The sequence below is a fragment of the Pteronotus mesoamericanus genome, unplaced genomic scaffold (assembly GCF_021234165.1).
Source record: "Pteronotus mesoamericanus isolate MK-2021 breed Mesoamerican mustached bat unplaced genomic scaffold, CSHL_Meso_final contig_116, whole genome shotgun sequence".
NCBI lineage: Eukaryota > Metazoa > Chordata > Mammalia > Chiroptera > Mormoopidae > Pteronotus > Pteronotus mesoamericanus.
In genome coordinates, this window is record NW_026555027.1 from 29,453,466 (window position 1) to 29,597,644 (window position 144,179).

Here is a 144,179-nt window from a genome sequence, read left to right on the forward strand (position 1 = left end):
ATGGAAATTTCTGGATTAAAATCAGGATTGGTGACACACACTATTTTAGATATATCAGAGAGTAGTAGTTTTTAAAATCATGACAGTCATTAAGATTATCCAGGCAGACTGTAGAATTGAGTTGGGAAGTCCAAGGAATCCTTAAATATTTATAATGTAGGAGGACAAGTAAAAATATAAAGCTTAAGAGATTGAAAAGATTTTCCATGCTTTGAGTAGAAAGTGAAATTGTTTCAAATCAGCAAATTGCACAAACATTAAGAGTAAACAAAGAATCAACATTTCATCCTCTAAACCAGCAGCCTCAGAACTTGGCCAAAACTATAACTATTAAACATTTTTTATTTTCTTTGTTTCCTTTTCCTCAGTCTTTCTGCCAAAATCTCATTGTAGTATCCCAAACTCCCTTCATTTAGTGCAAACCTAAGTAGAAATACTGCATTGTCTGTATCAATAGTTCTCAAACTGGGGCAATTTTGCCCCCGAGAGTACATTTGGCAATGTTTGGGAAAATTTTTTTTATTGCCTCTGGCATCTGGTGTGTAGAGTTCAGGATGCTGCTAAGCAACCCACAATGCACAGGATAGCAGTCCCTGCCCCCAACAATACTGCTGAGGCTGAAAACCACTGGTCTAGAGAAACATTTTGCAAAAAAATGTTTTTAGAACACAATTTTCATAAGTTTCACAGAAGTTTAATAGATTTTGTACATATATATGCATACATATATGCTTACATATAAACGACTATGTCGTCAAATTGGTTGATAAAAAAATTTAGGTTTATTTGTTTCAGTATTCCTCAGAGTCTTAAATATATTAATGGACATTTAAAATCTCTTAAATGGTGTTCTGCATGCTCTGTTTCCCAAACTTAGTTGACCTTGGAGCCTACTTTTGATGAAACATGTTGAGGAACTAATGTTTTGCAAGAAAATTTTGGGAAACACTATTTTGGAGTTTGGGAACTGAATCTTAGAGAGTATAAGACAAACAGTAATATGAATATTGCCTCCTAAAGTGTCTACTAAAAGATGAGCTTGGAAAGGTGACATTTAATTTCAGGTCTGTTTGGTCTATTAATTAAAGGCTGAGAAGCAAGGGAGTTTTTCAAGGTTTTAACTTAGGACCTGTTATTAACAAGATTTTGATTCTGATAGAAAGTTATAACTTTAAAAATGTATTAAAAAGTCAAAACATAATATAAATGCTATAAATATTTATGGAAAATTAAGAAATAGATAACATAAAAATTATAAACCAAACCAATAAATACAAACCAAGTAAAATATTTTCAAAAATATAAAGTAAACTAATCTACTTAAAATAAAGAAGTTTAAGATTATACTAAAATATAATATTCAAGCTACATGGATTAAAATTATACTTAAAATTGTCTTGCACTTACTTGACATCTACATAAATACATGTCAAATTTGATCACTGGGAGAAATCACTGACCGGAATCAATGTATCTTGGATTCACTTTATACCTCGATAGCAGTATTCCGTTTTGGCACCTCTTTTCTTTTTAAAGCAAGGCATCTTACTTGTCAAATGAGGCTATCACTTAGGCCTTAGTTTTACTTGGAAAAATAGTTTAGGCCATTGACTGACAAGTATATCAGTACACATGGAGGGTTTTTTGTTTTGTTTTGTTTTTGTATCAAGTTTAAGTTATTTTGAGAGTTTTATGGCATAAACATTAAAGAAGAAAACAAAATCTGGAAAGATTCCAGAATGTAACCATGAGTGATGTTAATACTAAGTGGCCTAGAAAATAAGATATATGAAAAAGGCTTAAAAAGGTAGTTGGCCTATAAAAGAGAATTCTAAGGAATGAATTACTTAAAATTCTATTTCAGCCCAAAACATAGCATATAAAAGTGTACTTAAATTGTATCAAGAAAAAAGATTAAACATAAAGGTGAAATGTGTTGTTACACACTAGAATCATTTCTGAGGTTGGTGCTTTACTAGCATTTTGAGGGCAAGATGTTGAATTATATTTCATGCTACTTAGATTTAAAAGATGTTTATTTTTCTTTCTAGATACACCATTTTATGATTTTAATAAATATTTTTAAATATACATTGTAAAAAAGTGGTTAAATGAAAAATACATGCAGCAATGGCAGAATGAAAGTATTTAAAAAGATCTTTCCAGGATGAAGGAAGGAATTTGTGTGTATAAAGATAGAGTATTGTTCATGGGGGAACCACTATAGTTCAGTGCCAGAACTCACTAGGTTAGGCTCTAAAACTTTATTTTATATGTAGGAAAACTAGTTATCTTTTTGACAGACTAAAATGAACAAAAACAAGAAGACTGATGTAAAAAAATCAATACCACCAATATATTAATTGACAACAGAGCATGTACCTGTCATTTATACCAGAATTTTCATGTTGGCCTGATCACATATTCCTTTGCAATAATTATAGTTATGTGCAGCACAAAACTATATTTTTGTTTGGTGAATATAAAGTAAGTTAGTATACTGAGCAGACAGGATAGTTTATGCTCTGATCACACATTACACACTAAAATCTTAGTGTTTTAATATAACAAAGGTTTTTTTTTTTTTGAAGAAGTGAAGGAATATATATTGGTTCTCAGATATTCAGTTTAAAGTGACACACACCACTTTTGTTCACAAAAAAATTGGCCAGAAGGAATCATACTGCATAATTCAAAGAAGGTTGAGAAATGTGGGAATGGAAACAAATATTTGGGGAGTTGTAAATGACTTATCCTGGTTAGATCAGTGGATTATTTAACAGCATAGGTTAAGATAGGCTGCTGAAACTATATTTGTAGTTCCAATTCAAAATCTATTTTTTGAAAGAGCAGAATAAATCCACCTTAATTGTTATTGGACTATGCATTTTTCATCCAAAGAATTATATTTCTTAATATCACTCAGCACATTATAATGTTGAAACAGAATGTTGGAAAAATTATAATTATAGTGCAAAAACTATGAAAACCCAGCATTATTTAAAAATTACTGAAAATTCAAAATCTAAGTTGACAACTAATCACTGGACTTTGAGGAGTAATACAATAATTGTCTAAATAAAGAAGATATTGAGTGCTAAAAATTTAATTTTTCAAAGGCTCTGAAATTATTCCAAACATTTCTGAAGATGTGAAAATAAATTAGTGTCCATGGGAAAGAAGGCTTCTGTATTAAGGTCTCTTAAAGAAAAGATATACTTCAGTGGGACAAACTGCCTTGTGTGTATTCTGTTTGTCAGTGTTCATGCTGTACAGAGTCTTAAATATTATTTTAAATATTATCTCTGTTATCATTGATTAGCTTATATTTAATTGAAGGAGGTCAATTTTAGCATTTTTTGTTTTTTCCTACGTATTTGTTTGAACTTTTTCTTGCATGTTTGATCATGCAATATCATTCAAACAATATCATGTTTTTCTTAAATTTTAATTCCTTAAAATTATACAATTACAGTTTAAGCTTCCTTACCTCTAAATAACTCACATCCTTACTAAGACCTTAAGATAAACTCTCAATATAAATGTTTCATGAAATTCAAGAATAATCCAGTCTACCAACCCCATTGCCTTATTGAGTTTTACTCCTACCTCCTATGTCCCTGGGCAGTTTTATGATAACCTTCCAGCACTGGTTCTACCTAATACACAACAGTGTAGGTATAATGAAGGCCTAGCATTCAATCCTTCTTTCCTGCAAACATTTTTCCTTTAAATCCTTTTTAAGTATACAACTTTTCCTCAAATATTTATTACAATGCCTTTCCTTTATGTTTATTTCATTTTAACATTTCACCCCTTAAGGTATGAACCCGGTCAATATCTTGCATACATTTATGTGTGGATGTCAATCACTTACTACCAAACAATAAAAAATACATAAAAAATGTAAACAAAACCACTCATCTATTAGCGCAGATGCTGGTCAGTGGGATAAAACGATGGACAGAATATAATCTCTGTGCTTTGGAGATCACGGAAATGTTGCAGGCCTTGTGGAAGGACAGAAGAATATTTAACTCTGTCTGGTAATATTAGAGGAGCTGTCCTGGATGAGGAAATATGTAACTTGAATTTTAAAAGAGGAATAAGAAATTTCCAGATAAAAAAGAGTGGAATTAAGCAAAACGCATGCAGTACTAGCTTTATGAAACAGCCTCCATTTAACTAATTGGGTTAACCACTGTTCTGTGAATAACTATAACATAGTCCCAAAGCAGGGCTGGAATAGAAGGTTGCCTTCTAGTGGAACCTATGCTCTCTGCCTCCTCGTAACTGAGTTGTATGCTTATCACATGCTGCATTTATTCTTAAATAATATGATTTTTTAATTAGTTACATATTATATAAGCAAATGTAGCATAACAAAATAAAAGTCACTTATAGAAAACATTGTGGAATATTTTGAAAATAATTGAGTCTTGAATGCATTGCTTTTGATTTAGGTATAGGGCAATGTTGAAAGATATGATGAAAAATGAAAGTATATACCATAATAATTTTAATTCAGATTGCTTTGTAGTTGAGTCTTACTCTATGTCAAACATCCCAAATATAATTATATATGGATGTGGTTATTACAAATCATGCAAGTTTAGTCAGTGGACCCACAATAAATACACTGAATTCCATATCAGGATATTTTTGTTTTTACTTATAACATGTTGTTTAAACTACAAATGTATTTTATTAATGATTGTCCATCTACCAGTTATTTCAATAAACTTACCATTAGTCATTTTGATTTTTCCAGAAAAAATTTTTTTTTAAATTAGAAAAAGTAACAAAACTATGGCCCAAAGAGCCATTGTTATAGAATAAAATAAACAATTGTTTTCTTTTTAAATAATTAGTTTATATTGTCATTAGATTCTAAAACAAAATTCAGGGCTAAGTTTTAATTAAACATTTATTATCATGAGGAAGAAAAAAGGAAGCAAGAGAAGCAAGTTTTATTGTTTTTTCAAAATGAGATACTATCAAACTCTGTAGTAGTCACAAAAAGTATATAAAATGTGAGAGTAATACAAATTTTGCCATTATGAACAAAAGAATGTTCTCTATTACTAGATCACTAGAAGAAAATTTATTCTTCCACTCAACTTATATAGCAAGCATTGTGCAGGTTACTCAGGCTATTCAAGAGGAGTTCCTATCTTCTGGAAAATAAGATCTGGTGGGAGTCAAAACAAACAGAAAATTATATTTCTGCATTATAAGTAAGTTCTACAGTTATAAATACTACATAAATGTATTAGTTTACTATTTCTGTTTTAACAAATTACTAAAAACTCAGTGGCTTAAAACAATGGACGTTTACTATCTTACTATCCTAAAATCCAAGAGTTCAAAATGGGTAGAATTAAAGGATCTCTCTACCACTGACGTCAATGAATATATTAATCAACAGGTATTTATTATAGACTTTCTATTTTCAAGGCTCAACATATGATGCTATTACTGTTCTTGTGGAATTTACAGCTCTTTAAAAAATGAAGTAGACATTAATAAAATAATCACAAAAAAATATAACATTGCAATTACAGCAGAGTAATTCCCATGAGGATAAATTCTATGGGAATAAGAGAAAGGCCTATTACTGGGGATCAGGGAAGGTTTCTCTGAGGAAATTAACCACACAGAAGAGCATGGAAAGTGCATTGAAGACAGAGAACAAAACATGTAACAGGCTTGGGAGTGAACACTGAGGTTCAGTTAAACAATTAAAAGAAGAAAAATGTGGTAGAAACTAATAACCGTGTAAGACTGTTCTAGGTTTTTTTATACCTCTTTTGTTAACACTTTGAAGCATTTTGAATAAGAATCCTGACCTGATTAGACTTGCTTTGTGAACTAATTGCATTAGTAGAGATGGGCAAGGGTGGGCGCAGAGGGAAGAGCTAATAGAACTTCGTTGTAATAGTCCAAGTAGGAGATTAGAACAGCTTTTTCAAGGAATAAGAATGTGGAGAATAAAGAAAATAGGATGGAGTCTAGAGATCGGTAAGAGGAAAGATCACAGAAATTGCTGGTGAACCTGAAGGATGAGAGAATGTGAAGTGTAAACAATGATTTCTAGTATTCTATTTTGGGACAGTGAATATATGCTAATCGTGTGCAGAGTTAAGTATCACTTATGGAGAATCAAGTTTGTTAGGAGAGGATACAGAGTTACTTAGCAGATGTGTAGAAATGAAAACCGATTTTCTTTGAATTATGAAGCATTTCTGATTCCTGGGGTGGTAATCAGATTAGAAATAAAAGGATATTAATAATAGCTTAGAATAGAAGATGTGAAGTGCACATTTTTATACGACTAAGTATGGTTTTACTGGGGGTGTGTTGAAGGATGGTAAGGAGCATTTTATACACAATCATACCTGGGAATCTCATCTTTATATAGCAAGAAACAGAGGCATAGGGCTTCTACTTTCTGGTCTGACAGCACAGATTTAGAAGTGTAAAAGGAAGATTGATTGTTGAACCAATAAAAAAATTAGAAAATTTTGGTCCAAAATTGAAACACTAGATTAAAGTTTCTACAGTAGAGGGTATTAATAGAGTGATATCAAGGTTTAAGTGTTGGCCATGATGATAAATGAGTTGCACTTATTATTTGACATTGGCTCTTTTTCCAGCTGTGTGACTTTAGGCAGGTGACATAAATACTTAACACTTATGTGTCCTACCAGAAATTGGGAATAATAACAACAGCTTTGTCACAGGCTTATTGTAACTTTTAAATTAACTAATATATAAAAACGTGTAGCAACAACACAGTACATGATTAATTCTGCATAATTTTTATTTTATTATATACAGTATATAGATTTTTCCCATATTTGTACTATAGTTCACCCTAAGTTTAGAAACGTTTACCCACTTAGCATAATAAAATGATGCAACCAATTTTATTATATATTTCCTGTGTAAAAATTTCTCCAAAGAGTAAGAAAATAGTACAACTTAATAACAGTTTCTTAATTGTGTGAGAATTTTTTAATGGCTATAAATAAAATGATTGCCTATTTGTTTGAGGCATTATTTAGTATATTTCTATAGGTATACTTTATGGTCTTATAACTCTATTAGTTTATCTTCCTTATTGTTATTATAATTATTAAAATTTAGATACCACTTGACTTTTTCAATATTAAAAACTTTCTAAAAAAAAACCTAGAGCATAATTAAGTTGACATTAATCCTCTCCACATATGAACAAGGCCCTCTGTAAATAAAACCAGAAAGAAGAAATACTACTCTTGAAAAACTTACCACTTCCAAATTATCTGCTACCTCTATTGGCTGTTTTAACCATAATAAAATACCTATAATCTAGGCATTAAAATAAGGAAACAAATGGCTGGAAATAAAAAGTATTTGTCCAATAGCATTACATGTCTACTAAGTAGTAGACTCAATATTCAAATCCAGATATCTATTTGATTTCAACATTTGATTTAATTGTTACTAGATTTGTCTTTATTTATAGAAGAATTCGAGCTATCTGTAATAGAAGTTAGATGTAATTTAGACATGAGAAAATTATTCCATTTTATAAAAATCTTCCAGTAGCACTCAGGTATCAACAAATATTCTTCAGGGAAATAAAATACTCTGTGTTGGAAACACAGGGAATACACATCTGTAGACTTCATAGTAAGTGTGGCAGAAATTAGAAAAGTTGCAAATGATATTTTTAGAAGTGTACTGTGACAGATCAGATTCCTGAAGACTAAAAAACGGTTGTCATAACACACTTATCGAAAAGGCATTAAGTGATGACAAGTACAAGAACAGAAAATTGGTTAGCTTAACATACATTATGGGGGAACTACATTAGAAAACCAAGTACAGAGCATAAATGCTTGTAAAGGCATGCCACATTCAAAATGAAAAATAAAATTACTTCAGTATTGCTTCAGTAACTTATTTTGGTTATCATTTCAGACACAACTTCCAATTACCTGTGGAATATCTAGAGACATTTATATTTATAATAGTTTCCCACCTAAAACCATGCATTTATATTTTCCAATATGGCAAACATGGTCATGCTTCAAAAAAAAGTACATACAGATATCAGTAGTGATCTGCCAATTAAATACGTTAGTATGATTTTGTGGTCTTCTCATAAATATGTCTGGCCAACCAGCTTTCTAATAACTAAGCGTTGGATGTATAGATTAATAGTTTGCTGCATATCCAACCACACAGAAACTCATCGGTTTAACAACAAAAAAAAGTACTTATATTCTTGCCAATGAGACTTCTATACTTCCCAGGGAAGCTGTGCTTTAAGCTGTGGGTTTGAGTGGACTCAGCTGTACAGCTCTACAGTAAGTGTGTTCACGCTGGGGCCCAGACTGTGGAGGAAGCAGCTACCCAGGTATGTTGGTTATTTTAGGTGTCAAATAAACCTGAGCCATGGAGTACCCAGATATTTGGTAAATATTATTCTGACTGTTTCAGATGACATTAACATTTGAATCAATTAACTAGGAAAAGAAGATCACTTTCCTTAGTGTGGGTGGCCTTCATCCAATCAGCTGCACATCTCAATACAAATGAAGGGTCACTGCCCTTCCAGTGAGAGCGACCTCATCTTCCTGACTACCTTGAGCTGTGACATGGATCTTTTCCTGCCTTAGAACTCCAATTGAAACATTAGTTTTTCTTGAGTCATAAGCCTACTGGCTTGCTGATTGCAGATGGGTGATTTCTTCTTATGAAAAGTTCAGTTAAGGCCTAAGCATAGAGTGTACTTACTTATACTTTCAACTGTATTTTATTAGCCAGAACAATTACATGTTCAAGCCTAAAATCAGGGGGAGAAAAGGACACAACGTTCATTGCATGTTCCTGGCAAGGGAGAAGATCAGTGTCATTTATTCATCGTAACATTATTTTATGGTCAAAGGGGAAAAAAGGAAAGCATGAATTTGTAATTGGAATAACTGTTATGAATTAATTGGACTAAAGTTTGTGTGGAAGAATAGAATATTATTAACAGGTCTGAGGTGAAAGAAAGTGTATATTATAGTGTACTTAAAAAATGATAGTCTTAAAGTAGCAAAGGTAGTAAAAGTGGGTAACTGATAAAAGAAAAGTTGGAAAAATAGGCAAAGAGTATGAAATGCTATCTTCTGAGCTTATTAAAATGTTATCATTAGCTTGAATAAAATAGAATGGTATTAGAGAGTTTTGAAGAGTAGAAAAAAGTGATCACATGTGTTCCGTTATGAAATGTGTCTGATAATGATAATTTCACCAACTTTACAATCTTAAAGAATCATCTTGGTATCTAACCATACGTCACAGAGAAAATGTGTACTTGATCATGAGAATGAATCTGATAATGGGTCATAGGATTTAAGTTTCACATAGGCAGAACAGATAATAATCTATACTATATAGTTTCACAAAGAGAAATTACTAACCTAAAGTACATTATTTCATTTATTTATCAATACTTATATTCCTCCAATCCTTTAACCTCAGTATGGCTTAGAAGAGGCAACACATTGTTTTTGAGTTACATTAAAGAGCAAAAGGCTATAAAACCTTCAGATTGTTTTGATAACAGGAGGATTCGGTTTGCTTATCAAATCCTCCTTCTGAAGGTCTTGTATTTACTTACTTTTCAAAGCTTATCTTCTGCTTTTTATCTCTTATATACCATGATCTCTAGCTCCAGAGACACTGTTGTTTTTTTTTCTTTCACTGGAATTTGCATGCCAATCAATCTTTATATATTATAAATTGTTGGAGGACGGAGGCAATAAATTACTTTTTATCTTATCATTATTTATAAAATATATGTCCAGTATTTTTTCAGATATTATTATACACACCAGCGACAGAAAAATATCAGATATAGTATTGTCTTGATTCTAGTAACACTTGGTCTATAACAAGTGCTAAATATATATTTCTTGATTGTTATTATTCAGCAAAAATAATTTTGAATAAATGTCTATTCAATTTGCTTTTTAACATTTAAGCTTAATTTTGTGTTGATAAAACTTTATTCCTAGCCAAAAATGTATTTGATATTTTTTCTTTTCAGAAAATATCTCTATAGTAAGCAGAATTCTGTCTTCGTGATCTTCATCTTTGGTGTCACATCAATGAATATATTACATTATAGAGCAAAAATAAAGCTTTGCAGATGTAATTTAAGTTACTAATCAATTGTCTTCAAGATAGTAAGATCATCTTGGGTTATCCTGATAGGCCCAAAGCAATCACATGAGGCCTTAAAAGCAGAAGAAGTCAGAGAAATGTGGATGAGAGTTATGTGAAGCATGAGAAGACCTCCATCTGCTTTTGCTGGCTTGGAGATGGAGGGAACCACATGAAAAACATGAGTAGAAGAATACTGCCAATAACTCATGGTCTTGAAAAAGGACCCTGAAGCTTGGATTGACTTACAGCCCTGCTGACGCTTTGATTTTGGCCTTGTAAGATTCTGGGAAAAGAATCCACTTATGACCTACCAAAACTGTGAGATAATAAATGGGCATAGTTGTAAGCTGTTATATTTGTGGTAATTTTTTGTTATGCATGGAAAGAAACCTAATATCTAAATCAATGTTCACTACTATTATGGTTTTAGTTTCTGAGATAACACCTCAATGTTGATATTTATCATATACAAATTGATACATTAATTTAATTAAATTTAATTGTGTTTTTAATTTATAAATTATAATGACACTATATTTACTTTTAGTAAAAGCATAATCAATGTATGAATAGTACATAAGTCTATGTATGTTTCCAAAGAGGTTTCATGTTATAATAGAAAAAGGACGGGAACAGCTGCTTAAATAGCAGACTGTAAGTCCAAGAGTAGCCATGTGACATGGAACAAATCTTTCGTTTTCTCTGATTGCTATATTTTTTGTATTAAAAATGGGGTCATGCTAGGTCTCTTCTCCACTCACAAGGTTGTAAAATTCTAATGCTATAGTTTGTACAAATACGTTGTGAAGTATAAAATATAATGTAAGTGTAACTTACTATTAGACTACTGCTAAGTGTAATATTAATGTTTATTTTTTCCTAGTTAATTCAGAATAGTTTCCATAATTCCACAGTAATTAGTTTTCATAATTGGATGCAGCTTTCTCAAAAAGGTAAATGGAGCAATAGATGGTTAGGTGGATATTTAAGGTATATGTATTTAGATTTGAGAAGTCATGTGTTGGAAGGAAGATTTAAAATCTGTGTAGAAAATTCCTCTTTCTGCATAAATGATTTTTGAGGGTTAATATCATTACAAATGACTCACTCTTTAAATGCCACAGTATAATTTATATACTTTTCTTTAAAGCAAAGTTGCTCAAGCAGCAAATTCAAAGTGACAGGGCTCTTTATATCATATATGCAGCATTATTAATTTTGCAGCATTTCAAGGAGATGCTAAAAATAGTATGTCATTAAACCACAAATGTACAGAGTTTCCTAAGGTCTAAGTACTCACAAGTCTAAACTCACAAAGAAAATATGAAAGCATTAAAAAGCTCATTAATATAAATAATAGAGTGAGCAAAACATATATTGCCTTAGCATTGTAATTATTGGTCAATAACTCCGTATTAGTTGTATATATTATCTCAATTTTAGTACTTCACATATCATCTTTTAGTCTGGTAATATTTTTGTGCACCTGGACCTTTCTGTTATTTTCTGGCAAGCAAACTAACCTAGTGAATATTTAACATAAACAGTCTACACTTATTTTCATTAAATATTTATTAATACTAAATTTTAAATTTTTAAGGTTTTTTTCTTTTTCAATGGTTTTGAATATGTTACTATAATGCGCATTTGCTGTGCTTTTAAAATATTTACTCTAATCGGGTTTGCTGAACTTCTTTTATCTGCAGGTTCATAGTTTTCATCAAAAATATTCCTTAGCAATGATTTCTTCCAGTATTTTTTTCTTCTATCAGATTTATTTTCTTTGTGCTTCATTCTATTGTTGTGTCAACTACATTGATTGCTTTGAACCTCTAAAAGTTCCATCATCTTATTTTTTTAAAGTTCTGGTCTTTTTGCTATTTTGTAGTTCTCCTTTCATCATATTCATAGTTTTGTTTATATTCTTGAGCATCTGGAGCATATACATTACTGCTTTTTAAGATACTTGTCTACTAATTCCCTGATCTCTCTCATTTCTGCATCACTTTTATTTGATGAATTTTACTGTTTGGTTATTTTTTCCTGCTTCTTTGTACACTTAGTAACTTTACATTGGATTTTGGACATAATGAATTTCATATTGTTAGATGATGGATTTTGTTTTATTTCTCTAAAAAGGTTTGGACTTTTCTCAGGACTGTGGGTGAATTACTTGCCATTGATTTGATCCTTTTGGAGCAGCTATTAAGCATTGTCAGTGTTGGTTCAGAGAAGTTTTGAGTCTACAGCTGATCTGACCTAAATTCTAAAGAGATGCTCATATGTAGATTACTTGATGTCCCAGAAATTTACATTTATTTCTGCTTTTAACATTTTTTGAGCTCTACTTTTTGTTTAGATTGATATTATCCTAACCACCTCATAGAATGTCACCACATTCTTCTAAAGACCAGTAAAAAGATAAATATTCAAAGAGTCCCATCTGTAGTTCTCTGAAGCTCTCTCTCTGTGCTGTTAACTCCTCTCTGCTATTTTTCCTAATGCTTTTGAGCCTGCTCTACATCCTTCATCTCTGACATCTGGCTCTTCAATTCATTGAGATGCTTGCCTTTGTTTGGTTTCTCTCTCAGCACCGCAACCTGAAAACTGCCTTCAGAAAGTAACTTGCAACAGTCCTAAGGCTGGCTTATTTGTTTCCTTTCTCCCAAAGATCTCAGTCCTTTTCTGGTTATTATCTAATGTCTGAAACTTATTATTTCATATATACATATGTATGTGTGTATGTATATGTGTGTGTGTGTATATATATATATACGTTTACAGTAGCAGGGCTATTCTCATAGCAGTGTTTTATGGAAATAACTTTAAAGTCATTTTAAAATATTTTTTCTATCTTTCACTGGAAATATCCAGGGATAATGATATATTATAGGCATAGTATACCCAGTGCCCAGGTTTTTGCTTTAAAATACTATTAAGCACCAACCTGAACCAGCACCCTGGGTGTCCAACCTTTTGTTTGGCACCTCTGGGTCACGCTGGAAGAAGAGTTGTCTTGAGCCACACATTAAATATACAAACTATAATGAAAACCGATGAGCAGGAAAAAAAAGGTTTTAAGTAAATTTATGACTCTGTGTCGGGCTATATTCATAGCCATCCTAGGCCACATGCAGCCCATTGGATGGGCACCCCTGCCTAGAGCAATGATGACTGATTTCCAATATGGGACAGGGAAAGTAAAAGATGAGTCTGGAAGTTCTTGTTATGCTAAGAAGTGAAAAATGCTAACACTAATAATAAAGCTGATATGATTATACTCTTAGATAAGGCAGACTTTATGACATGGGGTATCACCAGGTATAAAATTATTCATAAAGATAAATGAGTTAATTTAACAAGAAGATTTAAAAATATTAAACTTGCACCTGCTTAATAACAGTGTTCAATAAAACATGAAATAGTAATTTTCAGAACTAAAAACAAAACTGGAGGAATCCATCATTACTGCTGGATATACTGTATGATTTTCGTTTACATACATTTCTAGAACATTAAAGACAAATCTAATCTAAGGAAAAATAATGGTTTCTCTCGGTGGGGGTTTGAGTATAAAAGGACTATGATATTTCCTCATGGTGACAAAAATACATTTTTTTCTTGACTGGGATAGTTGTTTAAAAGGAGTACACGTTTTTCAATGGCCTTGGGTTATACACTTAAGTATGTGAATTTTATTCCATGTAAAATCTCAACAACAAATCACTGCCAGTATTCTGCATAATGCTTTTTTTTAATCATTTACTCATTTAATAGTTAATTTTCTACTTATTTGTATGTATTACAGTGGTACCTCTGTCCTCACCATTAGTTCGTTCCTGAACTCATGACAAAAGCCGAAAACCCACAAGTAGGGAATGATGAAACATTTTCTCTTGCAGGATGGCATCATGTCTCATACAAATTCTAACAAGTGCAATGAGTCCCGAGCAAGTGCCCAGGGCTAAAACTTTTTTTTTCCCCCCATCAAAATGCAATGAGTACCGGGTTTGATGAATTCTGATGCTGACGAGTACCAAGGTATGATTGTATTTCCCGGTTGTATTTTGAGTCTTGCCTGAGTTATTTGTTTACCATTGCAATTGATTTACTTTGCCCAATTTAGATAATCAATCTATATCAATTGAGAAAATAAACATTAACTATAAATAGTCTGTCCAACATTTTAAGTTGGACTAACTTTGTTTTGTGTTGTATCTCGGGGGCTGGGAAACGATGCCCCACAGGCTAAATGTAGCTGCCGCTGCTTGATTTTACCTGGCTTAATCAAGCAGTCTGCATGGTAAATGGTTGGAAGAAATTAAAAGAAGAAAATATTGTATGACAAGTGAAAATTTATATGATATTCATATTTCAGAGTGAATAAAGTTTCCTTATAACACAAGAAAGTAAAAGATGAGAAAAGATACACCAAGCAAATGCTGAGTATGATCAAGCTGATATGGCCTTAGGCTGCAGGACAAGGGTTATTACCAGATATAAATAAGGAGAATTCATAAAGGTAAAAGGTGAAAGTGTTACTGCCAATGCTAAGATAGGTTCCAGGAATCTGATTTAACAAGCCCTCAGTAACAATGCCTGCTGTAGGGTAAGTGAAATAACAAATTCTAATCGTGAGCCACGCAAATAATAAGATGCAAAGTAACAGATGGGGTCACGCAACCGATTTAATAAGAGGAGTATAAATGATTATGTAGGCTACAGAAGAAGATACAGTTTGGAAAGCTGTGAGATAAGGAGATAACTGGTTTCTGCCTACACAGTTTCAGCAGCTTTGCAAAGATGAGATTTATAAATACTTTATAAATTAAAGAAATTGACTACAGCGTCACTAAACTGAAAGTACCACCTACACCACTTGCACGGTTTTCTATTAATAGTGAGTGAAACATTAGCTGCCAAGGCCTTAGAATAAATTATTATGGAATTAGAGCTTGCAGAGATGAGTTATTGCCTTTCTTATGCGCATTACTTGTAGCAAAAAAATACCATATTTGGAGTCAATCTCTTGTAGAATCCAAAAGCTACACAGTTACAGTGACATAGAGCTTAGACTTATAGCCTTATTAATGTTTTATAGAATTGGGGTGGGGAAGATAAAATGGATAATAATTTAAATGAAAATGAGGTGGTTGGTTCTTCAGCACATCTTGATCCTTTTTTGGTCTCTCAGCTACTTCTAAGAGTACAAGCAGGTATTTCTTGGTTTAAAAGAAACTCATTATTCTGGGACATTTTTTATTAAGGAGGGAATAAATTCAGTATTAATTACATGAAAGATTATAGTTAGAAAATGTTGAGGTCCATGCTTAATAAATTGTGATCTCATCTCTGCAATGTGTGTGAAAGATTTTAGCTCAGGATCACCTATCTATAATTAATACAATGACTATAACTCTTACTGGCAAATAGCAAGCCCACTGGGTTTGAGTAATCAAAAGGGAAAATGTATCATCAGAATAAACATATGAGTAATTTACAGTTTACCAGGACCTCATGTGCCCAGGCCTCAGGAAAAGAACCCGACCCACCAACGTGGTTGGCATTAGGGAGGTCTGTCTCTTCAGGGATTATTTTGAGTGGTTTTGTTGTTCAGCCTTGCTGCTGACAGACATGCTCTCATAAACGGCTACCTTTGGTTTTCAAGTTTAGAATCTTCTATTGTGGAGAGATGCCATAATCAAGATTAAATGTCTAGAATCTTTGCTAAGGAACTATTTGGCTCAGTTGGTGTCAGTAAGATACCTCTCCTATCCACAATGGGCCCTGCAGGCCTGTCCAAAAAAAAGAGGTCTCATTGTTCTAATCTGACAAGTACTCACTAGTCAAACTAGAAACTAGAAAATACAGTACTAAGGTCAAATTGATGAAATATCAGTTGTCTGAAAACCACTCTCATCCATAAAACAAGAATGTTTTGCTTGTGTTGGTGACAACTTTATAGGGTTGCTGAGCAGAAAAACGAAATGATGTATGTTAGTGATATTGGCAATTTGTTTTGGTACCAATCATATGAACTTCCTCACTATTTTTAAAGAATTTCTTTATAATTCTTGTTGAGAAGCTGTATTCACTCTAGGGACTAAAAATACGAGATTCTCAAATACTAGACCCCCTGACCAGGCATGAACAGGTAATTTGGGTGGACCACTCAGGGACATCCCACAGGCTCTGTGCATCTTGATGTCGATCTTTACATTGGGCCTTGGCAGCTCAGGTGGTCGCGTCTGCTCAGCTCGTCTTGGTCCGTGCTGACAGTTGGTGCTGTGCGGTATTCAGAGTCTGTTCCATCGTGCCTCCCCCTGACCAGGTTTGACCATCCTACTCAGCTCGTGTCTCCACTTCCAAGCTTGGCTCTTCCAGCTCCTGGTGTTTTTCCTTTTCTCTATGCTCTTCAACTGAGACATATAAACACAGTATATTTTTCAATAAACTTATTTTCTGTTTAGGCAGAAAAGGTTTAGATCCACCTGAGTTGGTTTCTGTTGCTTGCAACTTAGAACTCTAAAAAACAGTGAAAACTAGTAAGTCCTGAAAATGCTCGTGAAATACAACTCACTAATGTGGAAATTGGTTTTTATTTATACTCCTCAATCCACCAAGTGTGAAATCTTTTGAGAAAAATAACAGTAAGAAAACGAGCTCACTATGAGTCCATGCCCCCTTATTATGTATCTTTTTGTTTTTTTACGGTTTGCTTTTAATAGAAGTTTCATGTGTACAGCGTAGTAGTTAGACAGTCATATACTTTCAAAGTGTTTCCTCTGATATTTCCAGTACCCGCCTGGCACCATACATAGTTATAACAATTTGCTGACTATATTCCCTATGCTCTACTTTATATCCCTGTGACTGTTTCATAACTACTAACTTGTACTTTTTAATTCCTTTACTTCTTTCACCCAGACCTCCAATGACCCTCCCATCTGGCAGCCACCAATCGGCTTTTTGTGTCTATGAATCTGGTTGATGTTTGTTTGTTTATTTTGTTCTTTAGGTTCCATGTATAAGTAAAATCATAGGGGAGCCCATGCCCTTTTAAAATTAACTTTTAGATACATTTGTCAGAATACATTAAAAGGACATTCAGTATTTATGTATTGAATTGTATGTAAATTTTCCTCAAATCAACAAGAAAAAAGCACTGGAAACAAATACTGAATGCTGGTTAATATATAAGCATGTTGAAGTATTTATAGGATTGTATTGATGTCTGTAACTTTATTTGAAATGCAACAAATATAAGACAGATGAATCTACAGTTAGAAGGATATGTCGATAATGTAGATAGATATGTGATATAGCAAATATGTCAACTGCAGCAGAAACATAGTATTTATATGAATTTTAACTGTCCAATTCTTTCAGTTTTTCTGTGTGCTTGAATACTATTCTAATAAAATGTTGGAACAATAAAAAATATCTAATGTCAAGAATCAGCACTTCCTAACATAAAGAATGCATTCTCAACTACTACTTCTATGCATTTGAGAATGTAGATGAATCTCTATTCATACTACTTTCATGATAGTATTTTACATTGCATTAAACTCATGTACTTTTGGAGTTTCTAAGTTTAATGTGTACCATCCTCATTAGTTACCATGGATCATCTTAACTATTCAAGTTTTTAATTTCATAATAAATAGTTATGAATTTTAGAAATACAAAGGAGCAAACTCTGAAAATATAAATTATCTATATACTCACTAGTAAGAGATACTTGGTATATGTTCTTCTAGAATTGGCTTTAATAAGTGCCCTTTTGAAATCTGGAGAGACTAAAACAAAGATATGGAAAGCATGTACAATATTATTTTTGTCATTGAATAGGCATTCATTCTGGGCAGAAACGCTGTTTTGTAAAATCCAAAGTGGTCATTTTCCACCTGAACCTTATCATGATAGATTGTTGTTTTTATTCTTCAGATTTTTCATTTACCTATTCCATGGCAATTTTATGTTTATTGATTTCCTCAGCTAGCACAGTACTGTACAGGTACTTCATAATACAATATTATTGGTTTTTACCATCTCAATACCTTAGGAACTGAGATGTTTATCAAACACTGATTAATAAGGACCATTATGAATAATGCTAAAAATAATATCAAGGAAATAAAATTTACTTTAAGAAACATTAAACAGGTCATTGTGTTGAATGATTAAGATAGGTAACATTTCTGAGCCCCAGTTTTGAATCTTAATACCTTTAAAAAGATAAAATAAGATGCTGTAGCACCTGGTTGGGTGCATGTCACATGCTCTGTAAATATGTGATAATTGCTATTAGTAAGTAATTTTTGATTTGAACTTACTAATATATTGACAGATTAAAATGTGAAAAACAACTTTGTGCTCAAAAGTTGTTTCTACATTTTCCCATAAATGTTTGACACATCATTTATATTTCTATTAAGCCCCTTTTTTCACTGATAGTGTTTTCCTAGCTTCATCTTCGGTAAGTACTGACCCCACAAACTCTGAGTTGTTTGAGTCACAGTAAATGAGACTTCGTTATTTAAGAATCTAAGATAATGAACCTCACCTAATGTTTTAGATTCTTTGGTAAGACATGATTTATTTATTTTTTAAACTCCATACTGGACTAACAACTCTGATACTCCATTCGTGTAATGGGTCATTAAAGAAAGTATAGGTTTTGTTCCTCAAATATATATTATTATTTTTTTTCTTTTTGAATAAAAGGTTTTTCATTTGTCATGTAACAGCAGTTACTAATCTATTCAAATCCTTTGTGAAACTCTCACTTTCCATCAATGTTTGCTATATTTTTCAATCACAAAGAATAAATGATATATTAATTTTGCTGCCCCCTGTAGCTAATGGAATTTCCCTTCCAACCCACCTTATGTGAGTCAATTGAGAAGTGGCAAGTACTAGCTTCACAGATGGATTACTAATGGCAATCACGCAGTTGCTGAGTTTTGCAACACAGGTGCTTAGATTGGCTTTGTTTGCCTGCCAGCAATATACAGATTTTTTGGCAGACCCCCTCGATTGTAAAAGGAAGCAAAGAGAGAGCACATACCCAGCCAGTTGACGCTCATCCTATTCCACAGTGGGTCTTACAAAGTTGAGTCAGACTTACTGCTATTATTGCCTCTCGGTCCCTGACTCACTGTCATGTTCTTGACCCCTACGTGCAACTTGCAAGGAGACTATTCTGGTTTAATTACAAATGTGCAAATTTAGTATGGGGATAATGTGTTTCTTCATACAATATTTACTAACAACAAAGAAGCTTGAAGAGAGTATTTTTTTCTTCCAAATCCATAATTAAATGTTTTGAACACAAAAATAAAAATATAAATAAATGAAGGTTTTTAAAAATAAAAAGGCATATGTTTGCTATTAGTTTTCAAATGAAATCTTTTATTTTTTCAAGCATACCTTTGTCCTTTGTACTTGAGAGAGAGAGTGATTGCTATTTATATGTATGTGGGTGGGTCTGAAAATACTGCTTGTGAGCTATTTTTCAGCATGAGTGCATATGAAAATTTGTCTATAGTGAGAATTTATGCACTGGGCTGGTTTCCAGGAATCCTAATATGAATTAGAGGCAGCTCACCCTTGAGGAACTCATGGTAGAGTCAATGAGAATGTCAGTGTGACACCTTATAGTAAAAAGTACAAATAAAGTGAAATGATACTGCTTGGACAAAGGCACTTGTCCACGATAAAGGTCAACGCCATAGAAAAGAGACTGACATATACTTAAAGCTTATAGGATGTACAGTACTTCATTAAAAAATTATGCAGACGTAGGTAATTCAAACAAAGGAAAATGGAAGAGTAGTTTTGTTTTGAAAATGGTATTTATATGCATTGGAAAAATAGCCTTATGTTACAAATGAAGATCTAGTAATTTATCCTAAGTATGAAGTTTATTTAAATATAACAATATAAATTGTAAGTATCTCCAGAACAGAACACTTGGATCATACCCTCAACTAATAAACATGTTCTGCTTCCTGAATGTCCCATCTCAGCTGTCCCATGTAACTACCACAGTGCAGTGACTTAAACAGACCAAAAATCTTAAAATCAATGTCAAGTCCTTCTTTTCCTTCACTCCCATTTTTAATAGATTAGAAAGCTTTGATCATTTCACTTCATGTCCTGTCTTCTTATTTGGATCTCCTGTCTGGACTATTTTAAAAACCTCCTTCTTGGTCACCCTGCTTCTGCTTGTACTGCCTTTCCCAGGAATCTATTGTCACACAGCAGTTGCAATGATATTTTAAAATCTAAAACAGAGCACGTCATTCTTATACTTATTACCCTCCTAATAGCTCTTCACTGAATTTAAGACAAAATGTAAAGCCCTAATGCTCTTGTAAGACCCTACAACATTCAACTTCTTCTCCTGTGGTTCCCGCTACCCTTGCTAAGCTCCAATCTTTTTGTCAGACATAATAAGCTTATTTTTGCCTTGGTGTCTTTGCGTTGCTTAGAATGTTCTTTCTAGGATTATTTGAATTGTGGATGCTGAGGAGAAGATTCATTTGCTGTGTATCCCAGAAGGCATTTATTTCCTAGAGGAACTCCCCATGGTTGACCGAGGGCCCACATTTTATAAATAATAAGAGCTTATTGGCCATTTGCTTCCAGAGGCTTCTCACACACTCTGTATACTAAGACCCTCACACTAACCTCTCCGCCCCCAGCACAATGCTCTGGTCATTTACACGTGGCTGAATCAGCTTTACAAGGAAGTTCTTGCCCCATCTAATCAGAACTGCTCCACAATGACCAGTCAGGAAGTGCACACGTTTGGATGCCTCATTTACATAAAACAGACCAAATGGGGAACCTGAGCGAGAACTTTTGCCTTGTTTTCTCTTTGTCTTGCGGAACACAATTTAGGTTGCTCCCTGAATCTGTGTCTCCTAGGCTACAGCTCCTTTTGCTCAAATAAGAGCTTTTCATTCTTTATGGCAGGTGAAAGATAATTTGGGTTTATAACATGAAGGTCTTGTGGTTATTTTCATCTCAGATTTAAGTCACACTGATTTGGGGGACTACCTATGACCACTCAATCTAAGTTATCCTCAAGGCATAGTTATCACAGTGCTCTCCAAGTAAGGTCTCTGGGTAGTTGGAAATGGTAATAAGGAATTTGTGACAGGATATAAAACAATGCACTACTTTATAGAGATTGCTTTGCTGTGTAACAAAAATGTCAACAATAATATCTAATATGTGAGAGCCATACTTGCTTTATTCAAAAACTACAGAAGCCAGTATGGTGGAAATTTTAGAAAGAAGTAGCTTTATCTTTGTGTGTGTGCATGTGTTGTCTGTTGTCATTTTCTTTTTTTTTATTTTCTTTTTTCCATCACAATTTACCTCTCCACACCCTCTTCTTCCTCTACCAGTTCCCCTACCCTTAAAATCACCGCACTGTTGTCTGCGCCCATGAGTTCTTTCTTTTATTTTCTTTTTTGCTCAATCTTTCCACCCCCACCAGCCTCATGCACCTTCCCACAGAGTTGTCAGCCTGCTATGAGTCTGTCTCTATTTTGCTTATTAGTTCAATTTGTTCATTAGATTCCATATGTGAGTGAAATCATATGGTATAAGTAGCTTTCTCTTGATCAGAAATCAGTCCTGATTATCTGATAAAGACCTGCCTTGGACATGATATTTTTATAGAAATTATGAATGCAGCTATTTTATTTTTTTAAATTTTATTTTTAATTATAGTTGCTATTCAATATTATTTTATATCAGTTTCAGATGTACAACATAGTGTCTAGAAAATCATATACCTTGCAAAGTATTCCCCTCAATATTTCCAGTAACCACCTGGCACCATACATAGTTTTTATAATATTATGGACTCCATTCCCTATGCTGTATTTTACTTCCCCATGACTATTTGTAACTGCCAATTTGTAGTTCTTGATCCCTTCACCTTTTTCATAGGCATAGTGTTCTTTCTTTTTGCCCTTAGTTACCATCCTTGTTACATCTTAGCAGAAAAAAGGAGAAAGGGCATGTGTGGGTAACACGAAGGACAAAGGAATTCTGTTAGTGTGTGGTTACGATACCAAAATGCCAGTGCTACTTTTCCTTTTTCTTATGAGAGGAAGAAATGACCTGGGCGAGGCAAGTCTTCATATCCACTTTGTCTATGCCACCAACCTAAGATATAGATACATTCTGCAATTGTATGAAGTAAACTGTAAGTGCCTATTTTAAAATTCCATTATGGAAATTAAAGGCTATAAATTGTATTTTCATTTAATAAGTTTTACTGGTTATTTTTTTTTTCTTGTAAAAGAATCAATGCCATGGTTGAGATCCCAGAATTATGCACCACAGAGCATGGAAGAGCCATTTTGGCCTGGAAATGTTAAGGGCAGGTGTGACCTGTTATCCATAGACATTGAAAAACTTTAGTGAATCTCTTGCCAAATGTATAAATTTGAAAAGCACAGCCTTCATGGATTAGTTAGCAGCAAAATGCTGTTCCAAATATTTGAAGGTATTAACTTTTTGGATGGAATTATATTGCATCATTCATTATATCTCTGAACAATGCCAGCCAAAAACAACAGTATGGATATTCAGTTGTTCTTACTGAATATTTTTCCCCTGAAACTAATTAAACAACAGGTTTAGCTGCCTTTTTAACATTACAGGTTATTATTTGTTTTGAATAGATAATATAGGTACATGTTACAAAGTATGAAGATACTCGAAGATACAACATGTAAAACTAATTCTCAGTTCCATATTTCTCCCACAGCCATCTAGTTCCTTCCTCCGAGTCATTCACTGTTATTCTTTTAAAGTGTATTTTCATTTACTGTTTTTGGGAGGGGGAAGGAATGAAAGACAGAGAAACATTGATTTGTTGCTCCACTTATTTATGCATTCATTGATTGATTCTTATATGTGTCCTGACCTGCACACTGGGTGTATCTGGCCAAGGCCCTGACCGACAGGGCTACCTGGCCAAGACCCAAAGATAATTGTTTTCAAAGAGAAATCATAATACACCCATAATGTTACGCATATTGATTTCTTCCAATTCAAAGAATTGGAGAGTTTCCATATCAACCCATAAAGGCTTACCCAATCTAACTGCTATATGGTATTCCATCTTATGAGTAAATCAAATTAGCTTCAATACCATCCTGTTACAGGACATTTATGTCTTTTTTTTAATCTTTATATAAAAAAAGTTTTACAATCTTGTTGAATTCCGAGGAGATACAAACTACTCTCACTTTTTCTTTCCAGGTAACCAATGTCTTTTCTCAATTATAGAGAAAAAAGTTGTATTCACAGTACTTTTTGTTGAATTATAAACCTTTTTTTGTTCTCCTATATCAGTTTTCACACTTAGCAAACTGATTGTATTATATCTACTTTCTAAATCTTTTCTATTCATCTTTGTATGTGTGTGTGTGTAATGTGTGTGTGTGTACTTTCTTTACTTTTATTTCATTTAGTTTTCAATCCTATGGTATTTTCACTGTGTTTTCAGCCAGGATAGTTCTCTTTTGTGTTGTCTCTGATGTGGGCTTTATACCTGGGAAATTTTTACCCTTCTTACTTTTTTCTTCTGACTTATTAACACATGTGTTGTCTTTTTCTGTTAACTATCACATCTTTCTTAAATTCTTGTATCTCTGCTTTGAAGTATTGATCATACTATCTCTTATTTTATTCATATTTTTAAAAAATTAATGGCAATTTTTTGGTCATAATTTTATCTGCTCCATGAAATCATTTTTTTAATGAATATTTTTGTCCATTCTTTATTTTTCTGTTTTCTTCCTTTTATTCTAGTATTTTTCTGCAAATCTGGTGCTGGTTTTTTAATTTCAATGAGTTGAATTCTGACCCCCTTCCCCAACCAGAGCTCTAAGCCTATAAGTCTGTCTTTATTTTGCTTATCAGTCCAGTTTATTCATTAGGTTCCACATGTGAATGAAATCATATGGAAAAAGTAGCTTTCTCTTGATCAGAAATCAGTCATGATTATCTAATAAAGACCCTGTCTGAATATGACTTTTACTTAGAAATTATGGATATTGCTATTTTATTTATTTATTTATTTATTTATTTATTTATTTTTTGTGCTGAGCCCACTGTCTATCCAATCCCTTTCCAGGATTTCTTTGTTTTTTTTAAATTTATTTATTTATTTATTTATTTTTTAAATACATTTGTCTCTGCCTCCCCCCCACCACTATTTTATTTATTTTTTAAATTATATTTTTAATTACAGTTGACATTCAATATTACTTCATATCAGTTTCAGGTATACAACATCCTGTATAGACAATCATATACTTTACAAAATGTTCCCCTCGATATTTCCTGCACATAGCTAAAGCAATTTTATGTCTATCACATCTGCCTTGGAGAAGAAACCATCTGGAACTCAGATAAATATCCTTTATGTGACAAGGCCTTCCACTAGAATTTCCTCTTAGACCCGACCATATGGTGGATTTGCCCACTGAAAGGTTAAAACTATATTAAATATAATCTGTTCCTCTGCCTTTACCTGTTTCTTGGTAAAGAAACCTTGGTAAAGGATTAAACCAGAAATTCCCACCTATTTGCCAAAATTTGTGACAACACTTATATCACATAACACTATGTTAGCATAGGGCCATGGAAAAATAATTCATCTAAAATGAATGAAAGAAATGATTATATCCAAAGATTACTCATTTTTGAAATTGTTAATGCATAAAAAAATAAGAAATTTTACAATTTTTATGAATAAAAATTTATTTTGAAAGGTTAAAAGAAATTTTTGCATTTATGAAATTATAACAACAAATAAAGAGAATAAGTTGACATAAAAAGTATATGGGATGCAAAACAAAAATTACAAAATTTAATAATGAAGTTAATAAAATAACAGATTAGATAAAAAAAGTCAAATCAGAGAGGAGAAACAAATGACAGAGGGGAAACAATCCAAGTGAGAGTATTTCTAAGGAAAACAATAAAGAAAAATTAAAGTGAAACTAAAATGGGATGGTTGCACGTAATTTAATGGAAGAATAATAAGACCACAGGAGGTGAGAATAGAGCAGAGAAAAAATAAGAGATATATATCAGAAGATACATTTTAACTAGGAGATTGAACTACCTTTGAAGACCTAGGAAAGATTATGTTAGGTAAATAATAATTAGATATATCTTGGTGAAATTATATATATGTTTCCTCTGACTGCTGTAATACATTAACACAAACTTGGTGACTGAAACAATTCAAACTTATTCTCTCTCAGTTCTAGAGGTTAGACATTTGAAGTCAGTTTTACTGTGTTGAACCCAAGGCGTTGCCACAGCCACCTTGCTTCCATCTGCTCCAGGGAAGAATTCATACTTTTGTCTCTTCTAGATTCTGAAGATGCTGGCATTGCTTAGCTCGTGGCTGAATCTCTCTCTCCCATTTCTGCCTCTGTGATCACATTGTCCTTCTTTCTCCTCTTCCGTTTCAAATCAACCTGTCTCTTACAAGAATACACAGGATAGCAGTTAGTGCCCTCCTGGAAGATCCAGTGTTATCTTCTCCTCTCAAGATTTGTAACTTAATCATTTCTGCAAAATTATTTTATGCACTACGAGGTAACCTTTACAAGTTACAGGGATTAGGGAGTAGATGTCTTTTGAGGGCCCATTATTTAGCCTATGAGCTATGTGTATGTATGCATGCGTATCTAAATCTTATAGGTATCCAGAGATACAGATTGCATGCATTGTTTTTAGATTTTTATTCTATAGATAACTCTATATAGTTGAAGAAAATATATTTAAATGGTGACATTATAAATTTAACCAAATGATTATTTATTTGCAAAAGCAACTGAAAGATTTCCTTAGCTATAAAAAAAACACAGTTTACTTTTTCCAAAGAAAACTTTTGTTGAATTACAGGAGGAAGGGAGATGAGTTAGGATTAGAAACTTACAAGGAAGAAAGTAGTTTTATAAAAGTCTAGGAATAAGCACTATGGCTTAACAGAGACTTAAACATCAAATCAAACCTCAGTGCTGGAGAGCTGGGTCTACTCATTCCAGATTTAAACCCAATCTCTAGGTAATCTCCTTCAGTCAATGGCTTTATATAACATCTTGATGCTGGAGACAATCTAATTTATGTCTCTAATCTAGACATCTTCCTTCAACTCGACTTTCATTTAACAAAGTGGTTTAATTCTCTCTCTTTCTTAGATATATAATAGGCATCTGAAAGTTAACACACTCTCAAACTCTTATTTCTTCCTTTAGAATTTCTGAACCTACAGCTTTCCTTTTCTCAGAATATGATAAATCTATTCAACCGGTTATTTACTCAGAAGTGTCTGTTTATCCTTCTAAATTTACATTTTTGAATAAACACATTAAGTGAATAAGCAAATAGTGAATAAAAATTTATCTTGGTACATACATACTGACATGTATTTTAAAATATATATCTTATGTAAGCATATACATTTTTGTAGAAGATAAAAATTCATATATCTCTATATATCATACATAAGTAGATATAAAATTCATGTATGTCATTTGTATGTGGATATTGGGCTGTTATTTTAAGTTTATTTTTAAATTGTGGGTCATGGACAAACATTTTTGAAAATCAAAATTCTAAGCTGAGGAATGCATTGCCCTTTGGGAAATTGTAACCTTTGTCTTGGTAGCTGGGTCCCTTGGAGTCAGCAATGTAAAAAAAAATTAATGTATTAATTTTTATGTATTAATGTATGTCAAAATACTTTAAAAAGTTATCTTTAATTAGTATGATTATATCTTTTCTTTTTTATATTTTCTAAGATTTTTTTCAATGAACACATGCTTTAAAAATTTGGACCAATGTTGTTAACATTTTTTACAGAAAGGTAAACAGAAAAAGAGATGATAATTAATGGGGATATTGATACAAATCATCAAATTGCTTTGAAGATGGAGGACCTCAGGTACTCGTTTTAAATGGTGCAAGTAAGTTTTTTTTCTAAAGTTACCTTTAAAATATGTTGAGTAGGGGTATTTAATATGGGAAAATGTCTCAAAATGTTACACTATTGAGTTTTTTTAAGGTGAAATCCAGGTAAATTAAATAAAATTGATACCTTATACATCAGATTGATACTAGTAACATGATACTTTTCATCTGGACATTAATGTATAATAATTTAAATCTTCCTTCTTTCAAGAAATAGTGACCAAAAAAAGTTGAAAAGATGATTAAAAGACATCATAGAAATGTCAGAATGAATTCCAGGGACTGAATAATGTATATGAAATAGAATTCCATGTAGCAATATTAGACAGTGATCAAGAAGCTTAGGTGTTCTGGAATTTGACACAGTCCTTGGAAGCCTTACATCTTCTCTGAGAGAAATAAATAGCTGCCTTCTACTTGGTTTTAATGCCAGGAAAATTGAGAGAAAGGACAGGGTACTTACCCTCTGTCTTTGAAATCTTCAAAAATCTAAAAAGAAGGAAGGAATAGTGTTGTGTTAGAATTTTCACTTAATATTTTGAACATGACTTCAAAGAGAAAACTCCAAGGGAGATTATTAAAATTTTATCATTCATGGATATGTGAAAATGTTAATTCACTTACCAAAGAGAATATTATACACACATTTGGTTTAAAATTGAAATGCCATAGCAGATGTTAGCATTTGAGTTTTTCACTCACTTATTACCTTGCACAAAGATAGTAACTTCAAAATTAGCATATTACAATGTTATAAAACAAAGAAAGCACATTTCAGCTAAAGAAAACCAGAGAAATATCTTTAAGAACAGTGGAAAAGGAAGAATCTTCTTGGATGAAAAATGTTGTTTTGTGCCTGGGGCTATAGACTAAAGGTTCATTTCCGTTGATGTGGTGAAATAAACGTAGTTAAACCAAGTTTTGTTTCTTCCAAACTCATATGTTTCTGAGAATCACATTTCCTAGGGTCTGTTCCCAAAGGCCTAACACTATAATGAAAATTTGCATTATAGATATAAACATAATCCTTTACATCACAAGGACCTAGACTGCAGCCCAAGAATCTGCAGCTATTACTTCACATTAACAAAAAAGAAAAAGGGAGTTCTGGCTGGTGTGGCTCAGTGGATTGAGCGTTGGCCTGCAAACCAAAGGGTCACCAGTTCAATTACCAGTGCAAGGCCCAGTAGGGGGTGTGTGGGATGCAAACACACATTGATGTTTCTCTTCCTCTGTTTCTCCCTCCTTTCTCCTCTAAACTTAAATAAATAAAATATTTAAAAAAAAGATATAAGTGTAAAAAGAAAATAAAGGACAGGTTATACAAAAACTGAATTTGTTCATAGTCATTCTATCAAGCATGAGAACTTAAATTTGATATTGAAAGGAAGAAGAAAAAATATTCTGAAATACTAAGTAAATGCTAAAAATTAAAAATGTCAAAAACTTAAAATTGACACAAGTATGCAAATTATTATCTGTCTAACATCTAAAAGATATTAGGGGAAAACTACCAACAAAAAGGTATTCAACACCTTATAAATTCAAGTTCTGTCACCTTTTTCATTAGGTTGTTAAGAGAGTCATTGTTTCTGAAGGATATCTGCTGCAAGAAAAATATTTGTATTTTCCTGATTAGGAAGTAGAAAATTGGTAGAATTGTGATTGGTTCCTAGGTCCTTTAAGAAATCTTGGATGTTGGTTTAGGCCGTTAAAGTAAAAACTGTACTGGATGAAGTCAACCGGAAGGGAAGATTTTATTCAAGACAGGTGCAATAGTCCTGGCTGGTGTGGCTCAGTGGATTGAGCGCTGGCCTGTGAATTAAAGGGTAACTGGCTCAATTCCCAGTCAGGGCACATGCTTAGGTTCCAGGCCTCGTCCCCAGTCAGGGGTGCTCAAGAGGAAATCACATCCTGATGTTTCTCTCCCTATTTTTCTCCCTCCTTTTTCCACTTTAAAAATAGATAAATAAATACATACATAAATAAATAAGTCCTTAAAAACAAAAGGCTGCTGCAATAGAAGAGAGAAACTAAACTCCTCTGAAACAAAATCTGTGAGGGTTTTAAGTGCTTAAGTCAGTTAGTGAAAAAGTACTTGAGACAATTGGGGAAGGGTTGACCAGTGGGTTGCATTGAGCACACTGAGTTATTATTGAATTTGCAATTTTGCAGATGTTTTTGTCTATGATGAGGACATCTGTGTTTTGTAATTTGCTCCCATCAAAGTTATGATCTTACCTTCCCACAGAGACTGACAGATGAAGGCACTATCTTTTTAAATATCTAGGTTCAAAGTAATAATTCCCAGGTCCTTGAGAAAGACATTTCCTGTGTAGTAAATCTGACAAGAGGCTGGGAGATTTACATACATTTCAAGGGGTAGAGAAAGAATTAACAATTGTAAGATTTCTAAAATAGGTCAGAGGCCTACAGTCTGGAAGGAATCTGTCCAAAGTTTAGTCAAAATGAGGGGAACATTAAGGTTACCTTTGTCAAAGCAATGACTTTGAATTTACACTGCAGGTTGAATTAGTTATATCAGTAATATTTCTGGTGTACTTTTTTCTCCTCTTTGGTTAAAAGTAGGAGTAGCAGCTATCCTATGTAGATAATACATACACAGATAGACAGGCTGGCAGGCAGGCAGACAGACAGATCATTCTCTTGGAATATTCATTTCAAAGATTTTTAGCATTCTTAACATTATTAAATACATTTTTATAGATTATTCTCCAGAGATTTCTTTGCTAAGTATTTTTTTCCTTTTCCTCCCTGAACTGTTGAAGGAAATTTTTAAAAAAATAAATAAAAGAGAATTAAATGAGGTATTTTTTTTTGCTTATTCCTTTTATTTTTTTCACCCATCCCTATAACTTCCCTCCCCCTGTGTCAGTCTACTCTATCTGCAAGTCGGTTTGTATTTTGTTTGTTAGTTTATTTTGTTAATTAGATTCTACATATGAGTGAAATCATGTGGTACTTGTCCTTCTCTGACTGGTTTATTTCAGTTAGCATAATGCTTTCCAGGTCAATCCATGCTGTTGCAAAAGGTAAGATTTGCTTCTATTTTACAGCCCAGTAGTGTGTGGAAATGAAACACAGCTTTTTTATCCACTCATCTACTTATGGGCACTTGGGATACTTCCATATCTTGGAGATTGTAAATAGCACTGCAATGAACATAAGGGTGCATATACTCTTTCAAATTAGCATTTTGCATTTCTTGGGATATATTCTCAGATTATATCTTATATTAGCTTTTAATATTTGATCATATAGCCATCATATGACTATAACACATTCTCTTTCTTTTAATATGGCAAAATCCCCTTTTATTCCCTCTTGGAATAACTCAGTGAAATTTTTATGGTGATATTTTGCTGGACATTAATAGACTTTTCTACATATAAATGTATGTATTTATACATCTACGTGTGTGTCTGTGTGTGTGTGTTTAATTGTGGTGGTCCTTGCTTTACTCTTTGGCCTTCTGAAGTTTCCACCAAGAATGTATCAGTAAATTGCCCTATTGGTTTATCTTCAAATTAAGTACATTCAGCCGAAAAACTTGTATTTCTTATATTTCTTACCATCTTCATTTTAAAACAAACTATATAAAGAACATTTTTTAAAATTCAGTAAGACTATAACTGCAACAGGAAATTTTACTGATTGTTCAATTTGTTTTTCTTCTTCAGCAATGGTGGGAAGTTTCCATTTATTAGAATATTCTGTTAAAGTGTCACAGCAACAATTACATTAAGATTTACTTACGAAATTTATTTTCTGATTGATCAGAAATTAATTACTTTACTTTTACAAATTATACCCTTCCTCCTGATCTTTCATATATCAGAGATCACACATCAAAAGGAGGCTCATATGAAAAGCAATGGATCCTCGAAGAAAGGCACCTGAATCAAGGTGGTGGTGTAGAACTGAAAGCCTGATGATTTATCTCCATTTGTGTTGTTTTTTCTTCTTCTCAGGATGAGGGGAGAACCATAAAGCAAAATTGTCAATTTCTAGCAAAACTAAAGTGCTATAAAAAGTGATTTGGGTTGTATTTACAACCTTCTCTAATCAGCTGAAGCTGACCAAATATCATGGACTTTTTTAAAAAAGATGTATGTATGTATGTATGTATGTATTTATTATTAGAGAAGGGGGAGGGGGGCGTTAGAGAGGCAAAGAAACATTGATGTGTGAGAAATATATCAATTAGTTGTATCTCACACACCCCCAACCAGGGACCTGGCCTGACATATATTGTTTTACATGTTATCTCTTAATAGCAACATTTTTGTTTCTATCCAAGAGCCCAAACCTTTTATTTTAAGATTCCCTCTTGCTTTTTGTTAAAAACAAAAAGGCGTTTCTGTTTCTTTTTATAACTCACGTTGACATTAAATTTATAAATTAGATGAAACAGTATTTAAATTACAGTATTCAGTATTTCAATAATTAATCATTTAAAAGACACCCTTTTATGAATGGTGATGCAAATAAACATACAGATACTTTTTTAGGAAATAAATATTGCAATTACTTGAGAAATAAAGAATTTGAACCTGTCAATCATTTTAATATAACTTTTTGTCAAACTTTAAATTGTGAAAATTAATTAAACATGTTCTAGCCATTTGGCTTTTTGAAATCTAGGTACAATGCTAGGTGATAGATGTGAAAAATCAATGTTATCCTTCTGGCATTTCTGTTCAGCAATATAATAGCTTTCTTAATATGGGTGTAAGAGAGCTACTGATATTTTTGCCTTGATTTACAGGAAAATGAACATTATATAAAGAGTAAATATATTAATTAGAGACCGGCACAGCTTTCTTTCTTGCTTGTGTAATCGTTAAATTGATTTTTCCAGTCCATCATGTAATTGCTCCAGCGATGGAATCCTGCTTTCCACTCCTGTTCTGCTTCATCAATATTTCCTGTAAAACATAGAACAAATTGAATTAATCTAAATTTAATCTTTATTTATGTTAACTGAAAAATATTTTCTATTATAGATGCCAGTTTTTTCAAGTACACTGCACAATTTTTATTTTCCATTATTTATTATCAGTTTTTCTCACTACCGGAATAGATTTTAATAAATTTTATATATTATATAAAAATGCAAATAACATATTTGTATAAAATGCATATAAAGTACACACATGTATAACACATAAAATGCGAACACGGATGTAGCTATTATACATCAAATTATATTACATTGCAAACATTGGTTTTGTGTCTGGAAAATATAAATAGTATTTATATTATTGATTACCCTACTCATACCAAAAATTTTAATGCACCTTACTTACAAATATAATTATACTTCAGAGTATTACTTCAGATGAAAATGTTTCTATCACAATATTTGTTTGTAAACATAACTTTGCAATTGGCATTCGATATCAATATTGCACTCATCCAATTATATATTCTATATATTCTATATATTCTAATCAATATTGCACTCATCCAATTATATATTCTATATATTCTATACAATCTATATATTCTAATTCCAAACAATGATTAGTTACTAAAAATGGTTTGTTGAAACTGGTATAGGAAAGCAGTTTATTAATTGCTTTGCAAATTAGAGAGACTACTAAAATAATCCGTGCACTCCAGCAATTTGCAAAGTATATGTATGTGTCAAACGAGAGAAGTGTTTAAGTCAAAAATAATGTGAGGCGATGAACCAAAAATGACCTGCTTATGTACTACAAAAACCTTGAAACCTTGACTTATTTGAAAATGTATACCCTCCATTAAAGAATAATATTTGTGAACAATAGAAACTTTTAAAATCATATATTTATGTTCCCAAAATAAGAGCTTAAGTTTTTTTAATATATAATTTTCAGTTAGGAATTTTTTTAAATAATTATAAAACTTTAAGATATTAATTTAGAGAAGACAGTTTATATGATCTTATGCTGTAATATAATATAATATATTAAAAAGTGTCTTCCTTTCATTCATACTATTAATAATGGGGTACATTCAATGATTCATTTTTAGTTTATATAAAAATCAAAATACCTAAAACATTTGTATAGCCATGAAAACATTATCTGTAATTTAGATTAATGTTAGGTTTGCAATATTCATAATGATTGGAAAATGGACAAATATTTGAGAATTTATACAAAAATATCCCACTTTTATGCAAAAATTACTTCACAAGGTCACTGACTATAATTTCATTCTGAACAATGGAACTTTTCTAAAGACTCAGAAACATTAGATGTGGAAGAAAGATATTAAATATCATAACCAAATTACCCATTTTTATATTATTTGTAATAACTAATATATTTAATATACTACTTACATAAGTACACTGATGGTGGGAATGCAGACTGGTGAAGCCACCGTGAAAAACAGAGTGTAATTTCCTCAAAAAACAAAAAATGGAACTGCTTTTTGACCCAGCAATTCCACTGCAAGAATTATATCCTAAGAATCCTGAAACACCAATTCAAAAGAACCTATGCACCCCAATGTTCATGCAACGCAATTTACAGTAGCCAAGTGTTGAAAATAGCTTAAGTGCCCATCAATAAATGAATGGATAAAAAAAAAAACTGTGGTACATTAACACAATGGAATAATACACAGCAGAAAGGAAGAAGAAACTCCTACCCTTTGTGACAGCATGGATGGAACTGGAGGGCATTATGCTAAGTAAAATAAGCCAGGTGGTGAAAGACAAATACCATATGATCTCATCTATAAGCAGAAACTAATCAACAAAACAAGAGAGCAAAAAATAACTAGAGATCTTGAAATAAAGAACATACTAACAACAACCAGAGGGGAGGAGAGAGGCGGATAACGGGGCAAAGAAAGGGAAAGGTAATAAAGGAACATGATTAAAGGCCTCATGGACAAAGACAGTGGGGTGGAGGATTGAATGTGGGAGATGGGGGTGGGTTGGATAAGGGAGAGTAATGAGGAAAATGGGGACAACTGTAATTGCACAATAAAAAAAAGAAAAAAAAAGTTACTTCCATGAAATAAGAACTAGAAAGTTCTTAAGAACAGAACATTTTTGTTATAACAAATTATTGGTAATTTAGCATCTAGACCATAAATTCTAACACTTAGAGAAACTGTCTCAGATATGATTTTTTCTTGGAATAATTCCAAAACTATACATATACAGGCAAGTTTACTTCCTTATGTGTCATAATCAAACATCTGTATGATTTATTGTATTGAAATACTTAATTTTATATTGTATATTTGCTCTGTAAACCTGACTAAATTTTTAACTTAGAAGTACTGAACATTGATTGAGATAATAAAATTTAAATCACTTATTTTCTAACAATGCAGAGAAACTGAATACACCATGATAAAGAAATAATAAAATATTTTGAGTCTCATGACAGAAATCAAAACAAAAACTGGACGTTTTCCTCCTCCCACCTTATCTCCTCCAAAATGAGACTTTCTTAAGCATTCATAGATTTACCATCTATGAGATGTCTGTAACAAGATACTATAGCCCTGGCCAGTGTGAGTCAGTTGGTTGGAGTGTCCTCCCACAGGCCAAAAGATGGCAGGTTTGATTCAGGTCAGGGCAAATGCCTGGGTTGCAGGTGCAGTCCCCGACTGAGGTGTATGTGAAAGGCAACTGATTGATGTTTATCTCTCTTTCTCTCTCCCTCCCTTCCTCTTTAAGCATGTTCTTGAGTGAAAATAAAAAATGAAACATCCCCCCCCCAAAAAAAACCAAGGTACTACAGTGTGAAATTTAAAAAAAATATTGTATCAGTATAGACTTTGTGGAGAAATGGATTAAAATTCCAGCTTGACCACTTATTGTATTAGTGATAGAAAGAGTTTATAACTTTTCAAATTAGTTTTCTACTATAAATGGGGATAGTTATCTTTATTTTTCAGGTTATTGTGAAGGATAAATGAAATGGTATGTGCATTATGGAATCAAGCTCTATGCACTTATTTGGAGCTCCGCTAATGAATTTACTGTCCTTGTCACAAAAATTTATTCCCAACTGCTCTTTATTGAACTGATGTATGATTACATTAATTCCAGTAGTTCATATACCTATTGATACAATTTTTTTCAGTACTTTTATAATCTTTGATTTGCCCTCATTGTTGTCTTCTTTGGAAAAACAAAAACCAACCAACAACCAACTAACCAAACAAACAAACAAACAGGGCAACCTTTCTTCCCTACAGAAAGAGTAATAATAAAGTCATATTTTGTCTTCTCAACTAAAAAGGAATATTTCAAAGAAGTTGATTCTATTTAGTCAAGTCTGAAAAGTTAGAAAAAGAAATAAACACCAAGAAGTAAGCCAGCCCAAAATTGTTAACAGAGGTCAAGTTTGAAGAAGAAATTAAATTTTCATTGAATTGTACTGAGCATTATAATAAAAATATTTTATGTATTTTTTAGAGTTCACTGAAAATCTCTTCGCCCTTATTACTACCTGCTTATTTCTGTATTTGTTGACAAATTATTAAAATTACCAAGACATGCATATTCTTTATGTATTATATTAGAACTTATTAGTGTGTGATGACATAATAGAATGAATTACTATAAATTCAGGCTAAGCTTTGTGAAGATTTCATGTACTTTTAAAGTGAAACAAAAATATAATTTGATTTAATTATAGGTTACCTTAAGGTTTTTGTTGTTGCTGTTGTTCTGTTTTGCTTTTAGTGAGGAATAGAAAATACAGAATATGAAAACAGAAAACATTTTGATTTTTTTTCTTCCAAATTAGTTTTCCGCTCTCATTTTTGGCTTTCATTCTTGCTAACTGATTAGCCAATAGAAGTACATGATTCCTCAAAGTGACTAATCCAAGTGGTATCTTAGGTCTTAAATTTATATGTGGTCTTCTTTAGTTTTGTCAAGTAACAGTGCTTCATGATTTATTCAAAGGCCAAAGGAGGAGCCAATGGATATACTATGTGAAAGTCAAAGATTTTTATTCTTTTAAATAAATTTATTCTTTCATTTTTTAGTGAAAAAGTTAATGTTTTATTGACATTGACTGAGTCATTTCTCTATTTTCTTTTTTTTAAATGATTCTGAGATATTATAGTTGCATTTTAATATAAGCTCTGAGTTTGATAACATTTGAAACAAATATTGTACATTTTATTTCTTGCAGGTGCAAACAATAACAGCTTAGCCATGTGCTAAAATATGGTTTGAAAGTTAAGTGCTAGAATTCATATGTTTAAACAAGTCTTAGGGATTATTTTATTTGAGAACATTTGTTGCCCAAATGTAAACTACTGCTCAAGTGGTACTTTTAAAGCTTATTGAATTTGCATGTCAAGTCAGGTAAGCATTATATTTTTCCTTTGAAGAAATACAGTCTGTAATCATTCTTTGAGATTTTCTTTAACTTGTGGAACTTCATTTTTTAAAATAAAATTTTCATAAAAACTTTCACTCAGGTCATCTGAATAACTTCAATTTTTAAAACATCAAAAATTGAAATGTTTGATGTTTTGCAACTTGAAAAATATAAAATATGATAAGAACATGTGTTTTTAGTCTTTTAAACACCTTAATTAATTATTATTTATAAAACCTAAACACGTTTAATTTTACATTGATTTTCCTTGCTTAAATATAATTTTTATTATTAATAAATATATTGTTGATGTTATAAAATCACATGCATTTATTTTAAAATTTATAACACATTTACTGTAACTTTTTTTGAGAAATTATCTGATAAAAATAATGCTAAAATATTAAGTTATATTTTCAAGACAAGTGGAAGTATCCCCAGAGCATGATACTAACCCAGAGCAGACATGCTATTTCCCCACATTGCTGCTCAAACTACTAAGTTGTTCAGCACTGCATAAGCAGGAACTAGCCAAAATTTTCAAAGTTTATTAAATCTGCTTTGTGGGAGTTGAATATTTAGAGATAGAGATTTTGAAGTACATCTTCAGAAATTGCTAATACTTAAATTTTATTTTATCAACAAATAAATTGCAATAGACCATATGTGCCTGAATCAGAAAGGTTTAGTTTGTCTTATAATAAATTAGTCATTTACAATCCCTCCAACCCCTCTCTTAATTTTTCTCAAATTATGACCTTCTCATTTAAAATATTTTAAGTAAAGAGTAGGAATGTGTAGTGTGTGATATGTTCAATGGTACCTCTTCTCTACTCTTGGCAGATTAAACGTGTTACTTCATTGTTATTCACACCCAGAGGATACAAGGGCATCATTGTATCTTTCCCAATGGATGCAAAGCCCATTTATGGATATATATTATGTCACAGAACATTTGGTAATACACAGAACACTGGTATATCAGAAACATTTCCCAAACAGATGGAGTACATAATTATAATTTTGCTGAATAATGTCTGATAATCAGAAGGCATATTAAACAATAAAACATAGCTCCGAGGTGCCCATATTTGCCTGAAACTAACTCCTTCCCTCTCTAAATAAAAAACTAAAAACATCTACTAATTTGTGATATTTAATACATAGTTTGAAAATTACAGAGTGTTATGATGAACAGAATGATAAAGTGTAAAGGAACTGGCCAGCAATATGTCTGATGGTTGAAAGTCAGTTATTTTTATTTGAAAAAATTAAGGTAGAAATTGACTAGAAGAGCCACATGTGTTATGAATAGCTGGTCATTTTAAACCTAGGCATTGAATTAGATATGTATATTATGTTTTTTATCACAGAAGATGTGATCATTCAAGGTGATTTAAATCATTTTCATTAATACATTTTGAAATAATATGACATTATGAACCAATTTTTCTAGTATTTCCTTATATAAGTCTAGGAAATGACTTCTTGAAGATTAGCTAACTAAATTATTGTTTATTGTAGTATGTAGTATATGTACATGTTCTTAGATAAGTATCTCCAAGTTCCATATATATTTAGAAGTATTTTTATTGTCTCCTTAAATGTAAATGTTAGAATTTTTCTCCTTTAAAAATTAAAAGTTCCACTATTTATAAATAAATTTTATTTTTTCTCTCTGAGTATAAATCATATTTTGTTCTAGTTTTAGTTATGTAAATGGCTAATTTTATATATTTATTTATTCATTATCTATTAATTTCACAAAAATTGGCTGCATAGCAAGTAGTATCCTATTTTAGTTCCACTACTGTTTTATGTTTTATATTTTAGGTTTCTTTATTTAACTACTAAAATGCTCCTCATATATAAGCCCTCAAAACAAATCCAGATTTCTTGACAGAAAATTGTTAATATAATGGACTGATTAGAATAAGTGATTATAACATTGCAGATTAATACTGTTATTGTGGCTTGGATAGTCTAACTTTTCCTCTTTTTACATAATCCAAACCAATTATTTAACCAAATACTAAATACACATACCTGTTATTTCCAAGACTTTGGGAAAAAAGAGTGTCCAGAATCGGCATTGTTGAGCACGTAGCTTAGCATATACTTTTGGTGACTCTGTGCTCAAAGTTAAATATTTTTGTTCAGTGCTCTTGAAGACAGGCCATCTTGTACTACTATTCTGGGTGCCATCTGGATTTCTAAAAAAAGTTAAAGAAAGACATTATAGCTCTATTGACATCATTGCTAAATAAAAATATTGTTCTCAAAACCAGAGGTTTTTAACAAGTCAGAAAAAAATTGTGGATCATTTTTGATGAGGTCAAGCATAATTGAACTCGGTCGAATGTTTTCCATACCTTGAAGCACTGTGTTAGTTAAAATTGTAGGGAGTTAAATTTGGAGACTTTTCACATGCATTTCTGCTTAACATTCACGGAGAAAAACATATTTTCTATTCAATATATATATTGCTGTTTTTCTTTTTAACATGCTGAAAGGTCAGTGTTATTTTTGTTTCACCTTATCCCTTATCCCAGGCTCAACCTTCTCACAATGAACATTAATACCATCTACTAAACTTCTCTTGCATCTATTTCATTCTATTTGTTACCCTTACTGCCTGAGTACAGGATCGATGACCTATTTCCTTATTATCTAATAAACTCATTACTCTAGGAAACTGCCTTCAGTCTCACTTTTAAGTTGATCTTACCTTCTTGAAGATCTGTTCACAGCTTAAAATCCTTCTAATAACTCCCAGTGGGTTCAGATAAAGGTTAATAAACATGATGCAACTCATGTTGTCAAGCTTATTTTCAGATATTCTCTTCATAAGCCAACCAACAAGAATTAGGAATAGTTCCCTAGCAATTTCCTTCTTTATTTTTATTTATTTGCCTTTGCTCCAGCTATTACTTCTGCTTGATATTATTTCATTCCCTAATATCATGTGTCAGCTTCAAAACTTTTACATTCTCTTTCTGTGTTAATATTTCTTATACCTTTCACTGTGTTTTTTAATGGTTCATTTTTTATTGTTTTTTTCATTACCATTCATCCTCATATACCCTCTTCTGCCTCCTCCCTCCCCCCAACAAAAAGACACAAACTATATCTAGAATCCAATGAACAAACTGAACTAACAAGCAAAATAGAGACAGATTCATAACTAAAGAGCAGGATGACAGCTCTGGGGGTGGGGTTGAAGGATGAAGAGGTAAAACAGAAAAGAAAAAGAACTTATGGGCAGGGGCAAGAGTGTTATTGTGGCTTCTAAACCAGTAACACTTGACTCTATTTTTTAGAAATTTGCAGTTCTGGGTTCATTTACACATCTGTAGCACTCCATAATACATTATTACCTTGGCCATGCAAATAGGAACTCTAAGAATGAACATTGTGAAAGTGACTCCAAGTAGAAAATCCATGGATTTTCTTTAATATATATATTAAGCAATAATTATGGAACAAACATTGCTCTGGGTACTAGAAATAGAAATAAATACAGGAAACATCGTTTCCTATATCAGGGCATTTCCAAACAAGAATATCCATGAAAACAAAGAACCACCAGGGTATGGTAGTCTGTGCCAAGCATACAAAAAGGGACATGTCATCAGAAGAGGGAACAATCACTGTGTTTGAAAGGATATAACTGAAGAAATGAACTCTAGATGAAGGAGAAGAAACAAGGAACTGAACCAGAAAGAAAATTTGTGAAAACTAAAGAGAGGGAACAGAATTAACACAGGCAGAAATAATGAGTGTTCATCTTAGTTCAAATAACAATGAAAAACTAGTTTTCATGGATTCTAGGATAGAAGAGATATTATTAGAGTTACAGCTTTAGGATATTAGTGCTATCATATTAAGACCTGACAGTCTAGAAAAATGGTTTAAACTTTAGCTTGTAGGTATTTACTATTCTTGGGAGATTTTTTTTGACTAAATGGCTTTCTGTGAACATAACATTTTTGAATTATTGACCTGGGGGTAATATCTAGAATAATTAAGAAATCTGTAAAGTAGTCACAGGTACTTTCTTCATAAACAGAAGACTAAAGTGATAAGGATTAGCAAGTCATTCCTTTCTCTTAGATGCATTCTGCCTTAAGCAAAACCATGTAAGAAAAATTCCAGTTGAATTTTCCTAAAAGTTCAACACACAAAATTCTTCATTATTCAATATGCCACATATGGATAAGAAGTTGGCAGTAGTGATAGCAAATACTTTTTTTTTTCCCAAAAGTCTGTGGACCCAGTAGATTTGGGAAAGAGAAATAGCATTTGCCCAATATAATAATCTAGAGGCAGATTTTTTTCATCAAGAACTTGTAACAAATTAGCACCATAAATTTCTATTTTATCATAGATGCAGACATACTCAACCATGAATTCATGAGCTTTACCAATAAATAGCTTCTCAATGGAATAGTTGATTTTACTTAAGAATTGGATGATTTAATAAACTTTATTAATAAGCAGAGCTATTCAAGCTAAACCCATAACATAACAGGATTGAAACCTCCTGCTTTAGGGTATTATTTGAGAGAGGTCATAAAGTAATTTCTCCAGTTCACAGATGGCACACTTGTCTAGGTGAATTATTGAGTCTTTTTCCTTTTCTTTAAAGCTTTAGAAACTAACAAGTACAGCTGCTGGAGGCTGGATTTTCAACCAGGAGAACCATTGGTCTGATTCAGTACAGCAATTCTTATATTCCTAAATTGCCCACTTGCCTTCTAATTCCACTCTAATTAACTTATGGCAACATTTTAACTGCACATTCATTTCTGGCTTCTGCAAACGGTGACTTAAACAGAGCTGACTTGTACTTGAGTTCAAGAGTGAAGCGGTAATGACCTTGCCAGTGTTGATTTAACAAACTTTGTCTCATGAAATAACTCATGACACTCCAAATTACAATTCCGAGATAATAAAGTTCCTTTGCCTATGGATGCAAATTTAGTTTTCAAGAAGTGATTGAAATAGCTATTGAAAGAATGGAGCATTTTACTCTATAATTTGAAGAAATCTCCAAAGACTTTAAGTTTAACAAGAGATATTTTCTTTTCCTATCTGTAGCAATTAAAAAACTTTGTGAAATACAAGGTATTTTTCAGATATACAATTTTGAAACATGTATAATTTTAATCTCAAAATTACAAGATGCATTTAAACATCTTGAAGTTGCTCCTTTAAAAAAGAATCTGTTCTTCTAACAAAATAAAGACAAAAATGATAATGCCTAAAATGTTCCATGAACAAGAGTAATTTTTGCTTTATTTTTCCTATCACATTATTTTTGTACTTTGCAATATCTAAAAGTAGTCTATAGTTCTTCTATTGCTTTTTCTTCTTATTAGGTTTGAAAAGTTTTAAGTGTTATCTTATTTAACAAAAAAAAGGCAGATTATCTTTGTAACGCCTGTTTCAGAATATTGTCTGCGTATTATTGATATTTGAACCCAGATTACATAACTAATTTCATAAATAGATATTTAATGACATTAATTGACTTAGCATGCTTGATATCAAGTAGTATGCATTCATCTTTATACATCAGGTTTCCTTGCAGTTATAAATTTCAATATTGCCTACCAAAACTAACACTGAAATTAAGATCCTTTTTGATTAAAAATTCAGAGACAATAAGTTGTAAGTAGGGTATACAGTCATTTTAAAGTGAATATGTTTCCTTTTGCTTTACAACCTAGTAAATGAAGTCATGATTGATAGTTGTAAATTAGAAAGACACCTGAAATATCCTACTGTCATAAGAGGGCTAAGGGGTAATAGTTTATACTATATTTCTTAAACATGCAGATATTCATGGATTCATATTTCATGTCATGTTGCACATAAATCAAATTGTATTTTTTGAGAAGAATTGAAGGACTATAAGAGAATCTGAATTTAGAAAAGCATTCATTTATTCAACAAATATTATTGAATACACACTAGGCCTGGTTTCTTTAAGTCACAGAAGAATCAACAAAGGCAAATTAGAGATCCCTGCCTCTTGCAGTTTTCATTCTTTGAGGAAGATAGGCAATAAACAAGATAAATAAGGAAAATATGTTATATAGTAATAGCTGCTAGAGATAATAAAATGGAGTGTAGAAATATTAGGAAATGACCAGTAAGTATCAATGAGGAGGAACATTAGTGAGGGAGTGTGTAATAATTTGATTGGACATTGTTCACAGTTCCTGTGAGGTAACACCTAAATCTTTGGAATTTCCCACAGTAGCATTATTTATGGTTATTTATGTTAACAGAGTGACCCATAGTGGGCACCTGATGGTTTTCATTAATGACATGACTCAAGGTGGGGCTGGTCATGCTGAAAATCTTAGGGAAGGAATGACTATGTTTGAAAGACCCACCATGTGATTAGAAGGTTGGGACTTAGAGCCACATGATATCAACCTGACCATATGGCCAATAATTCAATCACTCACACCTATATTATAAAACCTCAGTAAAACTCCAGGGCTCAATCTCAGGTGAGTTTCTTGGGTTGGAGATACTCCAAGGGCACATCACCATTATTAATAGCATGAAAGTAATGCATATCCAAGGACACAGAAGCATTGTTTTTGGAACCTTGCCAGTACCAGATTCTGTTCTATGTACCTCTTTTTTTGACTGGTTTTGGTGTATACCCATTTGTTATATTAAAATTGTAATCGTAATTATAGTGCTTTCCTGAGGTCTGTGAATCATTTTAACAAATGATCATATCTTATGGAGTCCACAAGGACTGTGAATTTGTAGTCGGCTAGTCTGAAGTAAGGCTAGCCTGAGGAACCTGAACTTGCAACGGTGCCAGAACCTTGGGTTGACTTGGAAGTGTGATGGACTGAGCCCTTAACTTTTACTTAAATTTTGCTTAGGAATATCTGAAATATTTGATGAGAAACGGACTCTTAAATGAAGACTTAGAGAGAAGCGAGTCATGCTGTTTTTTGGAGGCAGAGCACTTCAACAGAAGTAATTGAAAGTAAAAGCTATGAGACAGATGGGTGTCTGGAGTTTTCTAAGAAAAGCAAGTAGGAGAGTATAGCTAGAGTAGAACCAGGCATGGAGGAAGCAGTTTGAGTTGAGGTTAATGAAATGACAAGAGGACCACATTATTTAGTGAACTGTAGGTCCTTGTTAGCTTTTTATGTCTACTCTCAGTGAATGAAGAATTAATTGGAGGTTTTGCACAAATAAAGGGCAAGATCTCACTTATATTTCTTAAAAGGTCGTCTGCCTGAATCTCTGGGAACATACCACAAGGTATTCCAGGCCAGAACCAGGGAGACCAGTAAGGAAACTGGAAAAAAAAATTACATTAAAGATAACGATTGTTTGGACCAGGGAAGTAGTAGTAGAAATTCGGAGATGTCGTCAGATTTTGAATATATTTTGAAGACACAACCCTTGCAATTAATTGGCCAATTGATTAGATGTGGAGAGAAAGAAAGCTGACATATTGGCCTGAGTACCTGGAGGGATGAATGGAATGAGACAAGAAATGCTGCAAGAAGAGTATGTTTGGAGGAAAATGTTAAGAATTAAGCTCTTTATGTGTTAAATTTGAGACTCAAAAAGAGGTGGTAATTAAGCAGCTGGAATTTAGAGCCGGTTCATCTTTATTTTATTGAGGGAATCTCTGCATTCTAAATGGATTCCCAAGCTTTTCAACTGCAGTGTTCCCCCAGCAGCACTAAGTAGGTGATCAGTATACAAATTCCAAAACAGAAATGACATTTCAAATTATACAAAATACAATAAATCATTCTGTAGGATATGAAGTGTCTGCCTCTTTCAGGTTGTAGCTTCTTGACCCATGCTTTTCCTCCCAAGTTTTCAAATAGGCCATCTTCATGCCTCAATTAAAAGAACCAGTCTTGGCCCTCTTATTAAAAATTATTTTAACTGTGTTTTTTCTCCTCTCATTTGAGCTCTGAATGTTTGTGCCCTTCCATTTGGTGACGGTATCAGAAGCTGTAACTTTTGGAGGGTTTGAAAGTCATGAGGGCAGAGTCCTTGCAGGTGGAACCAGTACCTTTATGAAGGAAGCTCCAGAGGAATCCCTTGGCCCTTCTACCAAGGCCAAGGACACAATGAGAGGAAACCAGCTATGAATCAAGAGAGTCCTCGTCAGAAAGGAACCATGCTGGTGCCCTAATCTTGGACTTCTGCCTCCCAAACTGTGATCAATAAATTCCTGTTGCATATAAACTACCTGGTCTGTGGTATTTTGTGATAACAGACTGAATGGACTAAGAGAGTAAGGTCCCTGCAAACCATCATTTGACTGCTTTGTTTATCACCTGAAACAGTGCCTGACTTACACTATTTAAGCAAGAAATGTGACTAAAATAAGAAAGAAAGATCATAACTGGTAGTTCAAGGTATCTCATTTTTCCTTTATAGTAAGTGTTCACAGTTAAAAACTGCAGCCATATAGAAGACCATACTTCACAGATAATCATTTATCCAATTTCAGGAAAATCAATAGTCTCGGTCCAATAATGTAAAATTCTTCTTCAAGTATGTTTTTCCTATGGTCATAAAACACCATGGGTCTGTTTTAACCAATGCTCGACATAGAAACTCTTGTTTACCATGACAGTTTAACACTTAAATGAATCTAATTGATAACATGGCATGTAACCTGTGCCTAAAGGATCTACAAGTAAATAGTGAGATGTGAAGGTTCAGTACCCTTAGAAAAAAATTAGAAACAAATTAGGCAAAGTTGAACAAAAATAAAATAAAAAGAAGACATTGAGTTAATACCAGGATTAGCAGTAATAACAAATATAACAAAATTCACAAGTTGCTTCAATTATTTATTTATTCACTTTATCCTCACTCGAGGACATGCTTATTGATTTTAAACAGAATGGAAGGGAGGGAGAGAGAGAGAGAAAAGGAGAGAAACAGTGATCAGATGCCTCTTCCAAGCTCCATGACCAGAACCAAACCTGCAACCCATGCATGTGCTCTGACCAGGAAATGAACCTGTAAACTTTTGGTTTATGGGGTGACACCCCAACTAAGCCCTGCTGACAAGGGTTGTTTCTATTATTTTGACATATTTATATGTCAAAAATAAAGACTAGAAAAAGCAACCTGAGTACATTAAAACATTACTCTTTATATTTAAGTATAAGATTATGAACATGAATTCATAATACAATCTGTTTTAGAAAATATGGAGACACAGATGAAACAGTGACACTAATAAATAGCAAAAGATAAACAAGATCATGCTTTTCCTAAGATCATATTCTTGGCTTCATCTTGTATACACAAAAGTCCTTAGGATAAATAGAGACATTAAAAAGGAATTTTAGATTCCTTCTAGAGGAATTTTCTGTGACTGCAATGTATTTATGAACTTTACTAAGTTTCATTACTGATTTTTGTTTATTAAGTGTATTAAAACCTGTACAATCTTAAAGCTGACCTAAAGAGAGCTTTCTTAAATTAAGTTATTAATAATAATATTTATTCTTAACTATATAGCCAACCAAAATGAGTTAAATACCCACTGAATTCTATTATAGCAACTTTGTAATCATGAATTCATTTCCAATATTTCAATCATATTGGCTCTATTTTAAGCTACAGAGCTAATCCTAGGTTGATTGATTAGTTTTATAAAACTTATACTGAACTTCATGGTTTTTTATAGACTTCTAAGATGAAACTTTAAAGAAAAATGGAATAATTTATCTTCACAAATATACACAAATATGCCCATTTCGGTTTAGCTGAGTCTTGTATACTATACATATTGTATATACATGTAAGTGTGCATGTGTGTTTGTATTCTGCAACTTGAATATTAAAGGATGCTAAACACAATTGAACAAATATTAGTCACATAAAAATTTAATTTATATCATACTATCGCAACTCACTATAAGGGTGCCAAATTATATAAATAATGACTATATTTCGAGCATTTTGCATGCTCAGCATCTATCATAAGCCTAAACAGAAAGTTCAAAGTATTTATTAAAATGAGAAGTGAATAGCCTTCAGAACTTTGGATATATTTTGCATTAATCCAGTATCAGTTATAAATTATTAATATTCACAGTATTAAAAAAGAGAAATTCACTTTATTCTCATATGTTAAGATAAAAAAGCCTTGTAAACATTACTCTTCTAAGATTAAAAACTTGAAAATTCACATTGACTCTTTCAGTGCCTAAAGAGAAATTAATACTATGTTTAACTTCAAAGTCCTATATCAGCTGATGAATAATAAAAATACGCATGTGTTTCTTCTAAGTCTGTTCAGTAGTATCCTCCATTCAGACTCTCTGTAGTTTGTTAGGAAGTTTTCTTGTCTATACTATTTTCCCTCTGAACATAATAAAGACAAAATTAGCAGTTACTAAAGCAACTTGGAGTGTGTAATAATGTAGTTGTGCATAGAGTATTCTTTATAAGTGGATTACTTACAGTTTAGATTATGTTTAATGCAAATGTCTAAATCTACTTTATTTTTGTTACTTGCTTCCTCCTATTTCCTGACATTTCCTTTGCAAACTATAGAAATGAGGACAGTAATTACTGAAGAACTATTCCCTAGATTCTTTAGTTTGTTAAGTTTCTTCCTCACTTCAACAGGAATTTTCTAGTCAGGAATCGCGGCACCTGAGGTGTAGGATTGTATTACTGCAGTAGGGAAGTTTGCAATGATTCATAAATTGTCTAACAATGACTTCTTGAATATAAATATAAGATATAAGTAGAGTCTATGTTCAATTTGATTATTATTTTTTAATTATCTTATAATTCTTAAGGAGTGGATTGGGATATATTCTCACTATCTTCACAGAGAAACTGGATTATAGATTTTTTTGAGAGAAGGAATAGAGGGGAAGAGAAAGGAAGGAGAGAAAAGGGAAAGGAGGGGAATGAAAAGGAATCCAAAAGGAAATAAATAAACTGTGATTTTTGTTACCAGATTTTTTAAAAAAGTAAAATACATCAATGAGCCAAACTTTCTAAGAGAGACAAAAAAGAGAGAGGGGGATTTATTTTCACCAAACACTAATAAAAAGAAACAAATTACATTTCAGTTTTAAAAGTACTATTAGAAAAATGAGGTATATTTAGTACATCACCTTCCAACTTTAAAAGAAATTAGCAACTGTAGTAACTTGAGATCTGCATAATATGGGATGAGATTTCAGCACTAGCAATAAGCAAAGGCCAATTACATTATAATACAGTTAGATATGTGCTATGAAAGTAGATGCTTGGTAAAGTAGGAAGAAACATTGGTCTAAAAATTATTTAAAAATAAAGCTAAATACAACATATAAAGTGAAAATTCTGGTGTTAGGAGCCTTGTCTAATCACTTTTAAAAGATTTTTATTACAAACATCTAACAAAGAACATGACACAGGCTGTCAGGCAGTGTTATAAATTCAATCATATTTAAGGGGAAAAAAGTAGTGAAAAATGACCTACACACAAAGATGATTTACCTTTTAATCCAAATCTAAATCTTCCAACATATTATTACCTTTGCTGAGATGTGATTTTTTTTCTTCTAAATTTATAACTAGAAATCAAATGTCTACTTTAAAATGCATTGTCTATCTTTTATGAGATTATTTAAATCTTCGTTAGTATTCTTTTTTAAGATTTCATTTATTTATTTTTAGAGAGGGGATGAGAGGAAGAGAAACATCAATTTCAATTTCTGGTTGCATTTTCGCACCACCCCTGCTGGGGACCTGACCTGCAACCCAGGCACATGCCCTACACTGTGAATTGAACCAGTGACCCTTTGATTAGTAGGCCGGCGCTCAGTCCACTGAGCCACACCTGCGAGGGCTAAGTCTTCGTTAGTATTTAAAAGAGGTTTTCCACTTAACCAACTTTCTTGAATACTTCACGAAAGTACCTGTATGGAGTCATGCAAACAAACTGATTTCCAGTGCACACATCTAGCAGTTAGATTGCATTGTACAACTTCATTTGTTCATCAGTTCCAAGGATAATGCCAGCCAAAAGATATCAAAGATCTTTTCTATGCTGTTGGTATGTATGCTGAGCAAACAAAGCTTTGATGGTCCGGAAGATTATTGCTTCTTTCCTCTGATTTTTTTGGGCAGAAGTGTTTCCTTAATTAGCAGGAGAACTAAAGAGGAACACTAGGCAAAGTTTAGCTTTTTCTAGCTCTCCAGAAAATGAACGGGCTGAGTACTAGATTGATCTAGAGAGAAGCAGGAAACTTTCCTTCCTTCCTTCCTTCCTTCCTTCCTATATACATATATATAATTCTTTTATAAATGATATATGATAAATAATGTAATAATGTATAATATATAGTATATATTATGATAGAATATAATGTAATATAGGATTCCTTTAATATATAGTATTCATATAGTATTATATAAATAGTATATTTTACTTATATTTATAAATTATATATTGATATATAGTATACATATCAATATATTATATATATTAGCAAAGTATGTATATTATATTAGCAAAGTATTATATAGTATATATATGAAATCTATATATACTATATAATATATATAATATTAGATATAAATTACTTTATATCTAATGTGTTCTATTATATTTTATATATAATTATATATACAATTCCTTTTATATCCTCCTCTTTTCCTCATTTTATTTTTGCATCTGTTCTTTATTAGCTTATCAAATGCATCCAGATATCTTACTTAATTTCTGTCTTGTTTACTAGTGACAGAAGAACTACTGCTATTATTTTGTTTGTATCTAATTGTTTCATAGTGTCAGCAGACCAACTGGTATCATTGGGATGGAATCGCATGAATCTCAGAGGAGCTGTAGCCTAAAGTTTTGTAGAAAGTTCAACTGTACTCCCACATAATGACACTAGAACACTTATTTTAATAAGAGGGCAGACAACAGTGACTAGGGATAAGATAATAACCCTAAACTTGAAACAAATTAGTGGTTTTTACAAGTCCTCCAAATGCTATCAGTTTTGTTCTTCTTCACGTCAGTTTGTTCTAGTCTGTGCAATAAAGCTGATGACAAGCCCTTTCAAGAATAAACGTAGGAAGTTCCAAGGAAAGATTATGGAAATTTAGTTTTGTCGTAACACATAAGAATCTTAAAAAATCTAGATTTTAAGGCAACATGAATATTACAAGGGGTTTGGGAAATCAAATGCTCTAAAAAATTTACACAACCTTAACATATTGTAATTTTTGTCCTTAAATGGGTAATTTGAGCTTATCAGATAATTCTTGAATTCAAAGTTATTTCCTTTATAACACTATTTACTGGAAGCCCCTATAATGGACTAATCACCTCCACTTAAGTGGAAAATTCCATGAGAGCAGAGAGTGTGCCTGTTTTTATCCATGTAAGCTGGCCCAGTCAGTGCTCAATAATCGATGCTCTGTAAATGTTTTGCCTACTAGGGAGCTTGCTGAAGTGAGAAGACCATTGCACTGTTTGCAGTTTAACACAGTGACATTTTATTGTAAATATATACATAGAGATATCTCTAATTTTCAAAGAAAAGATTTAGGTAATATGATGAATACATTGCAAACTAAAATTTTAACAATATCTATGTATGTTTTATTTTATTTTTATATTTACAAAACACTGTTTCTAGGGAAAGTAAGGTGAAACAAATGTGTCATATTAAGGTTCATATAGGAAAATGACAATGGTTTTGAAAGGAACTGTTAACACAACAAACATTTTAAGTTTCACTGCAGTACAAAATAAAGCCCCAAACCATGCTTAGTAAAATTGCCAAAGTGAGCACCCTGCCACATTGCATTTCTAATCATTAATATGGTTATCATAGAAAACAATCTTATTTAATTTTAAGGATTAATTTTATATAATTTAACTGATTAAAACACTTTATCCAGGTAATATTAAATCTATACTAACATTAAAGAGAGATAACAGTTAATATTTGCTACGTACCGTATAATATACCATCTTGTTTCTCAATATATACTTCTATTATGTTAATTACTTGACTAATAATTATTAAATTAAAAAATATATCCTATATTTTTCATTATTGAAAATGTTTATGATGTCCTACTTAAGCCTGCAGTTATTATTCACTAAAGCATCATATTTTATTAGCATGTAGTTGTAAATATTTTATAATCAAAGATGTCCATTTTTTACATTGTTTCAGTTAACTTTTTCCTGGATATTTTCCCTAGTTTTTCTATTATTTATTTCAAAGATAAATATTATGTTCTCCAAATAAACTTAAGATAAATATTATGTTCTTCAAATAAACAAATTTTTTACTCAAATATAAATATTATATTCTTCAAATAAACAAAATTTTCTTGTCGTATGTTCTGTAATCTCCTGTTCAGTGTTTTATTCTCTGTAGGAAATATTCATAAAGCTATTCTAGCTTCTGTTTGTTCATGTTCCATAATGGGGTGTGTGTCATTTTCTGGACAAGGTTATTCCAATCCCAGACAACTTATACTTATTACTGACTCTAGTTAATAAAAACAGACCTGTATTCAAGCCCTACTAGAATTTTAGGCCTGGGGTTGAGAGACATTTTTTATACTAAGCTAACTGATCATATTTATATAAATTTTGCCCAACAGTTCTCTGCTTTTTGCCCACATAGAATATACCTAACTTCTCTTTTATGGCAGAACTTTGTTTTACAAGTCAGAAACATTTATGTCCTCACACAAGCACTTTTTTTGTTTTTGTTTTTTTTCCACTAAGTACTAAAGATAACTTCTTCCTCTGTGAGACCATGAGGCCATTCTATTGGGAAATGTATTATATGATATACAGTATTTTGTTGATTTTTTAAAATCCATAATAAAATACTGAAAAGTTTTTTTTCAGGAAGCTGTTTTTTATTCATTCATTGAAATTTATTACCTAGTGTGCTCCAGGAACTTCTCTATGGGCAATGGATAGAGCAGTGAAGAGAACTGACAAAGTCCCTGATCAGAGATCCATCAATTTAATCCGTGGAAATTTAAACAAAAAAAAAAAAAAGGAAAAGAAAAGAAAGAAAAACAAGAGTGCAATAAGTATTAAAATATTCAGATGGTAGTATTGTCCATGAATAAGACAAGAGGTATAGCCAAATATCTGTAAAGAGCATATAATAATTCATAACATGCTATTGAGTCATAGAAAATTGTTGTGAGAGGAACTGAATAAGGATTATGTAAGCAAACCTTACTTCCTGCTCTGCATCTCTGCTACAGCTTTCTGGCTCTTACCTAGAGAGAGAAATGTGAGAAGGAGGAACAGAGTGGACTTTGCAGTTCTCATAGATTCTAAATACAGCTCACGCAATTTCTTCCAGACTCTTCTTTAGTGACAATGATGAATGTGACTTCCGAATGACTTATTAATTGCAGCTAAGTCAGTTACAGGATTTTACTTACGTTCAAGACAGAGGCACCATAATAAAAACTATGAAGATAATTATTCTCTACTGAAAAGTATGATTTAATAACTTGTGAATTTTAAGGCCGTGTTGCTTGGAAGTTGTTTTATGTAAAAATAGCTAAGGTAATGCTGAAAAATTAAAACTACCATTACTATTAAATTGCATGCTTTTTAATGATTAGAGCTACATAAATATTTATTTTGATATGATCACATATATTTTCTAATTTTATACAAATATATAATTGTGAAGTTTGAAATATAAATATGGGATACAATATATAAAAGTGATAAAGATAACTTTTAACTTTTAAATTAGAAAGCGGAAAGTGTCCTTAATCAGAGAAGTGAAATAAAGTTTATTTTCTATATAGAAAATGGTAGTTTTATAAAGATATGCAATATTCCTGAAATATATTGATTTTATGACTTAAAGTTTTTTTCTGACATTACACTGAAGCATTACTTCAAGTACCATAATTTAAAAACAATTTTAATATTAAGAAACGTGGTAGAAAAAGCATTTATTAAAAGTATTATTTGTTGTGTGACCTCGGGCAATTTGACTAAACTCCCTAATCATCGGTTTATTTATAAAATAGGAATGTAAATGCATTTTACACAGAGTAATTGTAAAGTATACATAAAATACCTCTGCAGAGTATTCAGAACCATGATGGATCTTACTAAAATGTTTAATGAATGGAAGCTGTGAATATGATGAGGACAACAGCGCAACAGTGAAGATTGTCGTGAACAGCCCATTCTGGCTGTCACTCGCAGGCTTTCCACAGTAGCATACCTATTACTGGATATGTTTTCCCAATAAAACTGTGAGGTAAGTTTTATTAGGGAAATACAGACACAGAGGAATTAATTACCTTAGCAACTATGTGGTAAACATGGGCTTCAAAATTAAGTATACCTTCCTCTACAGGCTAAGCTCTTTCTAATCCATAATAGTTTGTTGGAAGTTTAACAAAAGAGCAAGGCTTTCTTTTTTTTTTTTTTGGAGGTGAAAGAGATATCTAGATATTCATATGGAAGTGGGGGGATTAGATTTTCAGTTTTTAATTTGATTTATTTCAGTATTTTTAAGATTAAGAAATAATTGAAATAGTGTTTCATCTTTTAAAACAGTAATTTAAAAAAATCTTCAAACAAACTCTTTTTTTAAAAAAATGCATTCTATCAAATACACATTTGCCAGTAGTTTATACTGTCTGTACAGTGATAAGAATAATATCTATGAGATAGCTTTTAATTTAAATATGCATTTATTTTTATGTTGTGTCTCTTTCACTACTACCATTATTTTCTGTTATATTGTTAGTTCACTCTTGTCTGTGTAGTTCGAAAAAAATATTTTTGATACAATTCTCCCTCCTACATTATAAGTCAGTGATCCTCAATATAAAGGGAAATAAGGGGAGAAGAAAACGACGGTGATAAAGAGACACATCTTATTAGAGGTCATAACAAACTTATTTGCAGGACTTTTTAAAATTGTACTTACTTATATATAGATTTTTATAAAGATACCTGTCCTATGTCCTACTTTTAAAATCCCTGTCATTGTGACCAGAAGCAAGTAAAACATTATTTTTCAAATGTTTGTAATACATTTTTAAAAATTGTCATTTATATTCTGGTTTCCCAAGGCATTGCCTTAACTCAATTTTCTTTCTGCTTCTATCCTCTTCCTTGACAAACTTATCCATACTTAGTTTTAATTATTCTTGTATGTGGTGGACTCTCATGTCTCCATATTTCTTTCATCACCAACACCTTCCTGGGCTCTGGTTGTGAAATCCCAGCCACTGCATATAGGACGTCTGTTCAGAAAAGTCCAACCATTGTTAATATCATGAGAATGGTTTGTGCGACATCGATGTAACCTGGCAACCAAGGAGAGTGGGCTGGAATGTGAATGCATAAACAATGACACCTTCACTCTACTAGTCAGTAGGAGCAGTAGACGTCATTAAGTGAGCATGTGTACTGTGCTGTTGTCGCATCCAAAAAGGCTGAGCGAGTAGAGCAACAAGTCTGCATCAAATTTGGTGTTAAGTTTGAACATTCTTCCACCAAAATTATTCAGATGATTCAGAAGGCTGCAGCTATGGACAACTGGTAATTGGCAGCTTCATTACCACAATGCACCTGCTCATGCATCACATCTTGTGTAGTTTTTTGGCAAAATATCAAATCACCCAGGTGACTCAGCCCCTCTATAGCCCAGTTTTAGTGCCCAATGACTTCTGTCTTTTCCCAAAACTAAAATCACCTTTGAAAGGGAAGAGATTTCAGACCATCAGTGAGATTCAGGAAAATACGACAGAGCAGCTAATGGTGATTAGGAGAACCGTGTGAGGTCTCAAGGTGCCTACTTTGAAGGTAACTGAGGCATCATTGTCCTAGGTACAATGTTTCTTGTATCCTCTTCAATAAATATCTATATTTTTCATATTACATGGCTGGATATCTTCTGGGCAGACCTAGTATACTTATACTTATCAATCTGTTTTCTCTCAACTCTCTGGGACCAGACCATTTTTAACCTCTGCAATGCACACACTTTTTTGTGTTCTCCAATTCAATTAATATCTTCAAACTGCACCCAATTATATATTACACCCGGAGGGGCTGCAAAATACATAGTTGGAATTACAGCTCTACTACTAAAAATTAGTTGAACTTGCACAAAGTTTTTCAACTTCTCAGAGCCTGTTTATTTATATAATTTTAGTAAGTGGTCTCAAGGAGACCAGGTTGGCTGGAATACAGTGAACAGGGAGAGAATTTAAACAGAGGTATCCAAAGAACATGTCATGTAAGCCCTTTTAGATAATGACTTTATTCTAGATAAAATAAGAAGTCACTGGAGAGCAATTATCTAGGCAGTGATAATATCTGACTACATTTTAAAAAGATAACTCCAACCACAGTGAGGAGAATAAACTATAGAGACACAGCTGTGGGATAAGAGTGAATGGCTAATGTAGTAAATGGGAAAATATCCATTGGTGACATCAAATAGGCTTGAAACTGAAAACAGGCAGGTCTCAGATATTCAGGGATCTATTTTGAAAGTTGAGCTTATAGAATTTGTTGATGTGGAATACAGAAGGTAAGCATTTAAACACACAAAAATTTGGGGTTTTGAGCAACGGGCAAAAGTAGGAGACATTTACAAAGATATAGACAGAATTCATGAGCATATATATGGGCTTAAACATTGTAGAAATAGATGAGCTTACTTAGGAAAAATTATAAGAAAGTAAAAAGAAAGATCTAAGTACTAAACTTTGGAGAGCTTTAGAGGTGGGGAAGATGTGAAGAACTCAATTACTCATTTATTCACTTACTGAACAATTATTCATTGACTATCTATTATGTGCCTAACAATGTACCAGGTATACAGTTATAAACAAAATATACAGAGTTCCCTACTTTTCTTTTGGTGGGAGAGAGATGATGATTAACATCAGCCAGCTAAATAGTATGTGCAAAGAGAGCAAAAATAAGTAGAAAACCAAAATGTCAATTGTATAGAGCATCGAATATGTGTTAAGGTAGCCAAAAAGGGTCCAGTGAGAAGGTGATTTTTGAGTGATCTAAATAAAAAGAAGGATATATTCATGCAAATATATGGAGAAGGAGACAAAGAGACCAGCAAAGGAGACTCAGCGATAAAGTCCTGAGTATAACTAATATGGGAGTGTGCTGTTAAGATACAGTGAGGAAACCAATGTAGTTGTAGTGGAATTGTGATGTTGTGTTGTAAAGAGATGGAGGTTGAGCAAACACAGAAAATACGGACACTAGGCAGAAAGCTAGTGAAAAAAATCCAGATGGGAGATGATGGTGGTTTGAACCTTAATAGTCGTAGTGAAATGATAAACAGTGGTTAAATCCTGCATTTTCTGGTCATTCTATTTTTTTATTTGCTTTATGTTGTATTGACATCACATTCTTGACCTAAGCAATTCAGTATGCATTGTCCTCTACCTAAAAAGGACATATTCCCACTTAGCCAAAACAGTGCTTTCATGTCTAATACATTTAACAATTGTTTTATTTTTTGTTGTTTTAATTTTTTTGGTTCAATTACAGTTGTCTCCGTTTTCCCCCCATTGCTTTCCCCAGCACCACCCACCCTCTCACATCCCACATTCGATCTTCCCCCCAATTGTCTTTGTCCATGGGTCCTTTATACATGTTCCTTGACTTAACAATTATTTTTTAATATCACCCAATGCCCACGCTATATTTACAACTGCTTCAGATTAATAGATGTGTAATAGGCATTAATATTGTAAGCAACCTGGACTCTTGAAGTGAGTTCTGGCTTCATTATTTTTTTTTAAAGGTCAAGTGGACATAATTTACTGACATATTACATATGGGGAATGATAGAATGGGAGGCAACAATGTTTTTGGCAAAAGCAAGTGGAAGAATGGAATGCTTTTTAACTGAGATAAGGAAGCATGTGATGAAAGTAGTTTTTAAATTATGGATATTTAAAGTTTGCAATACTTACTAAATATCTAAGTGGATATGCACATGAGATCCAGGAGGTCAGGGAGAGGTCTGGGCTGCAGATAGAACTTTGAAAGTCATCTGTATGTCAATAGAAGTTAGAAGCATGACATTGAATGGAATCACTCATGTAATAAATATGTATGGAAAATAGAACATATCCAAAGACTGAGTTTTAGAACACTAAAATAATCAGAGCTGAGGAAAAGAGGAGAAGCACCCAAGACTAAAAGAACAGGTTCAAAGAAGTTAAACACAACCTTGTGATTGCTGGGTTCCCAAGAACAACTAAGGAAGATGCTTCAAGGAGGAGAGAATGCACAACATTCAAATACAGGATAAGTAAAATGATTGAGAAGTGATTATATGATTTGGTAATGTGTAAGTCACTGTTTACAATTTTGATAGCAGTCAACATGAGGTGAGTAAGATAGTGGAATTGTTTAAATATAGAATGAGAAAAGAAAAGTAGTCAATTGGTAGAGACAACTCATTTAGAAAGTTTTGCTGTCAAAGAAAATAAGAAAATGAGGAGGTGGCTACTAAACAATGTGAAGTTGTTTTTTTCTTTTAATATTAGAGATGTTGTATATCAGTAAAATAATATGAAGGAGAGGAAAAATGATGATGAAGAGAAGACAAATAATTTTAAAAGCTAAGTTCTTGCATAGTCATGAGTGAATGAGCTCCACTGAATCCCACCCACAATAGAGATGGGAGAGAGGATGTACATTGCAGTAGAAAATTAGAATACATAGATGTGATTTTAATAGGTTGTTAGATTTGGTAAGCTGATTGAGTATGAGAGCATTTTTTCTATGTAAATGCATGTTTATAACTGAAAATGTGACTGGGGGAATGGTTAAGTTTTGAAGGGAGACAAAATATACATATTCTCTAGAAAATTTTGGGAAATGAATTGGCTAGGGACATTTAATACTGGGCAATATAAAGATCTTCTTGAGTTTAAGGTCTTCAATTTATTAGCACTGTATTTGCATATGTACGTATTTCTTACATACTCTGCATGTCTAATTAATCACCAAACCCTATGTTATATGTCCACTGAACTTCTCAAATCCATTTTCAGCTTGGTCTTTTCATTTCTAGTGTAATCTTATTAATCTTGCTCATTGTTATTGCTGCCCTGGACCATTGCAACACCCCTCCAAATTACCCTTCCCATCACTTTTATTGCTCACCTCTAGGCCATCTTCTCCCTTGCAGACAAGATAATCTCACTAAAATTCAAATGTGACAGCATTCTCTGCTGGTTTAAACAAGAAAACAAACAAAACAAAATGTTTCCATCTGGTTCCCTAGGAATATGACCTCCAAATAGCAGAGTTTGCAAAATTTATGATCTGGTGTCTGCATACCCCTCCATGTTCATGTCTCCCTACATGTGCTTTCTTACTTTCTCTTGCTATCTCTATCACATTTGGGTTTTTGAAAACACTATTGCATCTTCCCAGAGGACTCTGATACCTTGAAAAATGTTTCCATAAGACTCTGGGACTGGATTTCAGTTCTTCTACGTTTTATTCTACAGAAGTTAGCCATGTTATCTTCCTTACCACTCTGCATGGTAAATCGCTTATTTGTTTCTGTCTTCCAGCATTAAGTGGTAACCACCTTGATGATAGATCTGTGTTTTATTCTGCACTAGATTTTTTTACTGACTCCACAACATTTAGTACAATGCCTGACACATAATTGGTACTCAATAGATATTTGTTCAATAAATGAAACTATAAAATATTATAAGAGATGTGGAGGAAATTTAAAACAAATATTTGATTTTTATAATCATCATTTATGTTCATAATATTGGATAAAACAAATGAAGGCTAGAACCAAATGCCTAAATAATGACACAATCTTGTCTTTTTAATACTTATTATTTAGTTTTTTTTTAAATATGTCTGAATAATAGTCAAAATAATGAAATAATATTCTAATTGTAACAATGACCAAATTAGGATCTTTTCATGTGTTGATTATGATAAACTCTGTCATTAAATTAGAGAGAGAAAAAATAGCTCACTAGAACATTGTAATCTTGGAAACAACTATAATCAAGATATTATGTCTTTGGGAGGATAGGTTAAATAGATATTACCAAACTTTTACTTTAATATAACAATAATATTTCATATTTTCATTTTTCCTTTAGTTAATAAAATGGAGATTAAAACTCAAATAGTGCATAATTTTTATTTATTTTTGAGATAAATATTATAGAACAAAAACAAAAAGTTTTCATTACGTTCCTCACTTTAATTTATTCAGCTTTCCAGCACCTGGTCTATTTTTGTAAGTTTAGAAAAAAAATTCTTCAGATTGATGTATTATATGTGAATTGTAATATTTTTTTACTTTTCTGACATTAAATGATATTTTTTTGGCTGCAATCTCTCATAATAAAGACTATTTTTAAAGTAAGCAATATTTTCTAGAAGATTGTTTGCCCAATAAGTTTCCCTAAGAAATATAGTTGAAGTTCCTCCATCTGAAACATAATCATATTAATATATTTGAAAATACGTATAGTTCTTTTTAAAAGGTTATCATTGCATAGTACACTGCGATATTCATTTAAAAGTTATTGCAATCAGAATGAAAAAAATTTACTATTAGAAATTTTAATGTAAACAGCATTTTACTCACAGTAATACTACTATGGTTGAGATTTTGTTGAGTTAAATTTTATTAAGAAAAACTGACTATCTGGAATGGTCCTCTTATTTTAAATAATGTCAAGTATTCTGACACCAGCTATTGTAAAAGGAGAGATGGATATGTCAGATGCTGTTTATGAATTCATATGTGCTGATGAAAAGTCAATTTAAAAAATGTGGATTTGTTGAATGTATACTATTCTATATACCAGTTATAAACATTATAAGGAAACATTACTAATTTGTATATACTGTTAATAACTTTTATGTTTAATTTGTAATGCTCCAGGGATATTTTATGAAGAAATACTACATAATTCATTGTGATGACTGTCTTTATGAAATATCTTCTACTTTAATTAAATATGAATTTGCTCATCCTGTAAAAACTTAATAAATAAATATTATATTTTTAAAGTCTATGGGTATTTTTGCTAAAACTTTAGAAAACTGAATTTGATTAGTACTTAGACTGTTATGTATATATTTCTAAAATGCCATTCATATCAATAAAACAGATCCATCTACTATAAAAAATGCTGAATATAACCTTATCTATGGGCGAGTTATGAAAGTGAAGTGTAGAGAAAAACTATCATCAATTATGGAATGATATACTTAGAGTTACTTACTCCTTCTGATTTTACACATTACTAAGTTTCAATGCTAAAAAAGCCACAAGTTTTTCCTTATTTTGTACATTTAAATAGTAAATAATCCATTTGTACTCTTCAAGTAATCATGAAATGATTTTTTAATGAGAAATGGATGTTCATAATATTATACATATTTATCTTGTGGATGACAAAATTGTTATAAACTTTTATTTTTCTATAGTGTAAACATGTCTCACCTTTATTTTATGGAGGCTATTTGGGGGTTTGGATGAATAATATAAAGCAAAATGAGTGAAAATATTGAAGTCTAGGTACAAATAGAGCTAAATCCTATTTCCATGTGGTTTTGATTTTTAAAAATGTATGAAATTTTCAACTATTATGTCAAGACCACATTAATGTTTATTTTGAACAGTTTTCTTTTTAAAGATTTTCTTTTATTTATTTTTACGGAGAAGGGAAGAAAGGGAGAGAAACATTCAATCCGCTGCCTCTCGCACGCCCCCACCGGGGACCTGGCCTGCAGCCCCGGCACACGTGCTGTGGTGGGGAATCCCCCTCAGTCTTTCACTTTGCAGGGCCAGGCCCAACCCACGGGGCCACACCAGTCCGGGCTTGAATTTGAATGTTTGTGTGTCTCTCATGTAGCATATTAAGTACAACTTAAATACTTAAAGAACACTTTTTTAAAAAGGTGTCATGTAATTAAAAGTTAGGATGAATAAGTAGAGTTTAAAGATTTTTTACATTATATATGCTTTAAAATGTGTTACTTCCCGAAATGATGTGCCTGTGTAATCTCACATGTATAATTATTTAGATCCATTGCTTGTATTTAGAATAAGTTTTCAGTGGTACCTAAGACAAATGTTTGTTAGGTGTATTCCCCTTTAACTATCTCACACATGTGGAATGCGTTTTTTTGTAATCCAAGGGCAGCATGCTTTCGTAGCATAGTACCTTCTAAGGTAAAGTACATAATATGATACTCTAGAGTACACACAGTTTTCCAAGAAAGGTGGCATGGTTTTTATGATCATTAAATTTATAACAGTAAAAGTTGACTTTAAGCATGTCTAGGACATGGCCCTTCATTAAATTCCTTAACTATGAGAGCATTATGATAAGTGAAATAAACCAGGTGGTAAAAGACAAATACCATATGATCTCATCTATAAGTGGAACCTAATCAGCAAAGTAAGCAGGCAGGAAAGGAAAATATGACCAGCAACACTGAAAGAAAGAAGAAACCAACAGGGACAGGAGGAAGGGAGGGAGGGTGGGAAGGATGTAGCACAGAGGGGAAGGGGAAGGGTCAGATCAAGGAACAGGTAGGAGAGACACATGGACAAAGCCAAGGTGGGGAAGGATTGCAGGGAGGAGTTGGGGGTGGGTAGGGCGGGGGAGAGTGGTGGCAGGTAAATGGCGACATGCATTTGAACAATAAAAAATAAGTTAATTAATTTTTTAAAAAAACTTAAATTTATCAAGCTAAACGTTATTTTATTGTAACATTGAAATGTGCCACTATTTCTTTGGTCTTTCATAGAAGTGAGCAGAGTTTTAAACATTTTAGAATTTTTTTTAATATTTATGATTCTTAGTAATATTTAAATTTCTATTGTTAATCATGATTGCTGTGTGATAGACCTTGCATTAATTGATTTAAATACATTCTTTATTTTCATTCCAAGTGTAGAAGTTGAAATTTATTTGGGAGACAAAAATAGTGTATTGTACGTAGGCTATGTTCTCGTTTACTGAATTTTTAAAAATAGATATCTGATGAAAAATTAGTTTTACTATCTATAGTTATATTCAATATAAGCTACAGATAATATATTTCTAAGTTGTAATTTTCCAGCAGCAGACACAAATTCACAGAGGAAGTGTCTATGAAAATTTTACATATTGTCTCTACTAAGAAGATTATGCCCACTCAGAATATATTTGCATACACTCTGTGTAGTGTCCTAGAAGAGTTTATTTCTAGTACATGCACATCTTTCATATGTGTGGTAAAGTTGTATTTTAAGGGATTCACTGCAGACTTAACATAGCTTTATCACTTTATAGCATGTTCCCATTCTGTCCTTGAGTGTGTTGTTTTGCTGTCAGCTTTCCACCTTGAGAGCGAACCATGTCACTGGGACACCAATCATCACTAGCCAAATTGTCCCTGAGAGTAAGAATGCATTGTGCCATCAGCTCTGCCTCTGCACCCATCTGGAGAACCAAGTTCTTCCATTTGAAATGAGTAGTAAATTGACAGACATTGGTTTCCTTAGCAGTATTTGAGGCAAGCTGTAACTCCTTTTATGTCTTAAAATGTTTTTTTCATTCTTTAGTATACCAGAAAATGAAGAACTGGTGTGGTTGTTTTGTCTTAAAAGGCGAACTGTGGCAAGATCAGAGGATAAACCTGAGGGGAAATTTCTGGAAGAGCATAAACATCTGAGTCAGGTTTAATACATGAAAATATACAGTTAGTGATAGTTTCCTTTTTTTTCTTTTTACTTTTGTTTGTTATAAGTTAGTTGGACTGAAATTTATTTCACAACAATTATGAAATGAAACTGTTTCAGTATATTATCAATAACTAAAATAAATATAATTATTCTTTTACTTTCTTAAATCAGTCATGGAAACAGCAGCTATGTTAAATTTTAATTAGACTATAATATAAAAACAAAAGCAATGAAACAATCTTGCTCAAAAGTGTACCGCTCAAATTACATATATAATTAATACATTTAATATTTATTTATTAAATAAATATTTTATAATATAATTATTACATGCAAATAGTAGTCCTCAAGAACTATTATTTTTATTCTAGCATATTTGTTTTATTTGATCAAGTTAATTTTTCTGATATTGCATATTTCCCCAAATGCTAAAGGACACATAGAAGACACTATATAGTATGTTACATGGTCTCGGGATTAATATTTTGTCATTATTTTTACAAGTTCACATACAGAGGTTCTTCCCCAAGCTGCTTGCCTTGCTGTTAGTCTCTGACCTCTGGGACTACTGTAAAGTTGCTCGCTTCCTGCCTTAGCTCTCAGAAAACTGCTGCTTTTAATTTGTCTCTCATCTTAAAAAATAAAAGGATAATTCTTTAAAATTCAGGGAGTGTTATAATTCAATAGGTTCCAAGTGAGAAAATACAAACAACCCTTATGTGGAATAAATACAGGGGTGGGTAAAAGTAGATTTATAGTTGTGAGTATGCAAAACAGTTTATTCTTGTAGTATTACTTATTAATTTTTGTATTATTTATTATTATTATTAACTTACTTTAGCAATCAACCCTGTATCAAAGACATATTTCATGATAGATTTTTCTGGTGTTCAAAATATTTGGGTGTTGGTTTTTTCCCCATTGTTTCTCATCTTTTGATTCCTTTAGTTTGTCCTCCACAAAATCCAAGTTACTAACAGCCTGACTTGTAAGTGGCTTGCATTGTATTTAGATGCGCTGTTTTCTTAAAAGAAAATAAATAACTCAATAAAATTAGGTGGGTGATTATGATGCTGACACAAAACCAAATTAGTCACATTAATCACTGTACCATTCCCATCAGCACAAAAACATTTTGTGCTATCTCCCATATAAAAACAAAAACAATAAAAAAAAAGCCTCATTCCCCCTCTTGTCCCCACAGACCTTGATTTGATTTCCTCACTCCACTTCAGAGTAAAGCTCTTTATGAAAGTTGTTTCAAAGTGCAATTCTAACTCCTCTCCTCCCGTTCTGTTTAGAATCTTCATTAAGCCTTTTGTTCCAACCATTCTTTCCAAATATCACATTTTTGCCACAAATAACCTTCACGTTTCCAAACCCACAGACCTTTACATAGAGTTCTACATAGTTTTCATTATATTCATTCTATATTTGATAAATGTATTAGTTCCCTCCTTGAAATGCTTTCTTCATTTGATCTTGGGGAGATATTTTGTTCTCCTTGTTGCCCTTCCAACTCGTTGGTTACTCATTCTCCCTGCTGGTTGTCCTTCCTCTACCTGAACTCTAACATCGGGATGTCCAGACATCTGCTCTGTCTACAGCCTCCGTAAATGACAGAGCCCTGTCTAATGGCATTAAATACCATCTTCATGCTGCCAATATCAGATTTGCATCTCTAGCTCCTACCACTCTCTTGAATTCCAGACTTCAGTGTCTGAATAGCTATTTTGTTGCTCCAAGCATCTGCAAATAAGCACCTGAAACTTAAAATGCAATTGTGACTACAAATTCTCATCTATGCTCTCCCATAGTCATTCTTATTTCAGGAAACGTCACCTCTGTTTTTCTGGTAGCTCAGGTCAAATCCCATGGCTCATCCTTGTCTCCACTTATTCTCTCATATCTCACATCCAGTCTACCAGTAAATATAATCAGATCTTTCAAAGCATATCTTGAATCTGACCATTTCTTGCCACTTAAACCAAATCCAAGACACAATTATTTCTCACCTAGATTTTTATATAGGCCTCCTAGCCTTTCTGTTTCAACCTTATTTACCTACTGATAAGAGAGATGCATATAAAAGTTTAGTATAATTATAAGGTACACAACTGCCCCAAATCTTCTGTGGCATACTGTTTCATTCAGAGTACTTACCATGGACTGGTATAAGTTTCAAATCATAAACATCTTGGTCCTCTCTGCTTCTCTGACTTTATGTTCTACCACTTAGCACTCACACATTCTAGTTTGCTTTGTGTTCCTTCAGCACCTTAAAAACTTCAGTCTTAGGTATGCCCTTGTTGCTTTTTCTTCTGAGAAAACTTCTCCAAGATATTCACATAACTTTCTCCCAGATACCCACATGATTAACTCAGTCACTCTGCTCTGACATTCCACTCTCATCACGCTCTATGCCCCTGACTGTGCCTAGTAATTTTAGAGCTCTGGTATTATAAAATATATTATATGTTTATTGTTTATTGTCTTTTTCCTTAGATCCTAAGGTACTGGTAGGTAGAAATTTTCTCTGTGTTTTTCTTCTGTTTTTTTAAATCTTTTTCCCTGCATATATTTTCATTACTGCTGTATCCTTATTACCTAGGTAATGCCTGATATATATAGGCTTTCAAATATATTTGTTCAATGACTAAATATAAACAAACCACCATAATACATGACCCATCCACACACAAAAAATTTTAATTCGTGATTAACAAGTGCTCTATAAAAATGTAAATTCTTATTTTAAGAAGATTGATAAAATGTGTAATTTTTTAAACTTCCAGAAACATTACCCAAACAGCAAACACTTACTTGGCATTATGGATTTTAAGCAAAACATGAAAGCTAACGTGGGACAATATCGCGTTATTTTGGTTTGAAATGAATTATCAGATAAAATATATTTAATTAATATTTTAACACTAATAAAATATATATTATTCTGATAGCAACCCTTTCAGACTGATACACCAAAAATAATTCAATTTAATATATGTAAGGTAAAGACTCACTTGCTTTTACATAACAGTGGTCTGTTGACAAGTTAATATTAACATTTCATTTATGATAAATCTGTTGGTCACCCCAACAGGTTAAAAGTACCAATTATTACACTACGAAGAAGTCCAGGAAATATATTAACATATAGAAAATAAAAAGAAAATGCAGCTATGCTTTTTAGCACTCTGACCTTGAGCATTGCTGACTGGGAAGGCAAATTTGAGCAAGAATGCTTTCTTGGATCTCATCAATCTAACCAAACACATTGTAGTTATTTATGATGATTAAAAAGTAAAAACCACATATGATTTTATACAGTAAAAATATTTAAAGTAATTACATTTTTCTTTGTGAAGTTTGAAGTTATTATTTTGTATTTGAAAAGTTTTTAAAGTATTACATGTTTTGTATCTGACAAATTTTTTAAAGTATTACACTTATATTACATTTTATTATAATATTTATATTTATATATTTCATTTATATTATGAATTTAATTAAAAATAACTGATTAATTAATTCTAATGCCAGACTGAGTTAAGATTTACAAATGTGATAGTTTTGTTTTTTTTTAATACAGAACATAACTTGGGAAACCATAGAGAATAAATCACATTATTTCCAAGTATATGGATCCTCTAAATATGATTTTCCATGTTTTAATGAGCCCTCTTATAGTACAAAAGCATTAGTTTTCTCCCTCTTCACTAGAGTAGAAAGAGTATTTTCAAACACTTAGTCAAACATATTTTAGTTTTATAGCTCTTTTTATAGATGAAGCCATTTGGGGATCTGGTTTCTCCATCTCATTCCACTGTCACTGATAATAAAATATTGCTGCACTCTGAAACAGTTTTGCAAGTGATCTTATGTACACTTTAAATTGTCTCATGATGTAATTCCTCCTCTTCAAATAAGTTATACTAATGCATATACTTTTTATTTTTACCTACATATTTATTCTATCTGGTAAAGTTGAAGTATTTAAACAGGAATGTTGCAGCTAACATTTATAGTTTTATTACTTGCAAAATAATCCTTCACCTAATTCTTAAGCAGGGATAAAAAGACTTGAAGTAACAGAACATTAATGACATCGTGATAGCAATAAAATAAATCCAAGGGGGTTTGAACCTTTGCCCTTTTGCAAAGTCATCAAAATGTTCCAGTTAGGTTAATTATGATAATGTACCACAATAATTATAGAATCAGAGGATAAGGATTTTTTCTTTAGTCTAGAAACCACATGAACTATTAGCTGTCAGAAAATCTAATTATAATCCTGATAATAATTGGACTAGATGGCCAGATGATAGACTTTCACAAACTTAAACTTGTCTCTATATGTCATGATGTCTAATTTTAGTCTGTTCTCTGTCCTTAATTCTATAACATTAACCAGGCAGGTATCAGCATGCTAACATGTGAAAATTATAAGTTTGCAACTAAATGCATTTCCTAACCATATTTAATGAATGCTTTCAATAATTCATAGTGAAAGCAGCCTGGTAAATGGATAATAAAAGGAAATGAAAGTTAATAGCCTTGAGTCATAGTTAATCTTTGTTCTGTCAAGTATTTGATCCAATTCTCTTTTCTCCTATAACTACACTTTCTCATCTGAAATAAAAAGTTTGTTAGTTTCATCATTTCAGCATTTTTTAAATGTTTTCCATACTATTTATTTTTCTCTAATTCACTCATAAAAAAATTGAAAAAACTAAACATATCTTATCAAATGACTATTTTCTTTTTTTAACATAAAAAATTTTTTTAAATTTATTTTTTCAAATACATTTGTCTCTGCCTACCCCCCACCACTTTCCCTTGCCCCCTCCCTCTCTCAAAGAGCATTTTTTTATTCTAATTGTTGTATTATTACTTCATCGGTGTAATGGTAGCATTCATGTTAAAACTGCCTTTAACTGCTATCCTTTTGCTCTCTTTAAGAGATGTGTTGTCATGATATTCTAAAATATTATTTAAGTTGAAAAAATATAATAAATGAATATATTCAAGTTTAACTTGAAAATTAATTTGTTAGTGAAGGGATTTGCATAAAGTTTATATAATGAGTATATATACATGCTAAATTCTTATATAGAGATTTAGAATAAGGGAGCACTGGATCTCCACTTACACTTCCTTTGACTTTTCCTGTTTTTCTTCTATCTTATGGAAATATAGAACAATTCCAGGTATGAATAATTGAGGAATACACAAAGAAAATACAAATATTCTCATTTGAAAAATAAGTAGAATTAAAATTTTATGTTTTAAATTACTTTGTGTATCTATATAAGTAAACAAGCTAGAAATATACCTATTAAACACTAAATATTATTAAATGAACTTCACATTATACATATTAAAATGTTTTGCTGTTGAGTGCATTTCTAGTAGTAAATGCAGTTATCTTAATGCACATGAAACACCCATCCCTCCGTGTGTGTGTGTCTGTATCTCCCAAATAATTCAAATCAAAAAGTCCATTGCTCTAGAAACCTGGAAAATCTGTAATTCTCATGATTACAATTATAGTCCAGTACACAGAAAAATTCTTACCTTTAAATTGCCTCAATTAGTTTACAAGTATCTTGTGCACTAAGAAATTATGACTTTGCCTTTAGCCTAATCACACCTATTTCCTAGTACAAAAAAATCAAAAACTGTTCTAATTTTTTCAAATGGAGCAGTAAACTATGGGAATTAAAGTTTAATAATTTATTTTTTTCTATTTAATAAATCATACCTTTTGTGCAGTGGAAAAGAGTAAACAATAAATAAAATACATGAGAATAGTAGCAACCATTATGTCGTAAAGTTACTTACAACTACTTTAATTTTTTGTTTCCATGATATCAAAATAGGATAAAATAAAAGTGGCTTGTGTTATAGCATTTATTTCTGGCAAAAAAACATGTTAGGAAACATTAACTATTTTAGAGGGATTCTAAATAAATTAATTATCACCCAAAAAATAAAAAAATAAAAAGAAAGAGGTTAATTGCCTCAATTTTTCAGTTTACCTTTATTTGTCTGAAAACTTAATTGATTAATTAACATTAAGCTGAAAATTGTGCATTTCTGGGAATCCAAGTTTAATATTAGATAAAAATAGATTGAAGTAGTTTGTGCTTGGTAAAGGAAAATTGAATTTTTTCATGGAAAGAAGAAATGCAATTTCCTGTCAAAGATAAAGTATATTTCAATATGTCTGTAAGAAAGGTATATTTATATCTTTATTTTACAGATTTAAAAAAATGGTAGGAGATTTTAAATAATATGCCTAAGGTTATGTATACATAGGATCTGTAGAAAGATTAACACTCGACATATCAGGGCAGTCATATGTGACAGGGAAAACTGTGTAACTACTCTGTGAATGGCCATCCTTGAGCTAATGCAAGAGAGAAGTTTTGAGTATAATACCCAGTGAGGTTATAGTAAACAAAAGATGTTTTACTACAACAGTAGAAGGCAATTAAAAAGGTCCTAGAATAATGATCTTCCTCTACTTTACATTATGTTGTAATTGTATTTTGTCTTACTTTCCTTCTTTAGCTGTTCTGGTTTCGCTGATAGATCAAGTTTGATTTCACCAATTTCCTGGTATAGTGCTGAAAAGATGTCATTAGGTGATGTTTAATTTAATTTGGCAGTCACCAAGTTATTGCTTGGATGAATAATTGATGGTCATATGTTATACTGATATTTCAACATATATTAGTATAGTATATTAGATGTAGTGCACATACGGATCTGTGTGCTACTTGGGTAACATTTTAAGTTCATTTTTAGAGATGAGATTGAGTTTAAAGCAGGAACAATCAAAAGACATATGGATGGCAATTCCAATTAGCAAAGGCTTAACTTATGTTATGGTTCTATTTTGCAAGTAATAAGCACTGCAACTAAAGATACCAAATTTGAACACCTCTTAATGTTACCACAGAAAATATTTTCTTTATTTTTGTTAAGGACTCAAATTATAAATGTTTTTATATGCTTTGGAAATTAATACATTTTAAAGAGACTGAAAAAAATGAGTTCATATAACTAAAGGAGAAATAAAGAGTTAAGTTTCCCTTAAAACGTGGATCAGAGAGAGACGGGGCTTTTATCTTTGTCCATAATGGAATGATTGAAAATAGATTAGCATTCCCAAAATGAAAATTGTAATACTGGATAAAAACAAGGCAATTTGTTTCAGGAATTCGCTTTTAGACAACACAAGAGTATGACAATTGAAACAAGAACTTCTGGTTGAGTCCATGTTTAGTGCAGTTACTTATGAGGGTGATTTCTTGCCCAATGTGCTGGATGTTTAAGCCACAGCAGAGTACAGAAGCTCTGCTGAGGTTAAGAGACAGAAATAAGAGTTACAGAATATGGAAGAAGCTAGAATCTGTGTGGCAGAGTTCCAGAAAGAAGAAAACTAGGCAAAGGGGTAAACTAGAATTCTCTGCAGGGGTTCCCTTCAGATCTTTGGCTGAGGCCTAGACTACACACACACACACACACACACACACACACACACACACACGACAAAATTCTGTTTACATCTCATTAATATCTCATTGTTAAACATTAGTACTCAATGTTTAGCTGAATGAAATTCCATACCTTACCAATATGGAATATAATGAGATCAAGTCTGTACCCAGATTCTTAAGCCAAGTACCGCAATATCCTCAGTGAAGGCAGACTTTTAGTGTGGCCAAATCGGAGTCTATAAAATATTTTGGACCTTCCATGGATCCACTCTAACAAAATATAAAACTAAGCTTATTCTACAGTTGAGACAAATTCAAGTCTATACACATCCCTTAATTTAACTGACTAATAAAATAAAAAATATCTTTCAGTGGAAGCATATATTCTTCAGAGGAGTATAAAATAATATAGAATTTATACTGCATACCATCCACGAAGTTTAGCATAAATTTGAAAATTATTAGGCAAGCAAAGAAATAGGAAAATAATAACTAAACTCATGAACCAGATATTAGATGAACAAAAAAAAACCTTGAAGTTATTTTAAATATCTTTAAGAACTTAATAAACAGTCTTTTAAATTGGGAAACAAAGAGGAACTCTTAGCAAAGAAATGAAACTACTAAAAAAGTAAATTTTAGATCTGAAACCTAAAATAAGTGAAATAAAAAATTAAATCAATGCCTTCAGCTACAAATTGGAGAAGGTAGAAGAGTCAGTGAGCTTGCAGAGAAATCAATAAAAATAATACTTAATTTGAAATGTAGAAGCAAAACTGAAGAGAAGAGGACTTATTGACCTGTGGAATAAACAGCCTAGTATATGTATAATCGGAGTTTAGAAGAAGATTGAAATGTGGATGATGTAGAAAGATTATTTGATGAAATACTGACACAAAATATCTCAAATGTGACATTAAAATCAACAGGAAATATCTTAGAGTATCCCAGACCCCGTCAAAAAAATACAAAGAAATGACACTTCATAACATTATGAACAAAAAATTGAATATTAGAGATAAAGAGAAAATTTTGAAATCAACTTTGGGGTAGGGCAGGGGAGATATTACATGCAGGGATATAATTATAAGAATAAAGTCTTGCTTCACATCAGAACTGAAAAGTCAAGAAAATAATGGAACACATCTTCACACTGATGAAAGAAAAAATTTTTAAAAAGATCAACTCAGAATTTTATATTCTTAAAAAAATCCCTCAATTTAAGTAAAATGAATATATTTTCATATAAAAGAAAGTTGACAGGATTTGTAATGAGCCAATTTGCACAATGAGAAATCCTAAAAAATGTTCTTTAGCATTAAGAAAGACGATACCAGATGAAAACTAGAATCCACAGGAAAGAATAAAGAACATAGGAAATGGTAAATATAAAAGACTATGTTTCTGTTTTCATTTCTACAGTTACTGATTGTTTAAAGTAAATAATATTTAAGAGGTAGTAAAACTAAAATAGAAAATGGGGAGCATGAATTGTGAAGAAAGTGGGAAATGTCTGACAGAAAGTATGAAGTGATTCAATATTAACTCTAAGTAGATTGTTTTATGTTAAATAAATAATAATTGGTCCTAAAGCAACGACTGGAAAAAAATTAAAGGGAAACAAAAACATTTATATAAAAATGAAAATAAATTTAAAAAATCAGTTAATGCAAAAAAAAAAACCCTGCAGAGGAGTAATAGAAATGATGAATTAAAAACAAAACAAACAACACACAAGATGGAACTGAAGTACGCCAGAGAGAGAAGGACAAATATCATATGTGGAATCTAAAAAACAAAATAAATGAACAAAATAGAAATAGATTCATAGATTCAGAGAACAAACTGACACAGAGGAGAGAGGTATTGGGAGGCAGGTTAAAAAAAGATGGTGGGATTAAGAAGTTTTAATGTGCAGTTATAAAAGAAGCATGGGGATGTAAAGCGCAGCAGAGGGGGTACAGTTAACAATACTCTAATAACTGTGCCGCCAGGTAGCACTTGTATTACCAGAGGGAACACTTTGTAACCTATGTGAGTGTCCATTTATTGTGTCGGATACCTGAAACTAATACAAAAAAGTGTTGAATGTAAACTCTCATTAATAAATAAAATTTAAACAACACAGAAATATAGCATGATGGTGTACTTAAACAAAGCCCTCTTGATAATCACATTAAATGTTAAATGGATTAATTACGCCAACTGTAAGAAAGGTTTTTAAAAACACAGAGGTGGTTTAGGTAAAAAGAGGAAACAAAGTATATTATGTAAACATAGCATGGGAAACAATACATCTATCAATGTCTGACACAGTTAACTTCAGGACAAAGAAAGATATTTCATTATGATAAAACAGTCATTCAGGAATACATAATCTTAAAAGTCCATCTAATTAATAGCATTGATTTAAATTATAAAAGGAAAACCAGCAGCGATAAATGGAGAAATAAATTGATCCACAATTATAGTTGAAGATGTTGATACCTATTTGTCAAACTTTGAAACAAGTAGACAACAAAGAGAAAGAATATCAGAAGACCTGAGCAACCATGAACTAGTTATTTATGAAAGACATCATGTCAAATAACTGAAGAATGTGCATTTTTTTCCCAAGAGCACAAAAAATAATCACTCGTACTGATCATATACTGGGTAATAAAATAATTCCCAATGTATATCAAAGGGGACCTCTTACAGAGTATAGTCCTTTACTAGAACCAGATTAAATTAGGAATCCACAACAAGAGAGCTAAAAATTTTACCAATATTTGCAAGTTAAATAACAGACTACTAAATAATTCAGTGACAAAATTTTTTAAAAATCACCAAGAAAAATTGAAAATTATTTTGAGTCTAATCATAATGAAACACAGTATATACTTGCCATTTTTTAAGAAGGAGAAAAATTTATTAACACATTTTATAAACTGTGATCTTGAATTTTCTGAATAACTATAACTCCTAGTTCTACTTTTTTTACTTTCTTAACATATTTTGGGTAATGTGGAAGTATAAATCTGCAGTTTTTCAATTTCTTCTTATTGGCATTTAGAATGAACAATTATTTTTGGTGGGGACTGTCCTGTGCATAACAGAGTGTCCAGCAGCTTCCCAGGCCTTTACTTCCTCGTAGCAGCCAGTAGCAGCCACCTTCCCTATCATGGCACTTAAAAGCAGCTCCAGGTGTCATTCCCTGGACTGAGGAGCAGAGTTAGGTTTCCGACCCTAACACTTAACAACTTTGTTTCCACTGGGGTTTACTTAAACTATTCTAAGCTTCTATATTGGTTCACAAGTCTGCTTTGAAAAAGAATAATGCACATCAGAAGATTAGCATTGTTTGCCATGATGTCAACTCTTAACAAATATGAAATATTTCTGTTCAAATGTGTAAATATTGACTACAGAAACCCATCAACTAAAATGGCATCTTTTTGTGGCCAAACTACTTACAAACTTTAATCTTTTGGTTTATAAGCTTATATATATGAATTTATCATTATAATTAAAAAATGTCAACCCCTCATTTATTTCCCATTAACACACATTAAGATAGAAATAGATTGGGATTAAACAATCTATTCTATTAAGTATCACAGGTTCTATTCTTTGATCTGTCTCTATCTAGTGCCATAAACAAGACATTTACCACAATCTGATTCTCAGTGTTTTCTACTGTGACATGCGAAGATGTATATTTCTTGGTGATTTCAACATGCAAAATATGGAGCCCTTTAAAATTATAGGAATCAATAATTTTAAGAACTATTTCACATTAAGTTATTTATAACCTCTAGAATTGTAAGAAAGAAGTAAAAACATATTTAAATAATTTAATCTGAATATAGCCTTTAGGAAGAGAACAGAATAAGATATAAGTAATTCTAATTCAGCTCTAGAAATAAGATGATTTTTAAGCAGAAATTTAAATTGATGTTGAAAAGGCACAAGATATTGCACAACTTCAAATAATGTAATAGTCCATGTATTTTATAAAAATTATATTTTTTATTCATGCCTTTACAGTTACTCCTTCAACCATTAACTAAATATTTGTTATGCATATACATCCAAGTCAGTACCTTCATGAGTATCCAATATTACTATAATTTTTTCTTTAAAGAAGCTAGTTTAGTCTAGTTTAGGAGGCTCAGGATACAATAAAACATAGTATAAGGACAAGGAATAGTCAATAACTTCTGTTAGAGTAAAAAAAGTTGTCTGAAGCAATTAAAATGATAAGAAATAAAAATATGCTTGATGGAACATTCATTGTTGAGGACCTTAAAAAATAGTAAGACTTGTATTATTTAAAGAAGAGGGGTAGTTGTCCTAAATAGGGCACATGACAAGAACAAGCTTGAAATCTTTGGCATTCAGGAAATAATTGTCCTAACAAGAAGCCAGGCATTATTGAGAAATATGATTGGCAGCAAGATTAGAAAGGCTTTTTAATGCCAGATGGAAGAATTTTAGCCTTATGCACAGTGAATTAGTATCAAAGTTTTTAAAGAATCATATCATAAAAGTATTTTGTAGAAAGATACATAGAATAACATGGATTACAATAGTTTTCAAAAGAGAGTTGGAAAAGAAAACCAGAAAACAATAATATCCCTATCAACATTCTTTTCAATTATAAAAAGCAGTGTGGCTGATTGGAGTAAAGCATCAATTAATTGGTGATTTTTTATAAGAACTCTTTTTAAAAATTGATGCCCAAATTTCTATTTTTTAATTATTCTAAATGACACAAATATTCCAATGCATAAAATTCATTTTTGGTTTACAAAGGCAGTTTTTAAAGTCTTATTTCCTGTAAATACATTTGTATATTTAGAAAATATACAAATTAAAATGTATATTCAAACGTTATTTTTCTTGAGTCTTTTCTTTTAAAGATTTTATTTATATATTTTTAGAGAGAGAGAGGAAAAAAAGGAGAAAGAGAAGGAGAGAAATGTGTTTGAGATGGATCATTTGCCTCTCGCGCACCCCCAACTGGGGACCTGGCCTGCAACCCAGGCATTTGCCCTGACTGGGAATCCAACCTGCAACCTTCCAGTTCCTAGACCGGCACCCAATCCACTGAGCCACACCAGCCAGGCTGACTCTTAAGGACATAATATTACACTACTTTTAACATAGGAAGGAAAATATGCTATTTTGTAAAGTTTCTGTTTACCTATTATTAGCCATATGACTCCTCACATAGAAAACAGTTTAGCTACACATGAGGAGCCTTGTAGCTCCTGTCTAACACAAGTCACCCGAAAGTTCTGAGCAAACATATTAGGGGAAAAACACAAAAAACATGACAAACTCTGCATTTTGGGTAATCTAAGGACCAATCCCATGACTATGTTGTCCTTTGGTTTCCCTGAGCTGGTGTGTTTGTGCATGTATCAGTTAGGACTCTACCCCTGCTTAAAAGAATGAGGAAAAGATAAATTTCTACTCTTTCCTCAACCTGTGAACATTAAGAAATTTCAAGTTAAAAAGCACGGTTAAAGTAATTTCAGTTCTCAAGGAAAACATCTATTTTCTTACAAACGCTGGCTTACATTGCTAAAGTGTTCTGCAGTATTTTGGAAATGATATCACAGAATAGTTTTCCATAAAAGTTTGTTGATGGTTTCTTTTAAGCACACCAATGCAAAGAATTGAAATCCGCTATGTAATAAAAAACAAAACCAGCTTAAAGTACAAAGAGAATAAATATTTTAAATGTTTCTGTGCTTTTAATGAAGTCTGCACCAGACACCAAGCAAAGCTAAGCAAATCAAAACAAACAACCCAAAAGCAGAATAATTACAAAAATTGGCACTTACCCATATTTTGCAAAATTTGCCCAGCGTTTCATTATGGACCTACTCAAAATTTCCTCAGGTTTTGTGTAATTTACTCTTCTCTCCAGAGGTAAGCCAAAGACAAATTCAATTTCATAACCATGCATCACTCCCATCCATTCAGGCCAAGGGAGTTTGGATGACTGGTGTTCAAAATGGTAGAAAAAGGCATCATTTCCCAAATCTGAGAACTTTTTGGTGAACTCCAAGGCAGGGCATATGAAATTGTAATCTCCAACGACATCATCCAAGGCCTCGCGGTAGTTTTCAGCTCTTTGGTCATCTAACAAGTCTGCGTAATGGAAAAGTATAGATTCCCTTCCAAATTCATTCAGTCCTTGAAAAAATATTTTTAAACCTTCCATAAATTCTTTTCTAGTTATGATACTGTTGTTATCTTTGCTGAAACCAGGAGAACCATATACTAAAAATGCTGTCCCTTCATCTTTATTAACACCCACCAAGATCTGGGTTTTTTTGAACTGTCCAAGTTGGAGTAATGCGTCTGGCATGTCAGTGAGGAAATCACCATCCACCACTGGACCAAAAGCTACTGACAGGAGTGTTCCATAGGGGACAATGAATAATTCATTCATAAGAATTTCCTGGGGGTCTTTATTTCGAAGACATTTGATTATCTCAGTCTCATTTTCTCTAAAGCAACCAATACACTTAGCTAAGGTCAATGTTTTGTTCTTAGCTTCATCAAGAGATTTTACTGCCCAAGGGGCATTAGAAGATCCACTTTGCAGAATGGCTCTGGTAAACAATGGGTGACTTCTAGGGGAAAGTAAGTGAAGGCTAACAGAAACTGCTCCTGCACTTTCTCCAAAGAGAGTTACACTTTTAGGATTTCCACCAAAAGCTGCTATATTTCTTTGGACCCACTGAAGTGCCAACTGTTGATCAAACAAGCCCATGTTCCCTGGTGCCTCAGAATTTCCCGGTAAAGCTAAAAATCCTAGGGCACCCACCCTATAATTCATTGAAACCACAATAACTCTTTCAGCTCGTGCCAGAAACTTGCCATCATAAACATATAAAGACGACGTTCCACTTTGAAAACCACCACCATAGATCCACACCATTACAGTAGCGTTTTTGGGTTTAGGTACTGGAATCCACACATTCAGATATAAGCAGTCTTCACTGAGGTCAGTATTTGGATTCCACATCTCTGATCCAAGGAAGCCTGGAAAACTTTGATCTGTGTTCTGATAGCAAGAATTTGAATATTTTGTGGCATTCCAAATATCGGACCACTTGGTCAAGGGTTGTGGCTTTTTGAACCGAAGTCTACCAAGCGGTGGCTGTGCATAGGGGATTCCAAGAAAGGCTGTTACTGTGCTACCAAGAACTGACAAGTTTATCCCTCTGACTTTACCATTCTTGGTTGTAACGATGGTGTCTTCTTCAGAGCATGAATTCCCGACAAGCAGCCAGAGTAGAAGAAGCCGCAAAAGAAATTGGATGTTTATGATTGTACCCTTGCTCTGCATATTGGTTTCTGAAAGAGAGGTAAGTAGCAAGTTTTAACAGCCTCATGCACCTGGCATTATATTTTATTGATGATAACTAACTATAATATAGCAGCTCTAATTAATCTTACAAATGATGAAAAATAGTAAGTCTGCAACCCTGCAAAGGTTTATATAAAAAACCCAGGAAATAGTTGGAGATATTTTAGTTTTTAATTTCAAAAACAAGTACATAGAATGAAAAAGCAGAAACTATTTCATTTTGGAAAAATTTATTATCAAACCTCTGTAGGGAAGATTTAGTATGTTAAAGGGTGGGGACCCAATGAACTGGAATTATTTTCTGGAGGGCAAGCTCATTGTAAGACAGGTTTCCTCCACTTTGGAGAGTGTTCTAGGAACCCATCTGTATCAAGTGTAGGAGCTGGCTTTTGTTATGAGAAGCTGCATACAGCTTCAGTGAATTTTTTTGAAGACTCTTTGAATGTGTTTGCCCATTTCATAATGGGTGGTTTACAAGAGCATATGCCCATATCTTGGTAAGTGTTCAGCAGTTTTTGACCAAAAATGGCATGACCCACATGCCCTGCCTTCTGTATTCACCCGATCTCATCCCAAGCAACTTTTTTTTTGTTAGTTTATTTCCTGGGATGAAAAAAAGTCTTCAAAGGTAAACCTTTGGTCCATGTGGAAGAAGTGAAACAAAAAATGGCAGAAGCTGTAAAAGGTATCACAATTGATCAATTCAAAACAGTTTTGAGCAGTGGAAAAAATGTCTTGATAGATGTATTGCATCAAATGGAGAGTACTCTGAAGGTGAACAAAGTTTAAACATGTACGAATAAATATACAATTTTTTATAAATAAATTCTGGGACTTGTGGGTCCCCCACCCCTTGTATAGGAAGTTTTTCTCAAGCATGTATGAGTATGTATACTTAGCATACACAACCTCATCATAAGTGGCATTAAGTTGTGGTCTATTTATTGCAGGTATAATTTCTACCTTGTTTAGAGGAGGAAATACAAGCCCATGCATTCTCTGAAATATTTACAGTTCTAATTATGGCTGCCTGGCTCTTGACATAACTGTAAAGTAGGTTAAGAACCTTTAAGGATCCTTACTGTATTATTGTCTTTTTCTGTTTCTGCGGCCCTTTCTGTGGTCCTTTCTGTGGTCCTTTTTGCCTAATGGCTTATTCCTGTATGCAATCTCAAAGGTTACTTTTGCTTCTCCCACTTTTTCTAGTAATTTCTCAACTTTAGTCTTTTTTGTAACTATCAAAATACAGTACTCCCGAACATGCTAACACATTTAACCTCACGAGCTGCACTTACTTTAATAACTAACTAATGTGCAGATATGCAGTGAATAATCCCTGAGTGTAAAATTCTTTCTAAATCAGAATCTCCTCCCATATATTATATTATCAGCCACCGATTCTCTCCATTGACATTGTAATTCAATGTGGGGTAAGTGGAGGCAGTCTGGCTTCCTCACCCAGGTGTCTGGGTCACTAAGAGAAACAGTTTCTCACAACCTTGAAGGGGTCTGATAAAGTAGTGTTCTCATAGCCTTGAGACTGGGTCTCACAGCTTTGAGTCTGGGTCCAATAAACAGTTCCCATAACATGAATTTGGCTCCCATGCACAGTTCATGTTGTATTACTTTACTTTTTGGTCTGAGGTCGGCTCTGTTTGTGCTAGTACTTAAGAAAGCAGGGGCTTCTCACTGGGTGTACAAACAGACATGGAGGGGGAATTCAAGGGCCCACACTGGGTACCACGCAGAAGAGACAGGTGACATGCTGTGGGACATGCCATGTGACACGCAGCTTGCAGCATGCGTGCATCATCCACCCTTGAATAAAGACATGTCAGATGTCCCAATGGCTCTGTGAATATTCTTCCATATGCACAAATCCCATGAACCTGTCTGGCCCTGAATGGTTGCAGCACAGTCAGATAAAGAAGACTATGTGATTATTTAATTCATTTAATTTCAGAGAAATTATCTGGTATATCTCCACAGTCCTACCTTTCCAATTTTTCCTATAGGTCTTATAGTGTTAGTAGATTAGTCAGTTTTCATAATGTATGAACAAAATGCAACTTATTGTATTATTTGCTACTTAACATGCAATGAATACATTGTCCAAAATCTCTTCTGACTATACACTGAGACTGTATAACGAAAGAAATTGTTAAGCAACTAGGGCGACAGAAGGGACCGTGGAAACAGACATACTTGTATTTTGATAGTAAAGTAAAAAACTGTGGTTGAGAAATTACTAGAAAAAGTGTGGGAAGCTAAAATAATCTTTGAGACCAGCAAAATTATAACTGTTAAGCATTTTATTAAATAATATTTCTTTGAAGACATGAAAAAACCATTTAGGGAGATGAAAGTTTTATTAAATATTCATAGTGTACTCTTAAGATATTAAAAATAAAATAATTACAAATCAGATTCAGAAACTTTATATGACAAAGAGGGAAAGAAAATGTAATTCAAATATAATTGAAAAGAACTAAGACCCTTATATAACTGAAAGAAAACCTGATTCAAATTGTCAAATACAAGCACTAAACCACGTAATAGTAATAAAGGTCCACAACTATACAAACTATTCTCTTTAATATTTTTGATACTATAATTGTAAATCCAACAAATGTGTCCAAGAAGTTCATCTTCTGAGCATTAACAATTTGTATTATGATTAGTTATTATCATTTTTTAATTTAGATTTTCTTAGTAGGCAGATGTAAGGTCCTATCCTGATAACTGTCCTAGATATAAGATACTCATATTTTAAATTAGCCTAATTCACCACTGTTCATAAGACAGCTAGTGATCTACAAGTACTTTTGATTCTCCAAAAATATCTGACTAATCCCAGTGTCAAGTACTTATGGATGTATCTCTATATCTATTTCTATCTCTGTCTCTATCTTTGTTTACACCTATGGCTATGTCTATATCTATGTATCTACTTTGTGTCTAATCCATATATACATATATACACACACATATACATATATGTATATATAATGATTTTTATATTTTTAAAAAATTTAACAATCATTATTTTGAATGTTCTGAATTTTGATACAATTGAATGTATGCTAAAATCAATAAAATATATTATTGAAGTATATAATATTTTAATACTTTTTATACTGATAGTATTTAGGTATTATAATTATATTAAATAAAATATTTATATAATAAATAAATATAATAGATAAAGGTTCTTGTAGACTTGATACTTACTAATGAAATTTTATACTGCTAACATTTTAAGAGTTTTAGAAGCACTACTAACAGTTATTTTTTTTCTTCTAATAATTCCTAAGCCCTTTCTTTTGAATAAATGGAGGTGGGCATTTGGACTAGAACAAAGCATGCTCATGCAATTTTTTCCTTTTATTACAAGCCTACTTTGGAAAGAAAAATGACTTAAAATACAAAGCAAGCCTCTACTTTGAAATGCATTTCAACGGATTAATCACAGCATCACTTCTTGGACACATTTCTCTCTTTGGCCAACCTCAATCAATGTTCTTCTGATTCTAATGTAAAGATCGTCGGAGTTTTTATTGGTTTATATAAGTATTTTTTTGTTTAAAAACCAAAAATCAAATCCTAATAATTTTTGGTCTCCTATAATTTTCATTCTTTTTTATACAATTTATTAATTTTATTGCAGAGCAAGTATAATTATTACCAAAATATTTTGTTTTTCTATGTAATTAATAAATGTGAAAAATTTTATTGTATGTTAAGAAATGCTTACTGTATCAACAAAAGGTCGCGATATCATTCTCATGTCACTGACTTACATAACTGCTTCTTGTATATTTTTATTTATAATTTGTGCTGAGTGGATCTTGAAGGTACTATGATTTATATGAATAATAATCTTGCTTTTTCAATAATGATATATATGAGTAATCACACTGTAAATAATATAATTAGTAATATTAAAAAAATCATTCTAAGCATGTATTCATTACAAAATGGCAATATAATTCCAACTGATCTTCATGCTACTTACGAGAAAGTGTTACATGCCATATTATTAAATTTAAACTTTAATATTGAAATATGCATCTGTTCATATACTTATTGTTAGTGTAGCCTAACATTTTTCTACTCAAATGCATTACTTTATTTAAATAAGCATTATTTTGTCCATTTACTAATTTATTATTGAACTTAGCCTGTTGCTCTGTAGTTCTACCCTTAAGAGATATTTATATTTTTAATATATGCCATCACATGACCTAATAGTCTAAATAAATTATTAAAGGTAGCTATTAAAAAGTCTATAACTTTAAATATTTATTAATAATTAAAATATTCAACTAAACTTTATTTTTTCTATTATAAATTCTGGTACAAATTGACTATTATCACATTAAATAAACACTTTAAATACAGAGAACACATAAAATGTTGGTCATAAAAAAATAAGGTGAATTTTCATGCCAAGTACAACTAAGTATCTGAATTTAGATTAATTAACTTACTGTCATAGTGTTTAATATTTGAAAGATAGGCTGGAGTTACTGTTTGGAATTGCAAAGGGAAGTGAATGTTGAAAATAAAAAGAGGAAAAAACCTGAAAGATAATGAATACTATAGTTTTCAAAGTTTATCAAATGCTCTAGGATATAAAAGTCAACTGGAAATTTTGAGAAAACATTGTAAACTTTTAAAAAATATAACTTTCAAAATAAAAAAGGTAAAAAAATCATTCTTTTTATTTTGCAGTTTTCATACAATTTTGAGAGTAGAATCAAAATTCCTTGACCGATTAAAATAAACGTAGTTACAGTATAAGATAAGGGTATAAGAAAATGAGTGATATACAGAGCTATATATTTGCCATATGATTTCCATAACTGGACATCAACCAAATTTTCTAGATAATTGCCCATCTAAGCACTTCTTAATGAATGGTCAAGCAAATATTGATAATAGTTTTATCTGAATATCAGGTAATTTTCCTGTATTTTAAATAGTTAAAATAAAATATATATTTTATATACAAATAATGGCTCTTAAAACTGGGGAAGTGCTACATGGATAATATGATCTAGCACAAGCACTGCTAAAATAAATTTTGTCAAATTGAAACAACTACTCCATTACAGTAAACCTAAAAAGCTTGTTTTGTTTCAAGTGAAGTGAAGTGAAGTGAAGTGGGGAACTGAGGAAGTCTATTTGTAAATAGACTGTAGCACTGTCTTTCAGGGATCCTTCAGATACCCATTAAGCAACAAAAGGATGTGTGCAGATAAAAGAGACTATATTAGGTATGAGAAACAGAAGATCTGTATCTGTCCTCAATCAGGAAAAACAGTGACAACCATTTTTTTGTGTGTGAATAATTTAAACATTTAATATTAGAGAGATATCTTGGACCTTCTTTGAAAGTAGAATTTGTTTTCAGGTTAACATCTATTCAATTATCATTCTCTAACATCTGGGACAGTTTTTATAAGAATGAACATGTTTTGCTAGAAAAGCATTAAAGTAAGACAGAATACAATTTAAATAGGTTTTATTAATTATTACTGAGAAATAAATCAAAGCACAAACTAAGTCTGTAAATAAGATACCACTTAAAAGATATTATTAGCTTGTATTTAAAAACTGAAATGTGGACCGTCACATATTTTTCTTACAATTAAAGAAGCAGGACCCTATAAACAAACAGTAACAACAAATCTAAGAGAATAAAGTAAAACTTTGCAAATCCAGTTCGAAATTTTATTTGGCATCCAAAAAGTTATGTTACTTACAATTAACAGAGAATTCTAAGGATTCTCATTTAAAGGATAAGGCTACTCTCTAAAAGTTAATCCTCATTCTTTTTAAAAAGTAACCATTTATACAGGTGAAATATATTTATCATAACTCCAAGACAGTTTACATTCGGGAAACCATTACACAGACTATTAATAACACCTCCTAATTCAGCTTATTACCATGCAATATATTCATACAATTTTTAAGGCAGACTCTAAAAATTAAAAAATACAAATAGAAATCATTAACAATGAAATAATGTTGTTAACATTTAGTTTGCTTTTAATAATTCATACATTTTACTCAATACTTAATCTTCTGGTTAAACAAGAACTGATTTCATCAAAATAAAGGTAGGTTTACAAGAATAGACTATTGACAGAACTCTATAGTTGCTTATAGACTATAATAAAAAAATAGTAAATATAAAATAGTATGCTATAATTTACATACATATTAAAAGAAGACAAACAAGGTAAATGGGCCAAAAGTTTGTAAATCAAATTAGGAAATATAGTTTCCTTTTAGATATAAGAAATTTAGACTTTCCTTTGTCTATTGATATTGTTAAAGTTTCAGATGGTGAAAATGTTGATTAAGGAAAGTATCCTATCATGCCAGACAACAAGAGAATTATTCTTTTCATACAACTTAGAAAAATAGAGTAAAACTGGTTAGAGACCACTTTTGTTACTCTTTTAGGGAGAAATTCACTCAACAGTGCATTTAATGGAAAAACAGCATAAAACATTTTCACTTAGGGAGTGCACAAAAACATACATAACAGTGATTCCACAAGTGCTACGATCCCTTATACAAAGTTGGACAAATTCATTATTTCCTCAGCAGTCAAATGGACTCAGCCTCTGTTCCCTGAATAATAGGAAAATTTCATGCATATGTCTGCTCACTTGTTTTATCTGACCTTTTCGCTGACTGTCCCCCACAGAGCACCAAAGGGGCACAACAAACACATGAAGGTATCACAATCTCCCTCAGAATGAGCTTCACAGTAACTTGCATTGCTACCCAAAGATGTAAATTCAGAGCAACTTACCCGACTCACTGCAACAAGATGATAAAGTTTGCAAGAAATGGAAATCATGTATTACTTCAGGGAAATGCAGTATGCAGCTGCTGCTCCAGCCTGTAAATTGGACTGCACTGACATTACAATCAACTGTTACTGACAAAGCTCGCGAGACTTGGCAGCAGCAGCTACATCTAGAAGCAGCCAATCTTTACTTTCTGACATCTGTTCAAGGCTAATAGTATGAATGCAATAGTGATTCATGTACAAAAGTATTACCGGATTCATGGTTTAACATTGCAGGCACTCATCTAGGAGGGAAGAAAAAAAAACAAGAAAAAAGAAATAAAAGCTTCTTTAACAGAAGCTGAAACTGAACAGAAAATGTAGGGGTTTTTTTTAACACTACCAGAACTTTAAAGATTTTTTCTTCTTTTATAGACTATTTTTCTTATGATCATGTTCAGATTTAAAGATTTACATGTGCTAAAAAAAATGCTGTTATTAAAAACGTTGTGCCTTCAATTTGTGCCAATGATAAAAGAATGTAAAAGACAAATTAGGAAACAACACAATTACTCTGTGGGTAAATGTATGAAAATCAAAAGATTAGTTATATGAAATGATTGAATGTCTCTTATATGCATGTCCTTTGAATCCTCACACCCATAATATCTCAGTCATAAAATTTTATGTCATTTAAGTAATAAAATCTGAGTAATTTCCTTTTCAGGAGACCTGCAGGCAGTCAGGACAAAAGAATACAAAAAAACAGTCTTCACCAAACTCTATGGAAAAGGCAACATTTGTCAGCTGGAAGTGCACAGGCTCTCAAGATTATATTTATGTCTTTCAAGCTGTTTCTTGAATAGGATATTTGGAAAATTAAAAAGAAATTAACTGTTTAATGACTAATTTTCAATTCAGTTACATTCCTTATCTTTTGCAAATGATTACTCTCACATTTAAATTTTTCAGTTTTGGCTTACTATGGACAAACTAGCAGGCATGTAATTATAAGTAAGCCTGTTTTTGATTTTTTAATGTTCTTTAAGATTTCAAACATATAAGAACTCTCATTTGATACTACCTTATGCCAGTCATTGAAAGTGACAGTTTCCAGAAATTATTTTATCCCAACAAATATATGAATTAAATATAAGTAATCATGATTTTAGTTGATGAAGTTAAGTAATACTTAAAAAGATCATAAACTTGCTATATGTCCTATCACTAGTAGCTTTGGAATCAAAATGTTAACCTAAATTTATCTGATGTCATTTCATGTCAACTGTTTCCAAGATAATAGCCATTTTGATCTTTTAAAGTTATCTATTCTCAGAAAATTATTACATAAGAGGTATTTATTAGATAATAAACTTTACATTTCACAATCATAACTTGTAACTTATTTATAATATAGTTTATGCAATGACAACTTTTCTAAAGGAGAAAACTTTTTTTAAAGATATCACACTGATAATTATGCAGTGGTTTTTAAAAAGATGGTGTTTTAGTTTAAAATGTAGTCATTCTAATGGTCCACGTGAAAAAGAATTCATTGGTTTAATATATGTTATTGTTTTAATCCAAATATCAAAATTCTCTCCAACGTATGCAGCTCCACTGCACTGATTCCTATGCTATTTGTGGTCGGTCTAATTCTCAAATCCTGCCATTTTTGAGAGATGTTTTAACTGTTAGCAAATTCAGCAGAGCATTTGATATGCTCGCAATATCTATCTACTTACTCACTACTGTGTAAAATATATCACATACATACACATATTTTTATTTTAAACCAGAAGCTAAACAATAATCTGTTATAAGAAGATTTTTATTTTTGGCACATTTCTGCTAGCTGACTAGCAACATCAACTGATTACAAAACCCGACCATTTTTCCTCTGCTCAAGTTTTACTTCAGTGAACCACCTTGAGCGACTGGCCCTTTAGTTCATTTTCTCTCATGATTTCTTCATTGTGTCACATTACTTGATGCACTATTTCAGTGCATTTGTCTTTCGTTCTTATTTGAGGGTTTCTTTCTTTGTGGCTGAACACACATCCTCTGCTTTCCTTCCATGGTGCCGTAGTGGGAGGGCGTAGATCACAGACAGTGAGCCTCCTTGCAGTGTTAGTAGGCGAGTGTTACCCGACAGCCTGATGGTCACATGCTCCTGCTGTTAGATGCAGTGTATGCCTCTGAGTGACACTGCCAAAGTACCACGCCACGCTGCACAGATTTAATACGGTTCAGATTTTGTAACCATGTATGTTGAAGCTCAGGCAAGACAACCGAGATGGTCTTGACCATGATCATTTCCACTTAGTCTATTACAGTGACTTTTTGTTTTTAAGATTTAGTGTAACTCAGTTACCAATGGGCTGGTTGTTTTCTAGACAGCAGCATTCAAGAAAATTTGAGACAGTGTGGGAAATATTAATTCGTGGTATAGATTAGTCTTCCTTAGGCTCTCTGATGCCACGCAAATATTCTAGTTTTATTAGTAGCTTTTTACAAAACCAATGCATTCTTTAAATATGAATTACAAAGAAGTATATTACCACATTTTACATATAACAGAGATGAAAAAGATCATATGTTTTATTCCATTCTAGTCTTTTAAATCAATGTACAGTTAGATTTATATATAGCAATAAAGAGGTCGTTACAATATTTATTTCCGATTTTAACACATTTTATATTATTTTTATTAAAAATTTTAATGACAATAATATATTAGCAATGAGTATACCATTGCACTATTGTTACTTATATGATGACAATAATAATTTTAACTGTTAACTACTATTGCATACACTGTTCTGAACACTTTGAATACATTTTAATATGTTAACTCATTTAAAATTCAAAAACACCTTTTAAGTAAGTAATAGTATTATTCCTATTTTATGGGTGAGGAAATTCAGCCACAAAGAGTTTAAGTAGCATGCCAAAAATCATACAGGTAATGGAAGTATTTTTTAATATAATTTTATGCAAACACTATTACATTTGGCAATTTTATATATTAATATTTAAGTGCAAATTTTGCTTATTGTCTTAATATGTTCTTCCAGAAGTTGAAACACAATATGACTTGTACAAGATAGCGATTTTCCTTTTTTTTTTTCTTTGCAAGATTCCCCCCGGCATAGCTGTTGAATAAGAATAAGTTTTCAACAATTCCTGCAAAAACAGGAAAATGTTTTTACACTGAATAAAACTGAACAAATCCCTGGAGACAAGAGATCAGACATTCATACCTGGCTGTGGCATGTGTTTAAGGTGGATTTCTTGACTGATTTTAGAAGTGAGCCCAACTCTGCAGGCAATACAATTGTTTAATAGTGTGGTGGCAGCTAGTATAGAAGTGCTTGAAGGCAGTGGCATCAGTAAGAGACAAAGATCATTTGAAATGAATGAAGAATGAATGATGGAGAGTCTGAACTAGCCTCCTAGATGAAGCTGATGCAGGAAATTCATGGACCACTCCCTAAGAGGCAAAGTCCTGGGGCCTGACTCCTCAGGAGCTTGGAATTCTACAATGTATATGGTTTATGTTTTCTCTCTGATTTAATCACATTCAATTATTCCTTTTACTTTAAGCTAATTTGGAAATAAGTATAGTATTTTCTTATAATAACACTGTCAATCATTTTTATTTGACTTTACTTCATGTACATCACTTGCTGCAAAGGTAAGTTGTTTTAAATTTGTCATGGAAATCACAACATAAAAATGGACAAAACAGTTATAAACATTTTATGCATTTCTTATTTTTCATGAAATAGTTACTTAAATCAGAATTTCTCCAAAAGATATATACTTTTATGGTTAAGACATATGTGACTACCTGCACAAAGTATTATCAATTTATACTCCCACCAGCAAGCTAAAAAAATATCTCTTTCATGCTCAAAAGACAGGCAACAGCATCGTGGTTACTAGAGGGAAGTGGGGTGGAGGGATAGCCAAGGGGGTCAAATATATTGTGACGGGAAAAGATTTGACCTTGGATGGTGGGCTCACAATGCAATATACAGATCATATATAATAGAACTTCATACTTAGAACATCTATATTCTTATTGTCACCTCAATACATTTAATGAAGAAAATGAGCTATCAAGCTATGAAAAGATATGGAGAAAACTTAAATACATATTACTAAGTGCAAATAAACCAATGTTAATGATTTCAACTATACAATATTTTGTAAAGGCAAAGCTAAGGATATAGTTAAAAATATCAGCAGTTGTCACATTTTGGGTGGAATGAGGTACAAATATGCAGTGATACTATGATATAGGATTATACTTTGATGATATTAAATGGTGGCTGCATGTTATTCTATGTGTTCAAACCCAGAGAATGTACAGCACCAAGAGTGAACCTTAATGTATACTATGGACTTTGAGTGATGATGACGTGTCAATATACATTCACCCATTGTAGCAAATGTAACAATCTGGTGAGGGATGTTGAAAATGAGTAATACTATACATGTGTGGGAGTGAGGGTATATGGGAAATTTCTGTACTTTACTCTCAATTTTTTTTACATTTTTATTTTTATTTTTTTAATTTATAAATCATATTTATTCTATTACAGTTGTGTCAATTTTTCCCCCTTTACCCCCCTCCACCCATCCCACTCACACTCTCCGCTCCCGCAGTCAATCCCCACTCTGTTGTCCATGTCCATGGGTCATTCATACATGTTCTTTGTCTAGTCCCTTCCCCTTCTTTCCACCATTGTCCTCTTTCCCCATCCCCTCTGGTCACTTTCAGTCTGCTCCATGTTTCCATGCCTGTGGTTTATTTTGTTCATTAGTTTATTTTGTTGAATAGAGTCTACTTATAGGTGAGATCATATGGTATTTGTCTTTCATCAACTGGCTTATTTCATTTAGCTTAATATTCTCCAGTTCCATCCATGTTGTTGCAAAGGTAGGAGTTCCATCTCTCTCTTTCTTTCTTTTTTTCTTTCTTTCTTCCTTTCTTTCTTCCTTAAATGCAGATTGATTTTATTTATTTTTTAAATTTCAAAGTTAATTACAAAATATTTTAAAAAATTTAAAACCATTATAAAGTCTCAGCAATTAAACCAACATGACACCAGCATAGAAATAATCAGTTAGATCAATGAAATATAATGAGCATTCTAGAGACAAATGTATATATCTGTCTAACAATATAATATATGGTTAAATTGATATTTCAAGTCAATGGGGAAAATAAGGCTTATTCAACAAACAAGGAGCATGGATCACTATTATTTGAAATAAAATAAATATAGAGCCCTACTTCATACATTTCACAAGAAATATTCAGGTGATTAAAACTCAATATGTAGAATCTAAGGAGTTTTAGAAGAAAATAGAAATAATATATTTCATGACCTGAAGTAAAATATTCAACCCCAGAAGTTATAAAGTAAATATTGACAATACGACTATATTAAACATTTAAGACTATACAGTAATACACATATAAAAAAAGTTAAAGGACATGGAATAGAATAGAAAAGTATTTGCAATGCATCTAAAAATAGGTTATAGGGTTTTTTTGTTTTGTTTTGTTTTTTTAAGGAAAACAGTTCTACAAAATTTTAATCAATAAATGGATAAAGAATACCAAAAAGTCATTTAAACTTTTGTTTTTAAATAATAGAAATAGGCAAGAAATATACAAAGATAAGAACAATTAAAATAACACCATTGTCACACTCCGATTAATGAGTATAAAAATATTGATAATATCAAGTATTAGCAACTCTGAAAGGAACTAGGTATTCATAGAAACTTTTTCTTCATCTTAAAGCAGTCCCTTTAGCATACTTTGCAGTGCTGGTTTGGTGGAGGTGTATTCTTTTAGCCTTCTTTTGTCTGGGAAATTCCTTTTTTCATCTTCCATTTTAACTGAGAGCCTTGCTGGTTAGAACAGTCTTGGTTGCTGGCCTTTGCTTTTCATTACTTGGAGTATTTCTTGCCACTCCCTTCTGGCTTTCAGTGTTTCTATTGAGAAGTCAGCTGCTAGTCCTATTGGGGCTCCCTTATATGTTACTACCTCTTTCTTCCTTGCTTGCTTTAGGATTCTCTGCTTGTCTTTGATATCTGCCATTTTAATGATGCTCTGTCTTGGAGTGGGCCTCATTGGGTTCCTCTTGAATGGGACCCCCTGTGCTTCCTGGACTTGTGTGCCTTTTTGTCTCCACCAATTAGGGAAGTTTTCCATCATGACTTTTTCCAACAGGTTCTCTATTCCTTCCTCATTCTCTTCCCCTTCCAGTATCCCTATTATATGGATATTATCATGTTTTAGGTTGTCCTGCATTTCCCAAATTCTTCTTCATTCTTTTTGAGTCTTTTTTCATTTTCTTGCTCTTTCTGGGAGCTTTTTTCTACCTTGTCCTCCAGCTCACTGATTCGGTCCTCCGCTTCATCGAGCCTGCTTTTGAGTCCTTCTACTGTGTTCTTCAACTCAGAAACTGTATTCTTCATTTCCTCTTGTCTCTTATTGATAGTTTCTATGTCTTTTCATGCTGATATAGTTTGCAGTAAGTTCTTCATAGATTCCCTGTAGTTTTTGGTAATTCTCTCTGAGCTCACTGAGCTCATTGAGCTTCCTTAGAACCATTATTTGGAACTCAATATCTGATAGTTTACTTGCCTCTATTTCATTTAGTTCTCTTTCTGGGGATTCCTCCTTTCTCTTTGAGTGGGGCATATTTCTTTGTCTTCCTATTATTTGTGGGGCTCTTTTCTTTTGCTTCTGATTCTTAAGTTGATATGTCTTGATTTCCTGACTTTGTGGTGTGAACTTCTACGGTTGGAGACTGTTGTTTTCACTTTCTGGATCTGCCTCTAATGATGTCAGATGTTGTCCCTGTCTAATCTTAGGCAGTCTGTTCACGACTTCCAGGAATTTACTGTTTGTGGCTGTCTCCTTCAGCTGTTAATCTAGTCACTCTGCACTCAGCAGGTCACCTTAGACAGCTCAGGGCAGGGTGGAGGCCCTCCTGGGGGCCGGGTTATTGGGTCCTCTCCCGCTGCTGCTGTATGGGGGAGGAGTCCACACTGGGATCCCGCTGACTACTCTCTCCATTCTCTCCCCAAAGCCTCTGTCCCCAGTCTTTCCTCAAGTGTCTCCAGACCTCTCTGTGCTCCCTTTAGCCAGGTATCTACCATCTGTGGCTGCCACTCTGCACTAAGCAGGCAGCTTAGACAGCACAGGGCAGGTGGAAGCCCACCTCGGGGTGGGGCTATTGGGTCCTCTGATGCTGCTGCCGCTCAGGGGGGAGTGGTTTCTGCCTGAGCAAGATGGCTTCCGCCACATGGGGAATGAAACAGCACCTAGATCCTGCTGGCTACTCTCTCAGTTCTCTCCCGAAAGCCTCTTTCCCCATTCTCTCCTCAGGGTCTTTAGCCCACTCTGTCCCACCTCTGCCAAGAGACCAGGGTAAGTGGCTGCAAATAAAAATTTATGTGTTGGTCCTTTAAACAGTTCTTTGCGCCTCCAGCAGCCTGTCTCTGGCAGACAGCAACCCTGCTGCTTTTCCCAGCTGGCTGTTTTTTATGTACTTTTTGGGCTCTGGTGTTGTGGGCTAGAGACCCCTGCTTTTGGTTTAGACCCCGCTCTTCTCAGAGTGATCCAGCTAGCTGTGTCAATATCCTTCTGGTGTTGTCACCCATGGGCGCCCTGCCCACTTTCTCGAGCTTCTACTGCACTCCTTACCAGTTAGATTGCAGTAAAGCTGAGTCTTCTGTCTCCAAGGTTACAAGGCTCCTTTCTCACTACTGTTCAGTTGTTTGTTCCAGGTGATTTCTCCACAATTTAGTTATAATTCCAGATTGGTCCTGGGAGGAGGTCAGTGTGACTTCCACTTACTCCTTCGCTGTCTTGAAAATCCTATCATTGTCTACTCTCAATTTTGTTGTGAACCTAAAACTGCTCCGAAAATTAAATATTATTAAATAAAAATTATAATCAATTATTGTACATTTCCCATTTTTTATTTCATTGACAAAATAGAAGTTTACATTTAATTCATTTGCTTATTACTGTGATCAATCATATTTTCATGTGTTTATTAGTTTCCAAAAGGTAACTTTTATTTGGATATAATTTTCAAACTATAGAAAAGTTTCAAAGCAGAATAAACAACTCTCATATACCTTTATCCAGCGTTACAACATTTAATATTTTGATCCATTTTCAGCATCATGTTCTCTTTCTTCATTTATATGATAATACATATGTATAAGTATGTGCCTATTTTTTCTTAATTATTTTGCTGTTATTTGCTGACATAATGCTCCTTTATCCCTAAATACTCCTGTAAGATCTATGGAAACCACCTGCTCTCTGGCTGTATAAATAAGGAAATTCAATCAGCAATCTAATAAATAGAGTACACAATTAAATAACCCTGTTATTGAAGAATAATTCTAAATTAAGAGGACAACTAATATACATAAAAGAAGTAATGTTCAAAATAAAAATTTCATAGGCCCTGATGAAAATATTAATACAAGCAAGAATTAACAATTTGTATTAAAATCTTTAGATGTACGATAGATGGGGAACTGGACATTTGATATTCCTGGGAAACCACACAGATTACATTCAGAATTTCATAATTTAGGCAAAGGGTAAAACAGCATCATCGATGATGGAATCAATAGGATATACAACAACCCCTAATCCACTTAATTTGTTTTAAAATTGAACTTTTATCATGCTTTAATATATGACTTATACTTTATATGGAATAAAGCAAATAAATGAACAAAATAAATTATATCACAAAGAAGTAACCAGGCAACTCCAGAAAGTGGGACATCCTGGCCTGGCCATTTCAACAAAACAGTGAAGAAAGGTTCTGTGCAAGACTGGACAACACACCAGGACCAAATCAGATGTGTGCATGGTGCAGGCTAGAGGTGGCCTCTAGAAAGGATATTTGGGAGTCACATTTGAAAATCTAAATAATTTCTGGGTATTAGTTTCAATGAGAATAATGTGGTGAAAATTCTTGGTTAAACAAAGTGAGTCACAGAATATTATGAAAATACGATCCCATTATGGTATGCACACACACACAGAGAAAGATTTGGAAGAACATGAACTAAGATATTAATGCTGGTTATTGCTATAGAGTGAGTATATAAAATACTTACTTCTAAGTGTTTGTTTCTCTTTATTTTCCAATTTTCTGTAATGCATATATGCTGTTCCTATAACTATTATTTTTTTATATACCCAAATACAAAGTAAACTTTAAGTAAAGAACAGTAAAATATTCTACCCTGCACCTCATGCTCAGATGATCTAACAAGAGTTTTTATTTTGTGTTAATTGTTTTAGAAAATTGAGATGATACAGCATTGCCCATTTAATATTTTTTAAATTAATATAAATGTTATGGCAAAATTATTTAAGGACAATAAAAAGAAAAAAGTTGCAGTTTGAAGAGCAGGGAGCAAAGAAACTTTAGGGTAAGAGGAGGTGAAAAAAGTGAGAGGCACATATAATTTAAGAGAAGAGATGAGTGATGTGCATAGCTGTCCTAGAGTCAAAATGTTGGGGAGCTACATTCATTGGAATGACTTTAGGAAAGTTCGGTGTTTGTGATGAGGCATAAATACCTCCTGAGAATCCTCAGATATGTTAGTAGAGACTAACATTGTTTTTCTGAAAGCAAGTTTGTTTGTGTGTGTGTGCACTAGAGAGACACTGCAAAAAAATAGACAGAACTGGGTCTAATACGGGACGGTAGATTTATGTAACATAAAATAAAATAGTTATGCTACTGTATTGTAAAGTGGAATATTGTAACATTTTATTTTCTCCATTTCTATGAGTATAATTTGAAAAGTTTCCAATTTGTGTACAACACATATAAATAAAAATAAGCTTTTATAAAATAATTTTAATCATTTTAAGAGCACATTTTGGAGTCATACAGTGACTTTTTTACAAGATTTTATTTATTTTTAGAGAAGGGAAGGGAGGGAGAAAGAGAGGGAAAGAAACATCAATGTGTAGCTGCATCTCGTATGTCCCCTTCGGGGAACGTGGTCCACAACCCAGGCATGTGCCCTGACTGAGCATTGAACCCGTGACCCTTTGTTTGACAAGCCAGCACCCAATCCACTGAGCCACACCAGCCAGGACCCATACAGTGCCTTCTGAGACAAGAGTTTAAAAAGAGCAACCGGTGGCACTTTTCCCATTGGGTTCTTGCCCTCATTCCCAAGAAATCTCTTCTCATTCCCGCCCCACCCCCCAACAATCTTCTGTCTTCTTTGCTCTATTTCTGGATAGCTCTCTTTTCTCTTTTGCTTTGAAACTTTATTTTTATTACCCCAGGATGACTTTGCAAAGACCAAAAATAGACCTGATTTTGGGGTAAGAAAAATAGCCAAAGGCACATGTAGAAACTGTCAACTGCTGAGATTCATCTCTGTTTTGCAACTGGCTTACACATGTACTGCCAAGTAGTGTGACACTTAGCTAAGCACTGGATTGCTGGTACATTACTGCAGTTACTAAATATAATCTGGAAATTCATAATTAATCTTGCTATGTCTTATTACAATCTGTGTCTTAATACTGTTTTTCAGTGTGTTCATATTTGATGATTATGTTTATGGATAGATTTTATCATACAAAGAAAATGTATTCAGGTTTTATTACTAAATATGGAGAATCTTATTTTGTTGAGCATGAGAAACCTTACATTAAGATATTTGCTGCCTCCAAATAATGATTCTACCTTTGATATCTTTCTTAAACCCATCAGATGGCACTTCTGTCTTTCTCTGTATAATCATTTTTCTGGTGTCAGATTTCTGACCACCAGTGGTCAGATTGTTTAAATGATCAACATTGTATAAAATACAGATTAGTGCTGCAAATTCCAAGAAACATGACTTGAAACGGTGACCTATCTAGACCTTCCAAAGCATTCTTCTCCAAGTAGATAGATATACATATCTAACTTATTTTTATGCAGTAATTGTTAGAGTTATGGATGTATAAGCTTTATGGATATTGAAGAGTGATTACTTCATTAAAAACATCTGAACAGGTCAGGGGAGGTGGTCAGGCAATAAAAAAGAAGGTGCTTTTGGAGTAAATACCTTACTATGTAGTTCCTTATGTGTTAATTTTCTTGTGTCACCCTCTTATATTTGTGTTGATAAAATGAATGTCAGTTTGCTTATCTTCGCATTCATAGCACCTTGTGAATTCCTTGGCACCATAGTAGGTACTGTATAACATTTTGTAGTTGTTTTAATGTAAAAGTAAATGTAGAAAACATAATTTTTCTCAAAACCATTTTAAGTGTACAGTGTGCATATTTCACTAACAGTTTCATTGTTAGAAAGAGAAAGTATACTTTTTTTTAAAATAGGAAATGTTTCTCATCACTGGAGGTATCTTTTGCAACCACTCATCTGTTATAGGTGATTATCTGCTACAGGATTTGTCAGTCCCTTTCCCCAAGGTACATTCTAAACCAGTTATATTACAGCTGGATACACTCAATGAAGCAATTTATTTGAAGGTAGATATCTCTCTTGTCTAAGGAATAAAATTGAATATCTGGAATATGAAATTTGGGAAGGTGTTCTTGAACTAGTCATACACATTCCCAAGTTGGGTTTAGCTCATTGTGGTAGTCATGAAATACAATGGCAAAGAGAAACTTCACAGAGCATACAGGTACACCATGATTATAGCTCTTATACATTGGTAATTAAAACTGAAATCAACACCTTACTATTCTTACTTTGATAAAACTTTGTATAAGGTTTCACTGCATTCAAGCTTAACAACAGCTGATTATTTATGATGCTTTGAAAGCAAACCATTAGTAGTATTTTGAGCACATTTTTATGAGAACTTAAGTTTTTACTTACATTTTACAATATTTAATGGGACTCAGCTTTCTCCAATTGCAGACTTGTACTCTATTTGTCTGGGGAACTCCTGGTAATTGCCTGTTTTCCCTGTGTAATTATTAATAATACTGTTTTTTACTCTCAGGAATTTAAGGACAAATCATATAGGCCTCTATGGATAGGTGAGAATGAGTCAGAGAGAAGTATTATACATATATAAGTGGTAAAGAATAAATGTGAACTCCGAGTTTTCAGTAACATCTTTCTGTATAATGATATAGCCGTTAATGACTTGTGTATATTCAACCCAAGTGAGAACAATATCCTTTCTTATGAGGTTACTCTAGAAACAAAGCAGGTTTTCAAAATCTCATGAGGGTGATTACTTTTTATCCTATTTTCTTCAATACATTGCCAAAGCATTTCTTCACCTAGTGGGATAAGCCTGACACACAACGGATTTATTGACTCTGCAGTCCAGACTGTGACATCGTGATGAACACAAACTCTGCTTCTTGCCACTCACACTTCACCTTACAGGGTTGCAGCTGTGCTTAGCAACAGAATGCCAGATGGCACGGAGACATCAATTGATTAGTACTCAAGAACAATGTCACCTACCAGAACGAACTACAGACAAATTGACAAAGACAATGCTATGTTTGCAGGCCTGAATGATGAAGCCCTTTAAATAGGTTTATGCCTGCAGTTTTTAAATGTGTGCTGCTTGGAAACTTTTGTTCTGGGAGAAGGTACAGTCTTAATTATATAACTATGCGTGTTTTTCTGGAAACTTTAATGCATAATCCTCTTTTCTCACCTATAAGCATAATATAACATATTAAAGCTATTTGTTGTCTGTCACTGCAAATCCAAACTTACCCAAACTCTCCTTTTAAAATACATCCTTAGCCACCTTATCATGGGGCAAAGACAACAGCAAATAAAATTGCTTGAAAAACCCTAGAATTCACAAGCTGCCTGCGTGAGTTATCTTTTCACAAATGATGTCTTTTATGAATGCTTTGTTTTTATAGAAGGCACTTAATTATCACATTTGTCAACATTTATGTAGCATACCTTGAATGGTTTGCACTCAAACCTTGGATATAGGATGTATCTGATGGCCTTAGAATGGATGCGATATTTGAAAAGCACACATGCTAGGTTATCCAGCTTAACTTCAGTAAGTCAGTCATAATGATTTTTCAAAAATATTCTTGGGAAACTTTTTGATTGTTGTAACTTCTTCTCAAATTTATTTGAATCAATGCTAGTAAAATAGTGAAAATTCTATTTCAACAAATATAGTGTATTACTGCTTTACACAATGCATGGATTGCCTGTAACTGCTGTTTCAGGTAAGTAGTGTGCATTTACTTCAGTGCAGATATAATATCACTTTGCACTCAAAATTGATCTACTATTTGAGATGTTACCAAAGTGCCTCAGTTGCTGCAAGAGAGTGCTTTACTGGGACGATCCACGAAAGATTATAAGAAAAAAGAAGTCTACGGATCCTGACTTCTGTGTTTATTTACATATTTTAACTCTGAAATATAACTTATCTTTAACTAATCTTATTGTCTCTTGGAGCAGACATTCCTGCTGATGACAGTGACACAGGAGTGGACTTTACACTTGCTTATTAAATGTAATTTGATCTCTTTGGGTTTAAAAGTTACTTGCACTGAAATATTTAGTCAATATAAAGTTTGAGCATACACTTACAGCCATTTTCTGCATCAATGGGTCTTTTTTCCTCTTGACTTTCTAGTTGGATACCTTTGTTCGAAGTCAAGCTTTCTAATCATCGTGGAAGACATTGTCCGTGCTTATCTTGTCCTCGCTGAACTCTGCTGTGACAGTCACTCCTAAACTGCCGTCTGCCCAGCTGCACCTACCTGATTTGGCTTCATTGTAGACCATCGGGCTGGTACCCACAGGTGATGACTACATAGCTCCCCACTGCCTCACATCATAAAGTTGCCAGATTCTGCAGCTCCCTTATTCCAACTTGGGGCACTTTGAACTTTCTCAACATTGCAATTTTCTCAAAGAGTACCTGTAGCTCTTGCCTGTTTTAAGCAAGCTTTGTTCAGCTCTGATATTCACAGGCTATCAAGCTGCTATTTCTACTCTCCTGTGGCTCTAAAATGCTTCAAGTACTAGGTGTACCTTTTCAGCTTGTTCTTTGCCCTATCTTGCACTTATTTCTCCACATCCCCACCTCATCCCCCAGCTGCTGAAGTGAGGGCTTCGGTCTCTTATCAAAGGCCTACTCAATATTTTAATAAGCTCTCTATTTATATGTATATTTCTATATATTTATATAGAAGAATATTATATATTCTCTATATTTATATTTCTATCACTGCTTACACATTTACCTCCTAAGTCTCAATAAATCCATCTTGATTTTTATATATTATGTCCTTTCTACACTTCTGCTTTGACAAAAATCTATTCTTAGACCTCTAAATTTTATCTTGATATTTGAAAATAAACTTGTATAAAGTTAAAAAAAAATAAACAACAAAGTCTATTATATTCCTGTGGACTAAAAAACCAATGTTTAATTTGAAACCCAAAACTGGTCAATAAATATTTTACTTAGGCTGTAATTGAACTTCCTCTGATACAATGTATATTGTTATTTCAATGGGTATGGAAGTCACATACAACTGAGATTATTAAGAACAGAATTCTACTGTTTTCATCTGCAAAAATATTACCTCAGTTTCATCCTACCCCAGAAAATGTTGTTTCCTTGAAGAAGACACTTAATCTTATGTAAAGGTGCCATTTCATCCTAGAAATTGAAAGCTCAATGTTGACAAATTTGATTTTTCTATTATTTGCTATTTTTCCAATGTCAGAACAGTAGAGGACACTATGTTTTACATTAAAACAGTGGTTCTCAAAGTAATTGTGCCTCAGAATCACTGGAAGGGCTTGCTAAAGGAGCTATCTGTGTACTGCTCCCAGAGGTTCTGATTCAGTAGGTTTGCAGGAGGCGCAAGAATGTTCATTTCCTACTCTAGTAGCTTTGCCACCAGCACAGGCAAAGTTTTCTCCAAGCAGTTGCCTATCACCCCCCAGTTGTGAGTCACAATTGCATTTGATATAAGAAGGATGCCAGACTCCTCTCATCCTGAAATATGACAAGACCCTTTTCTGGCTTTCCAAGACATCTCCAAAGTGGCTTAGGGTCCACATTACCAGCTGCATATGTTCTTTCTGGCCTGCTTGTAGAGAGCAGTCTTCCAGCTCTTTCAAATATTCTCTAGGCGACAACACTTAGGAACTGAGCTGTGCAAATTTGTATTATATATCTGAAAAGAAATTCCAAAGTTCAAGAGAGAAGCTTTCAAAGTTATTTTCCTTTTTTTTTATCCTTACCCTAGGATATGTTAGTTGTTGTTTACTTTTTGAATTGAGAGAAAGAGAGAAATGTCAATGCAAGAAATGTGATCAGTTGCCTCCTGCACACACCCTAACTGGGATTGAACTCACAACCTACGTACACGCCCTGACTGGGAATTCAGCTGCAACCTTTTGGTATGAGATGATATTCCAGCCAACTGAACTACCTGGCCAGGGCACAAGGTTATTTTCTATGTCCCTCCTTTCTTTTTTTTCTTTCTTCTCCTCCTCCTCCTCTTTCTTTTTCTTCTTTTTCAGAATAACCAGTTTCCTCTTCGGTGTTTTGGTGTGACTTTTCCCCCTAAAATGTCAGGACCTTGGGTTCAAATTTTTGTGTTTCGTTTCTCGCTCTCTCTCTTTTTTACCCTAAGGATTGGTAATAACTCTCTGGTACTGATAATAATCTCCATAAGTAACAGGTCTGGAATATTTAAACTTTTATTTTTGAGTAACTAAGGTTTTTCTGTTATATATCATTCCAACTTCATAAATTTTCTGGTGTTATTCAAAAGGTTTACAAGAGGTCTAGAAGTAAACATTGAAGCTCCCACATTTGCCATTTTGAATGGTGCTCTGAAAATTCTTGCTGTGTTCTGAGAATCTTTTCCTTGGGATGAGTCATGGGCAACCTTCAAGAAATTGTTGATGATGGCCTTTATCAGGTAATGAGGAGAACAAGCTTAACCTGTGTGATACCTCAGCCCAGCACATATGTGGCACATGCTTACATGGGAACTGATGTGCCTCAACCATTGTCATGGATCCCATGTAGCTCCGCGATGGCAGTGTGACCCAATGCTGGCCAGGCTTATGATGCTGTATTTGCTTCTCCATATACAGCCTTCAGAAGTCTTATTTCTTATTGCAGGTTTCAGTGTCTTCTTCTAAACCTCATTCCAGGCCAGATGAGAGACATCTTTCTGGGGCAAAGGGGCCAGTCTTCCTCTATAACCTCTTCAATTCTTGTTGTGACATAAGCTTACATTTTACTATGTTAAATGCACAGTAACTTCACTTTTGCTTTCCAGGAATAGTTTATTCTCTTCAAAAAGCTCAAATTTTGTAATAAAAATGTGGACTTTGAAATGGACTCTCTAAGGCCTATATTGTAAGGATATCTTTCTTTCCTTCTTTTTCTATTCCTCTATAATAAACTAAATTTCTTGAAGCAATGGGCATAACTCAGGTGGAGTCTACACCTTCTGTGATGAAGGCACCATGACCTTAGGTGTAGGCAGGCAGTCATCTTGATTGTTTGCTATAATTCCAGATAGAAACTAGCCAAGGTTTGATAATTAATGTAAAATACCAAAAGCAGTATTTCAGTAAACAATGCTTCATATCAGATACATGCTGAAATTTCATGAGGATACCAGCTTTTTAGTTGTAAAAACAGGATAATCCAGAACATTGTTTCCTTCTGTGATAGATACATTGTTTTATTGAGCATCTAGGACCAGTGCTTAACCCAGTGATTTCAATATTAAAAATCTTATTGTATTTTAGTTGACTAGGTTAACAGAAGAGAGATGTACATATGAAGACATCTTGGTCAATTTAAGTTTTTACATTCATATGGAAAATGTCAATAATCTAAGGTTTTGGGGATTAATTTATGGCAGAGGTTCTTAAAGTTTTGGAATTTTGGATTCTTTTATATACTTAAAAATAATTGAGGATTCCAACTAGCTTTTATATATGAGTTATAACTATTAAAATTTATAATGTTAGGACTTAAAACAGACATTTTAAAATATTTATTGATTTATTTAAATGGAAATCAACACTGTGTTAATTTAAATATATTTTAAGCAAAATAACTAGATTTTTCAGATCACAAACAGAAGAGTAGCAATAACATTTTTGAAAATCTTTTAAATGTTTCTCTTAATAGAAGGCTGTTGGATTCTCATAGCTGCTTCAGATTTAATATGTTGTAATAGCATTTCTTATGTACCCTCTGAAAAACTTCACTGCAGACTCATGAGATAGTGAGTGTGGAAAAAGCGAATGAGGCCTCAGCGTTACGAAAAGAGCCTTGACCTCACAGAACCCCTGAAGGGAAATCCCCGTCGGAACCCAGGGATTTCCACACCACATTTTGAAAACCGTTGGCCTGATTCCTTCTTGATAGTGTTCTTGTTTTGTTATAGCCACTAAACACAATACCTAAACATAAAGGAAGTAAGGAAATAAGTTAAAGAGCAAAGAAAAAAATTAAGATACAAAGAAAAAACTGTTTTTTCTCTTCATGTCTACCTAATTCGTCCTCTGAAATTTTCTTCTGTATATTTTTCAAATTTTTCTTAACAAAAGTATATTTAACTTGAAGTATAAACTGAAGGACAACCTATAGCTTCCACATTTTTCTATTGACACAATAAAGAATTATTATATTCTTTTAAATCAGAAAATGACTATTTATGGGCTACATTAAAAAAATCAAAATATTAACAATTTGTAAGTTTTAGTTTCAGTATTGGCTGTCACAGTTTTCTCAATGCAAGTCCCTGAGAGTATTTAATTTTTTATAATGGATACATAAACTTTATTTATGTTTCTAAATACTTTGTTTAAAAAACTCACAAATGTAAAGAGTGATCAATTTATTTTAGAAATGTAAAACTGAAAGACAGTTGCCACATATTGGAATCACAATTCATCATTTTTTATGGATTTAAACCTTATTAGTGACTGCTAATACAATGACTATGTCTACACATGAGAATTTCTTATGTATAACTTTGAAATATCACATCTTAAATGAGTTAACATAATTAGTAATATTTGTATATATTCCCTATGGTCCCTTACCTACCCCACAGAATTTTTAGAAAGTGTCAGCATGGCAGTGTGTGTTGACAGACACACACACAGAGACAGGCTGTAAATATAATCAGTTCAGCCTTAGAATATGCTGAGGCCTATGTGTGTTTCTCCAAATGTCAATCAGAGAAACTCTAAAATTATGTTCAGAGTTGAAGCTCAGGCATTGGAATATTAGAGAGTTAGATATTCTGTAATTAAAGAACCAAGAAATAGATTGTTATGATCCATGTTTCTGTCAGTGATTTGTATTCATATTATGTCAAGTGATTTATCTGCCTTCCTTGGGAATCATCACTCAAACTTTCAAGTCACTAGCTCCTTATTAATATCTTCTTAAAGTACTTCACAGCTCAAGTTGATTAGTTTTTGTGCCTTTGGATTTTTTTCCCCCTGAATGGTCTGTTTTACCTGGTATTCTGTAACCTGCATTTCAAGGAGAATTGAGATAGCATCACAATTCATATATCTTAATACAAATATTTTATTTTTTCCATATTTAACAAAATATTTTTATATTTTTCCATATAACAAAATAAAGTTTTTCTTCTGACTGCCTGGAGAGTCCTGTGGTTGAAAATTAAAATTGTATTGAGATCTGAAAAGCTAGTTTTGTAAACACATTTAAACCCAGAGTATTTTTGACATCTTTTGTTAAAATGAATAAACTCTAAATTCATATTTTCTATCAAAAATTTCTCTGAAAAATATTTAACCTTAAAGCTTAAAGATTAAAGCTTCCAAACATGGTAAGTCCATTTCCTGGGGAATACATCACTCTTAAAGCAAAGTGGTATCGTTAAATATTACTAAAAGAAATCTCACTATATAAATGTCTTTCACAACAGACGGCTATGTCATTCTCTGAATGTGCAAGTGGTATGTGATCACGAACATCTCATTATAAGCATCTGTGCAAAGTTTCCAGATTCATGCCATGATTTCTACATATTGGGTAATTTATCATAGTGCCATCTGTCTAAAAAACATAGTTGCCAACATAGATGGATTATCAAAAAATAAATTATTTTGTGTTTTTATGTAAATGCTTCTGATGATATGTGCATGTAAATTCTGCTTAGATCATTAGCTTTTAAAGGCAAAATAACATTGTAAAGATGGTATAACCATAAAAATAAATATAATTTCAATCAAAGCAATAACTAACCAAAAATCGTCATCAAATGTCAGCCATTCCAGTCAGTTCATGTTAAAAAGGTTTGACAAAATAAAATAATTTTTAGATGTTTTTCCTCCCTTTCCCCATTTGTGTTGGTATTATTTGGTCATAAACTTATTTCCTTAAAAACAACGTATATTTACATGGCTGGTTAACTCCTATACAAGTGTAACTATTGTCCCTCCCCACTTACTAAAGGTTATGTTGTAAGTGATGAACAATGGAAAAAGAATGCGGCTTACTAAAGTTATTATATTTCACAATTCTTTGAAAACATGACCATAAATTGTAGCTCATAAAAAGTCAGACTATAATGGATTTTGAAGTCACCTAGTCTAATTCTTTTTGTAAGGATGGAAAATTGTTATTCAAAGAAGTTAAATATTTACTCTGACAGAGATAGTTGTGTTAGTCAAGGTTCTCCAGATAAAAAGAACCATTAGAATGTGTGTGTGTGTGTGTGTGTGTGTAGTGAGAGAGAGAGAGAGAGAGAGAGAGAGAGAGAGAGAGAATTTTAAGACATTGGCTCATATGACTGTAGAGGTACAAGTCCAAAATCTTCAGGATGATCAGCAGGCTGAAGGTCCAGAAAACAATCGCAGCCCAAGTTCAAAAGCAGTCTGCTCACAGAATTTCTTCTTGTTCAGGGAAGATCAGTCTTTGTACCTTCAACTTTTGGAAGAGGTTCAACCACATTTTGAGGCTAACATACTCTCCTCAAAGTTCAATAATTTAAATATTAATATTGACTCAAAAACACCATCACAGTAACCTCCAGACTAACGTTTGACAAAATATCTGAGCACCAAGGTCCAGCCAAGTTCTCTCTCTCTCTCTCTCTCTCTCTCTCTCTCACACACACACACACACACACACACACACACACAAACTAACATGCCCGTGTATACTCTGTGCCTTCAGTATTCTATGAACAATGACCAGGGAACAGTTTGGGTATTTCCACAAGTGTTTATCATGCCTCACCCTCCCTTTAATGAATCCAGTATGAAATTGTCATTTTAAAGTGTATTTAAAAAATGCATTGAGTATGTAACTTCCTTATCAACTGAACTAAAGTGACTACTAAGTTAAATAACCAGTTTAAGGAGGTTATATAATTATTAAATAATAAGTTTGGAATTTTCACACTGCTTATAAAATTTAAATATGATCTCAACTCTAGGTCTATTTTGAAACAAAAAGAACATTAGTGTATTAGTGCATGGAAATTATTCAAATATTTGCACCACAATTCACACATGTTGAAAAGAGGCTTCTCAAAGAGACTTGATGATAAAATATTTTAATTAAAGGTGTCTGTCCACCCTTATGCACCATTATTTTACATTTCTGTATTTTTATCTGCTGTTCCTTCTCTGCTTTTCAACACTTGCTTACTTAACAAAACTTAACCATGTCCTGAGCATTTAATTATGTTCTGGGGACTCCCTGCCTCCACGGTCCCAGAACAACTCAGATGTATTTCAATCCCAGCACCTCCTGTTACATAGTTTGGAAGTTAAAGTGAATCAATGTTATTTTCTGCAATAAACATTCTGACATTATTTAGTTCTTTATAACAAGTACTTATATTATTAAAGTACTAAGTCAAAAATTTCTGGAACTAGAGAATGAAATCTTTAAATATTTTAAGACTAGTCCTGGGTAATTTTAATAAATGAAATAGCTAAGATTCAACTTTTTGATGAGCACAAATAAAGATCTCACTATGACATCTATATTTGTTACTGTTTTCTGTTAAAAAATAATGTCTGTCCAATGTTATATTTTAAGCTCTAATATAAAAGTTTCTCTCACAATTTTCTCATTTACTACCAGTGAAAACAGTGGCTTTTTATTTTAACATTAATTTTAATCAAGGTTGAATCAAATATATTTGGGATGTATAATATCTCTCTAGTTATAAAATACTTGAAAAAAGCATTGTGTTTTATTCACCCCTTTATTGGTGGCACATGTTGTCTATTGTCATAGGTATTATTCAATGCTTTCTGTTTTAAAAAACTAGTATATCATAGATATTATGTGACTGTTATTAAAAAATTTAATTTTGGATTTCTACCCAGGGTAAACATAATAAAATTACAAATTTATTTTTCTATGTCCTCAACATCATTTTTAAATATCCATTTGGCTACTAACACATTTTTTATACATCACTAAATTTAGGGACACAATGTTGTCTTTGCATCCTTGCATCAGAAAGAATTCTAATTTAAATCTCCCTCACTAGAGAGTGTTTAATAACATAAATGGGTACATCACCAATGATTTTTTTTATTTACATAACAACAAAACAAACTGGTAGGGATAAATGTAAATTCATGTTGATTGTCAACTGCCATACTTGACATTTAGGTACATTTTATTTTGAAAATTATAATAAAATATAAATTCCTATATGCATATAGAGTCGCATGTTAAACACATCCATTTGTATTCGCAAACTTGATCCTCTTCTCAAAAATACCAGAGATTGGTAAGGTACTTCTTACTTTTAATGGCCATAAGATAATCTAATTAGCTCAGTTCAACTTTCAGGCAGGACAACCACATGCCTTAGTTTAGACAATGGCAGTTATCCAATCTTGGTATAGTAAAATGTGGCTGAAAAAGTAGGGAAAAATGGCCTCATTGGTAAAAATTCAGGGGCCGGATTGGGGATGGGGGAGGTGTCTATATATAAGACAGCATCTTTTAAGTATATTTACATACGGGAGCCACTAAAGTTTACAAGTTTAGTGTATTTGTTATCTATTGCTGTGTAGCAAACTCCCATAAACTTAAAAGTTTCAAACAACTCACCTCTATTATGTCCAAGTTTTTGTGGTTCAGGAGTCTGGGCCCAATTTAGTTACCTTATTTACTTAAGGTCTCAAAAGACTGCAGCAAAAGCCTTGCTTATCCAGAGGCTGGACTGAGGAAAAAATCCATTTTCATATTCACTCAAGTTTTTGAAAACACTCATTTCTTCACTGCTGTAAGACTGAGTGCCCAAGATGCTGGCTGGCTAGCCTTTGGAAGTCATTCACAGCTGCGAGGAGCTGCCCCCAGTTCCTAGCAATGGCTGCAGTTCCTAGTCAGGCTGGCTTTCATGGCATGCCATTTTACTTCACCGAGTCAGGAAAGAGAGTCTCTGGGGCAAGAGAGCTAGCAAGATGGAGCTTTATTTAAAGTAACAACCACAGGAGTGACATCCATCAGCTACCTTTGCCAAATTCTATTGATTAGAATCAAGTGACGGGTCCTGTTCACACTCAGGGGAGGATATTACACAAAAGCATAAAGGTCACTTGGCCAGGATCGTGGCATGGGAGCAGAGGGACCACAGCATCTGTCAGCCATAGTTGGCAGGGACAGGTTTTGTCAGCTCCAGATGAAAACAGCAGGAGTTAAAGTTTCTGTCAAGTCTTACAAAACTAGCAAATGATGATACTAAGACTTAGAAATAAATCTCTTTTTCCCAGAATAAAAACCTCAGTGTGATGAAAAGATGATATCTGGCTCTTTTATTCTTGGCTCCATGACTTCTATCCACATCACAGCATCATGAGCCAGTTCAGCCCTGGCTCCATTCCTGACTCTATCTCCATTCTTGGCCTCCACCCAGCATCCACCACTGCATCTTGTTGGCTGATGAATTGTTTCAGATGTCTGCACCCCACACCTGCTTCTGAAATTTAACATACAGAGAGGCAGAACATGGGAAACAGGCCCCCAGGACAATGACTGGAAAGAGAGATCCTAAGACAAGCAGAAAATATCTCAATAGAGAGCAGAGGAAAATCTACTGAAGAATAGAGAAAGTAATAGGATTAAAATGAATAAAAATGGGGGGAGAGGAAATTCTTTTCCTCTTTATATTCTGCATGTTATATCTTGGGTTTTCAAATTGCAGACATAGCTATAAATACAAAATTGTAGGTGGCAAATTAGTACCCTTGAAGGCTGCATATTTTAAGAATGTAAAAGTGAAGTAGGCTGCTGTCTATTTCTCTCTTTTTTGGGCAAAATGATAAGGGTGATCCTGGATGGATGGTGAGCGAGGATGTAGCACAGAGATTAGGATGAAAGGGAAGAGGTCCAACTGGAGTCCAAATCAATCCTCAACATGAAGGGACCAGAAATTGAAGTATAGTCCTTAGGTATACTGAAGGCAGGAACCAGAGAGTACCAGAGAAATGGCTAAGCAATAAGCCTTTTGTTCTTAAGATTGTACTTATTTATTTTTAGAAGGGAAAGGAGGGAGAAAAAGAGGAAGAGAAATATCAGTGTGTGGCTGCCTCTCGTGTACCCCCTACTGGGGACCTGGCTTGCAACCCAAGCATGTGCCCTGACTGGGAATCAAACGAGCAACCCTTTGCTTCACAGGCTGGCAGTCAATCCACTGAGCCCCACCAGCCAGGGCAAAGCCATAAGTCTTCTGGAGTGTTATCCTGGGAAAATACTTAATAACTAGGTTGTGCTTGAGGACGATTTCTTGCTGTTCGATTAGCTGGCTGCATATGTCAGGGGTGTAACAGGCTGGTAGATGGAAGATGTGTATCCTGCAGCATCAGGAAATCCTGGATACTGTTTATTTTATCCGTTCTATATGAATCTATAGTCATTCATCACATATAGCAGTGAATAAGAGACAAAAACACCTGCTTTTGTGGAATTTCTATTCCAGTCAGGGGATTCAAATGCTAACATACTAAAGAGGCATATTATACAGTGATAGGTGAAAAGTCCCAATGAAAACAAGTAAATAACAAGGGAGTCAAGAAAGATTAATTATTGGAAAGTGACATTTAAAGAAAACTTCTAAAGGAAGTAACTATATGAGCTAAACAAATACACTCTGAGGTGAGTTCTACCTGCTGTGTCTGAGGGATCACAAAGAGGCAAGTGCATCTGGAGTGGACCAAAGACAGGGGTAGGTTGTTGTGGATGAGGGCAAAAAGGCCATGAAACGCTTTATTATGTAGGACACTGTAAGTCATCAGCAGGGTTTGGTCATTGACCCTGAGTGAAATGAGAAGACATTGAGGATTTAGAAAGACAACAGGAAGACTGGAGATTTCATTTGTGATATACCTACAAGCAGGCTGTAGTGTGACTGATTTCTGCCACTACTCTTTCCTACCTCCCAGTAATAATAATCCTATTAAAGTTATAGAACTCTCCTGATGCTGTATCTGTCCTCAATTCAAGCAGCAGATAACCACTTGTGTTCCATTAATGTGGTTTGAGAAGCAATATACAAAAATTTACAAGTGCACTTTTAACCAAGCAGTGCCTGGAGGATGCACTTTATAATTTTACTTTTTTATGTTGATTTTTATATGATTCACTTTTTTTCATTTCTTATTGTGATAACATTTTTAAAATCTGTCTAAGTCTGCGAAGAATTTTTTTGATGAATTTGTAGATGATCAAAATGCAGTGATAGTGATCTGCATTACATCAGGCTCAGGACTCGGTCAGTGATGTCTACAGTTCATATTCTGATATCACGTATTTTCTGTGTATGTCTTTCAACTCTTTGTTAAATAATGACCTTTCTTCACCTTCTGATTTCAATGTTCTCTCAACACTTTTTTCCTCTTCTTTTCCCTTTACTTTTACTCTCACAGGCATAACCAATTATGTGGTTGCTGGGTAAGAGATATTGTTAGGCATTTTTCTAGTTGACTGAGCAAATCTACCAAAAGATATAAGCATTGGGGATTTTATCTCTTCTTCCATCTGCATTTTAAACCAGTATAAGACATAGAGCACTTACTGTACAGACTTAAACCTTTCCCCAGCTAGGCTATCCCTGGCCTGGACTGAGGGTCAGTCCATTTGACTCTCATTCAAATTGTATCCACCAATGTAGCCTTGAAAAGCTGACATTTTGGCCTATTCTTATCTTTTTCTTAATTTGTTAAGAATGTTGGGAGTGGTGAGAAATATTTATCGGGCCTCTTCAAATCCTGGATACTCTTTGTAGATTAAAATTTTATTTTGGCCCTGGCTGGTGTGGTTCAGTGAATTGAGTACTGACCTCTGAACCAAAGGGCAGCTGGTCTGATTCCCAGTCAGCACACATGCCTGGGTTGCAGGCCAGGCTCCCAGCAGGGGAGCTAGTGGAAGACAACCACACATTGATTTTTTCAGTCTCTCTTTCTCCCTCCCTTCTCCTCTCCATAAAAATAAATAAATAAAATATTTTTTTAATTTTATTTTTGTTTTCAGACACAAGAAATTAAGAACCATGGTAAATGCAAGGAGGTATCAATGAGAAACCCTGATTTTCCATTGTTTTCACCTATGAGCAGGAACATATAAATCTCATTCCTAAACTGGTAATATGCTGCTACCGGGAGACAATGTCATCACATATTCTAGACTTCAAGGCTTAATCCATTTTGATTGAGATAAAAGAAACAGGCATATAATTTTTGTCTTTGTGTTAAAAAAAAGACCAGTGTAAAAATCCATCTTAAAATGCAAATAAAAACCATGAACATGGATCACTCTATTTTTAGTTGAGGAAAATTTATGTACATGGAATTTATGCATCAGTTTTAATTGTATATTTCAATGAGTTTTGACCAATATGTAATGCATAAAACCAAAACTTTAATCAAGACAGAGAACACTTCTATCACTTCAGGGAGATTCAAGTAATTTTTTATCGAATATGATTTATCAAAAGGATGGAGAAGAACCAAAATAGGGACAGACCCAATTTAGAAAATATCAAAGTATCCAGGGTTAAGAATAGCTTAAAAAGCATCCCTCATCACAAATCACGTGGAGGATGGGAGGTCAGTGTCAGATGTATGTCCTAACTTTGCCTTTAGAGTGTTACTTACGAGAGTTAGTGGTGCAAGTCAATGCTCTCAGTGGAGAAATGAGTGAGAAACCTAAAATATGTAATGAAATAGGCTCCCAGAAACAATATGGCATGTACTCCTGCGTTTCTCAGCCAATATTTCCTCTTAATCTCAGACCTCATTCATTTGTTTAATTTGAAGGCAGAAATCTTCCCATGAGATCCTTAGCCTTATTGTTAGATCACATTGTGGGGTAAGTGCACTTTATCTGAGTGATCAGGGTATCTCTGCATGTTATCAGTTGTCCCTCACATAGGAAACAGCAAGTGAGTAAAGAGCTATTAGTGTTGGTCTTCTTTGCAGAAGAGTAACTCTTGTAGTGTTTGCTTCCCCCCATCCAGCTTTATTGAAACATAATTGACATAAAACATTGTATAAGTTGAAGGTGCACAACATAATGATTTGATACATGTATATAATGTGAAGTGATTAGCCCTGTTAACATTGTTCATCATCTCACATAATTACTATTTGTGTGTGTGTGTGTGTGTGTGTGTGTGGTTTGAGAATATGTAAGATTTATTATTTTAACAACTTCCAAATATATAATATTGTTAACTATAGTCACTATACTATAACTTAGGTCCCTGGAATTTATTCATACGAGAATCTGAAGTTTGAACCTTTTGACTAACATCTTTCCATTTCCCCCACCCCCAGCTCCTGGCAAGCACCATTCTGCTCTCTGTTTCTATAAGTCTGGCTTTTTAGAATCTATATGTAAGTGTATCATACATATTTGTTTTTCTCTGTTTGACTTATTTTACTTAGCATAATGTTGGGATGTTTGCTTTTGTCATAAGGAAGGAAATATAAATTCACTCCTGAAGATGAACAAATTACTCACACTTTCCAGACATTCCAGCTGAATTTTTACAGCTAGATATAATTTGATATTTTGGTTTTTGCTCCCCTAAGATGATTTAGCAATCTGCAGCACTTACAAAGATGCAAATCTCTTTAGTAAAACAGTTCTAAAGTTTTTGTCTTAGGAAAACAAAACAATCAACCAAAAAGTAAAACAAAACTCAAACAAAACGTAAGAGCAAATTAAGTAAACATTTAAAAAAATATGTTATCAAAATAAATAGTATGAAACAGTAAACATTAAGGGAATATTTTTCTTAACATAGAGTGCCATGCTAAATGCCTGTTAGATGATAATGATGATGATGGTGGCGGTGGTGGTGATGACGATGAGGATGATAGCAGAACTTAATGCCTCCCTCCCGGTGTCAGCCTCTGAGCTAAATGCTTTGACTGCATCATCTCACTGCATACACACCACAGCTCTAAGATATAGGCAACATCATTATCATTGGTTTGCAGTTAAATAAATGGAGACTTAGCTACTTTAAATAAATAATGTTTGAGGTGACCCAAATGAAAAGTGGCAGACCCAGGGTTCAAAAACAGGCAGTATGACTCTGAAGACCTTGAACTCAGCTTCCATGGCCTATTTCCCCATGTATGAGCCAGGACCCATCTGTGTCAGCATCAGTGGAAAATACAGGGTCTTTGAACTCACACAAAACCTCCTCTATTTACATTAAAGGTTAATAATTAAAATTGACCAACCTCAGAGTAAATATTAAAACACAATTTCAGTGCATATACTCTTTTAACAGCCTATCTGAAAAAACAGAGAATGAATAACAAAGAACCATTTCATTCATAAAAATACATTATCGGAATGAGACAGAGATAATTTGTATCTACTTCATTGTCTATGAAAATTGCATCAATATGGCATTGAAAGAGATGACTTATTTTTACTATGTACAAAGTTCTTTTAAATGTATTATAATCCAATAGTTCTCAGCTCTTTGCCTGTCCTTCCGCACACCTAAATAATAAAATGCACCCCTGTCAGTAGGAAAGGCTGACTAAAGCAGTAATTGAAAAGGAGTAAGGAAGAGAGTGTGTGTGAAAAAGAACACATTGGTGGAGGTAGTAGTTAATTAAAATGATTTCTCTAGATCATTCTGATGTAACCCTTAGATCAGTTGAAAATCTTTGATGTGATTTTTGTCAACAATCTCCACCTGCTAATTTCAATAATGTGATATTTTATTTTACATCTTAGTAAAAAAAATCACAGAATATATTACTGGTGAAATTTATAAAAATATATATTTATAAACCCAACATCATACATTTAGTAACTGAAACACAAAATTTTCAGAAGCTAGCCAAGATGAGAGTCCATTTTATCTTATTTTATTAAAAGGAGATAAAAATTTACTTGTTATTCAATGAGGGAGAAATTATATTCTTTAATATAAAATTTCAGTTAATACATTTTACCACGTAGTCAATATTTAAGAGAAAAAGAGATTTATAATATATTGTCTATGCTGATGCATATTATTTTATATGAATATATAACTTATTGAAAATAGTTATTTCAGAGGTTACTTTACATTTTAGTACTGTAAGCTCTAAATATTTTGATGCTGAAAAATCAATAATGATCAGTTCCACTTTAGACTGACAGATGTCTTCAAATTAAGATGTCAGCTATTTGAGTTAATCATTTTAAGTAAAACCACAATGCCAAATGTTGCTACAGAGTGTAAAGAAAATTGTCATATCAATTAGGATGAAATCAGTAATGATCCATATATTATAAAGCCATAATTGTAAGACTGAGTCATTACTGAGGCACTTAAGTTTTATATATTCATGAATAGATCGTTGACATTTTAACTCTTTTCCTATTTTTGGATCCATAAAAATAGTGATATGAAAGAAAAAAATACACTACTTTTTGTCACCAAATTTCATGATTTTCTGAGATAAAAAATAACTTATTGCAAGTGGATACACTCTGCAGGTCTTCATAATCGTAGCTCTATATCTCCATAGGATAGCAAGATTATCACAATATGGTGCGGAGAACCATCACTTTCTTTGTAAGTTTTATATAGCCTCGTGAAATCTTGCCTGTATTAAAGCTCTCTGTGAGCATTATTTATCAGCCCTCCTGAACTATAAGTTCTTTGAAGGTAGAGTCATAGCGTTCATCTTTGTTTTCATACTTGTAGCATGGAGACTTGACAATGGTGGATTTTAAGTAAAAACTTGTATTTTTCTGTTCCTGCTCTTTTCATAAATGCCGTGAGCAGAGAGGTTATAAAAGCATGTATTTCATTTCCATGCTATAAACCATAGGAGAGTCAGGGCCTGTGGTTTCTGCAAGCCATTATGACAGAACTACGCTGTTTATAGTTGCCATAAACATTTATTTCAATAACAGAAAAAATTAAAAAACATTTTCTTGTATGGATATAATTTCATTAAAATTTTTCAAATTTCTTCTTTTCAATACATTGTGAGAATTATTTAAGTTGCTTATTCATCACCTACTACATGCAAGGTTCTAAAGAAACAGGAGAGGAAAATATAAACACGCCGCCTGTAGCACGCAAAACCTTACTGGGTGTCTCAGAACTCAGCCAATCAGGATTCAGCCTTAGGTTACTAGTGAGGAAAGGAACCTTGTAGTTTAGGATAGAGGGAGTAAGGGGTGGGGTCAGGAATGTAAGACGTTGTTCTGTGGTCTCCACAAGAGCAGTACAGGATTCTATTGCAATGCGGAGTTCTAAGTACATTGTTGGCAAAGTCAGTTTCCAAAATAAAATTGTGAATTATGCATTTTAATATGAAGTCAGTTCTTCTTCTTGAACATTGCGAACAATGAAATAGGCTTTTATTTTTTATTAAGGATTTTGTAGTGGAGATCTTATGCTAAAAGTAACAATTGTTGATGTTGGGGGTTATGTAAGATGGAAAAGGAGAAGAGGCTGAAATAGTAAACCTACTGATGTTTCATCTGAGCATGCTTCCATGCGTCTGGAATCAGGTTACCAAGCCAAAGTTAAGGAACATTTAAGCCTAGGTCAGAGACAAGGGGTATAGACATACAAAGGTAGACTCAGTAAATAACCTAGATTGAGTAAATATCATCAAATACTATTAATTTAGCTTAAGTACTTAATTACTTAAGTACTTAATTTAAGAAACCAACGTTAGACTAACATTATATATTAGTGATCTAAATGATACTCAAGTTCTACTGAAATAAATAATAACAGAAATAATCAATGTCTTGTTAATTGAGAATTGTAAATCAAATTACATCTTATATTTTGGTTAACATTGGTATATTTAATTATTAAACCCCAACAACTAAATCTTTCAGCTAATATAATTTCTTATTTTTACTAAAAGCTATCAAGCGAAATATTATAAAACTGATTTTTAATTCCAAACTACAGAATATTTTTTCTGTTTAATCAACCTTTTACACAAAAGAGAGTGTGATCTTTAATAACTGTTTAAAAATTTAAACCTAGGACACATATATAACATAATTATAATATACATATAAATGTAATTAATTTTTACCAACAAAGAGGGAAATGTAGTTTGATATAATTTAGAAATATGTTTAATGAATGCTGAAATAATGAAAAATTCCCTTTAAACATAAAGTTTCCCAGAGAAATTAGAATTGGGATTTTTTTTATTAAGAGACACTAAACGAGAGAATTTTCTAGTGCTCATCTTTAGGCAGAGCTCACCTCCTTTGTATCAGTAATTTTCTGTATTAGTTTTTATATACATTTTCTCTGAATATAAGAAAAGGGAGACATACTATGCAATTTCTAAATAAAATCATCACTATTAGAGTTTCACATATACCTTACTGGTAATTTATCTTTTTTTGCTCCTATGACCCACATAAGTAATTGAATAAATACTTTAATGCTTTCTGCTTTTGATTGCAGTAAATTGTCCTCATATCTCCCCTCCTTTCCTTCATGTCAATATTAGCAACTAAATAGAATAATTAATAATCTAACAGTTAGACTTGAGAACCTGTCTTATCTTTTCTTATATTTCTTATACAACACACTTATTTTAGGCTCACAGAGGACATACTTCTTAATACTGATTGAATGAACTCCCGATAGTTGGCTAGGGTGGGATGAGTGCGAGACGTAAAGAAAATAACACTCTCCTATCTGGAATATTGCCATTATCTGAAATGATCTTGAATTTTCAAAAACACTAAGAATAAAATAGTTTCCAGTAAATGAATATAGTATTTTCTTTAATCAGAGGAGGAAACTTAGGATCAACTAAACAGAACCTCTGAATTATTTTAATCTTGATTTCATCAGCAGGATTAAATTAGAGAAAAGTCACTGTGACTCTAGTGGCACATTAGGCAATTTCACCAATAAAGATTTAGCCATGCTTTGGACTATTTTAAAGTTTTCACATTGTAGACATGCTAAATTTCTCCAATGTTTTACCAAAATACAACCAATATTCTAGAGTGAACAGAATGTTTCCAGCTCTTAGTCACATTGAAAAAGGCCAATTTAAAATTTAGATGATAGATTCAGCTTGCGTTAGGAATCTGTTTTCTAAATTACTGGTATGGATGTTTTCGTAAATCTGAATGCTGACAACAAACTTTTCCGTAGGAAAATGGTCAACTCTAAAAATATGAAATCAAAGCAGAGTTACACTGAGTAATGTTCTTAAAAGGGATGGTAGTATCAAAGTCTGGTTGAGAAAATTAAGCTCTTTTAATAAAGAATGAAGTGGAAGATGGTTAGTAAAGGAAGAACAGAGTGTTACCTAAATTAATTCACATATTCTATGTTCCAAGGGCTGTGCTAATTTCTGAGAATACAGTAGTAATTCTATCCTACTGGCCATAAAATTAAATGAATAAACAAATAAACATATAATTAGCAAACATTCATTAAAATAATTAAAGACATATTAATCTAATAAATGTATAAAATATATTTATGCATTCAAATATATTCCCTATGTGTGTATTTACTATAAGACAACATGGGTGAGAGTAGCAGATAACAGAGTTTTCTACTTTAGATTGAGCTGTCAGGGAACATAGCTCTGCGGAATTACTATGCATGCTGGTATCTGCACAGCAAGCAAAAGCTAGCCAAAAAGAAAAAAAAAAGTAGGGGGCTGTTTCAGACAAAAAAAAAAAAAAAGTGAAATGAGACAAAAACTTACCTGTTGGAGAAAAGGAAAGCAGATCATTAGGACTGGCACCTAACAAAGAAGAATCTAGTCAAAATTAATTTCCAACTATTTGAGGACAAAAATGGTGCCATCTTCGATTCCTGTCTAACACTCCATATACAAGCTGTGAGTAATTCTTATAGGAGGCACCTTCAAAATATTTCCATGTCTGCTCCTTTTTATCAAAAGTGTGCCAGCTACCAACATCTTTCACAAGAGCCTTCATTATCAGAAGAGCCTTCTCAGTGATTCTTCTACTTCACACTGGCTCTGCTTGTCTATTTTTAATGTCACAGTCACTTCTGTGACCTCATTTCTACCTCACCTTCTATTCTTTTTCTTTGCTCACACAGCTGTAATCACATTGAAAGGCCATAATTATATACTATTTTTCCAAGCTTTGGTTTATGATATCTATCTCATGAAATTTTTTAAAGAATTATATTAAAGCATACATGTAAGTGCTATAAATTTCTAATAAGTTCTAATTAAATATTAGCTAGTAAACTTGTTTTTTGTTATAAAACTGACTAGTCAATAGAGACAAAACATGACATTTTTAGATACTTTTATTTTTCTATTTCTGTTGCTATACGTTAATATGATACTATTTGAATTTAAATGATATATTTTCTTTTGTAAGGCACTTAGTTTAAAAAGTTATTAGTTTTATAGTAAATTGGGACCAAGTAGAAAAGCAATAATATTGAGACTCAAGATTTAGAGTGACCGAAAATGTGTAAAAATAACGCTCTTTAAGGAGAGCAGCTTTATAAGCTACAGGCACAAGGACTTGGTATTTTCAGTGACTCCTATATATTTATGGAATGCGTCAAGAGTGACGTGAGACTCTTAATCTCCACGAACATTGAAGTTGAAGGGAGTTATTGAGAGGAGGTTGCAACAAATCTGTGGTCTTCTTTTATTACATATTTGCAATTTTTCTTGCTGAATCTCTTATCTGTGTATTTTATACCTGAAAGAAAGTAAAAAAAGGACTTGGAGAACTTACTCCAGAGTGACATTTCTTATCTTATTTCCAGACTGTTTCTTTCTCTATAGATTTATTTTTATGGTATTTTCATTCTTTCTATTTAAATGATAAACGGAAGTTCATGATAAAGGACCAATCGCATTTTTTCAAAAACCACATTCTGTATGCAGTAGTGAGAACACTGTTGTTGATCTGTGGTCATTGGCACAAATTTAACACCAACAGGAATCCTCAGTTTGTGGTGTGGAAACGTTATCCAGTGCAAAACAGGCCAGTTGTGATACAACACAGCTGTGAGGCAGTCATGGGGCCATGCTGGCCTGACCCACTCTGCTCTGGCAAGACCTCTTCAGTGTTCCAGCTCCCACGAGATACCCAGTCTTCACGCGATAGGGAAAGTGCTCTCCCAAACCCCAAGAAGAGCTGGCTTATAGAGGCAGAAGTCCCCCCCGCCCCCCCTGCCCGGCACCCCACCTCCCGGTTCCTGATTGGTCTGTTCTCATGCAAATAAGGAAGCCAAATCCCTGAAGTCAGGTCCAAAAGGCACTGTCTTGACTGGTTAAAATGGAGACACTCTGGTCACTGAAAATGTTGATCGGGATATAGTTGTTCAGCTCTGATTAAATGGGGAAAACCTCAGACCAATAGGTTGAAATAGGATTCCAAGAACTCTGCAAGGCCTGGCTGAGATGGCAGAAACACAGTGCACAGGCAGTTCAGGGTAGAGATTCGTAGTTCAGTGAAGGCTTTCCTCGCTGAAACGCAGTTTGCATGAGAGGCCCTTGTGCAGAAATGCCTGTTAGGCTCTGCTCTTTTAAATTTGAGTGCTGTTAAACTACCAGGAGCCCTTCTCGAGGGGTATCTTCTATGGGTCCACACTATCAATTTCACTTTTACACTATTTATTGCTTCATCTGGTTCATTTTCAAGTTGATGAAATATCTGTACTTTATGTGTTTAAAAAAAATGACACAACTCATGTATTCTATATTCTAATTAATTTATGAAATGCTAGTACAACTACTAAAAAAAGAGAAATATTTATAACAAGGGATGTAAACTCCTTTTATAAAGAACCTCTTCCCAAAAAAGAATTGAACTGTGTGAAACATGTTATACAACATGATTTTCTGAGCAGATATTTGAGCTCTGCAAGAGGAATCGTACCTGTTTTTTGTTTTGTTTTGTTTTGTTTTGTTTTTGTTTTTGTTTTATATTAATCCTCACCCAAGGACATTCCTTCATAGCTTTCAGAAAGAGAGGAAGAGGGAGAGAAGGGAAGAGAAAGAAAGTTCGATGAGACAGAGAAACACCAATTGCTCCCTTCCATGCACACCAGATGGGGTATCACACATTTCTGGACCTGGGACAGAACCCACAAGCCAGGTATGCTCTCTTAACAAGAATCAAACCCATAACCCTTCGTTTCGAGGATGATGCTCCAATCGACAGAGGCACATTGCTCAAGGCAAAAGATACATTTTTGATAAATAATAACATATATCTTCATTTAAAATTCATAATAAGAATTTCCTAATCTGGGTGCCTTATATAAATTAATCCTCCTTTTTTGGCAAAAATATAATTCTGTAGACAGAATTTTATTATACATGAATGTAAAATATATATATTTTAAGATTTGCAAAAGTACAAATCTTAGTTTATCCTGGAGTCTATTTCTATTTTCTTTCTTTTTTTTAAAAGATTTTATTTATTTATTTTTAGAAATAGAGGAAGGGAGGGAGAAGGAGAGGGAGAGAAATGTCAATGCACGGTTGACTGTCACACACCCCCAACGAGGAACCTGGTCTGCAACCCAGGCACGTGCCTGACTGCAAATTGAACCGGCGATCCTTTGGTTCATAGGCCAGCACTCAATCCACTGAGATACACCAGCCAGGACTATTTCTATATTTTTAATAAAATTATATATTAAACATATAAATTAGAGGTAAATTCTATATTCATTGTTTAGGACACTATGATCATTTATTTGTTAGTAAAACTGAAAACATTATCTAATGGGACCTTTAGAACAAGAATAGAGTAGAAAAATATAGAGCAACATAACGTGTCAGTTTTTATATCATTGTTAGCCTCTTACACAGCTTCCTACAAAGATTCCACATGTTGTCATCCATTTAAAAGAAACATAAACATAGGAAAATGTGTGAAATTAATTAGAAACACACTTTTGTATTCTACAGAAAAAAGTGCATAAAACACATACCTTTATTTAATAACAAGGATGCTTTTAAATAAAAATTCTTAATAAAGTATTCCCTGATTAGATATTTTTAACTGGGAAATCAGAGAGAATAAGTATTTTTTTTAACTTGAAATACCATAAATAAGCTATAGAGTACATTTTCTCTATATTAATATATAAATGTATATACTTTATTTCTATACACACATATACATACACATTTATGTGCATATATAAAATATACACATATGTATATCATATGTATACATACAAATATTATATCTATATATATACACACAACACACACACTTGAGAACTGATCAAGATATTTAAGAATTAAATTTGTAGTACTCACATTTACATTACATTAAAGAGGTAGCAGATTTGGCAGGATTAATGGCAATATTTTCAGTCTTCATTGCACAATTAACAAAGTAATTGATTAAAACCTAGATAACCTGAGCACCATGCTATGTGATGGTAAGTTAATATTACATGGCCCTAGATATAAAAATCTCATAATCAGGTTGTAGACGCAAAACATAATCATACCTACAGTGAACTGAAAGTCAGATTTGTGCCAGAGTAGATCAAGTCATTAGAACTATTGCCAGCTATGACTGATAAAAGGGCTTGACAATGAAGCTGAATTCAAATAAAAGCATTAGATATTATCGGGACCACTTGAATTCCCTTCCTCCCAATATGGCCTGGAGATGTGGAGATAAGGACAGGCTTTTGGAAGCAGAACTAAAACATAAACAGAAATGTCTGTGCACAGACATGTGCATCATTCAAAACCACAGTAGAATAAAGCAAGTCATATGCAGACAGAAGTTGAGATTGAGCGAACTCCCTGAAGTGCAGAATATATGTGCAGTGGAAAAGGTGAAGAGTTAATAGTACTCACGGGAAGGGTATTGGAAGAGACAAAACGAGATCTGACTCAATTTGAATAATGAAATATAACATTTTCCTACTATGGTGGAATTGCTTGAAATGCAATCAAGAATCCAAGATGCAAGGGGCTGGCCATGTCCTGCTCCTGGGTAGCATGACATGAGAGCAGGCTTTGTGGCTGACACTACTATCCTTTCTGTTTCTCTGTGTATATTTACAACACAACACCCATCTCATTGCTATATATGGTTACCTCATATATTAATTGTCTATTGTTGCTCTAACAAGTTACCTCAAAATCAGTAGCTTAAAACAATGCAAATCTGTATTTCATGCTTCTAGAGGACAGAAGTCCTGAAATAGGTCTTTTAGAGCTGCAGTCAAGGTGATGGCAGGGCTGGCTGCCTTCTCAGCAGAAGACTCCAGGGGAAATCAATTTGCTTGCTTTCTAGCATTGCAATCTTTCTGACTCAGACTCCCTTTTACAAGGACCCTTATCATTACCTAGATCAAACACAAATCTCTTCATCTCAAGAAATGTAACCTAATCGCATCTGCAAAGTCCATTTGCCACATGAGGTAACATAATTCACAGGTTTTTTTTTGCATTTGGAGGCAGGCATTTTTGGATGACCTTTATTCTCCCTACTACATCTCACACAATGAAACTTTCAGGAACTCATTGGCAAACAGTTTAACAGAAAGCTATGTCATGAAAGTTGGTTACTAGGAGAAGTATTTGGAGTTTGGCCTGCCAGAGAAGTTGTTATAGGAGACTGCAGGTTGGGTAGACATTTGGAAGGGTAGGTAAGTTCTTTATTTTCAAAGAAAGGGATGGACTCAATGCCAAGGTGCATGCAGAGAAGAAAGCAGTATAAGCAATAGTGTGCATGAAGAATTAGGTTCAAAAGGTAGGCATTTCAATCAGCTGGTAGAAGCAGAATACTCACATAAGAGAGTAGTTGGAGGGCAACCTGACAAGTTAGGTTTAGAAAAAATGCGGGATGTTTTAAAAGTCTAACAAAAACATTCACTTGAAACCATAATTATTGACTTTCCAATATGATAAGAGTGGTAGGCTGTGGCAAAGAAATGTTGGAGAGAAAATTCCAGGTGCTATCACAATGTGAAGTTATGAAGAAATAAGTTCTCTACCTGAGCTGTGGAGGTAACATACAGAATGGAAATTAAAGGGCGAATATAAAAATGCCAAATTTGCTTTAAGTCTAAAGAAAAAAATACATGTAGAATATTGGTTAGTCACTTAGTAGTTGTTTTGGTTATCAGCAAGAGACCACTTTCACATGATTTTATTATAGTATATTATTATACTTGTTCCTTTTTATTGTAATTTTTGCCTATTTCTTACTGTTATAAAATTTAAAAACTTTATCATAGGTATACATGTATAAGAAAAACCTGTGTGTGTGTGTGTGTGTGTGTGTGTGTGTGTATTTCAGTATTATCTGTAATTTCAGCATCAGGCATCCACTGGGGGTCTTGGGGGTAACACTCACCGTTAAAGGGGACAAATGTGCCATAAAACAACTGATTTAATTGGTCTGTCATGAAGATAAAATAATGTTTCTTCCTGGTTGGCAGTTCTACAATATTTATTGCTGTTACAATGAATTATTAGGTTAAAAGTGGGTTGTTTAATGGAGAATAGACATGCTAGACATTATTGAACATGAAAGAGTCTTACTGCATGCCAAAAGAAAGCTCTGTGGCCATATGATAAAAAGATAGGCATACATTAATTTTTTATGAAGACCATAGTAACAAATGCCATTTAAATATTTTTTTAATTTTATGATGATCTATTTTGAATGTTGCTTGTTTTTTAGTAGTAGCAGTGTATGAAAATATTTCCAGATTATAAATTTCCAAGTAGGCAAAATTTCCAAATGAAAATATTGTATCTGGTTGGTCATTTATTAAAAGGTGAGCAGCCTGAGGGAAGGAACAGTATAAGGAACTTTTTTGTCTTTGTTATCATGATTTACAACTGTGGAAGGTCATGTCTGGGTTGTGTTTTCTAAGATGCTTTTATATTTGTATATACTCCTTCCAGGCTTCTCAGAGTGTTGTTAGTCATCCTGTTAAATTTGTGTCAAATGGACAAAGGGAGGGAAAACCCAGAAAAACATTAACTATTCTTGGGCTGGTTCCTTCTAAAGAGTGTTGACTTGGGTTTTTGCTTGGATTCTGTTTATAATTTTTTTTAATTTTATTTTAATTTATTTTTTCAAATACATTTGTCTCTGCCAACCCCCCACCACTTTCCCTTGCCCCCTCCCTCCTTCCCTCTCTCAGCTCTTCCCCTTTGGTTTTTAAATGTTAACCTTGCTATTGCTAACAAACCTTTATAAAGATGGGAAATACTAAAAACACTGCACCATGTGTATGGGTCCCCCTACAGGCCAGTATTTCCAAATCTGTGCTTGGTATTTTGAAATGTACTAGCTCCTGTGGTTAACACAATTAGATGGGTGATGGAAGACCAAACAGATTGTTTTGTAAGTGCAGGACTGCCACCCACAGCCTAAGGAAATAAAATGGGACAATGGTTTCTTTTTTTAAAAAATTGAATTTGGAGAGCCAATTTTTTTCTTGGTAATGATGGGTAAATGAGAGTACATCTTGTGAGTTGTATGTGATGGTAACTGGGATCCATCTGTAGTTGTTTGGTTTTGGTATTTTCCCCATAAAAGGAATTAGAAAATTAACATTAAAAAAATTGCTCTTATGTATAATGAAAACAGTATTTTAAAGCTTTCTTGAGATGAAACATCTCAGGAATGTCATTTTCTAGAGAAGCAACTCTTAGGAATAAATGTTGTCAAACCAATGATTATGATTGTCAATGATTTGACAATGATTGTCAAAGCCAATGTTATGAAATGGCTCCCTTGCCATTTCATAACACCATCATGGAAAAATATAAGGGTTTAGGTGGAATTCAACCAACCACCTGATCCACAATCATGCCTTGGATATTGAGCCTGTCTCATAGGAGTATAGCCTGACACTTATTGTGGTACTGAATCATTTTGTCAATTTTTCATTTATGTTTTATTGTAAACTCACATGCCTGTAGCAAAGCCTCTTGTGACTTTAATGTCCCTAATATTTTTGGAGGTAGAATTAAAGAATTTAAATCATAATCAGGCCTTTGTTCACATGTTAACTGCTCTTACTGATCAAGTCCTTTTGTTTTCAGGAATGTTGTCATAAGTTGCTGATGTAGTATATCCCTTTTGTCAAGCAGGAGGAGATAACTTCAAGGTTGCAAAGAAATTTGTAAGTATGTTTTCAACGTAACTGCTATCAACAGCTGGCACCCAGGAGCCTAATGTAAAAAAGTGTATCTTCGACTAAGAAAACAGACTTTTTTCTCAGTTCCCTGAAACCCTCTTTCTTCTTTCCTCCTTCCTCCCTTTTGAAACTTTTCTGCTTGATCTGGAACTTTAGAGATGGCCTTTGGACATAAGTCTGCCATCTTCCTGGGTAATTGGATTCCTGAATAAGAGCGACCTTTCCTTTCCACTCCACACTTTTCTCTCCAGTATTGGCTTTCAAGTGGCAAGCAGCCGCACTTGGGTTTTTCAGTTACGTGCTTACCTTTGTAATTATTCCCACTTCCCCCCTTCTTCTTAAACTGGTACTAACTTCATTTCACCAATCTATTTCAGCAATTGACCTTGCTATGAGATTAAATTTTCTATATGCATCCATACTCATTTCTTTTTATTTTTTTCACCCGTTATGGTTGAAAGGTATGGTTCACCCTAAAAGCCACGCTTACACCTGTGTCCTGACTCCCATCTTTTCTATCATTACGTAAAATATATTGTGTGACAAATGTCAATACTTACATTGGCTGGTACAAGGGTCTCTTTGACAGAGAACATGTGTCTCTTTACATTAAATACAAAGAATCAACTTACATTAGAGTATTGGTTAAAAGTTAAGATTTTACTAAAAAAATTTTGGGTGGAATTGAAGAATCGTTTTATGTAAACACTGAACAGAATTTCACTCAAAAACACTATCTGTCTACAGTGTTTATCGTCTGTTTCTCAGTCTCTTTAAACCATTGCCAACAATATGTTCTTTTTCTTTCCTTCCTATATAAAGAGCCCAACAGTTTCTACTCTCAGGTATTCCACACTGGACTTCAAACACACACACTCTCTCTCTTTTCCATTCAGGTAAAGTGAGCTAAGTCAGATTTCTCTTAAAGATATACTTTCTTTGTCCCTTAAAACTCTTCTCTGCTAAGTGGAAAGTCACTTTGACAATAACAACTTGTACTCAATAGTTTAAAGACTCACTTCTCACCAGAAACCACTCTTCTTAAAAGGGAACAAGTAATTGCAAATATCCAAAGATTAGTTCAGCAACAAAATGATTTCACTTCAATTCTGAACTGAAAACCTTTTTTTTTCCCTTTGGTTCTCTCTCTACCACATTAAACATGCTTTGCCTGCTTCCACTTTAAGGGAAAATAAAAAATTTGAACCTATATACATACATCCAATCCAGAGGTTCCATTACCATCTATAAACAGGTCATTTTAACCTCTATATACTTAAATGAACACCTCATATAACTCAAAATAAGAATGTCCAAAATCAGGTTTATGAATATTTCTCAAAAATTTACCACCTAAGTAAGCACCTGACAAATTTATTGCAGGTACCGTAATCCTCTCGTATAAGGGAGACCAAAATAATAGAAGGGAGCATACAGAGAAGCACTAAGGAATCTCGTGATAAAGGTGGTCATATGTTCTAAAAATTTTCTGAAAAACATTGGTCATAGTAGTTACTTATTGGATCATTTCTATGAATATTGAATATTGAGCATGGAAATATTGAAACCTATCCTTACCCCAAGTACACAGGAGCTCTGAGAAGAGGCAGCTCCTGTTGCCATTTGGTAGAGACACAGGACTCTATAGCAAACCATAAGGACATGCTTTAATTTTTAGAAGCGCTGTCCCAGGACTTCAGGCAGCCTATGGATGTCCAGTCAACTGCAAGTCTTTCTCATCTGCACTCTATGAATAGAAAATGCCAGAAAGTTAAATTGTAACAAAGAAAAGTGACACTACCCCTGCTCTTCTAGATTTCTACCACATGAACACCCCAAAAGTCCCTAATCCAGAGAAATTTGATTTTCAGGATATCCTGAGAGGGAGAGATTGAAGAAGGTCTTGCTCTATCTTGAATTGTGCTCAAAACAAGTGACATAATGTAAGTCTGCAAGACGTTTGAAACTTTAAGAAAATATTGTGCTTTTTGAAATCAAAGATTTGGAGAATACAGAAAAACCTGCTGATATACTGCATATTCCCTTAGTTCCACAGCTCTGTGCATTCTCGTCATGCAAGTGCATTAAAAATGTCAAGAATTATATGGCTGTGGGCGGACCATGGCAGTCTGAAGAGGATCATTATTAATAAATTGTCACAATATATATTGAATTCAGTATGCCCTGAGGTGTTTATGAGGAAGGCGCTGGTTTTGGCACAAAATTTGAAGAACAGATATAATTAAGTACTTAATGCTAATGACAATAAATATAAATGCCTTCGTTGTCTCAGGGAGTTTTAATATTTTGTATGCTTAAAGACAGTTCTTCCCAATTTTATTCATGACATGGTATGCAAAGAAAATAACATTTGTGTGGAAACACAAGAGTCCTTTTTTTCTTTATATATATTCTAGTCTCTTTAGAACAAGTTTTTGAGTTGAAAGCATTATTTATTTTTTTAAAATATTAAGGTCATTAAGGTATGATCTAAATATAGTAAATTTCTCTGTTTGGTGTAAAATTCCACAAATTTTGATAAAGGCATACAGTTGTGTAACAACCACCACAATCAAGATATATAATCAAGATATAGAAAGTTTCACTGCCCCTCAATTTCTCATGTGCTCCTTTGTGGTTTACACTTTTCTCACTCCCAGTCTCTAAAAACCACTGATGTACATTCTCTCTCAATTGTTTTGCCTCTTCTAGAAGGTCATATAAATGTAATCATGTAGTATATAAGCTTTTGGATATGACTTCTTTTACTAAACATAATTAAATTTTAATACATATATGGTTTTTTCATACATTAGTAGTCTATCCCTCTGTATTGCTTAGTATTCTTCCAAGTTGGGAAGAAATGGCCAGACTCTAGCGTTTACCATGTTCATTGATGGGGGATTCCTGAGAAGAGCATAACTTCAGCTAAGATACTTTGGTCAGTCCAAAAGGTACTGAAGTTGGAGATGACTAACAAACTTCACACCTTATGGTAGACATTTCTTTGAAGTACAATCTGAGTGGCCCATTTCCATTACTTCCACAGTCTATCACTTGTGCTAAGGGCACCCATTTTTTCCATCATTAAAAAAGTGGCTCATCCATCATTCTCAGGAGCCTCCTTCTCCTGAAGGGAAACTTAGGAGTAAAGGTTGATAGTACACAACACAGCCAAGGGCCATGAATCTTACTCATCCTTTCCCTCCTTTACCATCCATTCCACATCTCCTTCACACTCAATAGATCACCTCTACAAGTCTTGGTGATTTATCTGCTGATGTGATCCAAACCTTCATTTCTGAGAAATCTGAGCCCATGGCGCATACACACACACACACACACACACACACACGCGCACGCGCGCGCGCGCACACACACACACACGTTTCTCAAGCCAAAGTTGCTGCATGTATCTGTTTACAGCTACAAATGGGAAAGGGAACACCAGGAGGCATCCAAGTAAATTATTTGAGCTCCTCGTATACGTTTTCTGTGCCAAGGGTGTAACAGCAGTTATACATCCTCTTGCTGATCCATTTCAGTCATCTCTGCCTGGATGGGAACTCTTCCAATCTTTTCTTTGGACTAGTCAAGACTTTCTTAGAGCTACATCGCAACGAGAGGTTTTCCCTATTCCATCTTCCTTCTCTCTTCATCTCCTCTCAGTGGCCTGCATCATGGTCTGAAAGATTTCATGTCTTACTCCTGCTCCCTTCTCCTTTTATCTTTCACAGCCATTACCCCTAATAAATACTGTGCACTGTTCACTTTCTCCTGGCTTTTACCTCCCAAAGGACATAAAACTGACACAACGAGCACGTGTGAGGAAGATTAAATCATGTGAAAACCCGGAGTCCTCTTTAAAAGAATAAAGACTTTTCTGTTGGACTTGAATAAATCTAAATGAGATAAATGGTAGTGTACTGGGCTTTGCAGTAGTTGGTAGGTAGTTCACAGAACCTTAAATAATGATTTTGGTCATTATTAAAGAAACAATTTAAAGAAACTAAGAGTTGATTGAATCTTTAACCAAAAATTGTAGAAGCTATTTTGTATAACTAATTCCTAATATTGAACTGTTGACATTTATGCTTTTTAGGTATATGAGATTATTATTATTATTATCTAATTACTATTTCAAATTAATTCATGGTAATTTTTATGAATAATTATTAGTCATTATTTTTCATGCTTCGTATTTGGTTTAGTGACTAAGAATTTGTGTCACTATTCTCTGATAAAAACATATATATGGACATAAAGCCTGAACTAGAGTAGTAGAGAAGTGAACAGTCCATTGCAAACATAGTATAGATACAGGATGCGGAGCTTGTTCTCAGCTAATCTGACTGTGAGTGCCTATTTTGTGAGAATCAGTTTCTGGGTTTCAGGAACTTAGATATTAGTTACAATGTTTTCCATACAAAAGGTCATATATACGTTTGATAATGATATAAATATATTCGAGTACACTAAATATTACAGTAGATGTAATTATGTGGTTTTATGAGTATATACAGGAAGTTTCCTAACTTAACCTGTGGTAGATGAAGTGAGAAGGTGATACTATATATATATAATCTATATACTATATATATAGTTTTATATACTATATATATATAGTATCTATATACTATATATATATATATACACATAGTTTTTCCATATATATAATTTTCCATGTTTTGAAATGTTTGGAGAAATTAAAACAAACCACTACATATTATTGAAGAACAAGATGAGAAATGTGGAATATTTAGAGATGTGCCTGAGGAGAATAACATAAGCCTAAACTGAGTTTAGTATTGGAGTTAAAATTTTTTAACAGCAATGGGAAATAATTATATTTTTAAAATACCATTTGTCAGTAGTGTAAAATATAATTTTTTAATGTATTGTCATTATCTTTCTTCACTACTTTTTAGTCAAGATTGCCAATTTAAAAGAATCCTTAGATCAAAATGGGCCCACTTACTGTTCTTTGGAAGCACCAAAGAAGGGAGGCCTGGAGAGATTTGCCACGATTTATAACTCCAAGAACAAAGAAGAAAGAAAAAAGAAGAGGTCTAGAACCTGTAATTCCTTAAATATGTGTTAAATATGACATTCATACACTTTCTTTTACTGCTTAATACTTTCCTTCTTTCTGATACAAAACTTCTCTTTGATTAATCCATTAATCTTTACCTAATCTTTCCTTTCATGCAAAAGAAAATCTAGGTAGATTTTCAAATCTACCTAATTTGAAAACCTAGAAAGTCAATGAACATATAGCAAGGACTCATGGACAAAACCAAAGGGGAAGAGCTGAGGGAGGGAAGGAGGGAAGGGGCAAGGGAAAGTGGTGGTGGGGAGGCAGAGACAAATGTATTTAAAAAGTAAATAAATTAAAAAAAAGAAAGGTGAAAGTGAACACTCCTTTCTTGCTCCTGATCTTATGAGAAAAAAAAAAAAGAAAATCTAAAAATCATTTATTTCTAAGCACATCTTTATTCATTTGACTATAATACTAAGAATGACTTTCATTTCAATTCTAAAAGATAACTCTCACTTGTGTTTACCTAAATATGTTACAGATGGGAAGAAGACCCAAGGCAAGGGGCTCTCCCCAGGCTCGGTTCTTGTCTTACCCTTAAGAGAATAATTCAAGCGAGGGACAAACACATATAGTGGCAATGACATAGCAAATTTGTGTATGAAACACATGAGCACAAAGCTGCAAGCCGGCACCGAGTTAATCTAAATGTCCCATGTATAGAGGAAATAAAGTTGTTAGTAAGTTTATTAGTAAGCTTGCTTTATACACTTGAGCCAAGACTACAAGAAGGTATTTAGCTAATCTAAGTATGCTTACTATTGGGGTTTAGGGATTATATACCTTAACTGGCTTCTAGATTCCCCTTTTTTCTCCCCTTGGGAATAATGTACAGCTACACAGGCTTTTGTTCTCAGTAAAGGCTGTTTGTCTTAGTGAAATTGTTACAGAAGCTCCCTTTTCCAACATAGGCTCTCAAGGACCAGCCCCCTTCCTGCAGGATTCCTGCTTGTGACGCTCGGCACACCCGGCAATCTCAGTAAGGTCATTGCAGAAGCTCACAGAAGCCCCTTTTCTCAGTGCAGTCTCAGGACTCTCCCCTCCTCCTGCGCTATTTTGCTTGTGATGCTCGGGACATCCAGCAATCTTATCAAGCCAAGCTCAGGACTGCTGAGGCAATTGGTGAGACATGTCTTTCTTTTGCTTCTAGCCTCCTGTATGAAGTTTTTTGTTAGATTGTTTTGGTGAGGGCCCTGCCTTTATTTCCCCTCTGGCTGCTCATTCTTAGCTGCTACCTAACAAATATATATTTAAGGTTAATTTTCAATGCCATTCTTTTTTTCTTTATTCCTTAAAAAATATGCTAATAGTCCTCTGTTATGAGCCACAAAATCATTCAAACCTACTATTTCGATGGTAAATAAAATCCAAATAATTAGTATTTCTCAGAAAAATAATCTTCAATATGTATAAATATATACATTTAAATCTGTAATACTTAATATATAATTGGTCATTGATCCCTTTGAATAACTAATAAAAGTGACATTTTCTGCCTCCCTCAAATGAGCATACTTTTGTTCATCAGATATTTTAGTATAATTAAATGCTTTGAAAATTTATTTCTTTCACATAGAAAAGTAATTCTTACAAAGAGTTATGTCTCTCTATTTTATCTTTCATGAAAAAATAAAGTTTACTTTTAGAGATGTACACAAATTTTTAAATATTCTCAGTGAAACTGAAAGTAAACTATTTCTGCACACACATGAATTTCAAGAAAAAATAACTATACTTTGGATTCAGTAAAAAATTACAATTTCAAACTTCTTTTAAATGAGAAAGTAATCTTTTAAATCCAGTGGGTTTTGATATTTTAATTTATAAGTGATGAAATCTCTCACTCAAAGGTACTTGTAGTAACAATCAGTATCTGAAATCTTATCATTTGTTTTTCCAGATATCCATAGCCTTGTGTCAAGAATTACTTGATTCTCAAATAATTTTGTGTTAGAATATATATTTGTCTCTTTTTGTTCATGTTAATGAGATTATATCTGGTCCAGGCTGAATTACAGATGATACATTGGCAAAAATGAACCTGATTTCAAATTTAACACCAGTTTAACAAAAGTATGATTCAAAGAAAGTTAACAATACCCAGGTCTGTAAATTCTGTCTTTCATTAAAGAAAGAAGGTTTATGATTTTTGACTTCAATATCAGTTCCTCAAGGACTGAGAAATTTATATAGATGCCTGCCTCTAATCTATGATTCTCATTCCATTTTGGCCTAAAGAAAATGCAGTTTTTCAGCAGCACCTAGTATGGTGACTGGATAGTATTTAATGGAAGACGCATCTTAATTGTGAGGTCTAAAATGTCTTCCAAATATTTACTAAGCCTTTTTTTGTCAAATAGATCTGAGAGTAGCTTTTGCTTACTCTTGAAAACAGTGAAACTTCTATCAATAGTTGAATTAAACTTCCATTCTACCCATGGGAGAGCCTTCAGCATTCTGTATGCATAAAACTCTATAGTCTGTTTTTATTTTTTTTTATCAAAGTGCTAATCTAATGTTGTTGTTCCATTGAAGCTGATAACATTTGTAACAGTGGGCAAACATATTTGTTTGTTTCCAAGTAACCAAAATAAAATAAAAACTAATTGAACATAAAGGAAAAGTTTGTGTTATGGACTCCAAAGATGATTGAAATAGCTGAATCACGAGAACAGAAATGCAACTAAAACTCAGTCACTATTGAAAATAGTGACTCAAACCCCACAAGTCTCTCCAATTTTTGTCTGTGTTTCTCAGTGCATTGGTTATTTTTTCCCTCACTTTTATATTTTCCTAATACAGGAAATATGACTGACACCTTCTAGGTTTTAAATATAAGTTCCACTTGGTGAAAAATTATTTAGAACCTCAGCTTCCAGAGATTATTTAATCTAGTTTATCAGACAAATTCTATTCTGATCAATATGGCCAGAGCCTGGGGTTATATAACAACTTAGAAGTTCCATAATAGTAATATAGATACTTGAACCAATACAATTAGGAAACAACTGAGAAGATATTTTCACTGAAGCAATCCATAATATTTTGAAATGAGTTTTAATGCTAATGGATGTCATGTAGAAAATACCACCACAGAGTAGGGCTACCTACTCCTAAAATGAGAGAAATTAAGCCTCTCAAATGTTTCTTCATTGTTTAGAACCAACTGTTTCTACTGTACTGAATGTTTTATTTGACAGAGACATTTTTTTCACCCTGTGGAAGTTGTAGACTACCTTTAAAGTTTTCAAAAAAATTAGCTTAAAAAATTAGAATTTTTTTCTTGACTGTATCAGTAAGAATGTAGCCTCAAATTAGAAATAAGAGGAAAATAAATAATGACTGGTTTTATCCAGTTGCCTAAAAAGAAAACTGAGACGTTCCTCAACAAGAACAAGGTATATACAGCCTGTGGCAAAAGTAAGTTTATAGTTTTTCATATCAAAAATAAAAATAATAATAAAAGGATAAAATAAAATAATAAAAACTCTGTGTTTTCTGTACTCACAATTGTAAACTTACTTTTGCACCCAACTGTGTATACATATATTAATAATTTTTTAACAGCATTAGTAATTCTTCAGTAAATGACATCAAGAAAAAGACAGTTTGGTTGCTTTGTTATTTTAATTTTTTATTTAGAAATTGTTAAACCTATTTAAGAATTTGAATGATTAATTCAGTACATTTCCATGTACCCTCCAAACAGATTTAATAATTTTCCATGTATATCCAATCTTATTTCATCAATATCTCTCATCTTTGTGTTTTCTCGTAAATACTAGGCACAAAACATTTTTCCTGTAATACTGAAGTATGTGTATTCACAAGGAAGTAAGAAATTTAACTTAGCTTTACATGGTTATTTGGATCAGATTCAAAAGGATTTTTATACATTGTATTTGGCTAAGTCTCATGTCTTTTTAATTTTTTCTTTTAATTTTTTTGTTCCAGAAATGGTATGGATTTCTCACAGTTTGATATTTTCATCTCTGAAATGGGAGTAACTGCTAATAGATAAAGAGCTTCTCTTTGGGGAGGTAAAAACATTCTGGTATGACATAGTAGTAATGACCACATAACTTTGTGAAAAGACTAACACCACTAAATTGTACATTGTTGAATAGTGAATTTTATGCTATATGGATTATATTTTTTTCCAAAAGGGAATTAAAATTAGAACATTTTATTGGGATAGAATTAAGATATATTTGGGCCCACTGGTTTCCAAACTGGCTAATTAGTGAAGTCACATGAAGAGGTTTCTGTATAATATAGATTTTCTATATATTTTTATTTCATATACCTGAGGTAAGACATAGAAATATTATATTTAAAAGAGGTTGTTTGATTATGATAACATTTAAGTTTCAGAACCATGAAGAGGAAAATAAAGCTGAAAGGAGAGTGACATGCCCACGATCGAAGAGCTACAAGCAGCTGGAATCAGAAACCAAGCCTTTCATTTTCTTTTTCTTGATCTGTTCATAATGCTGTGCTGCTTCCTATTGCAGGCAGCTTCAAACCAATTCATCCGACAGTCATTGCCTTTTATGTCTCTTGTATATCACATGGTGACTCAGGAAAAGCCATCTAAGAGCTTTCCTTCTCATTTATCTCAGGCCAGTGATTCACTCTTTCCTGGTTTCTGCTCCTTTCCCTTCAAAACCCCTCCTTCTCGCTTTGCTGTATGGGATTTATGTTGCAAATTTGTACAATCATTCTGAGGAAGGGGAAGTAGATCAAAATAAACCCAAAATTCTGTTTCAACACAATAGATTTTGCTATATTATCATTCTTGCCTTTTTTTCCCTTGTGTCTGACTGTCTTTTCAGGTCTTTCATCTCACTCCCTCTCTCTCTCCCTCTCTCTCTCTCTCTCTCTCTCTCTCTCTCTCTCTCTCTCTCTCTCTCTCTCTCTCTCTCTCTCTCTCTCTCTTCTCTGGTCTGAGACCATGTTCTTAACTCCTGAGAAGAATGTCAAGCAGTGCAGAGTCAATATTACTATGTTCTATGTTATTAATGCCTATACAAATACTTTGTAACAAAAACAAATATGTAGTTGTATGTTTACAAAGAGGTAAAGAAATAAAGGAAAAACCCTAGAGGAATTATTAGTGTGATTTTCACTTTGACTTTTCCAATTACAGAATCTTCGTCCTAGTTGGTCTAAAGACCACAACTGCCAGAAAAGTTTACCACTCTTTACAGAATTAATAAAAAGTGTATGAGGTTATGGTTTAAAATGGCAATAAATTCATTACATGAGTTAATTATTGTGAAGCATTTCAAATATGTATGACACATAATGCTTTATAAGTGTTAATTATTATCATTAGTGTTTCCAGTAGAGTCACAACAGATTTCTTCTTGTGGTATAATAGTGAAGATATGTCTTCTGCCTCAGTTATTGAAATCACAAGGTTTACTTCTCTGTGGGTTAAGTGTAGTTGACATTAGGGGATGGTAAGAAGAATTCTGGGATGGGAAGTGAGATGGAGGCAGGCAAGTAAGCTGATAGAAACCAGAACATTCAATAGGCAAATCACCAAGGACCCCCATTGTTTCTTGTCCACATACGTTTATATACAGCTTTCTTCAGACACCCTCTTGGGAGGAAAGCAAGGAAGAGCAAGGTTATTGAAGAGACTTAGCATTTTTTCTAGAGAAACTGAACATTAAGTGAAAGGACTGTTTAAATACTAGAAGAAAGAAAAAGAAATTCCTACATTTTTTTTCTTGATTACCATGTTGTATATGATGTTTTCTTCTGGAGAACTATTGTCCTTTCTTCCTGCAATTGCCTCACTGGAGATTTGTCTTCTTACTCTCAATTTATAGGGATGGACTAATTAACAGATAGAGTCTATATTGCAAATCAGTGCAACTCTTTTCACTAGGACTAAAAATTAGCTGTATACATATGATTTAAGCCAGTCGAAAATTAAAGTGATATCAATCCAATAATAGGATAATAATATTGTTACTAGAAAAGAAATTTCATTTGTAGTTTGCTTTGTGTTTATTGAATGTGAGTATATTTGAGATTTAAGGAATCAAATAAATAACACATAAAGCTTAATTTTGGTGGTTTCACCTCTTAACTGTATATATGTTTTTGCAAGACTTTTGATCCTATTTTGTAACATTAACATTAGCAGGTGATATTTTTTCAAGTGGAATTCAATGAGAAGGATTTACTAGTTTAACTTGACAGTTATTCTTTCTAAATTAACACAATAGCATCAAAGATCATTCTGAAACAGCATGCTTGAACTCACAATATCCTTTCACATGGATTTATTTTTACTACATTTTTTAATTAGGTATGCATGACTAAGAGTAATATACCCTTCTAGATCATAAGCACCTTTTGGACAGAGATTGAGTTCTGTATTTTGTATCCCTTGTTATGGGATAAAATTAATTTTCCCACTCAAATATATTTAACAAACTCCATGATTGTTGTTATCCACTGGTTTCTCTGCCACCCTCTTCATTGGAAACATCAGCTGCCTTTGATAGGAATGTTAGGTGGGCAGTGTTAGGGAAATTCAAACAACCATTGAAATAAATTTTTAGGCCAAAGATGGAGCTCTTCCTGCATGAGGCACCAAGTCAGCAAACTGAAATTTAGATAACTTTTTTGTTCCTGTAAATGCTCCTCTGGACCAGAAACACAGTATATCCAGACAGCCAATCCCCAACTGTATGTATGAGAACCAGTAATTATTTTCTTGTTCAAAATAAGGTCAGATATGCAATCCCAGCCAATCAACTTAAGCCAAATACTCTTTCCTTATTTCTTGATTGTTCTTTTCAGCAAAATGACACCTCCTCCTTTGCTTTGAAGTTCTCCACATTCTTGAGAGTGGAGATTGTCCTCTTCATGAAGTGTAAATTAAAATGTTCTTCTATCAATTAAATTGTTCTCTGGATATTTAAAAATAACCCATTATATAATCTTGCTGTTAGCAAAACATGCACAAAAGTTTCATGTCACTTAGAATTTTGTGTTGCAAATGTACTTGAAAGGGAGATTTTCTTGTGAAAAAAGAAGCAGAAAAAGAATCAATAGGTAGAGAATCTCAGGAGTTCTAATCTGATGTACTAGGGACCATAGCCTCTACTATTTCTTATATTTAAAAAGAAAATTGAGCAACATAACATTGCTGTGATTAGGGTATTATGATACGTCTAGAGATTCCACTGAGCCCTAGAACTGAAGTCCAGTGCCTTGTCCAGACAAATAGCAGTGCTTAGGATATTTAAATTTGTGCTGAGGAATGTTCATTCCATCTCATCCACCATTTGCTTTCTAGATTTAGAGTTTCACCAAGTTTACACAAGAAATGTGCAAATACTACTCAAAGAACTAGGTGGTAGAAAGGTAACTTTTATAATAAAGAGTTGAAATTATTTTTTTCCATCACTCACCCATCTCTAAATGAATGAGTGAATGAACATCATTTACAAAAGCCTGAGCATCAAGATAGCTTAATTTGGCTAATTTGGTTTTGAAAACTAAAATTAGAAATCATCTTGAAATACTAGTGGCTATAAGCTTCATCTGTGATTGGACTTTGGAGATCACCTGTAAATTACAATATTTAAAATAGTGATGCTTAAAAAGGAGGAGTCAATAAATGTTTGATACAATTGGTAAATGCATACTTCTGATTGTGCAAAAAAAATTATAGCAATGTAGATCTGAATGAGCACTGGCCAATAATCCTTTCCAGAAACAAAGTTATTAAACAATCTTTCATTATGAAGAAGAAAACAAGTGACTTAAAAGAAGGGGCTAGTCAAAGAACATGTATGAATGACTCATAGTCATGGACAACAGAGAGGGGATTGACTGTGAGTGAGGGAGTGGGCTGGGTAGAGGGGGCAACAGGGAAAAAATTTGGAACAACCATAATAGGAAAACAATAAAAAATAAAGTAGAGAAAAATAAAAAAATAAAAAAATCCCAAATCTTAAAAAAAAGATTTTCATAGAAAATTATTGTCCTCTTTTTTTATGAGTTCAGTTAATTTTACACTTAAGTAAAACCTGAGCATAGAAAACTGGATTATGCTTAATGGACATCTATTTGCAGTAGATATTCAGGAGATTCAGGTAGAAATTTAGTTCACTGGAAAGACTGCAAGGTCAGTGGCCCCCAGAATTGGAGTGTGCATATCCTAAATTCTCATTTTTAATTTAAATATTTAAAAATGTCTTTTTAACTTAAATGCCTTTTTTCCCTTCTCCTTTTCTGAGCACTGTAGCTAGGATTTCCAGTTCTATATTGAATAATATTGGTGAAAGTGGACATTCCTGACTTGTTCCTGATCTTAGAGGAAAAGCTCGTAGTTTTTGCCCATTGAGTGATGCTAGCTGAAGGTTTTTCATATATGGCCTTTATTATGTTGAGGTATGATTCCTCTATTCCTACTTTGCCGAAAGTTTTTGTCATAAATGGGTGCTGGGTTTTATCAAGTGATTTTTCTGCAGCTATTGATATGATCATGTGATTTTTATCTTTCATTTTGCTTATTTGATGTATCATATTTATTGATTTGCAAATGTTGTACCAACCTTGCATCCCCAGGATGAATCCCACTTAATCACAGTGTATGATCTTTTTAACGCATTGCCGGATCCATTTTGCTAATATTTTGTTCAGGATTTTAGCATCTATGTTCATCAAGCATATTGGCCTATAGTTTTTTTGTTGTGTCTCTGCCTGGTTTAGGAATTAGAATAATACTGGCCTTGTAAAAAGGTCTTGGAAGCCTTCCCTTTTCTTGAATTTTTTGGAAGAGTTTGAGAAGGATAGGTGTTTGTTCTTCTTTGAAAGATTGGTAAAATTTGACTGTGAAGCTACGTGGTCTAAGACTTTTGTTTGCTGGGAGTTTTACTTATTACTTCTTCAATTTCATTAGTGGTCATCAGTCTCTTCAGTTGTTCTGCGTCTTCTTGATTTAGCTTTAGGAGATTTTATATGTATCCATTTCACCCAGGTTATCCAATTTCCTGGCATAGAGTATTTCCTTACAATACTTTGTATTTCTGTGGTATTAGTTGTTATTTATCTTCTTTCATTTCTGATATTATTAATTTGGGTTCTCCTTTTTTCTTAATGAGTCTGGTTAATGTTTTATCATTGATTTTAAAAATTTTTTTTTCTAGTCTCTATGTCATTTATTTCCACTCTGAACTTGATTGTTTCCTTCTTTCTACTCCTTTTGGTCTAACATTAGTAAATCAATGTCAAGTTCTGGCAAGGATGTGAGAAAAGAGAACCCAAGTGTACTCTTGGTGGGAATTGAGACTGGTGCAACAACTCTGGAAAACAGTATGGAGTTTCCTCAAAAATTTAAAAATGGAACTGCCTTTTGACCCAGTGATTCCACTTCTGGGAATACATCCAAAGAATCCCAAAACACCAATTCAAAATTATATATGCACCCTTATGTTCATAGCAGCATTATTTACAATAGCCAAGATTTGGAAACAGCATAAAACTTCATCGGTAGGTAAGGGGATAAAAAAGCTATGTACATATACACATGGGATACTACACAGAAGTAAAAAAGAAATTTTTACTTTTTGTGACTGCATGGATGGAACTAGAGATTATTATGCTAAATGAAATAAGCCAGTCAATGAAAGAGAGATACCATATGCTCTCACTTATAAATGGAATCTAATGAACAAAATAAACTAACAAGTAAAATAGAATCAGAGGCACAGAAACATGAAATAGACTGAAAGCTATAGAAGAAGAGGGGAAGGTGGGGACTGGTTGAAAGAAGATGAAAGGATTAGAAAAAGAACATAAGATGTATGTCCAGAAAAAGACCAACCATTGTTAATATAATGAGAACAGTTTGCATGACTAAAAGCATCAATATAACCTGGAAACCAAAGAGAATGGACTGGAATGTGCATGCTTAAACAATCAGAGGGGGCGGTAAGCACCACTGAATGAGCATGTGTACTGTGTGGCCGATGCATTCAAAATGGCTGAGGGAGTAGACCAATGAATCTGAATCAAACTTTGCATTAAGCTTTAAACATTCATCCATGGAAATTATTAAGATAATTCTGAAGACCACAGCTAGGGGCAACTGGTGACTGACAGTTTCACGTCTCCTGCAGAGCCTTGGTGAAATATGAATTCACCCAGGTGATTCAGTGCCCCTAGAGGCCAGGTTTGGCACCCTGTGACTTCTGACTTTTTCCAAAACTAAAGTCACCTTTGAAAGGGAAGAGATTTCAGATCATCTATGAGATTCAGGAAAGTACGGCGGGACAGCTGATAGAGATTGGGAGAACTGTGTGAGGTCCTAAGGTGCCTACTTTGAAGGGGACTGAAGCATCATTGTCCTATGTACCATGTTTCTTGTATCTTGTATCTTCTTCAATAATGTCTCTATTTTTCATAGTACATGGTTGGATCCTTCTGGATAGACCTTATATATACATGACCCATGGACATGAACAATGGTGTGGTGGCTGACTATGGGAATGGGAGGGGCAGGCTGGGGGGGAGTGACAAGTGGGGGGAATTGGGATGACTGTAATAGAATAAACAATAAAAAATGAAAAAAATTCTTTTTAAAATAATGCATCAGTGCAGTACGCAAAGTATCTTCAAATAACAGTGAAAAGTAACTATGTTCACTCATTCTCTTTTAGCATAGTTTAACCTCATTTCGTTCCCTCTCGATCCATACCTTAAACAGTCATCATAGAATATTTATAATACTGAGGAAGGAAATATAGAATGATGGAAACTACTTTTAACCAGTCAGAGATCTTTATGTTATCTCATAGTTAAACACTCAACAGATTTTAAATATAATGTGGTACATATTTTTCAGTAACAAAAACCCAAATGTTCCAAATTTTCTGGCAATTCCTTGATATCACATAATTAAAATATTGTCTACAGTACTTTACCAGGCATATAAGAAGGAAAGACATACTCTTTGACAACAGATTAATTTCAATAATACATAAGAAAGCAACTACTTTTCTTAAGTTATATTTATATTTTTTTTCAATTACAGTGAAAGCAATTATTTTTCAAAGTGACATATACTATGGTTGAAAGTTTTTGAAAATGGATGTCTGGTAATGTTCTCATTATTGTTATTCCACTCTTTAAACTGGTGTAATAATCTATAGAAACATTCACTTTTTCACACTGAAACTTAAAAATGTAACTTTTGCTACTTGTTTAAATATCTTTTGAATAAAGATTTTTACTATGATTTGAATCTGCTTGTTGAAAGTGTAAAAATGTAATATATGTCGATCAGTTATAAAAACAATATAAAAATGAAAAGCAATAGGTTCAATTTCAAAAAAAAAATTGGCCAAGTTGGTCAATAAAATTAAAGGAAAAATACTATTTATTAAGAATAGTCAATGGTGACATTTTAAAATTTATACCTATGCATATCTATGAGTTATCTTTCAGGTAAGGCAATAAATAGTAAATGAAATTTAGGACCAGAGCTTCAAATCAATGCATTATAAAAGGGTAAACCAAGCACATATGGTCACATTGATTTTACTAAAAAAAAAACAAACAAAAAACAAAACAAAGTTCTCTGAAACAAGGCAGCTTTTTGTGTTAACAAATTCAATCTTTCAAATATGTATTTCATTCTGTTTCCTTGCACAATTTTTTAATTTTTGTGTCATTTAATAAAGTAACACATAGATATAATTCTCAAATAAATGCATACATATTTATTAGGGTGTACATTCATTAGAGTGCACATTCCAATATTTAATTGATAAGAATACTTGTCAAAAATGTTTGGAGACACATAAATCTATTGTCCTACTCCTTGGTTACCTTAAGCAGCAAGAACACGTGGTTCACAGGGTAAACATTTCTGGGACCAAGACAGATTGAGAGAAACCACAGCAAACACTCGCCAGGCACACTGAAATACCGCTTGACATTTTTTGTTATCCTCCTCATCTCTTTCCCTCTGCTCACATAAATATTTACATGTCTTGCAAAACATAAATGTCACATGTTTTTAATCAGTGGTTGATGAGATAAAGAAGTTGAGATTCTAATCTAGAACATGTCTTCTGAGCCAGTGATCCTAATGACTACTCCAATTTTCTTTCTTTGTTTCTAACAAAACTTACATATCATAATTTCATCAAAATTTGTTGTTGAGATGTCAAGAACTATGTTAAATATATTAAGAGCATTATATTCCTATTCTTTTTTACTCTGAATGTTTTCAGTGTTTCCTGATTAAGCATGATGTTGGTTGCAAATTTGAATTGATATTGATACAAGCTATATAGATATAATCATAGTAACAAATATTGCTTGTTTTTTAGATATTTAAAGAAGGTTGACAAAAATTGGACGTTTATATTTATATGACATTTTGTTTTTGTATTATACAGATTATAACCTTGTTCCTCCATGATTCCACTGGATTTATTAATTTGTTAAGTGTATTATGGAGTTATTCATATATCCACAGTGTAAAATTTAGTTGGTCATGGTATATTATTATTCTTAATATACAAGTAGATCAAATGTAATAGTACTTTATAGTTTGTGTTGTCATAGATGAATCCTTGTGTTTATTCTATATTCATCATCTTTTTAAAAAAAATGTCCTTTATTTACCTTACTTATTCTTTCCTATGTAGTACATTTTAAATAACACAAATATATAATCTGTATGCTTTGAATTTGAATGGACTTGCTTATAAAATGACACAGTGTATTTTGACAATATGTTCATTTTATTCAGATGTTATTGGACACTTGAATTTTCCTAAAACATCTAAAGCCTGTTTTGAAAACTCACATTTTCTTTGAACACTAGCATTTCATCTAAATATAGCAATTTATTTATAACATTATGTAAAATTATATTTTAGTTTTTATTTAAATTTTTCTTTTATGTACTTGAATTTTAATCATTTAACACATTGACCAAAATATAATTCACATACCACATAGCTCTCCCATTTAGAGTGAATAATTGCCCTGGCTGGTGTGGCTCAGTGGATTGAGTGCTGGACTGTGAACCACACAGTTCACCAGTTTGATTCCTAGTCTACGGTATGTGCCTGGGTTGTGGGCCAAGTTGCCAGTAGGGAGCGAGCAAGAGGTTATTAACAACACATTGATGTTTCTCTCCCTCTCTTTTGCCCTCCCTTCCCCTCTTTAAAAATAAATAAATAAAATCTTTAAAAAATAAAATTAATAATGCAATATTTTCTTTTCTTCCTTTGTTGGTATTCACAAAGTTCTACAACTACCACCATAAACTAATTTTGGAAGATTTTTATGCTCTAAAAATTCAGTACAAATTAGCAGTCATTCTCCTTTCCTGTTCCCGTTCCCAAGCCTAGTCAACCTCTAACCTCCTTTTTTAATCTCATAAATGTGCTACTTCTGAATATTTCATATAAATGCAATAATATGGTTTTTGGCTTTTTCATCTATTTTTTCCACATTTAGTATCATATTTTCAAGGTTCATCATTTTTGTAGCATGCGTCATTTGATTTCTTTTTATGGCTAAATAATATAGCTTTGTATGATATACCAAAATTTGTTTATCTATTCATCCATTAAGGAATATTGAAATTTTTACACATTTTTTTGTTTATTATGACTAATGTTGCTATGAATATTCATGTATAAGTTTTTGCGTTGATGTGTGTTTTCATATTTTTGTGTATATACTGGCTTGCAATTGTTGAATTATATCTAATATTTTATAAGATTATAATAATATTAGTTTAGAAAGTCAACAAGAATTAATCTAAAACACTTATTGAACTCCTTTATGCTTTCATATTTAAAAATAAATAGTTTTCTTCTGGTTTTCCTGAATAGTGCTGACATTTGAAGAATTGATAGATATTAATGTTTATTTCTCATGTATGAGAAATCCACATGGGTTTGTTATGGGGAAATAACCTATTGATTTTTTCGTGCTTTTTTCCCATAAAAAAGTGCCATGAAATATAAAAATTAGAGCCATGCAAGAAATTAAGAGTTGAAACAAAGGAATTTAATAAAATTTGCATGTGGACATTATATAACACCAAGCAAAATTTAGTCAATTATCTGTGTGCCCAGTTGCAATTGATTTTAAAGTTTTAATCGGGTAACTGATATATACTAAAATGTGACCTTACTGTTGAATTCTTTTACAAGTAAATATTTTAGATCCTGTTATTGAGTCACTTAGCTGTATGTATATCCTTACATATCTGTCAACACATGCATGTATATATGTATCTTTCACAGGAGATATATATACACACACATACATACACACAGCGTCGGGCAAACATAGGTTTACAGCTGTGAGTAAACAAAAGTTATTATTCTTGAATTATTATTAATCATTGTCTTATTATTCCATATGGACAATTATAAATGTATTTTGCCCACCTTGTATATAATCTCTGAAATAATGTCCAAAATAAAACAAATGATTTTTTACCTCTCTACTCAATATCACTCTTCATTTTTCTTAGTAATTTGCTTAAAATTAACCACAATACTAAAAATTGTTTAAAAGAGAACAGGCTGAGTCATCTTGATTCTTTTTATTTTCCCTAAAGAAACCTGCAGGGTCTAGATTCAGTTTATTACTCCATAATCACCCCTATTTTTCTTTTGCCTGCAATGTTTGATTGACTTCTTCTTGTTCTTCAAGAATGAGTTAAATTCCTTCTTTGATCACTAGAATTCCTCGTTCTTAGCCTTGGTTAATTCTTTCAGAGCATGCATCAACAAAAGGAATTTTGCGTGTGTGTGTCATTACTAGACTAAAATACAAGCTCCGATAAGGAAAAATATCATGCCTTTTATATTCACCTTGTAGAATTAACATTAGAAATGATAAAATAAATATTTGTGGATTGAAAATGTAAAATAAAAAGTCAGGTCAAGCCCTGACCAGTGTAGCTCAGTTGCTGGACATCATCCCACAAACCAAAAGGTCCCAAGTGGAGTTCCTAGTCAGGGGACAAACCTAGATTATAAATTAGATTCCCGATCAGGGTGCCTAGGAGAGGCAACTGATCGTTGTTACTCCCTCACATCAATGTCTCTCTCCCTTTTTCCCCCTCCCTTCCTTTCTCTCTAAAAATAAATAAATAAAATCTTAAAAAAAAAAAAAAGTCCAGTCAAGTGAGACAATCTGTTGGTAATCTATACAAAGATTAATGAACAAATAGCATACTATCACCATGGACTCAAAATTAATGAGATTTAC

General features: G+C 33.0%; 1 protein-coding gene and 1 long non-coding RNA gene across 4 annotated transcripts; one reads left to right on the forward strand and one right to left on the reverse strand.

Annotated features, from left to right (window-relative positions):
* Positions 1-24,990: 24,990 nt before the first annotated feature.
* Positions 24,991-84,223, reverse strand: BCHE (butyrylcholinesterase). 3 transcript variants are annotated; one of them, XM_054580304.1, is made up of 6 exons: positions 84,099-84,223; positions 75,729-77,253; positions 38,652-38,818; positions 32,067-32,183; positions 27,698-27,723; positions 24,991-25,736 (listed from the first exon to the last, which is right to left on the reverse strand). In XM_054580304.1, the coding sequence occupies exons 2-5, from the start codon at positions 77,243-77,245 to the stop codon at positions 27,716-27,718; spliced, it is 1,809 nt and encodes a 602-aa protein (XP_054436279.1). In that variant the 5' UTR covers positions 77,246-77,253; positions 84,099-84,223; the 3' UTR covers positions 24,991-25,736; positions 27,698-27,715. The 3 variants fall into 3 exon arrangements, with proteins under 3 accessions (XP_054436279.1, XP_054436278.1, XP_054436277.1); XM_054580303.1 differs by having other exon boundaries at positions 24,991-25,742; XM_054580302.1 differs by lacking the exons at positions 24,991-25,736; positions 27,698-27,723; positions 84,099-84,223 and having other exon boundaries at positions 32,059-32,183.
* LOC129076099 (uncharacterized) lies at positions 52,010-77,259 on the forward strand. The gene is made up of 3 exons (XR_008529716.1): positions 52,010-52,200; positions 52,738-52,915; positions 77,164-77,259. It is a non-coding gene; the product is annotated as an uncharacterized LOC129076099 (long non-coding RNA).
* Positions 84,224-144,179: the final 59,956 nt, after the last annotated feature.

Excerpts from the sequence above, each read along its gene's own strand:
- BCHE (XM_054580304.1), bottom strand. The coding sequence starts at position 77,245 with ATGCAGAGCAAGGGTACAATCATAAACATCCAATTTCTTTTGCGGCTT. Across the intron at positions 38,819-75,728 it reads GCAAATTTTGCAAAATATGG|AAATCCAGATGGCACCCAGA; the intron begins GTAAGTGCCAAT and ends AACTTTTTTTAG. Across the intron at positions 32,184-38,651 it reads CAAAGTCTTGGAAATAACAG|GAAATATTGATGAAGCAGAA; the intron begins GTATGTGTATTT and ends TATGTTTTACAG.